Source organism: Leiobunum rupestre, chromosome 3, assembly GCF_980474605.1.
Source record: "Leiobunum rupestre chromosome 3, qqLeiRupe1.1.hap1, whole genome shotgun sequence".
Taxonomy (NCBI): domain Eukaryota; kingdom Metazoa; phylum Arthropoda; class Arachnida; order Opiliones; family Sclerosomatidae; genus Leiobunum; species Leiobunum rupestre.
In genome coordinates this window covers 64,314,894-64,426,367 of record NC_143386.1, presented here as the reverse complement: position 1 = coordinate 64,426,367, position 111,474 = coordinate 64,314,894, and the positions used below count along the sequence as shown (strand labels likewise).

Below are 111,474 nucleotides of genomic sequence, written 5' to 3'. Positions count from 1 at the left end.
CGGAGTAATAGTTGAGGTAGATCGACTCGGCCCTCGGGAGTACCCATGCCGCAACCCGGGGTGAAGTCTTGCCTGAACAGGCTGCCACTTCCTTGAGAAAGAGGACTAAAATACTAAAAAGGGATTATACTTACATAGTTCTTGTCGGGTTATTCATCTTTACTTGAAACTTCTTCGAATTCGAATGGTTATCCGTTCTAGTCGCTCGACTTTATATTGCGTCATTGTATTTACATCACCACAGCGAGAAAACGCAGGGTTTTTGCACCACCGCTGTAACATTCACCACTTTAAAGGGCAACGCAAGTGGCCATGTCGTAAGTTGGTTTTCCGAGGAGGATTTTACACCGCGCGAAAATATTATTCTCCTTGGTGTAACCACGTGGTGCAATTTCGCTTTCATTCGCGAATTTTTTTATTTTCTTATCTCACCGCCAACTTACCCCGGATTTTAGGCTTAGCTTAATTTATTTCTTATAGATAAAATAACTGAGCTAGTTTCCGAGAGTTTGACGTTGATATTTTCTATTTAACAATGTTTTATATTGAAATATTTTCAATTATGAAGGTTGAAACATTAGCCCTTTGACGCGGTATTTATCTGCCTCTAGCCTCACACTGTGAATAATAACCCTAGTTTTTTTGTATAAAGCTCGGAAACTTCACTATCCTCGGCCACTTTCGCGACTTAAGCCCCATTTTCATGCTCGCTGGTAGCGGGTAAAAATCGACAAAATCCGCTTCAGCTATACACTTTTTCACTTTCCGCGTCGATCTGTTTCAAACAGATATTTTAGCTTTATTTTCACGCTTGCGAGTGGCGGAAGCGAATTTTGACGATTATTATCCGTTACCAGCGAGCATGAAAATGGGGCTTTAAGAGTAAAGAATGCACAGATTTTGCTATCGCATAAGAACCGCGAGAAGCGCATTTATACAAAATAAACGCGGAAAATATTGTTCTGCTTTTTTTACAGAGGGAAAGGCTATGCGCAATATTGCATATTAAAATGTGGTTTGAATCTTAATTCGTAATTTACCCGGTCTTCGTACGGTATAACGTGTACAAAAGCGCGCGGGACTGTCAATCAGGATTAAATCCCTTATTTTCTGCAGGTGGGTACCGTCTAAAATTAATACAGAGAAAGGCTGCCTTCACCACGTACCGGTTCTGAAACATACAGTCAAAGGCCACCGCATTGTGGTGTACAATCAAAGTCCACCACCGGGTGGTGAACTGTCATTTGTTTTTCAAGGCTGCACCAAACGGTGGTGAAGGAGTGGCCGTTCCCAAAACATGCTTGGCTGTACACCATTTAAAGGGAATATAATCTCTGGTATTTCTGTCGCCCTCCGAGGGATCCAATATAATAATAATAATAATAATAATAATAATAATAATAAAAAGCTTTATTTCAGGATATTCCTATCAGTTAGATAATGGTTTACATAGGAGTCCGTGTTATTAATTTAAATTAAATCTAAAATCCAAAACCAAAGAAAGGATAAATAAAATACTACAATATTTTCCACTGCCTCCCAAGGCTTTTCACACCTGTGGCGCTGATAATCGCTGATTGTGAAGGGAATAAAGGAAATTGATGGGGTCTTCCATAAAGAACGCGTTGGAGGTTCTATTCCCCTAAGGGAGCTTTTGGCTATATGTTTCAGAACCGGCACTTTGACCCTACTGTCGCTTTTAACAACCATATGAACCAGTTATCCGGTTGTGGGAATTCGTGGGAAGTTTACTCACGGACATTCTATATATAGAATGTCCGTGGTTTACTCAGTGTTTCCACTTTGCAGCGGAAAAGGGCGTTTTCAGCGAAAACTGTCTTGGTGTGCACCAGAAATTTTAAAAGCGGCGAAAACCTTTGAAAGCGGCGAAATTTTCGGCGAAAATATTTTTCTATATTTTCAGTCAGAAAAACCAAGGAAACTAAAAAATCATCGTATCTGTAGTCCCCCTGCTGTGCCTCCAATGGTAATTACCCATTAAATTTTTTGGCAGAGATAAACTTTATCTAAAATGGTTTTTTTATTTAAAAATCAAATACATGTAGTTACCTTTTGTAAAATATAAATATATTGCCTAAATCTAAAATTTGAAATAAAGAGAAAAAATATATGCAGTAACACCATAAGTCTATAAAATAATTCCATAAGTTTGCCACGTTGGGAAATATTTTACTGAGAGCTAGTAACGAAGTGACGTCATCACCAAAAGAAAATCTCCCCCTAGCGAGGCGTTGTCAAAGGCTACGTGTGACGCGTTAGCAAGCGGACGCAAAACGGCGATGAAGACCGTAATGCAGTCTGTCTTGTGAATAGCTCTCAGTAAAACTTTTGCATGTGAAGAATAGGAAGTGTCACACTTATGTTCAAATATTATACCCTTATGGTAACACTAAAGGAAATTAAGGTAAATCTATGGGGGAAAATTGTGGCGAAAACGTCGGCGAAAATCGACTATAGGACCGGCGAAAACTGGTAAAATTTCCTCTAAAATAGGCGAAAATCTCGACCGCAGAGTGGATTCCACCGACAGAGGGAGAAATGAGATAATTTGAGATTGTCCAAGACTCCAAGTGGAAGCACTGGAGTGGAGTTTACTATTCAGTCGTGGATAATGGGAATTTGATATCAAACATTAGGGGTTTTTTTTCACCTGTTCTGGGTTTTTTGAGCAGGTTAAAAAGTGTAGCCATATGACGTCATTTTACTTCAATTTTGTCTTGACGAAAAAAACGAGTTGGAGTAAGAAGGGAGTAGTTAAAGGTTAAAGGTTAATTACAAAAAGCTTTCCTCATGTGAAGAGGCCCAAACGAGTCATGTTTTCGTTTAAGCAGACGACAAAGCTGGATTACTCCCTCTACACCTCCTTTCGAGAAGGTGTAAAAAGTGTAACCTTAGAGCTCTGGAACAAGCGAACAAAATGCGGGACAGGGTAAATCCATAGATGGGCAAAACTCCGGAGTTCCGGAGGGAACGCCAAAAAACTCCGCAACTCCGGAGAGAACTTCCATAAGTTCGGAGAGCCTGATAAATACCTCCAATTTTGCAGAGTGACAAGGGATTTATTAGAGGAGTGAACGATTACTCCGGAGGGATGGAGGGAAAAACAATACCACTGAGATTGGAGGGTGGAGGGACGGAGGGAAAAGTGTTGGAGCGATAGTGTTCAGACGGAGGGACGGAGGGAAAAACAATACCACTAAGATTGGAGGGTGGAGGGACGGAGGGAAAAGTGTTGGAGCGATAGTCTTCAGACGGAGGGACGGAGGGAAAAATGCTAGAGCGATAGTCTTCAGGCAGAGGGACGGAGGGAAAAACAATACCACTAAGATTGGAGGGTGGAGGGACGGAGGGAAAAGTGTTGGAGCGATAGTGTTCAGACGGAGGGACGGAGGGAAAAACAATACCACTAAGATTGGAGGGTGGAGGGACGGAGGGAAAAGTGTTGGAGCGATAGTGTTCAGACGGAGGGAAAAACAATACCACTAAGATTGGAGGGTGGAGGGACGGAGGGAAAAGTGTTGGAGCGATAGTGTTCAGACGGAGGGACGGAGGGAAAAACAATACCACTAAGATTGGAGGGTGGAGGGACGGAGGTAAAAGTGTTGGAGCGATAGTGTTCAGACGGAGGGACGGAGGGAAAAACAATACCACTAAGATTGGAGGGTGGAGCGACGGAGGTAAAAGTGTTGGAGCGATAGTCTTCAGACGGAGGGACGGAGGGAAAAACAATACCACTACGATTGGAGGCTGGAGGGACGGAGGGGAAAATGCTGGAGCGATAGTCTTCAGACGGAGGGACGGAGGGAAAAACAATACCACTAAGATTGGAGGGTGGAGGGACGGAGGGAAAAGTGTTGGAGCGATAGTCTTCAGACGGAGGGACGGAGGGAAAAGTGTTGGAGCGATAGTCTTCAGACGGAGGGACGGAGGGAAAAATGCTAGAGCGATAGTCTTCAGGCAGAGGGACGGAGGGAAAAACAATACCACTAAGATTGGAGGGTGGAGGGACGGAGGGAAAAGTGTTGGAGCGATAGTGTTCAGACGGAGGGACGGAGGGAAAAACAATACCACTAAGATTGGAGGGTGGAGGGACGGAGGGAAAAGTGTTGGAGCGATAGTGTTCAGACGGAGGGAAAAACAATACCACTAAGATTGGAGGGTGGAGGGACGGAGGGAAAAGTGTTGGAGCGATAGTGTTCAGACGGAGGGACGGAGGGAAAAACAATACCACTAAGATTGGAGGGTGGAGGGACGGAGGTAAAAGTGTTGGAGCGATAGTGTTCAGACGGAGGGACGGAGGGAAAAACAATACCACTAAGATTGGAGGGTGGAGCGACGGAGGTAAAAGTGTTGGAGCGATAGTCTTCAGACGGAGGGACGGAGGGAAAAACAATACCACTACGATTGGAGGCTGGAGGGACGGAGGGGAAAATGCTGGAGCGATAGTCTTCAGACGGAGGGACGGAGGGAAAAACAATACCACTAAGATTGGAGGGTGGAGGGACGGAGGGAAAAGTGTTGGAGCGATAGTCTTCAGACGGAGGGACGGAGGGAAAAGTGTTGGAGCGATAGTCTTCAGACGGAGGGACGGAGGGAAAAATGCTAGAGCGATAGTCTTCAGGCAGAGGGACGGAGGGAAAAACAATACCACTAAGATTGGAGGGTGGAGGGACGGAGGGAAAAGTGTTGGAGCGATAGTGTTCAGACGGAGGGACGGAGGGAAAAACAATACCACTAAGATTGGAGGGTGGAGGGACGGAGGGAAAAGTGTTGGAGCGATAGTGTTCAGACGGAGGGAAAAACAATACCACTAAGATTGGAGGGTGGAGGGACGGAGGGAAAAGTGTTGGAGCGATAGTGTTCAGACGGAGGGACGGAGGGAAAAACAATACCACTAAGATTGGAGGGTGGAGGGACGGAGGTAAAAGTGTTGGAGCGATAGTGTTCAGACGGAGGGACGGAGGGAAAAACAATACCACTAAGATTGGAGGGTGGAGCGACGGAGGTAAAAGTGTTGGAGCGATAGTCTTCAGACGGAGGGACGGAGGGAAAAACAATACCACTACGATTGGAGGCTGGAGGGACGGAGGGGAAAATGCTGGAGCGATAGTCTTCAGACGGAGGGACGGAGGGAAAAACAATACCACTAAGATTGGAGGGTGGAGGGACGGAGGGAAAAGTGTTGGAGCGATAGTCTTCAGACGGAGGGACGGAGGGAAAAATGCTAGAGCGATAGTCTTCAGGCAGAGGGACGGAGGGAAAAACAATACCACTAAGATTGGAGGGTGGAGGGACGGAGGGAAAAGTGTTGGAGCGATAGTGTTCAGACGGAGGGACGGAGGGAAAAACAATACCACTAAGATTGGAGGGTGGAGGGACGGAGGGAAAAGTGTTGGAGCGATAGTGTTCAGACGGAGGGAAAAACAATACCACTAAGATTGGAGGGTGGAGGGACGGAGGGAAAAGTGTTGGAGCGATAGTGTTCAGACGGAGGGACGGAGGGAAAAACAATACCACTAAGATTGGAGGGTGGAGGGACGGAGGTAAAAGTGTTGGAGCGATAGTGTTCAGACGGAGGGACGGAGGGAAAAACAATACCACTAAGATTGGAGGGTGGAGCGACGGAGGTAAAAGTGTTGGAGCGATAGTCTTCAGACGGAGGGACGGAGGGAAAAACAATACCACTACGATTGGAGGCTGGAGGGACGGAGGGGAAAATGCTGGAGCGATAGTCTTCAGACGGAGGGACGGAGGGAAAAACAATACCACTAAGATTGGAGGGTGGAGGGACGGAGGGAAAAGTGTTGGAGCGATAGTCTTCAGACGGAGGGACGGAGGGAAAAATGCTAGAGCGATAGTCTTCAGGCAGAGGGACGGAGGGAAAAACAATACCACTAAGATTGGAGGGTGGAGGGACGGAGGGAAAAGTGTTGGAGCGATAGTGTTCAGACGGAGGGACGGAGGGAAAAACAATACCACTAAGATTGGAGGGTGGAGGGACGGAGGGAAAAGTGTTGGAGCGATAGTGTTCAGACGGAGGGAAAAACAATACCACTAAGATTGGAGGGTGGAGGGACGGAGGGAAAAGTGTTGGAGCGATAGTGTTCAGACGGAGGGACGGAGGGAAAAACAATACCACTAAGATTGGAGGGTGGAGGGACGGAGGTAAAAGTGTTGGAGCGATAGTGTTCAGACGGAGGGACGGAGGGAAAAACAATACCACTAAGATTGGAGGGTGGAGCGACGGAGGTAAAAGTGTTGGAGCGATAGTCTTCAGACGGAGGGACGGAGGGAAAAACAATACCACTACGATTGGAGGCTGGAGGGACGGAGGGGAAAATGCTGGAGCGATAGTCTTCAGACGGAGGGACGGAGGGAAAAACAATACCACTAAGATTGGAGGGTGGAGGGACGGAGGGAAAAGTGTTGGAGCGATAGTCTTCAGACGGAGGGACGGAGGGAAAAATGCTAGAGCGATAGTCTTCAGGCAGAGGGACGGAGGGAAAAACAATACCACTAAGATTGGAGGGTGGAGGGACGGAGGGAAAAGTGTTGGAGCGATAGTGTTCAGACGGAGGGACGGAGGGAAAAACAATACCACTAAGATTGGAGGCTGGAGGGACGGAGGTAAAAGTGTTGGAGCGATAGTCTTCAGACGGAGGGACGGAGGGAAAAACAATACCACTAAGATTGGAGGGTGGAGGGAAAAGTGTTGGAGCGATAGTCTTCAGACGGAGGGACGGAGGGAAAAACAATACCACTACGATTGGAGGCTGGAGGGATGGAGGGGAAAATGCTGGAGTGATAGTCTTCAGGCGGAGGGACGGAGGGAAAAACAATACCACTAAGATTGGAGGGTGGAGGGACGGAGGGAAAAAGAGTGCCACCATGACTAGAGGGTAGAGGGGTGGAGGGAGAAGTGCTGGAGGTTTTTGCGATTCCCTCCAGAACTCCGGAGTTTTATTCAGGACTCTCTACGTCTAACAAATAATGTGTTTTATGAAATAATGCCTTCCTATAATACATTACATTTTATTTTATGTAATTATGGAATTGTTATCATTTTTTAGCCAAACAAACGAATTCGTAAACTTGCACAAGTAACACAAAGATCGGGGTTATATAGAAATATTGTACAATTATTATTTCCAATTTTAATAAAATATTATAATGATTTGTGGTTTAGTTCAGTAATTTGATATTTGTGTGCTGTATTTGAGTTCTTTCATAACGGGCGTTTAGCTCACCCTATTACATATAGCAGTAGTTGGTAATTTGAAAGTTTAGACTGTAGCTATCTTTTATAGAAGAGAAAAAGGCCACAAACGGTCCGTAAATTGACAAAAAACGACAAAAGGGTAAAGAAGACCGTATAAATTTAATTAAAAAATCGCTGTACTTCGGCAAATATGCCTTCTTGGCGGTACGAGATTTATAGGTCTAACTCCCAATTGGAAAAACGCGTGCATGTTCTAGACTCAATTATCTCATGTTAAGATTGGGATATAAATGAGGTAGTGTTAAGTACTAAATGTATGGGAAATGGTGTGAAACACGCTATCACGTTCCAGAGTATTCAATGAATTTTGTTTTTTTGGTGTAAATATGTCTACACGTAGGTGGGTAGGTACGGGTGTGGAGGGATGGTGATAGGTGTGTAGAGCAGCGGTTCGCAAGAGGTGTTCCGCGGAAAGGTCGCAGGGGTTCCGAGAATTCGCAGCGCGGCCATCTTTGTTTGTGTCAAGAGTCTTTTAAGATATGTAAAAAAATGAGTTGGGGTTCCGCCAGAATTTGGTGGATAATTTAGGGTTCCATAGCAAAACAAAATTGGGAACCGCTGGTGTAGAGAGTAAGTTGAGTAACGAAAAGGTACGGTTGTTTAATTTGCATTTTTTGCAGGTATTTGTGTAAATGTATGTGTTTATGTAGGTAGGTAGGTAGGTGGGTATGTATGTATGTATGTAGGTAGGTAGGTATGTATGTATGCAGCGCCGGCCCTAGGGCGGTGCGAACGGTGCGACCGCACCGGGCGCCGTCATAGGTGGGGGCGCCGAAACGGGATCGGGACGACGGGACCAAAACCTTTTGACCGCAAGACCGAAACGTCTGTAAATATAATTTTGCACCCTAAAAAAATATCAAAGTAAGTAAACAAAATCAATAAAATATATTCTATTAACATATTATATTTAGTCATGCCCAACTATACAAACTCTATTATTTCCATTCGTGTATTTTGCTTTACTATATTATTTCACTTCCAAGTTAAACGTGCACGAAGTAATCTCGATTCGATTTCGTTGGGAAATTAATCGGTAAATGATATGATATTCTCGATAGAGCAGAACCAACGACGTACTAAAGAAGAACAAACCGTAATTCGTTGTATTTGAAGCAAATTATTTGTTGTGAAATAAGTTAAAATTGTCAATTTAGAACGGTAGTCTAGAACTCTAGACGAAAGGCCCTTATGAAAGTTTTTAGTTGTGTAACGAACTTACACAGAAGCAGTCAAGTTTTCAGCTGAAGACAATTTCAGGTACTATGTGTCAGTATCTAACTTATTAGTAATTAGTAATGAAATGAATACTAAACTTTTAACGTTAGTTTGGCCAAAATATAAGTTATATTATATAACGAAAGTTAGGAACAATATTAGTAATAGTCCCGTAATCCTGTTTATAAAAAAGTTACTTTTTATAAACAGGACTATTACTATAATAATAATTTTATTAGTCAGGAAAAGAGAGTGAAATACACTTATTGAGCCCTGAAACACGAAATATACAAACATAATTTATAGCCCGGCGTACCTAGTAACAAAGACCATTCCACCGGATGTCTATCATCATAGTGCCCTATGCTAGCGTCCACCTAGCCCGGACCGGTGACAAATCCAGCATCTGTAGCTGAACCCTACTACTGATGGTCGCACCTTTGACGCAAGCCACTCAACCCAGCAGAAGGTACAGCAATGGGCGGCCCAATTCCCACTTCGCACACAGCAGTGGGATTAAGGAAGTAAGGAGTCAAACACTTTGAAGAGAACTAAAGGGGAACAACGAGCACACAGCAGTCCAAGTAACCCGGCACAGCTGGCACCGGAGATCCCGGTGTGACCCCAAAAGGCCGGGAAACAGGACCGCCGTGCCCTCATACGGAGGCCCGCCGCCCCACAGCAGGCTACCCAATCAACCGAGGCGGCCGGTTTGCACGGACCCTCTCCGTTAGCCTGAGCCGAAGCTCAGAATCCAGCCCAAACCTGACCGAAGTCAGAGGTGGAGATAGGACCATTTGATCGGAGCTAACATCTCCCAGTGCGCCACCGCCCTTATGGGTTACACGATTCGGACCCAGACTCCCCGGTTAAGCCACCAGTTATTGCACACTCCGACCCGTTAAGGGCCAATATGGGTATACAGCAGATAGAAAGTTATATATATATATATATATATATATATATATATATATATACATTTTTTTTATTTATTTTTGTACCAGCCACAAAACTTATCAAGGCGGGTCTTGAACGCTGGGGCTGAGGTTTGAACTTTCACAATTGTCGGGAGCTGAATCCAATAATTTACAACCCGTTGAGTGAAAAACACACGGCGTTGCGCGCTATAGCAGCGCTTTTTGATAATTGTGGGCCTTTGCGCTCAGACCATTTGACCTAAAAAAAACTCATTATATTGGACATTGTAGAGACCCTGAATAATTTTGAACGTCTGAATGAGATCATTTCTTGCACGCCTGTCCTTAAGCGACATTAAATTTAAGCGTTTAAGGCGCTCTTCGTAAGAAAGAGTACGCATACCATTAACCAATTTCGAGTCTTCTTTTGTACTCTCTCGATATGCTCAATATCTTTGACTAGATGGGGCGACCAAATACTCGAGCAGTATTCGAGATGAGGGCGAATATATACAAAAGTTGTAAATTATTGTAAACGACTTAACACTGAAATGCGAAAATTACGGTGCAGTAAACAGAGAGCGCGCATAACACGAGCAGTGGCAGCGCGACTATGAGTATATAGCTCCAAACATACGGCCACAGAGCATAACCCCAAGATCACGGACTTCAGTTCGAGCCTCAATCAGCCTACCACCCAAACGGTACCCAAAAGAGGGGTTTTTATCCCCACAATGCAGTACCATTGACTTAGAGGCGTTGAAACCCATGCTTTTGGAAGACACCCATTGCTCAAGAGCTTGGATGTCATTCTGTAGGGACGTCGAGTCACCCAGTGACGAAATTTTGCGGCCTATTTTGTTGTCGTCTGCAAAGAGTTTCAGAAAAGACTCCTTGACAACCTGGGGCATGTCATTGATGAAGATGACAAAGAGTGTTTGACCCAAAACCGAACCCTGGGGGACACCGCTGGTCACCTCACACCAAGAAGAACGCGCAACCCCCAAAACAACCCGCTGAGAGCGACCAGTCAAGAATTCAGAAATCCAATGTACAATCGTAGAGGGGACCTCTAAAAGCTCCAGTTTACGAATAAGTAGAGAATGTGGCACCCTGTCGAAAGCTTTCCGCAGGTCCAAATAAATTAAATAAAATGAGTCACCACCATCAAGACATCGAGTGACCGCCTCAAGAGTTGACAACATATTAGTGAAACAAGATCGCCGTAACAGGAAACCATGTTGATCTTTAGAGAAGAACGATCGGCCCTCGAGGAAAGACACCTAAGTATCTCGAACATTTGTCTCCAAATGTTTACAAGGGATACAGGTGAGACTAATGCATCTAAAATTATCATATTCACAGGAGCCAGGGGTTTTATGGATAGCACGGATGATCGCATGTTTCCACAACCCAGGAAGTCTACCCAGTGAGATAGAGCGCGTATAAAGAGAGAGTAAAGGCGAGGCTTAAATCGAAGCGCCCTCGCGTAGCAGCCGAGGGTGAACATTATCTGGACCCGGAGATTTAGCAACCGATAGTCGTTGTAGGTAGCGTCCAACAGTGGAGTACATCAAACCGAAGTCAAGAGGAGTTAAATCGCTAGTAAATTTAGAAAATAAATCTTCTAAATGCACAGCCTACAAATGAGACTCCACAGTGAAAATATATTAAAAATTCACGAATATACGACCGCATATGGGGGGGGGGGGCGCCACAATGAGATCTCGCACCACCATAAAGACTTGCTGGGGCCGCTACTGTATGTATGTGGGTAAGTAAGTAGGTATGTATGTATGTATGTATGTATGTATGTTAATAGATATAGGTATCTGCATGGTTGTAGCTAGGCCTAAGTAGAAAATTGTTTGTGTTAGAACCCATTGCTATAGTAACAATTGTCAAATATCGCCTTTGGGGGAAAGGTGATCAACATCACCCTTCGAAAATCCTGGGCTCTGATTTCCGTATATCAAAAATATGGTTTATACTCGAGATATAGTTATTTTACTTACGAAATCGAATATTAAAGTGATAATTTTTCTAAGTCTATTACATTTTTTTTGGTATTGTTTCGGTGCAATATAAACTTTAAAATAGTCAAAAAAAATTCCCATAATGTGAAACCGTTTCAGATTTGACTAATGCCAGGTGTAGGCTGTACGCAACAAATCTAAAGCCACTGTCACACCAGGCCGTAAAAGTCCGTTTAAGTCGGTTTGGTTGCCAGTTTTGACCAATGAAATTGAGAAAATGTCGCCATGAAACCAGGATTCGAGCGATCGTGTGACCGTGGCTTACACTTATCTTTCGGCTACAATTATTTGAACATTAGCAGGGCCGTGCTTAGAGGTCTCGTGGCCCCGGGCGAAATGCATGGGCGAAACTGACATTGTGAGTGTAGCGGCCCTCCGGTATATACATCCCCATGGGAAAATTTTAGCGGTCCTGGGCGACCGCCCCGCTTGCCACCCCCTAAGCACGGCCCTGAACACTAGATTCACTTGTCAAAGCGCGCAAAAACATTTTGACATAACTACACCTTTCACCGTCTTTCAAAGTAGGTTTTGATCAGTTTCCAATTAAACCGAGGCTTACCAATACTTTACGGTGTAATAAAATTAAACTAAAACTGGGAAGCGAATAATTTACAAAGGTGGAAAAAGTGTTAACGTTTTGTCCCGATGTAAGTTAAAAATTTCCGCCTAGTAAAGGCTGTCTAGTATTTTAGACCAGGAATTCATACCTCGAACTTGGAATGGTTATCCGACCGTATTCCCTATGGTAAGATCTCGGGGACCGTTTTCAGTGACGTGTATGAGAAAAAAAAATCGCTCCCTCGCACGCGTCTCCCCTCTTTAGGAGTTTTTACCCCGCGCAACCTCCCGTTTTTACAACTGTAGTTTTTTGTTGTTCGACTCCCCGACCATTTCGAAATTTAGGGTTTGAAATCCCACCATTGATAGCGACGGGTCAGCTCGCTCTCCCGACCTCTCCATGTGGAAGGATTAAGTCCGGCATTGTTAGCGCTGTCAAAATTGTCAGCAGTGACAATGCCCTTGAGAACCACGAAGTCCGAATTACGAGGTGACCGTCGCTATCAATACGGGGATAGCGAAGGGAAAAGCAAAAACAGAGTTACCAGAATAATATTTTAGATCTCGCACAAACCAACTTTAAAACCAGCCCAAATTCCCACACAAGCCAAAATCGGATTAACCCCAAAATAGCCCAAATTCCCGCTCAAGAAAAATTACCGATTTCTGCTATAGAACGGGAATTGGCGCGTTATTTGAAAATAATTTTGGACGCGTTATTCAGTATAAAGATACTAATTTATTGAAAACATCACAGTTTGCAAAGCTGGTTCGAGCTATATTTTTCTAGGAACTTTGATTCCCGTTATGAAGGATGGGGCTGAAAGGGGGAAAGCCGGTACCCCGTTACTTCGCCTCGAATTTTTGGCACCAGCCCAAAAAACCGCCTTCCGCCCAAAGGTTTTTCCCCGCAACAGCCTCCGCAAAGCAGCCCAATTTGGGCGGAAAACCGCCCATCTGGCAACTCTGAGCAAAAAGATGTTTGAACCCTTTTTCGACACTGGGGGATGAAATTATCTTAAACTAGGATTTAATACCATTGAAAATCGTATGAGAAAACACGTATGCTCTGACGTCAAAATGATGAAAAAAAAACGGTCCCCCTAGATAGAGACGGAAATCGGGCGAGATAACCATTCCAAGTTCGATGTATGAATTCCTGTTTAGACCTAATCTACGAACTAACCCCTGAACCTAGTATGAGACTTGCTCAAGCGTTACCGTTAACAGGGCTCAAAAATAAAAAAGGACGGCCGAGCCAGCAGTGTGGAAAAAGTGTCTAGTGTTAGGAGCAGTATCAATGCATTTAATAATACATTTAGTGAAAATCCGACTCGGGGATGGAGACTCGGGTTTCCCAAAGGTATCGCGGCAATTTCGTGGTCCCCCCCTCCAATCCGTAGTTTCTGTGCATGTTTTTCAATTTCGAAAGAACCACAGCGAAGGGAGGGAACTTTTGCCACGGATAACGTGGAGGCCCGAGGTTTGTAGCTACGCCACTGCTTGATACATGTACTTTAGAACACTCTTAATAAAATATTACTTATATTATAAATATAATATAATATAATAATAAGGTACTATATATAAGGTAATATTAATACTATACCGGGTGTCTCAATTTGATAGATCAGGCCATTTTCCCTAAAGGTGTTTATCCTAGGGTTCTGAAATTTTAAGGGTATATTTTCTTAATTTCAGATTTTTCGCGGTTTTGGAAAAATTAGTTTTTCACCGGTAGGTGTCACGCAAAATGTTCCAATGGAAAAGTTGTAGAGTATAAACGAAAATTTAACAATAAATTTCGTTCGGTCGAAAAAGACCTATTTTTCACTGAGTTTAGAGGCCGTGAAAAAACAAGTTGTACTAGGAGGCAATAGCGTTTAAGAAATTGTAGGAAAAATGTGCATTTCAGTTATAGGTTTTCGAAAATAAACAAAGAACAATTCGATCGAACCCTAAGTCGAAGCTGGCAGTCCTGACGCTCTCTCGAGAAGAGGCGACGTCATAGAAATCTCATAGGTAACTAGAATGCTGCCGCCTACGGCCGAGCTTGACGCCAGTTCGCCTTGAACCTTCAGCCAATGAGAGGCCGTAGAGTGGTTCCGCCAAGGAGGATAATAGTCCTCCTTGGATCCGCTACTATAGCGGGAGATAGGTGACCTCATTCTCTCTGGTGACATTAAATTCTTGGCAGAACCACTCTTTGAGCTCTGATTGGCTGAGATCTGGCAATCGTCTGCCACGGCGTTTGGCCCATTTGCCAGTTACACGGCAGCATTCTAGTTACCTATGAGATTTCTATGGGCGACGTAGTGGGCAAGGATGGTGTTTTCAATGGCGATGTCCTGGAGACCACGACCATGAAACCTCGGATTGATATTACCCCAGTTGTAGAAGTCGCGGACCACACTAAGAACCATCGTAAAACTTGGTCTGCAATTGGGAAATTGACGTCTAAATAACCTACTTGCTAGAGTAGCGTTACGACAGCTTTCTCTAGCATATGAGCGCGCTGATCTCGAGTGTAAAGAGGCATAACCATAGATATAGGAAACGTATATAAAGGTCTAGATAAAATATTTCAAAGGGAGTGAATACGGAGGTGACAGCTAGCAGAAACGCGTAATTTCTGCAGGCTATCCTTATAAGGCGCTATCTATCGCTAAGAAAGCTCGTGCTATCGTCGCGAGAGCCATTGTCTCCTGCTTAAAAATTATACTAAAAGTCACCAACAGATGGTGTCTAAAGACTACAGCCTGCGGAAAGGTAAAATGCTAAGAGAGCTCGCGCTCTTGGTCACGTGCCTTCCTCGGTGTCTGCTAGGTGTCAATTCCGTATTTCATGTTAGGCTTAGACGCCCCGAAATTTATCTAGACCTTTATATACATTTCTTATATCTATGGGCATAACTGACAACAATCGGCCAAGCTAAGATATTGTATTAACTTTGAAATGTGAACGCTTTAAATACTAAATGGAGAATTAAGGCGGAAGTAAAAGATTTTGTAGTTCAAACGTTTGAATGTAGATGGCTCTGAATTTCACTCAGTCGGTGAAGGGGGGACCATATTTTTCCCCTTAGTGACTCCTCCCAAATTTGGTTATTGACCAATGCTCTGTAAGCTTACTTGCTATAGGCTTTCGCACAAATCAAAGAAGAAGAAACTACCTCCAACAATAACCTTCAATGACAAAAGAATGTCTTTTTACTGCTGAAAGCTAATAAAAGAAAAAATATACACGTGGAAACGAAGTAACCTTGCACCTTACAACGTTCGAAAGGTTTGAAAAACACATGAATGTTTCTCAAACATTTTCTGTAAACGTTGGATGAATCAAACACAACCACAAAATATTTTATTATTCAAATTCAAATGGAAAGATTTACCACAATAGTTTTAGAATTTAGAAAATATTCCGGTAAGGTAGAAGTACAAATTCAAAGTTGATGATTATAACACGATAGAGTTGGATTATAAAAATTTGATTCAAGTCAAGGAGGTAGTTTGAATAAAAATGGTATTTGGTTATTATAATAACTGACACCTGTTGGCATCCGTTCGAAGACAATGTTATTACTAATAAACCGTTCGGGATTACGTAACGAGAGCGGAATTATAAAAAATGCTGGTTTCAAGGCGGCGTCCGTTCGAAGACAATGTTATTACTAATAAACAGTTCGGGATAACGTAACGAGAGAGCGGGATTACGTAACGAGAGCGGAATTATAAAAAATGCTGATTTCAAGGCGGCGTCCGTTCGAAGACAATGTTATTACTAATAAACAGTTCGGGATTACGTAACGAGAGAGCGGGGTTACGTAACGATAGCTGGAATACGTAACGAGAGAGCGGGATTACGTAACGAGAGCGGAATTATAAAAAATGCTGATTTCAAGGCGGCGTCCGTTCGAAGACAATGTTATTACTAATAAACAGTTCGGGATTACGTAACGAGAGCGGAATTATAAAAAATGCTGATTTCAAGGCGGCGTCCGTTCGAAGACAATGTTATTACTAATAAACAGTTCGGGATTACGTAACGAGAGAGCGGGATTACGTAACGAGAGAGCGGGATTACGTAACGAGAGCGGAATTATAAAAAATGCTGATTTCAAGGCGGCGTCCGTTCGAAGACAATGTTATTACTAATAAACAGTTCGGGATTACGTAACGAGAGAGCGGGATTACGTAACGAGAGAGCGGGATTACGTAACGAGAGCGGAATTATAAAAAATGCTGATTTCAAGGCGGCGTTAGTTCGAAGACAATGTTATTACTAATAAACAGTTCGGGATTACGTAACGAGAGAGCGGGATTACGTAACGAGAGCGGAATTATAAAAAATGCTGATTTCAAGTTCGGGAGTAGATATTGAAAGAGCCTACTTGTAATAGAATAGTTGTTGACCGCTGAAATATTGTAAATAGAGAGCAGATTTGTAACAAAATAGTTGAAATTCATGAACGGTTGTAAATCTTATTATAATTTTATAATTATTGGCCAGATTTGGAATTGGGGAGTTTTCTTTTTTTACTAGTTGGTGGAAGCTCTTTGGTGAAATTTGTGGTTTTTCTTTTCTTGGGGGGGTTTTGGGGGATGGTGATTTCCGTATTTTTTGGTTCTCTTATGGGCATTGATCTTGAGTGTCTTGGATCGGCAAGTTCGGGCAGCATGCAAAGTTCAAAGAAATATTTTAATTTTGGAAAAACCTTTTGCCAAAAAGCAGAATCTTTGAAAATTCTTTGGCATTCAAACCCCAAAGGTGTCCATACGATAAAATCGCAATAATTTCTTTGCGTTATATGCAGCTGCCCTTGAATTTGGTAGTAGTAGTCGTGGGTTTTTTTTAGAACCAGAGAGCCATTTACGAGTTTAGAGCAAAAGTTTTTTAATTTCGCTGGGGCTTCTACAGGGTGAATATACCTGGCGGAGAAGGGACATTTGATTTCCAGGATTCCGTCCGAAGCGACTAACCCATCAGGAGAGGCACCTAGGAATCCGTACTCAGTGTCAATAAATAGCCCCGCTTTTTTCACCACGACTCCTTCGACTTCCTTTTCGGCTTTATATTCTTCGAAAGCTTCTGTCTCTTTTTTTTTGCCGTAGGCGCAAGCTATATTTGAAAATCTTTTGGGGTAAAGGAAGTTTTGGACCAGTTTTGCAAACCCGGTTTGGGGTTTGCGTTTCGCTATTACCCCAAAATTTGAAGCGGTTATTCTTTTGGCTCTCTGTAAATGCCACTCTTCGCATTCGGACTGCTCCACGGTTCTTTTCTGGATAGCTTCTTGCTCTGAGAGATCCACCTTCAGCTCCTTCAATACCTCTTCTTTCCTTCTGTTCATTTCTTCAGGATCCATATCTGGCTTGTTGCAATTTTCCCCATAATTAGCCACGTCCCTCTTGTTTTTTTCACTTTTATTTAATTCGTCGAAACGATTGTTGAGACAGGTTTTTTTATATCTTTTTTGGACGGCTGAGTTCAACGCGTGCTTTTTTATGGCTTGGCTCGGTGTTTCTGCCGAGTAGGCTCTGATTAATTTTACGTGCCACGAACGACCAAGTACTTGCTGAAGCCCAGCTGCCGTGCATCTTGTAGAGTAAGAATTTCTCCGGCTAAAAGAGACTTGCTTGCCGCCTACGGCTTTAGCCACCAGTGACATATAGTTCTCCGCCAGGTTATTAGTCTCATTACACAAGAGAGAGGGAGCTAAGTTTTGCACGCGTTGGGACGCTTCGGCCAACTTCATTTCTAGCGGCTTAGTCAGAAGGCAAATTTGGCTTGGACCCGATTTATCACAAAAATAATCACGGCAAGAAGTGTGTCGACCAAACACGTGATAGGGGACGTTTTTTATATCTTTCCGTAGCCTTTCGGCGTACTTTTTATGAATGCTAATTAGATTGTTGTTTGAAGTTTCCGTCACTTCGGATAGTTCTTTGTCCATTTGATCCGCCACGTGCGAAATTGCCGCTCTCACCCCCTTGCCCATTCTGGTCACTTTGGCAGCGGTTAGAGAACCCTTGTAGGATTTCATTAGACCGTATAGCTTGGAACGATAATTTCTAACAACGTGGTTGGCACATTCGTTTTTTTCAATTTTTGTTCCATAGCTGACCATTTTTTGTAAGTTGGTATGAACAGACGAATCGCCATCCCCGATAATCTTTTTGTAATGAACGCCATGCATTGTCAGACTTTCGCTAAACCCTTCTATTAGAATATCCGACTCCATGGCGGGAGATGAGCCGGTCCAGTTGAGGAAGCACTTGTGCTCTCTCGTTTTTTCACCAGGCCTGGTCATAGCGCAAATACAGCAGTATTTGTTTCGTATGCCAATAAACAAAAGTTTTTTGGTTTTTGCACCGATAATGCATGCCACGCCACTTTTTGCCGAATATCGGTGGCCGTGGCTTCTATGCGACCATCCACCATCAACAATGACGCTTATGAATGGGATGCCACCCTCCACGTCCCCTCTTTCTTCGGCCAGTTCCTTCTCTATTCGCCCTGCCACAGCCATTTCTTCCGCTAAGGACTTCATCCACAACTAAAAATATAAATATAAATTTATAATTTACCCTTTCTTTGGAATGGAAAATTTCAATAAATTAGATGACTTTTAGTTACCACGTACTCTAAATAACTTTATACCAGTTACGTAATTAGCCCGGGTTCCCCTGACCCATGAGGTCACCCCTAATAATTAAAATTTCGATAATATTCGGTTTTGAAACCTGTGAGTTTTCGAGGCCCATTTATATAAAGCGAACATTGTTACCCCGAAGCTATAATGAAACTCGACATACAAGCTCATCATATAAAATTCGATGATTTGTGTCCTAATGAACCATTCGCGAAATAAAATCGATATTTTCTCGATACGAAGTCGATTTTATTATAGGCTTATTTTGATTATCTATTTTCCAAATGCCAGGTCGACCGATTCTAGACGTATAAAGAATCCTAACTTTCACAATACGGGGGTCTAAAATTTTTTCATTGAAAGGAAAGAAAAGTTTGGGAATGTCCATTCCAGGAAATAAGTCGCCACGCTTAGTCGTCCAAACCCGAACAATAGGCCTTTACTGTACTTTTAGGTAAAGGTGTTTGTGACGGTTATTTTCGCGCTCATGGATGGAAATACTAATAACCCTTCCGAAACATTTCCAAGGGCAAGGTCGCGCCACGATTCCCCAGCTAGGTGCTTTCAATGAAAGAGATAGAAATTTGTAAGCCGTGACCTTGGGGGGGAGAAGACAGCGCGGGTAGAACCCCTTTGAATTTTACTTCAGCAAACAGCCCCTAAGGGCCCTAAATGCATAAAATACTTCATATTGTCAATTTCACTCCCCATCATTAATTATTATTAATAATAATAATACTAATAATAATTAATTTTGACTCGGGACAATTTTGCGTAAAATTTTTATTTTCATTTACCGCGGCACTAAAAAGCGGTTGAATATTGTAAAAGCTACTTACTTCTCCAATTTCTTGTTCCTTTTTCAAATATGTGAGCTTGCACATATTCGGAATGCCAAGGACTGATAAGGCTTCGTCCATATTGGCGAAGCCGCTCCCGATGGAAACAAAGCCCCATACAGCCAGGTGGTTCAATGCTAAGGGCTTTTCTCCCTCCCTTTCACTTTTCCCGTGAATTCTTGGGCGCCCAGCACACGCGCTTCGTATTGGAGCCGACGACACGGTTTTGTTTTTGTGGCACTGTTTACATTTGAAAACCAGTTCGAATTCCAAGCCATTACGGTTTTCTTTTTGGTATTCAAATCTTCCATTAGCGGCACATTTATGGTCATCTAGCTGGCGCATTTGCTTGACAAACCACTTTATGTCCACTACGCGATTTCCACTTAGGCTCCCGAAATTATCCGTAAAGGGCCGCTCAATAATCAAAGGTGGAAAATTTATTTCGCGCTCTCCATAATTTTTGGCTAGCTGGTCTTCCAACCAACTGTTTGATGATAACAATTGAGTTGTATCGCTGACCAAACTCGAAGTTTCCGAGGTTTTCACTGAAGATGAACGAGTTGACTTCGGCGTTTGATCAAGCATTACGGCTTCCATCGAAGAACCTCTGGAAAATACGTCAAAGGGTTTTTTCCTTGGTGTTGAGACCAGCGGCGTTTCAGACAAATTCTCGACTGGAAATCGACCACCGTTTTCCCTCGTAAGTTCTACTTCGGCTGAAAAAAAACTTCCAGATTCTTCATTTATGGCAGAATTACTATAATATATTTTATAATTAGATTTATATTATTAATATTAAATATACAGCCACTAGCTTACCGTTTTGTTTGTCTTCTCATTCTATATTTTTTTTTCTAGACGGTCCTTTTTTGGACGCGTAACGTTTGGTAGAGCCCATTTCGGATGTTTATATCACGAAAAGAGCTGAAATCGCTTATTTACAAAATCGCAGATCTATATAGATCGAAAAGAAACTCGGTTTGACAACTTAGCATTAGCGTCGTTGTAAACGGAATTAATCTTTTTGAAGATTGGAATGTAAAAAGGAAAAATTTCGCAACTCTCTCCCAAAAGCTCTTTACAGTGTTGTTGGTAACTAATAGGCCTACCCTTTCATCGCGTGTATTCATTTTGAATTCATACTGCGTGGTATGACACAGCCGAAGGCTTCCACCTTTGATAACTCTCTTATTTCTCCTTGAAACTGTCATCGCTTGTTCTCTCCAGTGGCGATAATTTGGCCCGGGGGTCGGGGGTTCATCACAGTGGGTCACCGAAATAGAAAGCGGGCCGGTAGCGAAGTAAAGACCACACCTCTAAAAGGAGTTTTCGTAGAAAAATGGAAAACTGAGCCAAGGGCGTGAATGGAGACATCTACCGTTTACTCTTCGAATCACTGACCAAAAATGTTTTTATTTATTTTTAAAACAACGGTTAAAGAAGGATTTACGAATTTAAATCCAGCTGTAGCTATGTATTCAACGCGTCGTTTGCAGTTTAAATTGTGAAAATCGATCCACTAGAATTGAAAAATCGATGGAATTACGTTTTAAAAACTACCCTTCAATAAAGTATTTTTAATTAATTAATGGAAGTATGCTTGACCCTCAAATTAAATCAGGCTGTAGCCAAAATTTTCAAGATATTATGCACCAGAGATAAGGGAGTCTGTATACCGATAAGGGGGCACCTGCGGGCGGGGGAAACGGGGGTGAAACGGGCCCCTATAGGGGCCCCCTTTTTGCGTACATTTTCGACAGGTCAAAAGGTCAATAGCTGGGGGCACCCCATTTTAGGGTCAATAGATGATTTACGATGTTACCCTCATAAAACCTGGGTCAATAGGTCATCTGCCCCTATGGTGGTGACACGATGTTATGCAAACAGCTATAAACCGTTAAATAGGGTGAAACGGGCCCCTGTAGGGGTCCCATTTTGAGGCAATATTCGGCAGGTCAATAGGTTAGGTCAATAGGTTAGATGATTTACGATGTTACCCCTGGGTCAATGGGTTAACTGCCCCTATGGCGGTGACACGATGTTATGCAAACAGCCGATCCGTCATAGTTAATATCTGGAGGCACCCCATTTTAGGTCAAAAGGTTATCTGCCCCTATTCGGCAGGCGGTGTGGACTGACACGATGTTATGCAAACAGCCTACCCGTCATAGTGAATGTCGGGCCTAGGGCACCTGTCTTTTCGAGTTGGTAATAAATAGTTCAATGGGTTTTCGCCGACAAACACTTTCAAACACTTTCGGGCCCCTAAGGGTTGTAAAAGGGTACCGTAAAATAGCGGGTGGTCATCGGTAAAAGTGTTTTGGAAAAAAAGAGCAGAGTGTATACAAATTATAAGGTTTTATTATTGCTCCCAATCGCTAGAAATTGGCTTTTTTTCCCATTCACTATAAATCGCAGCAGTTTGCCCCCGAATTAGTTTTATCTCTCCGAAATAATTTATGTACCCAAAATTGGACCGCCAGTTTATTATTCTTTTTAGGGGGATCTCTATGGGCGTTTAACATTACAATAAAGCTAAAGGGTCCAGTTTGGGGTACATTTGGTCCGAAATGGGGTACATAGGGGCGAAAATGGTGACTTTGGTTGTTTTTAGGGCACATTGGGTCCATTTTTGGGTACATCCGAATTTCAATTGGAAAAACGAAGAGCCGTAATTTGTTCCACCCATCCCTAAACTCCTTAAATTTATTGCTATAATTTATTTATCGCTGGCGAACCCTAGAATATAATTAATAAGGACAAGCTATTTAAATTTAATTTAGAACTTTTGTTTACATGATTACGACTAATCCGATATATAATCCGTTTAAATCGTAATTTATCTATATAATTGTAATTAATTCGACATTTTAAAGGGTTGAAACGAACTACCTTCTGCAACTTGTATAAATAATTTAATTAAAAGTTCTAACTCACGTATTTGTAGTGTCTAGCCGCAGTATCGTCTGACATACGAGGGACAGCGATAGTGGACCCAGGAACGTTATCTACACAGCTTCGGTTAGACATGATGCTCGAGAAACGGTTTGTAGTGTACTGCCGATGGATGACGGGGGTGAATGTCTTATATATATATATAGCGATAATAATTTGATGACTAACGGGAGAGGCGGGGGTAGAACCTTCCATACCGGAAGTTATCTTTAAACTAAATTTATCAATAAACCAAAAAACGGATTTAAACTTTATATATTTTATAAAAAAGCAAATGGCATACAAATTATTAAAATAAGCAAATAACTAAAATAAACAAATGACTAAAATATACAAAAAGAAATATTGACAAATAACTAATATATAGAAAGGAATTATTTACAAATGAAAAATACAAACGAGAAATGAAAAAAATATATACAATAATTAGAGGCTGTCGATGAGTAGTTGTTGGAGCATGTCGTGGAACAGCCCCTCTGTGTCGTATACAGCTTGGGACTGCTCCTCGCTGTCGGTGTACGTGAGACACGCTCCTACCTTCCATCGACACAACTCGCTTATTTCGAGCGAAAGTCTAAAAAAAGGTGTGGAGGTTTGTATGACGTAAATTAAATCGTCTGAAATAACTTAAAATTACCTTTGAGCGAAGGCCACGACTTCGAGACTGGGTTGGTGGTCTGCTCCCATGAGGTTCCTTTTTAGAAAAAAAGACTAAGCAACACGGCGTTTTTTGTAAAAAAAATATATGCGTACGTTATAAGCGAGTCGCTAGGTGGGAATAACCGGAGCCTAGGGTCAATTTGGTCTAAGTCGACCGGCTCTACGGGGATTACATCCGGATATGGGGTGTCTAATAATAGAATTAAATAAAAAAAGAGACAAGGTATAAGATAAAGAATTTATTTATTTTTTATAAGAAAACACGGTTATGGAAAATGAGATCTAATAAAACCCGCAGGGTTTGCAGGTCGCTGTCGAGCTGAACCGCCGACATCGCCAATGACGGGGAGGTCGTCACCGTCAGGAACGCCCGGGCCTCAAAGAGGGCCGAAACGTCTCTGATGAGACTAAAATATATATTTTAAAATACGGAATATATTATTATCAATATTTAGGTATAAATTCAAGCTTACCCATCCCCGTCAATGACGAAACCAGGTCCGGCGGTAGGGATTACGTCGGCGGGTCGCTGGAATTGCGGGTCCGGATAACATCCTTCACCCTCCGAAGAAGAGCGACTCCAGCTACCCGCTTCAGCAGCGGCCTCCAAACCCTGCGGGTTGAACAGGTGTTCACCCTCTTGCACTAAGGCGAAGCTGAAAGTATATATATTATTATTAAAAACCCCAGCCAAAATCGAAAAAGGGTTTATTTGGGGGGAAATATCAAAATAACATTTAGAGATCACCGAACTAAAAAACTCACATGTCGACGTCCTCATCCGAGAACAGAGGCGATGGACTTCTGGATGCCATGATAGCAGAGTTGTGATGTCTTAAGGATCCAGTTCCAGGGTTTTTATACCAAAAGGACCCCCATACCCACTTTGAGGGGGACCCACCATACGTAGGGGCCATTTGGGATGTAAAAACAAAAATCTATGAGAATCCCTCGTAGTTTAAACTGAAATAGTTAAAAGGATTTATTCCACATAGTTTATGGGGCTCCATAAAAGTCTACGCGCAACAACATTCATTTATAACCATTTTTCGACAAAACGTTTGTCACCAAAAAATATCTAACACTTTGAGACGTCTTTTTTAAAAAGTTTTTGAGTATATAACTCTTTTACCATGACCATCCTTCGACGCTTAAAAACAGCTGTGAAAACAATCGCTTTTTATAAACATTTCGGTGCGTAAAAAAAGCACACTATTTTAACAATACCCGATTTGACGCGTCATGTTAAATTCAGGAGTCGCGCGTGGATCAAACTTAATTTGCATCGTAAAAAAGGTTAGGGTTGACACAAAAAAAGAGCCCCTAAACCATTTTCCCTTCAAAGAAAAAGACCGTAGGGGCCCACATCGTTCAATTAAGACTCGAGCGGCGTGGGCCCAAAGGATTCCACACTAAGGGTTTGGTGTCTAATAAAACAGCGGCTCGTAAAAAAATTTGGGGGCCGCTCGGAGAACAAGAAGGGCACCGTCAAAAAGTTTTTTTCGTATATTCACCCCAGTTTTGTCAAAATAGTCAAAAGAGTTTTCTGCGTTTCTTTTGAAAAACAACATGTGTCAGCGATAAAAGGATGAACCGCCAGAGGCCTCCCTTTTTAATTTTTTTATGGTTAGCCACTGCCTCTCGCTATCAAACAACTCTCTATTTTTTGATATGAGAGTTTCGTCTGATTTGAGAAGCGTACTATATTTAGCCAAATTAATTGAGAACTTGGGCCAAGTAACCTGAGAATTTGGTCAAGTTAAGTCCTATATCAGTTATATAAAACCTGAAATTATTTTTTTTTTTGCATTCTAATTTAAACATCACTTTAAAAACCTTATGCAAGTCAGAATAGTTGTGTAGAGTACTAATAACGTAGATAAATATTTAGTGGTTCAGTTATGTGTAGGGAAGCTTGTTTGAAGATAAGTTTAAAATTAATTTGGAAAAAAAACTTGAGCTTTTTAAATATATGATACAGGGTGGATACCAAAATTTCAAAATAAAATTTAATAAAAAGCTTGCTAAATGAAATTTTTTCACTTCCTAACAAAATCAATAGGTGAACACAGACTTAAAAAGATCATTTTCAACTATAGTTAACGGTAACTTCCCTTAAATTTCAAACTGAAAACACTAAAGTTTCATGCAATCCAATAACTTGGACTTTTGAAAAATTTTCACTAAGAATCATCACATTAAATGGGAGCTACTCTGCATCGTAAAATTAAAAACTCAAGCAATTTTTTTGCCCAAATTCATTTTTAACTTATCTTAAAACACGCTTCCCTAAGTCTGACTAGCTCTGTAGGTTAATAATAAAATAGCTAAATATTTTTTGGGGGTCAATAATTTTGATTCTGAGTGAAATATTTGCATATATTACAGTATTAGTTGAAAAAATTTCATTTATGTCCATTTTAAATTTTTTGTTGTATCGCATTATAATATTTTTTGCCGCGTAAAAGAAAAATAATTTTTGTAATATATCATCTTATAAAATGTTTTGTAAAAAAATAAATATTTTTATTATCTTATAAATCAGACTCGTTATTTCTCCTTGCTCGCGTCATTTTTGTTTTTAGATTACGTAATTAATAGTTCATTGGTGCATAATAACGTAGAAAATGTTTTGGGTTCATTTGACCTGATGAAAACTTTTCATATGGTAAAGTTACTGGACTGAACTTTGACTTTTGAAAATTTTTCACTCAGAATCATCACATTAAATGGGAGCTACTCTGTATCGTAAAATTAAAAACTCAAGCAATTTTTTTTCCCCAAATTCATTTTTAACTTATCTTAAAACACGCTTCCCTAAGTCTGACTAGCTCTGTAGGTTAATAATAAAATAGCTAAATATTTTTTGGGAGTCAATAATTTTGATTCTGAGTGAAATATTTGCATATATTACAGTATTAGTTTGCCTAATTAATTTTTTTTCATCTGCTACCTTACTCAATGGGTGAAGATAGAATAACAAAGGTAATTTTCCACTATATTTAAAGCCAACTTCCCTTACATTTCACTATGAAAACACTGAAGCTTCTTTCAATGCGATAACTTTATTACATGCATTTTTTTGCCCAGGATTACAATTATTGAATCGAAAAAAAATATGTGACCACCTTAGAATTACCCAACACAGGTATTCAGAAGAGATGGTGTTCAATTTAAAAAAAAATACTTTTTTTGGATCCACCCTATATCAGTTATATAAAACCTGAAATTATGTATTTTTTTTAATTCTAATTTAACCATCACGTTAAAAACGGTAACTTCCCTTAAATTTCAAACTGAAAACACTAAAGTTTCATGCAATCCAATAACTTTGACTTTTGAAAATTTTTCACTCAGAATCATCACATTAAATGGGAGCTACTCTGCATCGTAAAATTAAAAACTCAAGCAATTTTTTCCCCCCAAATTCATTTTTAACTTAGCTTAAAACAAGCTTCCCTAAGTCTGACTAGCTCTGTAGGTTAATAATAAAATAGCTAAATATTATTTGGATTCAATAATTTTGATTCTGAGTGAAATATTTGCATATATTACAGTATTAGTTTGGCTAATTATTTTTTTTTCATCTGCTACCATACTCAATGGGTGAACATAGAATAACAAAGGTAATTTTCCACTATATTTAAAGCCAACTTCCCTTACATTTCACTATGAAAACACTGAAGCTTCGTTCAATGCGATAGCTTAATTACAGGCAATTTTTTTGCCCAGAATTACAATAATTGAATCGAAAAATTATCCAACTCAGCTTATCAGACTTCGGCAAAAGTGGTTTTTAAGTGAGGGTGTTAAATAATAAAATATACTTCAGCTTTTGAATTAAATTTACTGTTAATATAACGGTTAATCGACGAACAGGACTTTTAACTGTTGCGTACAGCAACTATCTAGTAATTCTAACGGTAAAAGTTGGTACTGGAATTTACCTGTTAAAATTTAACAGGAATTTAACAGGAAGCTACAGTAATTTTTCACAGTGTAGCATATGAAAGTATTAATTTTCAAAAAGTGCATTTAAATCGAAGTGAGTCCTATTTTTGGATTCTCCTTGTTCCTCCTTCTTTCATCCCAGCATGTATCCCCTTTTATCATGGTTTCTCTCCAAAAATCTTAAATCAGTAGGTCTCGATCCTATTTATCTTCCACCATCCCAAATTGTCAGCTTTATTATGTAATAACAAAGAACCAACAAGGCCATCATTTATAAAATCTCCTGTGATTGTGGTGATTATTACATGGGGGGGGGGGGGGGCAATGCCGTAGCCCATTTCATCAAAGGCGTAAAGAGCCCCAAAATTTTAAACAACCCGTACAATAATTCTCCCCCTTAGCGAACACCTTCGTGTTTTTGGTGCCATAATGCTAGATGGGACTCAATAGACATACTAGCTCAACCCAAAATTACATAAAACTCATTTCAATGTACGCGAATCCATCGAAATTTAAAAAAATAAATCTGCGCAATGTTTAAACCGTGACGATGGTTCCCTTTAACGTAGCCCCGTTTTCTCCACTTTTTAAAACGTGTTTATGGTCCTCACCCTCTCACAAACACACACAACAAACCAATTCATCCTCTCGCAGAATCCACCATTCCGACAATAAAAGCATCGAGCGCGAACGAAGATATCGAGCCCGGTGCTCATATAACACGTCGACGGGGTCGACTCGCCTTTGAGAAAAAACGCTCGCGGCTAAAGAACAGTAGCCCCCCCCCAACTATATGTATGCATAAATATTTTTTCGTCCCAAAGTTTTACCATCGTACTGTCAGACTTGTAAAAATCCCTGAAGAAGGAGGAACAGTTCCTCCGAAACGTTCGATTTTTTAAATAAATATATTGTTAATTTTAAAAACGGTTAAAGTCTCTTTTCACTAAGTATTTTTAAATATTTGAATATCGGAATTGTATTTTGCCCGCGTTAAAAGTAGAGTTTAGATGTATAGTCGTTTTAAGAAATACTCGTGATATAGGTTCAAGTGCCAAGCATATTTAAGTACTACAATGATATTAAAATAAAGTTTAAAAATATTTCCATTCTACGTTACTTTAACAACGAATATTCTATGACGTCAAAACACTCAAATCCATGTTTCAAAGTCAAATTAACCGCGCAAAACACTTAAATCTATGTTTTCATTTGATTTTTAAATTAACCGCGACGCGCCCCCAGACCGCGCCCCCCGAGAAATCCGCGCCCCAGACCGCGTCCCCCCAGGGGAAATCAGCGCACGCGCGCAAGACGGCGAGGTGGGGAGGGTAGCATGTCTTATGGGAAACCAAAGTCATTTTTAAATATATATAATTAAACAAAATAAAATAAAGAAAGAAAAAATATAATAAACATAGTTTGAAAATATGGTCGTTTATTTTAATATCATTGTAGTACTTAAATATGCTTGGCACTTGAACCTATATCACGAGTATTTCTTAAAACGACTATACATCTAAACTCTACTTTTAACGCGGGCAAAATACAATTCCGATATTCAAATATTTAAAAATACTTAGTGAAAAGAGACTTTAACCGTTTTTAAAATTAACAATATATTTATTTAAAAAATCGAACGTTTCGGAGGAACTGTTCCTCCTTCTTCAGGGATTTTTACAAGTCTGACAGTACGATGGTAAAACTTTGGGACGAAAAAATATTTATGCATACATATAGTTGGGGGGGGCTACTGTTCTTTAGCCGCGAGCGTTTTTTCTCAAAGGCGAGTCGACCCCGTCGACGTGTTATATGAGCACCGGGCTCGATATCTTCGTTCGCGCTCGATGCTTTTATTGTCGGAATGGTGGATTCTGCGAGAGGATGAATTGGTTTGTTGTGTGTGTTTGTGAGAGGGTGAGGACCATAAACACGTTTTAAAAAGTGGAGAAAACGGGGCTACGTTAAAGGGAACCATCGTCACGGTTTAAACATTGCGCAGATTTATTTTTTTAAATTTCGATGGATTCGCGTACATTGAAATGAGTTTTATGTAATTTTGGGTTGAGCTAGTATGTCTATTGAGTCCCATCTAGCATTATGGCACCAAAAACACGAAGGTGTTCGCTAAGGGGGAGAATTATTGTACGGGTTGTTTAAAATTTTGGGGCTCTTTACGCCTTTGATGAAATGGGCTACGGCATTGCCCCCCCCCCCCCATGTAATAATCACCACAATCACAGGAGATTTTATAAATGATGGCCTTGTTGGTTCTTTGTTATTACATAATAAAGCTGACAATTTGGGATGGTGGAAGATAAATAGGATCGAGACCTACTGATTTAAGATTTTTGGAGAGAAACCATGATAAAAGGGGATACATGCTGGGATGAAAGAAGGAGGAACAAGGAGAATCCAAAAATAGGACTCACTTCGATTTAAATGCACTTTTTGAAAATTAATACTTTCATATGCTACACTGTGAAAAATTACTGTAGCTTCCTGTTAAATTCCTGTTAAATTTTAACAGGTAAATTCCAGTACCAACTTTTACCGTTAGAATTACTAGATAGTTGCTGTACGCAACAGTTAAAAGTCCTGTTCGTCGATTAACCGTTATATTAACAGTAAATTTAATTCAAAAGCTGAAGTATATTTTATTATTTAACACCCTCACTTAAAAACCACTTTTGCCGAAGTCTGATAAGCTGAGTTGGATAATTTTTCGATTCAATTATTGTAATTCTGGGCAAAAAAATTGCCTGTAATTAAGCTATCGCATTGAACGAAGCTTCAGTGTTTTCATAGTGAAATGTAAGGGAAGTTGGCTTTAAATATAGTGGAAAATTACCTTTGTTATTCTATGTTCACCCATTGAGTATGGTAGCAGATGAAAAAAAAATAATTAGCCAAACTAATACTGTAATATATGCAAATATTTCACTCAGAATCAAAATTATTGAATCCAAATAATATTTAGCTATTTTATTATTAACCTACAGAGCTAGTCAGACTTAGGGAAGCTTGTTTTAAGCTAAGTTAAAAATGAATTTGGGGGGAAAAAATTGCTTGAGTTTTTAATTTTACGATGCAGAGTAGCTCCCATTTAATGTGATGATTCTGAGTGAAAAATTTTCAAAAGTCAAAGTTCAGTCCAGTAACTTTACCATATGAAAAGTTTTCATCAGGTCAAATGAACCCAAAACATTTTCTACGTTATTATGCACCAATGAACTATTAATTACGTAATCTATAAACAAAAATGACGCGAGCAAGGAGAAATAACGAGTCTGATTTATAAGATAATAAAAATATTTATTTTTTTACAAAACATTTTATAAGATGATATATTACAAAAATTATTTTTCTTTTACGCGGCAAAAAATATTATAATGCGATACAACAAAAAATTTAAAATGGACATAAATGAAATTTTTTCAACTAATACTGTAATATATGCAAATATTTCACTCAGAATCAAAATTATTGACCCCCAAAAAATATTTAGCTATTTTATTATTAACCTACAGAGCTAGTCAGACTTAGGGAAGCGTGTTTTAAGATAAGTTAAAAATGAATTTGGGCAAAAAAATTGCTTGAGTTTTTAATTTTACGATGCAGAGTAGCTCCCATTTAATGTGATGATTCTTAGTGAAAATTTTTCAAAAGTCCAAGTTATTGGATTGCATGAAACTTTAGTGTTTTCAGTTTGAAATTTAAGGGAAGTTACCGTTAACTATAGTTGAAAATGATCTTTTTAAGTCTGTGTTCACCTATTGATTTTGTTAGGAAGTGAAAAAATTTCATTTAGCAAGCTTTTTATTAAATTTTATTTTGAAATTTTGGTATCCACCCTGTATCATATATTTAAAAAGCTCAAGTTTTTTTTCCAAATTAATTTTAAACTTATCTTCAAACAAGCTTCCCTACACATAACTGAACCACTAAATATTTATCTACGTTATTAGTACTCTACACAACTATTCTGACTTGCATAAGGTTTTTAAAGTGATGTTTAAATTAGAATGCAAAAAAAAAAATAATTTCAGGTTTTATATAACTGATATAGGACTTAACTTGACCAAATTCTCAGGTTACTTGGCCCAAGTTCTCAATTAATTTGGCTAAATATAGTACGCTTCTCAAATCAGACGAAACTCTCATATCAAAAAATAGAGAGTTGTTTGATAGCGAGAGGCAGTGGCTAACCATAAAAAAATTAAAAAGGGAGGCCTCTGGCGGTTCATCCTTTTATCGCTGACACATGTTGTTTTTCAAAAGAAACGCAGAAAACTCTTTTGACTATTTTGACAAAACTGGGGTGAATATACGAAAAAAACTTTTTGACGGTGCCCTTCTTGTTCTCCGAGCGGCCCCCAAATTTTTTTACGAGCCGCTGTTTTATTAGACACCAAACCCTTAGTGTGGAATCCTTTGGGCCCACGCCGCTCGAGTCTTAATTGAACGATGTGGGCCCCTACGGTCTTTTTCTTTGAAGGGAAAATGGTTTAGGGGCTCTTTTTTTGTGTCAACCCTAACCTTTTTTACGATGCAAATTAAGTTTGATCCACGCGCGACTCCTGAATTTAACATGACGCGTCAAATCGGGTATTGTTAAAATAGTGTGCTTTTTTTACGCACCGAAATGTTTATAAAAAGCGATTGTTTTCACAGCTGTTTTTAAGCGTCGAAGGATGGTCATGGTAAAAGAGTTATATACTCAAAAACTTTTTAAAAAAGACGTCTCAAAGTGTTAGATATTTTTTGGTGACAAACGTTTTGTCGAAAAATGGTTATAAATGAATGTTGTTGCGCGTAGACTTTTATGGAGCCCCATAAACTATGTGGAATAAATCCTTTTAACTATTTCAGTTTAAACTACGAGGGATTCTCATAGATTTTTGTTTTTACATCCCAAATGGCCCCTACGTATGGTGGGTCCCCCTCAAAGTGGGTATGGGGGTCCTTTTGGTATAAAAACCCTGGAACTGGATCCTTAAGACATCACAACTCTGCTATCATGGCATCCAGAAGTCCATCGCCTCTGTTCTCGGATGAGGACGTCGACATGTGAGTTTTTTAGTTCGGTGATCTCTAAATGTTATTTTGATATTTCCCCCCAAATAAACCCTTTTTCGATTTTGGCTGGGGTTTTTAATAATAATATATATACTTTCAGCTTCGCCTTAGTGCAAGAGGGTGAACACCTGTTCAACCCGCAGGGTTTGGAGGCCGCTGCTGAAGCGGGTAGCTGGAGTCGCTCTTCTTCGGAGGGTGAAGGATGTTATCCGGACCCGCAATTCCAGCGACCCGCCGACGTAATCCCTACCGCCGGACCTGGTTTCGTCATTGACGGGGATGGGTAAGCTTGAATTTATACCTAAATATTGATAATAATATATTCCGTATTTTAAAATATATATTTTAGTCTCATCAGAGACGTTTCGGCCCTCTTTGAGGCCCGGGCGTTCCTGACGGTGACGACCTCCCCGTCATTGGCGATGTCGGCGGTTCAGCTCGACAGCGACCTGCAAACCCTGCGGGTTTTATTAGATCTCATTTTCCATAACCGTGTTTTCTTATAAAAAATAAATAAATTCTTTATCTTATACCTTGTCTCTTTTTTTATTTAATTCTATTATTAGACACCCCATATCCGGATGTAATCCCCGTAGAGCCGGTCGACTTAGACCAAATTGACCCTAGGCTCCGGTTATTCCCACCTAGCGACTCGCTTATAACGTACGCATATATTTTTTTTACAAAAAACGCCGTGTTGCTTAGTCTTTTTTTCTAAAAAGGAACCTCATGGGAGCAGACCACCAACCCAGTCTCGAAGTCGTGGCCTTCGCTCAAAGGTAATTTTAAGTTATTTCAGACGATTTAATTTACGTCATACAAACCTCCACACCTTTTTTTAGACTTTCGCTCGAAATAAGCGAGTTGTGTCGATGGAAGGTAGGAGCGTGTCTCACGTACACCGACAGCGAGGAGCAGTCCCAAGCTGTATACGACACAGAGGGGCTGTTCCACGACATGCTCCAACAACTACTCATCGACAGCCTCTAATTATTGTATATATTTTTTTCATTTCTCGTTTGTATTTTTCATTTGTAAATAATTCCTTTCTATATATTAGTTATTTGTCAATATTTCTTTTTGTATATTTTAGTCATTTGTTTATTTTAGTTATTTGCTTATTTTAATAATTTGTATGCCATTTGCTTTTTTATAAAATATATAAAGTTTAAATCCGTTTTTTGGTTTATTGATAAATTTAGTTTAAAGATAACTTCCGGTATGGAAGGTTCTACCCCCGCCTCTCCCGTTAGTCATCAAATTATTATCGCTATATATATATATAAGACATTCACCCCCGTCATCCATCGGCAGTACACTACAAACCGTTTCTCGAGCATCATGTCTAACCGAAGCTGTGTAGATAACGTTCCTGGGTCCACTATCGCTGTCCCTCGTATGTCAGACGATACTGCGGCTAGACACTACAAATACGTGAGTTAGAACTTTTAATTAAATTATTTATACAAGTTGCAGAAGGTAGTTCGTTTCAACCCTTTAAAATGTCGAATTAATTACAATTATATAGATAAATTACGATTTAAACGGATTATATATCGGATTAGTCGTAATCATGTAAACAAAAGTTCTAAATTAAATTTAAATAGCTTGTCCTTATTAATTATATTCTAGGGTTCGCCAGCGATAAATAAATTATAGCAATAAATTTAAGGAGTTTAGGGATGGGTGGAACAAATTACGGCTCTTCGTTTTTCCAATTGAAATTCGGATGTACCCAAAAATGGACCCAATGTGCCCTAAAAACAACCAAAGTCACCATTTTCGCCCCTATGTACCCCATTTCGGACCAAATGTACCCCAAACTGGACCCTTTAGCTTTATTGTAATGTTAAACGCCCATAGAGATCCCCCTAAAAAGAATAATAAACTGGCGGTCCAATTTTGGGTACATAAATTATTTCGGAGAGATAAAACTAATTCGGGGGCAAACTGCTGCGATTTATAGTGAATGGGAAAAAAAGCCAATTTCTAGCGATTGGGAGCAATAATAAAACCTTATAATTTGTATACACTCTGCTCTTTTTTTCCAAAACACTTTTACCGATGACCACCCGCTATTTTACGGTACCCTTTTACAACCCTTAGGGGCCCGAAAGTGTTTGAAAGTGTTTGTCGGCGAAAACCCATTGAACTATTTATTACCAACTCGAAAAGACAGGTGCCCTAGGCCCGACATTCACTATGACGGGTAGGCTGTTTGCATAACATCGTGTCAGTCCACACCGCCTGCCGAATAGGGGCAGATAACCTATTGACCTAAAATGGGTTAACACCTGTGTTTTATGGGTTATAACATCGTAAATCAGCTAACCTTTTGACCTAAAATGGGGTGCCTCCAGATATTAACTATGACGGATCGGCTGTTTGCATAACATCGTGTCACCGCCATAGGGGCAGTTAACCCATTGACCCAGGGGTAACATCGTAAATCATCTAACCTATTGACCTAACCTATTGACCTGCCGAATATTGCCTCAAAATGGGACCCCTACAGGGGCCCGTTTCACCCTATTTAACGGTTTATAGCTGTTTGCATAACATCGTGTCACCACCATAGGGGCAGATGACCTATTGACCCAGGTTTTATGAGGGTAACATCGTAAATCATCTATTGACCCTAAAATGGGGTGCCCCCAGCTATTGACCTTTTGACCTGTCGAAAATGTACGCAAAAAGGGGGCCCCTATAGGGGCCCGTTTCACCCCCGTTTCCCCCGCCCGCAGGTGCCCCCTTATAGGTATACAGACTCCCTTATCTCTTGCACCAAATTTTGACTTTCTATCTTTAATAGATTTGAAAAATCTATGGAAGTCCCAAGCGTAATATTTTGATAAAATCACTTACTTCCCCCTTAATAATTCACGTTAAAAAATAAGCGTTAATTTGGGCAACAAATCTTCGTTTTAAGATCTTACTCGTAACCACGTTGAAATGGAAGACGCATTTTTTTTGTCTACTTTGTCTAATTAGGTGTTGGACGTAATCATTTTCTTTAACAATTACTTTTGGGAGATCTGAATATTCAGTACATAGCTGAAAGCGTAAGTTCACTACAATAAATGTACATGTATGTTGTGATTAGTAACGATTGTTTACGTTAAAGGCTATTGCCTCCTAGTACTACTTGTTTCGGAGATGGGAGTGCATAGAGCGGAGGGGTACATTTATGCCTTGGAGGGCCGACGGAGTAAATGGTTTCACTGTAGAGAGTAGAGGGTGGAGGGAAAACATTTTCACAAACACCCTATCCCATTCTCTCCGGAGTTTTTTGCCTATCTCTGGAGGGAAGTAAGCCGGAGGATATTTTCACTCCGGAGTGTGGAGGGATAAAGCGTTGAGGAGGCATTTATGTTTCGGAGATTGGAGGGAAAATAGCGGAGTGGGACATTCATGCCGTGGAGGGCTAACGGAGTTAATTTTTTCCTTCCGGGTGCCGGAGGGCTGAGGAAGGAGGGTAGAGGGAAAAATGTGTACCTCCACGTTCCCTCCGGCTCACTCCGATATTGAAGTTTTTCTCCGGAGTTTTGCATACCTCTGGAGGGACGTAAGCCAGAAGATATTTTCACTCCGGAGTGTGGAGGGATAAAGCGTGGAGGAGGCAGTTCTGTTTCGGAGATTGGAGGGAAAATGGCGGTGTGGGACATTTATGCCGTGGAGGGCTAACGGAGTTAGTGTTTTCACTCCGGAGAGGTGAGAATGGAGTGTAGAGGGAAAAATAGGTGTTTTTTTTTTCGCCTGTTCTGGGTTTTTTGAGCAGGTTCAAAAGTGTAGCCCTATGACGTAATTTTACTCCAATTCTATCTTGACGAAAAAATCACGAGTTCTAGTAAGAAGGGAGTAGTTAGAGGCTAAAGGTTATATATTTGTTTTGTTTTTAAGATGGCGACCGGTGGTGAGATCATCAATATACGACTCATTTTTCTTATTTATTTAATAATAATAATAATCAGCTAGGCTAATACCCAAGACACCACCTTAGGTCTAAGTCATCAAGCAACTTTTAAAGTCATTAAATAGCATTTAACAATTGGATATTCGTTATTAAAAGCTTGCCACATGTGAAGATGTTCAAAACCCGTTATGTTTTCGTGAAACTAAATATAAGCAGACGAATTTTCTATATAAGCTAGATTACTCCCTTTACACCTCCTTTCGAGGAGGAGTAAAAAGTGTAACGTTTGAGCTCTGGAACCAGCGAACAAAATTCGGGACCGGGTGAATCTTACCCCGGGGCCCGAGAACAGGCGAATAAAATGTTTTAGGGTAAAAAGTTTACACTTTTTGGCCTGGGACAGGCGAAAAAAAAACCACCTATTGTGTTCCTCCACGTTCCCTCCGAAATTGGAGTTTCCCGCTGGAGTTTTGCCCAGGGCTGCCAGTTGGGCGGTTTTCCAGCCCAATTGGGCTACTTTCGACAGTCATTCACGAGAAATTTATCGTTGGGCTATTGGGCGATTTTTTGGGCTAGTCGATAGACTCTTCACTTTGACCTTCGGGATATAATTTATTTTTAGCAATTGATGGAACTTATTCTTCTTTATTATTTCTTTCTGAAAAACTATCGTCTGCAATTATGTTTTTACTCCTATTAGCTAGACGGCTCTCCATGGGGTCTATACATATAATACATTTTTTATAGTGGCATTTTTCTGTGCAGGTGCGTGTTTAGTTTTACCCTTAACTGCCTTCCTTATTGCTTATTTCTACATACAAAGACCCTAATATAGTTATATAGCCTAGGGTGCTGGTAAATAGGGGAGGGGATAAAGAAAGACCCGAATACGGTTTTAGGTCATTTTCATATTTGCGATTGGAACTTAAGAGTCATCATCTCTTCGGTATTCGACTTACCTCGTTTTTATTTTTAGTTTAGGAATTGCATGGGATTAGACTTGTTAGAAAGCATTTTATACGTCGGGTTTGGATTATCAAGACTTGTTATAAAAAATTCGCAATTTATCCATTCGCAATTTATCCTTCCACCAAGTCTATTAAAATTTAATAGTTCCATTTACGAATGATGAATCTGGTATTTTCGTCCATCAATAACAGGGTTGCCCCGAAATTTTTAGATTCGTATTCCCTGACCATTTTAAGAGGTTTTTCCTGACTTTTTAAGGCCAAATTTTTCAGTGAAAAGGTTATTACAATGTTTAAAAATTAGCCAAACTTTCAAGAAAATAAATGATAATCATAAAATTTGTCATAGATCTAGAGTAAAATTACTTTAAAAAATGCCAAGATAAAATTGAATTCCCTGATTTTTCCTCGATTTTTTATAAATTCTTAAAATTCCCTGACTTTTCTCTGATTTCTCTAACGTGTGGCAAACCTGAATAAACAAAACTCCCTAAAATAGTTACTTCGTAATTGAACGAAGCTCTCACTGTGGATGGAGAGTTACGTTTGGCCGACCACAAAATACACGTTACGCCGACTGTCCATTTGGCCTACTGCACATTTGTCCGACTGAGAAGTAGGACAAATGGACAGTGCATTAGACCGACTGCTCAATTTTCCGACTACTCATTTGGCCGACTACTCATTTTGCCGACTTCTCATTTGGCCGACCTCTCATTTGGCTGACTGTTCATTTGGCATTTGGACGATACTAGGTGCGTTTGGCTAGGTACTGTGCTCTAGGTCGCGTTTTAGAAGGCCCAGATTGGTTATGAAGAACGGGGCTGGGGGGCGCCGGTCCGCCCCCCCAGCTCTCGAGCGAAGTGAGTGCGTGGCGCCGTCAGACGCCAATACTTAGAATACATTGCTCTTTCTATAAGTCAACCTAACACTAAAGACATATATAATGACAGAGTATAAGAGTCGTTGAAATGAGCAGTCGGCCAAACGAGCAGTCGGTCAAATGAGTAGTTGGTCAAATGGGCTGCTCATTTGGCCGACCAGAATTTCAGCTAAAAGAATAGTCGGCCAAATGAGTAGTCGGCCTAATGAGTAGTCGGCCATATGGTCTGCTCATTTGGCCGACCGAAAACTCAACCAAATGAGTTGTTGGCCATATGGGCATTCGGCCAAATGAGTAGTCGGCCAAATGAGTAGTCGGCCAAACGAGTAGTCGGCCAAACGAGTAGTCGGCCAAACGAGCAGTCGGCCAAACGAGCAGTCGGCCAAACGAGCAGTCGGCCAAACGAGCAGTCGGCTAAATGAGTAGTCGGCTAAATGAGTAGTCGGAAAAATGAGCAGTCGGTCTAATGCACTGTCCATTTGGCCGACTGCCCATTTGGCCGAATTCTCAGTCGGACAAATGGACAGTCGGACAAATGTTCAGTCGGTCAAATGAGCAGTCCATTTGGCCGACTGTCCATATGACCGACTTCTCAGTCGGACAAATGTGCAGTCGGCCAAATGGACAGTCGGCGTAACGTGTATTTTGTGGTCGGCCAAATGAGAAGTCGGCCAAACGAAACTCTCCCAAATCATTAGATGGTATAATATTTGACCCGGGTTTAAATATTGCGCGCCTTTTAAAAATTAACAATAAGAGTGGATTATCTGCTAAAAAACAGAACTTGAAAGGCTTAAGATCCATTGCGGTATTACCACATAGGGCAAGTTTCAAAAAAGATAAGCATTAGCTGTATATTTTATCTTTACCAAATAAACAGTAATCTTTGGTAAACTAAATTATTTATCTCGCTTTTCTTTCTCTACTTGGGTTTAATTAATCTAAGCCTAATTAACCACTGGATTTGTAGCTCGCTCCGCTCAAGTCTTTGTTGAAAATGAATGTTTTATAATATTTTCTATTAAATCTAAATATTCCTTAAATTTTAAACGAAAATTTTAAACTTTTGGCTTTTTCTTAAAATATTTACGTTTTTGGGCGATAAATTGGGCTACTTCCCAAAATTATTTGGGCTGAATTTTGGGCTAGTTTGAAACTCGTTGTTTTATAGTTGGGCTAGAAATTGGGCGATTTTTTGAACAATTTGGGCGTCAAACCAAAAAGATTTTCTGGCAGCCCTGGTTTTGCCCATGTATGGGTAAATCTTACCCCGAGAACAGGCAAATAAAACGTTTTAGGGTAAAAAGTTTACACTTTTTGTCCTCGGACAAGTGAAAAAAAAAAAAAACCTATTGGGGAATCTCGAGCAGTCAAATGGAATACGTTATAAAATATATGCATGATATTACTATCAAGATTCAGAATTTATAATAAATTGTTGATTACATTCGTCCACGTCAGTACGATTGAGGACGCTGCACTTTAATCAAAGATCTTTTTAGACCCAGGATCACCAAAAAATGGGCTCCATTAAATATTTTGCATTTGGAAGCAATATGTGGAGTGCTAGAATGTTTGTAAATAACCCAAATTCGAAAATTGTGGGCATTGGGAAGTTAAAGGTATAAAATAACTAAAATAAGTTTGTTACATCAGCCCCAAACCTGATCTAAAGAATTGGGGCAGATGTAAAGAACAGCAGCTGACAATAATTAATTTATAAATATAATTTTACGTTATTGTACTTCAGGGCCATAGGTTTACTTTTTCCTCAGGTTCCGGCTTATGGCAAGGGGCTACAGCAACGTTAGTCGAAGATGATAATAAATTTGTGTGGGGTGTAATTTGGGATTTGCCAGTTCAATATATCGAAATTTTGGATAAGTGAGAGCCACCATAAGGAATACGATTAAAGAAAGAAATTAAGAATATTCCTCCTTGCTCTTTCTACAGGCAAGAAGTTGGTTATACTCATAAATTAGTTGATGTAGAGGTAAATGGAACGTTCATACAATGCAAAACCTACATATTGACAACAAACTTTACGGGGGATGGATTGCCTTCAAAGGCCTATAAAACTGTTATAATCAAAGGAGCAGAAGAGAATAAAATTCCTACAGACTACTTGGAATTTCTAAGAAAATTTCGTGACAATGGTAACGAAGGTCCAATGGATTTTGTATCCAAAATGGTGCAAGGTCATTCGCAAACCTAATCACAAAGTCAATTATTTACTTTTATATATTTTCTAATGTTAAAAGTAATAAAAGTTAAATATTCAAAACGACATTTCAATCTTAACTGGCTATAAAGTAGTATCCCTCTGTAGCTTTGGGCTATGGCCACCATTTTGAGGGCAGTTTTTTATCTAAAGGAAAGAACATGGGTGACGTCGACATACGTCACGCTGATATTGCTCTATACAACCTGGCTGCCTCCATGGTTGTCATGCTTATTCACAAATGGACTTGCATGATCCCATTAATGATTTCACATAAACTCTGTGGCATTCCCATTGCAATGATTCACTGCCCTTGTTGCTACCAGTAAAATGGCAGCTGTCCACTTTTTTCCCTGTAAAGGCCATATTGCATTTTATTTTATACAATGTATTATGTCTAATGCCTGTTTTGTAATGAATCTAGGAATAATAAATGAATTATAAATGAGTATTGGATACAACAGTAGTGTAGCAGGGGAGGTGGTAGGGGCTGTCCGGTCCAGCCGGCATTTTTCATGAGCTACCCATGGAAATAACTCTTCCGGCCCAGGCCACATTTTCATTAGCTATCCATGGAAATAACCCTTCCGCCCGAGGCCGGCCGCATTTTTCATATGGAAATAGAAGAGCGATAGACTGAAATCTGATGAATATTGAGAGGGGCGGAAAAATCTGGAACCACCCCATGTGACAAAAGGTCTAGCTACATCACTGAGATACAATCACTTCATTTCTGAATCACCATAAATACTTTAAGAAATACTCAATATTTGTTCTTTTTAAGATTTTATTTGGTTTCCTATAGGTAACAAAGGAAAGCCAAAATTAAAAAAAAATAATTATAAAAATTTCACATGGAATAAATGCCAAAAAACTACACCATTTCAATTACACATAAAATGATAATAGATATCATTGTATGAATATAACTTAAATTACTAAAGACTTGGAACAGTCAAAAATCCATTAGTCAATGGATGAAATGTCATTGAAATTAATTACTACTGAGAATTTCGACATTCTCTAAATCTGAATGTTCCATTTTATCACCCGCTTCCGTTCGTTGCCCATTCTGCCAAACACCAGATTCGGTAGTGGTGTTGTTACGAGCCTCTTTCTGCAATTTAAACAAATCAGACAGAAATACGTTAAAGAATTGCCAAAACGAGTTGTGTAACCAAAAAAAGAGATACCCTTTTATCCGCTTCAGCAAACTTAGCAAACATATTTTGGTATGTTTTCTTTTCTTTCTCCAGCTGCTGTTTCAAATTATTTGCGCATAAGCTAAGTTGATTTTTAGCTGCCTTATTTTCCGGGTCCAATTTGAGCACCATTTTGAAATCCTTCATGGCTATTTCATAGTTTTTCAGCTCCCCGTTAGCTTGACCTTTTCGAAATAAGCCCTTAATATTCTCTGGTTCAATTTCTAAGGCCTTCTCAGCCGCCTGAAAATGTTAAGTTTGGATTAACAGTATCAAAATATAAAGTTTTACAAACCTTAATGGCTTCTATAGAGTCCTTGAGTTTCAAATAGCAAGCTGCTAAATTGAGATGAGCCGCCAAAACTATTTTTTGACGTTTATCTTTAGCGTCTTCCTCAGCATCATAATCATTCTCGATGAGACTCAAAATTCTCTTGTACTGTTTTTCCGCTAACTTGAAACGACTTTGCTGCGAATTTCAACAATATTCTGTTAAAAACCTTATAATTTTAACTTTTCCTGCTGGATTAGTTTCTTACTTTAAAATAATCCGTTCCTTTGGTTTTAGCAATTTCAGATTGTTCTAGTTTTTCGATTGAATTAAGTTCCCACGCTTCTTTTAACTGAAAATAATGTTGAATTTAAGTACAGCAATGTTTTTTTACAAAAAATAGTTGATATACCTTTTCAAAACTTTTAAGCGTAACTGTATACGATAAATTAGCATTTGGTGGAATGTTTATTTCATTGTTTCCTTGAGCTCCATATCCAAATTCACTTGAGAGTTTTATAAGAGATATTTCTCCTTTTTTCATTTGCTGTACAGCAATTTCTAGACCACTGATAATGCTCTTCTCTATTCCTTCTCCAATTATAAACGTAACATCTTTTTGTTCAAATATCTTTTCATCACACTGCCCAATATAGTGAACTGTAATGACAATATATCGTTGTAAAATTTAAAGACTTGTAATATAAAATATCTATTCATTACTTTCAACTGTGGAACCATCTTTAGGAGTGGAGTAACCCTCTCCTTTTGTTAAAATGCGTCTTTGGATCCCGCCATCCTTCTCTGGTGACAGATCTTCCATTTTCCAACTAAAAAGTTCAACTTCGAAGACTAGCGTGGAGTTAGGAGGAATTTTTGGAGGGCTACCAGCAGCTCCATAAGCGTATTCGGGTTTGCAAGTCAAATTCGCTAGTTCTCCTTTCTTCATTGTCGCAACTCCAATGTCCCATCCTTTGATCACATTTCCTGAAATATTACGTGAAAACAAATATGAAATATTTGAATATATTTACGTTTAAGAGAAAATGGGTTTACCAGTTCCCAGCGTGAACTCAAACTGTTCACCCCTATCTCTACTGGAATCAAAAACAGTTCCATCTAAAAGTTTCCCCACATAATGAACCGAAACAGTGTCTCCTGTGGAAGGAGAATCCTTTGATGATCCTTCTTTTATTATTTGTTTCTGGACACCTTCGTCTTTGTTGGGTGTGATATCCATTGATTCACTAGATGAAACGTTTTTTGTTTCTCCCATGACTGGAAATAAATTAAAATATGCAAATGAAATATTATGACCATATTAAAAAAAGCATTGTCTTACCAAGTTAACAAAGATCGGTTTGTAAAATACCCAGAAAAGTTTAATTCAGCCGGTAACTGATAAATAACGAGGAACGAGTATGTAAGATTTCAGATTTTACGTTCGCCGAATGTTCTAGAGCTTTAATCATTGAATTGGGAATAATACTGCTAGAATTACAATTACGATTTCGGTTGCCATGGTTACGCGGGACCTGTTCTGAGAAGACTGTACGAAATTCATCTTTATAATTAGGCGGTAGCGCCATCTATATTTTGTAAAGATATATGGCTAAAAATAAATAATTATTAGCTAACTCACCGTAACTTGTGTTAAAAAGGATCGTGTTGACAGATTAAAATTATTTTAAAACATTTTCCAAGGTTTGTTTGTTACGAGAAATCATATATTTCAATTTCGCGTCAGATTCGCTCAAAAATTCAATTGCCATATAGTGGCCACCACCAGAGACAGATGCCGCCACGGTAGAACGATAAAGTTGATAAAGTTTCCTTATTTAAAGAAATTGGTCCCGCGCCAGCCAGATTTAGTTGTACCTCTATTTATTCCCAACTCAATGGCTTGAACCATAGATATAGGAAACGTATATAAAGTAGAGACGAGTCGGGCCCACTTTTTTTTGGCCCGACCCGACCCGACCCGAAAAACGTAAAAATAAATTTTGCCCGATCCGACCCGAAATAATTAAAATAAAATTTTTCCCGACCCGACCCGATAAATTAAAAAATCGATTTTGCCCGGCCCGTCCCGGAAACCCGACAAGACCCGAAAACTAGATAATTCCCGAAAACCCGACCCGACCAGGAAACCCGATAAGACCCGAAGAACCGCCGCAACCCATAGCATGAAGCTTTTTTTATTTTATTATATAGTGTAGATGTAGATATGCAATACAAAATATAACAAGAGGCCTTTATTTATTTAAACAATTTTTGTAAAGAACAGTTAGTTGCGAAAGAGTTGAACCTTTTAAATTCGTTCTTCGAGGACCAAGTGTCAGTCCCGTGCTGGAAAATACACGTTCGTCACTCGTTTGTGACGCGGGAATATCTAGAATTATTTTAGCTATATTTTTTACGCCGAGACACAATTTGACGCCGTGAAATCGAAAGTAAAACCAAAACGAAACGTAAGAGAAGTTTAGGCGAGTCGGACGACTGAGACGACCTTGAAATAGACGCTAGTCGCGCTGCTCGCAGAACTCATTACGTCTATCTCTCTCCCACCCCCTCTATCTCTCTTCGTACAACACCCGAAGGGCTGAAACATTTCACACGACCTACTCAGTACGCAGTCGCGGGTAAGGGTCGGGTCGGGTCGGGCCTTTTATAAAAACCCGGCCCTTTTGAAAATTGACCCGGCCCGACCCGGCCCATTTAATTTTAAAATATAAAAAACCCGGCCCCGACCCGGACCCGATTGAAAATTAGCCTGACCCGGCCCGACCCGAAATTTTCAAAAATTAAATTTGCCGACCCGACCCGTAAAAATTAAAATTTATTTCTGCCCGACCCGGCTCGAAGCGGGCTCGGGCCGGGTCGGGCATAAAAAGCCCGACTCAATCGGGGGCCCGACTCGTCTCTAATATAAAGGTCTAGATAAAATATTTCAAAGGGAGTGACTACGGAGGTGACAGCTAGCAGAAACGCGTAATTTCTGCAGGCTATCCTTATAAGGCGCTATCTATCGCTAAGAAAGCTCGTGCTATCGTCGCGAGAGCCATTGTCTCCTGCTTAAAAATTATACTAAAAGTCACCAACAGATGGTGTCTAAAGACTACGGCCTGCGGAAAGGTCAAGCACTTAGTACCAAAATTCTAGAGAGCTCGCGCTCTTGGTCACGTGCCTTCCTCGGTGTCTTAGACGCCCCGAAATTTATCTAGACCTTTATATACATTTCTTATATCTATGGCTTTAACGCTGTCTAAAAGCAAAAACTATGTAACCCATAGAAATCTCATAGGTAACTAGAATGCTGCCGCCTACGGCCGAGCTTGTCGCCAGTTCGTTTTGAACCTTCAGCCAATGAGAAGGCGTAGAGTGGTTCCGCTACTATCGTGGGAGCTAGGTGACGTCATTCATTCTGGTGACATTAAATTCTTGGCAGAACCACTCTTTGAGCTCTGATTGGCTGAGATCTGGCTATCGTCTGCCACGGCGTTTGGTCCATTTGCCAGTTACACGGCAGCATTCTAATTACCTATGAGATTTCTATGATGTAACCTTTTTGGCGGGTATTTTAAAATAAATTTATTTAGATATACTTAATCCTCCCTTTTAATGTTAGGAAGGAATGAGCGGTCGAGCTTGAAAAAAATTTGATATTTTTGCAAAGATTTGGGATTGAAAGCTGTGGTTTTCGTCACTGTTATCAAAATTCATCATAGAATTTAAATAACCATAGAAATCTCACAGGTAACTAGAATGCTGCCGCCTACGGCCGAGCTTGACGCCAGTTCGCCTTGAACCTTCAGCCAATGAGAGGCCGTAGAGTGGTTCCGCCAAGGAGGATAATAATCCTCCTTGGATCCGCTACTATAGCGGGTGATAGGTGACGTCATTCTCTCTGGTGACATTAAATTCTTGGCAGAACCACTCTTTGAGCTCTGATTGGCTGAGATCTGGCTATCGTCTGCCACGGCGTTTGGCCCATTTGCCAGTTACACGGCAGCATTCTAGTTACCTATGTGATTTCTATGTAAATAACTCGTTAAAGGACAAAACCATGTAATTCATGATACGTGGTTTTTCTTTCATGTAACGATACGGGCTGCGTTCGGTAACCTCATAGAAATTAAAGAGAGGAACGGAAAGTCAGTCGCATTTACGACTTCAAGTAGATTCATATGTCTATGAGTAGATTAATCCTACTCTCTTCCGGTTAAAGTTTGTGACGTAACACGGTCATTTCTTCTGCAATAGTAAAATATTAAAGCCCAACAATTAAATTTTTTTGGAAATTATCGATTAAACTTTTAATTCGTTCCAATCGACGATAAATAATTTATCGTTGATTTTAAGAAATTAAATGACACTTTCGATGTCATTATGACGAAAAAGCTCATCGGTGCAAAATATAAATCCATCGGAGTTTTTTCCCGTTGACTGTTACTGAACGTACCCAATGACGTCGTAAGTTGCTGAACGCTTTTATTCCTTCATCGGTGTTTTTTGAAATGGCGTTGAATTTATAGTAGTATAGAGCATCGTGACGTCAAAGCCGGAAACGCGAAAAAGCGTATAGTAGGAAACCGATGTCAACGATTACTAATCAGTGAGTCCGATGGGCGCTGCTGAACGTTCCCAAAATAACCAAAGTTTGTACGAAGATTGCTAATATACCTACAGCATGGGTGACGTAAGGTCCATTGCCCCCACTACTCTTTATCATGTTCATAGATCCACTTGCGAAAGAACTAGATGTCTCCCAAATTGGAGCTACCTTCCCAGGTCTCAATAGTGAAAACTACACCGTCCGCATTACGTATTAACATAAGTGTGGCACTTCCTATTCTTCACATGCAAAAGTTTTACTGAGCGCTATTCACAAGACTAACTACATTACGGGCGTCTTCACCGTTTTGCGTCCGCTTACTAACGCGAAACACGTAGCCTTTGACAGCGCCTCACTAGGGGGATATTTTATTCTTGTGATGAAGTCACTACGTTACTAGCTCTCAGTAAAATATTTCCCAAAGTAACAAACTTATGGAACAATATTATTGACTTATGGTATTAATTATTCGCCGACGATATGGCACTCTTTGCGAACTATCATTTTAACATGCAAGCTATGTTAGATAATAGCAGGGGTTTATTATAAACTTCTGATAATAGTAAGCTCCCTTGCAACTATAGGATGGGTCTCCGTAATTTCTGTCCACAAACGTCTAACTCGATGTCTTTCTCTGACGCTGGGGACCAGGTCCTCATTATCCAGGGGTGGGAAATAGCCGAATTAAAGGATTATACCTACCTGGGAGCATAGAGGAAGAAGGTGATGAGGGGAAATGATTTTCGAAACTCGACCCGGCTTTTGATGCCATACTCCCACAACTGTGTGGATTCGGGGACGAAAAGAATAGGGGATGCATCCTGGTAAAAAGTTGTGGCGTAAAGAAAATAGCTACCTCGCGCCACGAGAAGGTTCATTAACCAATTGGTTCGCGTGAAATAATTCAAATAAATCTGTCGAGGCTTATTCCTCCATGCTGGGGGCCTATTCTGTAAATATTTGAAATCCAATTTTCGATCGAAAACTAGATTTCGAACTTCGAGATCTCGACGAATGGTATTCGGTAAAGATTTCGAATAAGCATAAATCAATGCAAATTGTCGAAGTCGATTTCGACATGGTATATGGTATCGAGATCGAATTCCCAGTCGATTTTTTACAGAATCGCCCCCCTGGGAGTGAAGTTTGAAAACTCTGATACGATGCAGCATACTCGTGAAGATTCCCTTAAAGCTAAAGCCAATAAAATTAAATGGGCTGTTATAAATTTGGTGCAAAATGCATATAACCCTTACTCAATAGGTTGGACGTTGTGGAAGGCCGTAGTGGTGCCTACTTTATCCCATATGCGAATGAAGTCATAGTTACGTCCAAGGCCACTAGAGAGGCTTTTGACCGAGCACAACGATCGAGATGTGGAAAAATTTGCCCTTAATGCTGGGCCTATGGCGGCTGATGCAGCGATTCATGGTGAAATGGGGTGGAGCTCCTTTCATGAGAAGCCAAAAGTAAAATCAAGTATCTGGGGTGCCTCAAGATTCCACCCGACGAGCACCTGGCAAAGCGCATGTTCCTCTATCTCCGAAAGAATGTGCTTGAGTTATCGTGGTCTTGGGAAGTGGCTAATTTGGATAGAATGCACGAACTGGGTACTACCCGTGGAAGGGCGAAAACGAATAAGGAATGCGAGAGTATTGTCGACCGTGAGGTTCTTGACACCGCTGAGACAGAATTGCGAAAAGCCTTCACAAAATCAAACCCTTCTTCCGAGTCTTTCAACAACGGGCTTACACGAGGGGCCTTATCTTCCAAGCCCGAACTGGGTCACTGCTCACTGGAGTCCGCCAAACTCTACTTTACCCTTTTTCACCAGTGTGTCGCTTATGTAACTGGTCTAAGGAGGAAATATTCTGAGGAATTGGAGGCATCTAAAGTCTACCTTGCCGTAAGCTGTAGATGGATGAGTAAATAGACGCTTCAATAAAACATCTTCAAGGAAATAGTAATATTTTCAAGAGCCAGGACCTGCAAGCTACTGTTTATATAGTACTTGTTGAAGTAATGGAAACTTGCCATCTGTAAACCGAACGTCTTGTTCTTGCTAAGCTTTAATATGTCAAAAAAAGCTACTTTGTTAGTTGCATATCGTACTTTGAAACAACGGGGGCATAGGAAGGGAGACGTTTTAGCAGAATAACTTTATCAATTATTATAGGGAGATGGATACTTATCTAAAAAGGTTGTACTATATACTTCAGATAATATGCATTGAGAAAAAAATTATAAAACAAAACTATCTAACGCCACCTGTCAGTAAAACCTGCATAGGCCGCATTAATAATTTTTTTGATGTGAGACACGGATAAGTTGTCGAAAACGTAATCATGGAGTCTTCAAAGTTTATAGTTACATTTGGATTAATATCTTTAATTCACGCAGCATACTCCGCAGCGCAACGTAAGAAATTCTATAATAACAAATCTTATATAATTTTCGTTAAATTTTGAGAACAAAACTTGTATATTCGATATTTAACCAAGGCTTACTGAATATTCATCTTTCAGATCGGTCTTATCTTAGGTTAACGGAGCAAGAATTTAATCACTTACCGATTGATGTAAATATTTAAGAGAAAATGACAACTTCCTAGACATTGAAAGTTATTTTTCATTCTTATAGATTGTCTTGCAAGGAATTTTAAGTTTACTCATTACTATGTATGGTGTTATAATAGTTGCTGGAGATTTTAAGGAAATAAGAGCTACTGTAGAGTTAGAGAGCAAGTAAGTTTTCTATGCTTTTATAATTATCCAAAAAGGTTTGAGGTTTAACTTTTTTTCTAGGGGATTTGAAACTGTTGGTAATCGCCCATCATTTTATACATTTAACCATCGAGGCAGAGCATTTGCTCCAGAATTTAGGACCTGATTTTGCATTGTCATTTTACTACCATTGTTATTTAATACCATTTATTTACATTTGTATAAAACAACATATGTATAAAACATTAATACAAAATCAGTTCTGTTTAATAAGTTTTAAGTACATAAGTTGGAATGAGCTTGCTTTTCAAATTGGGTTGTACAGTATAAATTGGCATAATATATGTGATAAAATATCAAAAAATTAGCCTATAATTGAGTTTGAACGTTTTAAAAAAACCAACACAGGCCATCTTTCTAATAATTACATGGTATAAAGATTAGAGATATAATATTGTTCTTAAAATATTATATAGTAAAGTATCGCGGAACCTGCTAAAACTCAAAACTTTTAAGTAGGTCAAATAAATACTACCCACAATTTGGGGCTAAAAAAATAGTAAATTCGCCTCTTAAAAAAAAACTGAAGCTTAAGATCTAGACTGCACTTTGTCAGATCTACCAAATAAAATAGTAAAATATATAATTGACTAGCGACAAAAGTTCACCTTACTTTGGTCTAAGAAAAGTCAAAGTATAACAAAATTAAAATTTACTAATTTATATTATAATTAATAGAACCTTTTCATCTGTTCATACGTAATGAAAAACTGAAAACATCGTTTAGGAAATTATCCAAAATAAAGTGTCAAATTACATGTTTATAGTGGCGCCATTTCTTATTACATCAACCTCAATTAATATTAAAATTTATTCCCCCTCCCCCCCGGATGGTTCTTAAGAATGAAGTAGGAATGTGCGAGCATCAAGCTGAGCTTCGTGTAAGAAAAATTTCACTTTTCAAGTTTTGAGCCGAGCATTAAAATTTTATCATTCTTTCGGGTTAAAAAGGAGGTTTCGAGTACTGGAATACTTAGCCACTGGCCCAAAGGTATTTAAAAGCTCACGAGTAGTGCCTAGGTAATAATAATAGTTTCGAGTACTCGAAAGTTAAGCCTAGGCTCAATTTGAGGCTTGAACCATTTTTGAGCTTTTCTAGCTTCGAGCCGAGTACTCGGCTTCAAGCTCGATTGAGTACTTGCACATGCCCTAAATGAAGTAAGAAATTACCATTTCACTTTACATAAAGCCACGAAATAGCCAACGTGAGAAACTCAAACTGCTGGATTCAATTCCATTGGCGTGTTATGTAGCTTTATGCAAAACGGAAAGGGCTAATTGGCCGCTGATTAAAAACTGAACTAACTTTCAATTTGTATAAATGTTATCTCTTGGATTATTGTTCTGACCCAAACACCAAATCTTTATGTTGCATCAAAATATAAGGCCCACAACTGTTAAGTTTCAGCACTATTTTAGTTATCTACACTAGGGTTGGCCGATATCGTAATTTAACCGATACCGATATTTTCCAATAAATTAGCAAAGCCAAAGGTCAAGGTTAGTAGGGCCTTATTTTTGAGAATATTGGTTTTAAAATACCAGGAAAAATCAGAAAATATTGGTATAGGGTAAAATCGGTAATTTAGACACAAACCGATTAATGGACAAAATTGCAATATCAGTAACTGATACCGATCAGTTTTGGTCCATCACTAATCTACACCAAGAATGTTTTTATTTATACTTAGGGAGAATGACAATGTTGATATGATAAGCAAAGATCATGGTCAAATTCATTCTCGCCAAGAATAAGTTAATATATTCTTGCTACACAAAATTATTTAAATAATTAAGCTCTAGCCTCCTCAATAACTTCAAAGAACCATTGCCAAAGATTGAAATGAAAAAGGATACAATCATATTCCATGGACCCAGTCTTACCCACGTGGGAACAAAACCTTTGTACAATGCTAAAATTCCTTCATTTTGCACAGTCTGTCAAAACCAAATTTCATTTAATTCAAGAAAAATAAGACTGAATAATATTTCAATACCTGAATTGCACAATTTATTGCACCAGTGTAAAAACATCCAGCAGGCTTAACACTGGCAGCTGCTGTTCCATTTTCTATGAAAGCTGCCCTTTTTAGTCGTTTTTGGTTCATGAGCCTTGTCTAAAATTGTGAAATAATAGTAATTTTGAGATAAATTACGTGTCAAAAGAAAAACTTACTCGGACTACGTCGATAGGCGTTGAAGCAACAGCTCCACAAACTCCTGCCATAAAACTAGACCTACATAGAAGTAAAACTTATATTTAGAAAATTTTGTTCAATGAAGAAATGGAAATAATACATTTCAATCTTTACACAAAATATACTCACATTAAGTGATTAAAAACATTATCACCGACTATATTTGATTGTAGTAGATGTTTTTTAGTCATATCATAAACTGGAACTTCAACACCTACACACACTGCTGCTCTTTGAGCAGTTGGACCAACACCCTTTTACAAAATAAGGCAATTAGAACCAATGCAAAATAAATAAAAAAAGTATATAATTAAATTACCCTCCACAATCCTTTCAGGCCCTCATTTTTATATATATGAAAGAAACATTCTAACATTCCTTTTTCTCCATACGCTTTGTTCGTTGCTTGCATTCGGACCTGGATTTTTATCAAATTAGATCCAATTAAATTTTTTATATTATATTTGAGTTAATACTTTTAAAACATCTGTCGGATTAGCAATAGCTGAAGAAACAACACCCGCAGTTACTCCACAAAACACACTTAAAAGTAAGGTATCGTCTAAAAAAATTGAGAAATTAAGAATCCTTTAACCGGCTCAAGTGTAAAAACAACAAATTTACCACGGGGGTCTTTGACAAGCGAGCCTTTCAACGAATAGTAAATGCCAAATTTGATAGTTCCATATATTGACTGTCGTAATAATGCCGGTTTGACACTAAAAGATAAAACAAATTTCAAAAGTTAGTAAAAGAAATTTAGTAAAGACAAAGTGCAAAATCTTAAAGTAGTGTGGAACATTTCATTAAAGTCTCAAATCAATGTGAATGAAGAAGAAATCCACAAGATCCAAAGCGCACGCTAAACAATATGAATAATTATTGAGTAGAGTTGTGGAAAACACCTGGGCTGCAAAAGTGACAACTAAGCAAAATGTTAAACCAAAAAATTGCATAAAAAAATGCTAAAAATTACAATAATTTTTCCCAAAGCAATTGGCAGAACACTACTCACCCTGAATATAGAGCTTTCACCCCTTCCTCTTTGGAGATGCGAATTAGGGCATGGGTCATGCCACGATACTTAATTTCTTTGAATTTCGAGTCATGGATTTGCCCCTGAATCTGAAGCCTGATCTTAGTAGTATCAATGGGAAAAGTTCCTAGATTCACACGCGGTTATGGAGAAACACATAAAGATGATTTATATTTTTTTAGTCGTTCATTCGGACGTCATTTCCTTTGAACACTAAATTTTTTGGCCCCCTATATTTTCTAATAATTATTAAAATGATAGATGCGCTAAAAACCTATAGAATGTTACTATATTATATATTAAAATTAAAATAAAGAGTAAGGTACAAGCAGTGTCTAACGTTCTCATTCAATATAGAATCACTGTTAAATTAAATCATAAACTACATTATTAAAGCTTTGAGTGCTGTTATTTTAATGTACGTTACTCTTTTACAATAGTAAAATTTTATAAAATTAAACTAAAGCCTTGACCGTAATTTAAAACAAAATTTTACCAAATTCAGCTGCCACAGATGCCAAACCACCATAAATGAAAGGTCGCCAATCCTTTACCATTATAAAAACAAGATTCGTAGTGAAAAGTTTGTCGTATCTGGAAGATTAAAAATTATGTTGAAATACGTGATAATCAGATACATTGCGTTTTAGGTTTAGATTTTAGCCAAGGCCCTTATAGTAAATACACAAAATTAATATATCTATTTTAGGTACTAATAAGAGGGATAATTTTAATATTAACCCAATCGTTAAATACTTTTAAGTCCCCCAAACGTTAATATTATTGCAGTAAGTTTAAACTTGAAATTATTACCCGTAAAAAATTAAAGCCACGTTCTGACTTGACAAAACCGGCGCGGAATTTCGCGGAAAAAAATAACCTTGAGAAATAGGAGAAAACTCGGTTCCAATTGGTTAAAAACAACTGTCCCCGGGACACAAGTAATGATTGGTGAAGATAAAATGACCGATTCCAGTACACTGTCATTGGCCAAATATATTTAGAAGAAGGGAGCCGAAATTTCGGGGACTTTAAATTTTCACCCCTCCCGTCTCCAATGGGAAATCTCGTAAATGACTGATGATATTCGAAAGTCCGGATTTAGGAAAGGAGCGGTTCATTGATTATAACGTGATCGCTAAGTTTATGTTCTTGTTATTTATGAATGTGTTTTCTTCAATGAATAGTAATAGCTAATATGCTTTAAGTAAAGAAGAATTAGGTCAGATAGCCTTTACATAAAATATGCCCATCTCTGACCAAAGCTGACCATAATATGTACATATTCACATGAATTGTAAGTAATATAAACAAACTACTTTATGTAATTATACTTCCTAATGGTATTTAAGCAAACGGTCAAATTTGAGTTGGTTCATTAAATTTAGTAAAATGAGTTAAATAGATACAATATTTCAGGGGTCATTGACATTGTTGACCCACAAATTTTACATGTACAAATGTATTTTATATGTTTGGACATAAATATCAACTTTCTACTAAAATAACATATCTTCGAATAATATTATTCATAAAGTATTATTGGCCAGTCTCACTGTGTCCTTTTTTGCAGTTTTTAAATTAACATTATTTTCCTTGAAACACCCATTTTAGCTAAAATAAATGTTTAAATACCATGAAGCTGGCACAGAAAATAAGGAAATATCTTATGGATATTTTTCCTCCTTATTTACAGCTTGTCCAAAACTACATGTAGAATTTTGTGAAAATCCAAGGCCACTTGTTTGTAAATATATGTAATATGAATGGAATTATACCTGAAAATGAAAAATTTGTTGTCTCTATGGATGTTGGGACCACAAATATTAAGTGTCATGTTTTTGACCAATTGGCCAGAGTCCGTGGTGAAGCCAGCCAAGTGGTAAATATAATTTAAGATTTACTTTATAACATTATTTAGGTTATAATTAATTTCTTTAAAATGTTGGCAGGTTTATAAAACCTATGCCTTTAGACTCGCTCCTACATAATTAATTGGAAATATATATATATAACCAAGAATGTATTTATTTATTCTCAGTATACTGAGTATAAATAAATACATTCTTGATATAACGATGGATACTTCATGGCTAGTTAAAATAAATTTAAAAGAATTATTTTATAAAAACATTTTTCTTTTTATTTACGTTGCAAGCTTTCGGGTGCAAGACCCCTTGTCAAGCATCTTGACTCAGTCATTTATACAGTTAGAGTATACTACTGTTTTTATAAAATAATTCTTTTAAATTTATTTTAACTAGCCATGAAGTATCCGTCGTTATATATATATTTCCAATTAATTAGTATTCTAGCCTTGGCCAAATTAAACATCTACGATCGCTCCTACATAAAATAAACAATAATGGGAATAAATTTGAAGGCCATTTTAATACAAAATATAAAAGCTGTTAAACGGGATTTTTTTTTAATATAATGAACCTGTTTTAGTAAAGGTTTATTATTTGCAATAAAAAGTAATTCTATAATGAAAATAATTGACTTGGTAGCGGTAAACATTGCTAAAGGCCAACAAAAATTATATATCAAGTGTTTATCTATATTTTTGATTTTATAGTTAAAATTAATCTATCCTCAACATGGTTGGGTTGAGATCAGTCCATCTGTATTATGGGATACATTTGTAGAAGTTTTCAAAGATGGCCTAAAAGGTTAGAGCTCTACATATATTTTTTTGTAAAATGGGAATTTTACATTTTATTTAAACATAACAGCCGCAAATCTACACCCTAGTCAAGTATCATGTATTGGTATATCAACCCAAAGAGGCACTTTCACAACTTGGAATCGGTAGGCCATAATTAGTTCAATGAAATTGTCACAATTTAAATTAATAAATAAAAATATTTTTTTTCTAGTGAAACTGGTCAACCATTCCATAATTTTATAGTATGGAACGATACAAGATCAGATTCCTTATGTAAAGAATGGAATAAATCTCTACAAATGAAGGTACTGTGATATGGTGTAACTAAAACTGAACATCCTGTTTCAGGATTTGTAGATTTAACTGACGCTAATAGCCTTGACAATCTGTCAAATTACTGCCTATTAATTTTTTTTGTGCTGCTGCCTTGTCTTAAGAGGAGCAGCTCATTTTGGCTTGATGCCTTTTCTCTCGCGCTCTATATAATAACTTATATTAATCTTACTTCATTACAGCTGCTCTATTAAATTACATTTTTCAAAGGCAATAAAAGGGAAATTTTTAAAATATTACTCTTAAGTACTGATTAATATAACTTTATATCAATGGTTTGCAGACATTTTTAATCTGTTTGAAATAAGATTTTAGTTATAAGGAAAGTCTCATAGTAAAATTTAGAACTGCTTCTGTGAATTGTCAATTAAGTTCCTTGTATTTTACAGATTTTAAGGATAGGGGCCAAAATGCTATATGTCATTACCAGAAATAAAAGATTTTTAAGCGCTAGCATTATAAGATTTACGACAGCAATGGTGCGTTACAATATTTAAGTTTAGAAATGCACTTAAGAATATGAGAGAACATATTTTAGCCCATCCTTGCATACATGGTAACAAAAAGACGTGTAAAAACTTCATGAAATAAATATAATTAAGTTTATTTTCTCTTTAAAATTGCACATAGAATTTGCAACAGCTTTCTTTTTTTAGAATTATACTTCCTATTAGAAGTTTTTCCGCATTCGCTTTTTTTCTCTGTATATTTGAGACGGGTTAATTGGTTCAGAATTTATTAGTTTTATTGCGAGATGGAAATGTTGATAAACTTTATGCTGGCATTGTGAAAAAAGAGTTATTAAAAGTATGCAATGATTGAATAATGCTATTCTCCCGTATTCATAGTTAAAGGGCTACACCGGTGTTTGAAAAAATTAGGCACAAGAGCATGAAACTAGTTAAATTCAAATGCTGTTGTGTCCCTTTTAATACATTTCCTTTATGTATAATATTTACTTCTATACTTCTTTAAGGCTGTCATGAAATTAGTCTGGGTCCTAAAAAACATTCCTCAAGTACGTTAATTTGACATAATTTAGAGTGACTGAATTTTCAATAATATAATTTTTATTTTATTGGAAGGTTAAGCATTACGCAATGCAAGGTTCAGCCGTTATGGGTACTGTAGACACCTTTTTACTTTGGAGGATGACTAAAGGGGCTGTACACGCCACAGAACCTTCAAACGCCTGTGTAACCGGCCTATACGACCCCTTTGAGGTTAATGACTATTATATTCTCTACAATTTAATAAAATTAAAATACCTTGAAAACTTGAATTTCTTTTTCTTAGATGTGCTGGGGCAATTGGGCAATTAATATGTTTAGTATACCTCCTTCTTTACTTCCTCAAGTTAAAAGCACTAGGTATTATTAAAATAATATTTGGCTTTGAATAATTTCTAAATGTCACTCATTTAATTTTAGTGGCGAATTTGGTAAAACTGATCCTGAAATTTTTGGGGCTTCTATTCCAATTACAGCAATGGTAAATTAAACCTTGATCGTGAAAAACACCAGTTGCTTGTCTCAAGGTTGATGAAATATGTTTATATACGTATAGGTTGGAGATCAACAGGCTTCCACATTTGGTGAATGTTGTTTTGAAATTGGAGATGTGAAATGCACATTAGGTACAGGCTCTTTCGTGCAAGTTAATACCGGTAGCCACGTACATGCTTCGTGTAAAGGTATAATGAGTTATAACCAGTAGTATTTAAAATAACTCTTGGAGAGAAGTATCCCTATATGGCTTATGTTATTTGCTTGAAACATTTAACTTTCAGGTTACCACTACATTTTTGAACTAAGTCTATATAGAAAAAAGTAAATATCTAAAACTATTACATTGAGAAAATGTGGTTTATAAATATTCTTAGGCAGAGTGCATTGTAAGGAAGAGTAATAAGATCTTCCATAAAATACCAAGACTTGACTATCTTTCCCCGAATATCCTCAGTTGACCCATAAACAGCCGAGAAATTGAAGTCTAATTATTTCAGTGTTTGATAATAAATAATCTGATTAGTTTTAATGTGACTAAATCAAATAAATACTGAATAGTTTACATCGGCTACGATACATGCTTGAGCTCGTTTAATGACTGAGTTCAATTATTCTAAAACTTGTTGTCATGACAACCAATCTTACAGAAATCAGATTCAATTCATTATCTCTTAATTTCTCGGCTTCTGATAAGTTATTTGAACTAATAATATGGCGAGCAACAACTTTCTAATTGGAACCAAATCAGTACACCCAATGGTTCTCAAGATAGTTTTTGAATGACCTTGAAGACATGATTTAAGGTCATTCAATTTTACACTAATAAATTTCCTTCTGTGTGAGTAGTGTTCCATAGAAATTTAAATTTAAAAAAAAAACTTTTTTCAGTTGTTTTTTGTATGACACTTGTATATGTAAGCCTAGATTTCTAGTGAAGCATATAGGTCATTCTTCCATGGGACAGGCATCCTGTACAGACCGAAAATGGGCTTTGGATTAGAATTTATTCAAATGCCTATTGCCTGGTAAATTTTCAGGCTGTGATTTGTGGAAAAATTTGTATGCTCAGTTGAACCCGAGAAGGTAATTGTTTTCTAGCCTACATGGATACTTCTCTCATCAGAAATTCTTTACTTCTGATTGTATAGAGAGAAATGATAAACAAAATATAATAATTCTAAATAGGTTTATATCCGGTTGTGGGATGGCAAATAGGTAAAGAGGTGACTTATTTAGTTGAAGGCAAAAACCACGATAATGGTACTATAATAAACTGGGCTCAAACTATAGGTAAAAATTCCAAATAATAACTAATAATGATATGTGAAATAAACAAAATTACATTGTCAGGATTAATTGATGATCCTTCCGCAACAAGTGATATTGCTATGTCAGTTCCAGGTACTCATAAAAATAAGTTTTGGTGTTGGTGTTTAACTGATTATTTAATATAAAGGTTTTTTTTTAAGATTCCAATGGTGTATTCTTTGTACCTGCATTTACTGGTATTCAAGTATGTATTTCTAAACAATACAGTGTAGCTTAATTAAAATACTAATGTAACCATCTTATTAGGCTCCAATAAATGATAACCAGGCTGCAGCTGCATTTGTAGGCCTAACTTTAGACACAACAAAACCGCACATGATAAGAGCTATTTTGGAAGCCCTTTCATTTAGGGTCCTACAAATGTTTGAAACCATGCAGCAAGAGTCAGAGTTTGTTTTCAAATCTTTGAGGTACCACATAGTTGTTTGTTACAGATAAGTTTTCTTAAGCTAATCAAATAATTTATTTTTTAAATTGAAGGTTAGACGGTGGTATGGCGGGTAATGATTTCATGGCTCAGCTTATATCAGATTTAACCGAACGACCAGTCGATAGACCATTACAAAAGGAAATGTCTTCGTTAGGTGCTGCATTCCTAGCTGGTTTAGCAATTGGTAACTAATTAACATCAAAAATGTTTGGTAGATGAACTAATATCTGTTTGAATTATGATTATAAAGATATTTGGAAAGATCAAGCACAGCTTACGGCATTAAGGAAGCCAGAAAAGGTGTTTTATCCAACCAGCAAGTGGAGGGAACATTATGAAAATATTCTACGAACATGGGAGAAAGCGGTATCAAGATGTCTTCAGTGGTATCCCAAAGAATAAGTTTTTAAGTACAAATTTCAATGGGGGGTTATATTAGCTGGGCCATTCTTAGGTAAATAACTTAAGTGTTCTGTCTGTAGAAATTATAGAATGTTTTCTTCAGTTGACAGCTAACTGAACTAGATACCAAATACTATAGTAGTTTTTAGTTTGCACTTTTAAAAAGTTAAAACTTCAATTTCAGTATTTAATTGCACTTTTAACTCTACAATAAGCATATAATAATAGCAAGAACGTATTTAATTTACTGAGAATGTACAAATTTAAGCAATTGGTAGATGCTATAGTCCACAACAGATGGTGTTACTGTTCCAATTTGAATTTACTTGTTGAATATACAATTTAGCTCGTACATTCTCAGTGACCTAAATACGTTCATGGTAATCAAAGAAAAGTCTGCGTGTTGTTTTACTCCATACTAAAGAATGGCCAAGCCTTAAAGTTTATATTTTTATAAAACTCGAACCAATTTTCTAATTCTAATATTTAATAAATATGAATTAATACAAAGCCTCCAGAAAAAAAATTCAACTTTGCCATTTCCCTAAAGTGCCATGCTTTAGAAGTAGGCTGATGTTTTTTACCAAAGGAAGAAAATGATTTTGCTAATTGATATCTATTTTTCATTACCTGGGTACATTTCAATTTTATAAAAATACAATAAGGAAGCTGTATTTAAGGTCTTTCAGTACAACTTTATAATTATGGTTACTAACGATTGTTTCGAATTAATAGTTGCCAGTGATATTTAAGCTCTTATAGTACTTAGAAAGCTAGGGATTTTTTTTTAAATGATAGCTCACTTTACCAATATAGTTTTTACATTAATAAAGCTAACATGAACGTAATGTAAAAAATTGTAATTCTGGTAAATATTCACAGGCATTTGTCAAACATTTATCATCATTACTTCTCATATAATACTCCAAATTAAAAATTGTATAAATATAATAACTTTAAAGAAATAATGTGAAAAACAGCCTATTTCACTTTTGGCTGTTAATCAAATTATGTATATATTAGAATTTTAAATATTTAAAACTCAAAACTGTTTACATTTAACTTTTGTTTAGCAATTTGTATATATATTGTTAAATAAAAAATGTTTGAACAAATATTATTTGTATTTATTTATTTGTAAAATTATGTGTTTAACATGGTTTTTAGTTAGTAGATTTGGAATACTTTTCCAACCAAGTCGTTAATAAATAGTTTGCTATAGTTGGTTTTGGTGGAACCCAGAACATTCGTTTCTTAGCTTCTTTAATTTTGAGACGTATTGCAGGGTTATCACTAATAAAATTTAAAGCTAACGATAGATCATCAATAGAAAACCATTTTGCATCTTCAATTTCTTTTTTATCCAATTCAACCTAACAGAATGTTAAACAATTTAATAAAGCTTTTTAATAAACACAAAATGAATTGGCCTGTTTTTCGGGCCAAATTAGCCAGTGACTATTTTACCCCGTTTTTCAAATCTGGTGAAAATAGTGTGCGCCTGAGTTACCACTATTTTAGCCAGTTTTTCGGGCTTCGCTTTTTTTCAGACGCACACTTTCACCAGATTTTAAAAACAGGCCAAAATAGTATCGGCAGCGTGGTAAAGACTATTTTAGCCCGTGTTTCGGGGCAACGAGTTTGAAGGCTAATTTTATTCTTATAGACAAACCAGACTTGGAATTAGCGGGAGTCTTGGGGCCAATGGCTCTTAATAAAAATCAGTGGGCTCTTAAAATAAATCATTCGAATGGTGGTTGCGGGCCACCATGGCTCTCAATTAAATTAAAAAATATTTATTAAACATTTTACAGAAATTTCTGGAACATGATTTGTACGCCGTTTTTGAAACTCTGTTTTCCTACCCTATACGAGAGCGGGATCTAGCCGAGGGGCTAACCACTCTTAGAAAGTCTGTACACCGATTACGCCGGATTACGCTTAGATTAGCACTGCCAAAGGCAGGGACTTCAAAGATTACGCGTAATCCCATTAGTACAGTCAAAGGTACGGCTCTGTACACCGATTACGCGGAGTGATCAGCCGCTCGGATCTAGCGTTACAAATGATTATGTGTGATATTATGATATACTTGCTTGTTTTAAAGTTAATAAATGTTATGTAAGTAACGTAACCAATTTTTATTTTCCTATTTTCCCTAATTAATTTTAAATTTTTCCCCCAATTCCCCCCCCCTGGGCCAGTGGCTCTCAATAAAAATAAATTTAAGGGGGTCGGGGGGGGGGGGGGGCCATAAACAATATCACTATTTCCAAGTCTGAGACAAACCACTAATTTGGCCCTGGAAAAAAGCAAAAATAAAAACAGGCAAGAATAGTGTTTACTGCGCGGCCGTGAATATTCTCCCCCTATGTTTTCTTTTTTAAATCTTAAGTGCACTTTTGTTTGGGGTTCTTTTATTTGCAACATCTACAGCCTCTGCTGTGAAGACTATTTCTGATGCGAATGTGGATTCTTCCGTTCATCCTAAAGTGTGTGGTGGGACAACTTCGGCTAGTCGTGTCGACTCGCGTGGTACTACGCGTGCGCCGCATCGTGATGACTCGCGTGGTACTACGCGTGCGCCGCATCGTGATGACTCGCGTTCGCTTTTGGCTACTAAGCATAGCCATCTATTATCTTCCCAGTGCTAATTTTTTTTGGAGGGCAATCTCCCCTCATTTGCATCCTCCTTTACTTGGAAACTATTCTGGGTGTGCCCAGCCCACTATAGTGCTTTTATTTTACGAACCTTGTGCCCAAAGACTATATATACGCTTCGCTAAATAGACTGGCGTGTTCAATGGCTCCCCTTGCATACGATAGCAGACGCTGGTCAAAATTTTCCCCGCGCTTCAGCAGTGCTACTAGTGGCGCCTCTAACGGCTGGTCAAAAGGCTTCTCCTGTGCTTCGAAAGTGTTAACAGGTTTTTTGTATGGAGACGCCTGTCTAGTAAGCGAAGCGTATGTATAGTCTTTGCTTGTGCCCAGCCTCCTAGTCCTAATCATTTTTCACCTTTCCCAGCTGTTTATCATCCATTCAATTGTGGCCCTTGCATAAGGTCCGCCGCCCATTCAGAACTGGCCTAAGCACTCTTAATGGGCATGCCCCTTCATACCGGCCCAGTTCTTCTACTTATTTGCACTGCCTTCCGTCTCTACTCCCTGCAGTTGTGCTGCCCCCGTGTCCCCAGTCCATGTGCCCTCCCCTCACCTCTTCCACGGCTCTTCTCACTAATCGCTACCTTACAGCAAGAGTCAAGCAAGTCTGAAAACCCCTATTTGAGAAAAACCAGTTTCAAGTTCGAAATCTAGCATAATAACAATGATAATCTAATAATGAAAATTTATAAATATAGAGTGAAAATATATATTGAAAATTTTGTACTGAGTCACCTAAATTTAAAAAAACTCAAGGATTCTTATTTTGAATTCCTTTCAATAGTCACGTATCTCGACTTACTTGACTTTTGCTCTCAGGTAGCGTAATGCCCAAGCAAAAGTGACATAATTACCAAAAGTGTGTCAATCGGACCTATTTCCGAATGAATGTTACGAGCGAAATACAAGTTGGGAGGGGAGAAGGGAAAGTATACCTTGGGGCAAGGTTCTTACAAGCGGCAATATGGCCTTGGGGAGGGAAGGAAGTTTAAACCAACAAATAACGCTTCGTCGTGAGGAATGGTGGAACTAAGTAGCACTGGTCAAAGTTAGTGAATTTTTGGATTTTTCGTCGTTCTGTGGAGATGCTATCGCCATGTACCTACGATATAATACCATAGACTAAAAACAGATCCAGAAAGGCGACAATAAATAGTCTTTTATGTGGTCTTTAGCATACGAAAGTACAGGGAGTGTCACACTTTTGGGCCAAGTTGTTACTTCTGTTTATAAACATTTTGAACTTTCCCACCTGCTAAAGCTGAATAATCCAGTTTTTGTGGCAATAGAGTGTTGTCGTCTAATACGATTTTGAAAACTTGTAACGTCACAGCTGTAGTGTTAATAGTGGCCGCCATGACAGTTACCGTTTTTTATTAATAGGCAAATTACAATGGTGACGTCGCAGGGTTTCAGACGACAACACTCTATTACTGAAACTCACTGGGGCCCCTGATCAGTCTGATGCTGAACATAGCATTTCGGGATAATCCCTCTTTCGCCAAGATCGGGGTTCCAGCAACTATGGCCGTGTTGCTCTCTATGTAACCAATTCTCTGTGCGCGAGGACTATTTCTATTTCTGAGACTGGTTTCCTGGGCTTCACTTCTGGTGACCAGGGACTGGATATCTTGGTTGTATTAATAACTCCAATTAGTTCTCGTAAGGCCCCTTCCACCATTTTAGCCGTTTATAGGTCAAACAATTAACCCTCGTTACAATTGTATTACTAATAATTATCTCTCACAAATTATTTATTTATAAACGTTGACAACCGTTAAGAGTTCCACTTTTTCAGATTGTAAAATCTTATTACTCCTGTTAAATCTTTTAAAACTGGGGTCCAGAATACAAGCATAAAGGCTATTTCCAATGAAGATAATTTTTCTCTTAGGGTTTTAGCTTCATGTCGAACTGCGGCCTTTTGCGAGTCGTCCTCGCGTATTTCATCTAGAGCGTTTTTAATTTGATTGTAACTGTAAAGCAAGCATCGTCTCTAGCAGACCATCTAGTTTCCGAAAGATATTTTACAATTTTAGATTGGGGTTTAGTTATCAAATGATTTTTAAGTATTTCCCATCGATTTGTTGATGCCGAAAAGAAAACGTAGATGGCTTGAAGAAATATGAAAAAATCTGTGGAGAGTGTGGTGCAGTCGGCGGCACAATTTTCAATGAGGTTAAGAGAATGTGCCGAACACGGCACGTAATCGGCATACTCAGCTTCACCCCGAATACGCCCTTGCAGTCCTTTATACAATCCTGACATATTGGCTGCATTGTCATAAGATTGCCCCATGCAGTTTTGTATATCTATGCCGTGTTCTTTAAATTCTAAGAGAAGGGTTTGAAACATGTCAAGGACTCAAGGCCTTTATGCCCAACTGATGGCAGAAACTAAAAAAAACGCTCAACAGGAATACCGTCTTGCAGAACATATCGAAAAATTACTGTTAACTGATCAAGCTTAGCAATGTCGGGAGTAGAATCCACACTAATCGCAAAGTATTTTGTATTTTTCATTTCTAGTAATATAACTTGACGGATACGAATACCCATGATTTCTATGAACTCGTTACATATAGTAGAAGACACGTACGAAATGTGTCCTTTTCCCATATTTTCGTTTTCTGACAAATGCTTAGCCAAAAAAGGGTCAAACTCTGCGATTAACTCCAGAGATCCCAGGTACTTCCCATAATGTTTAGACCCAATAGTCTCGTTTTCTCCCCTAAAGGCTAGACCTCTTGAAGCCAAAAACTTAACCGTTGCAACTATTCTTTTCAAGACATTTCTCCAATATTGTTCCTTAGTTTCGAATTGTAACTTTAAATAATGATCTACTGATGAAATTTTGCGATTACATTGACTAGAGCGTAAGACGAGCTTACTGTGAGAAACCGAGTGCGTGTTACTTTTTTCGTGCGACAAAACCTTTACGTATAGTTTTTTCCAATTTGTAAATCCATCTGAAGCGAAAGTGGAGGACGTCATAACTTTATGGCAAAACAATAAACAAGGAACGCGATATAACGAGTTTTTGGATTTATAATATAAAAGCCAATCTCTGCATTTCCTTTCACCGTTCACCAAGGTACGCGAGAAAACGTCCTTAGATAAATATCGAGAGATGTTCGCTATTTTGCGTTCCGACTTTAAGAAGTTTATTTCCTCCACATTTTGAATAACTGGGTGTGTCGCAACTAGGTCTCTCGTCTTGTCATTAATACTCCATAGCGCTGGATCGCTTTCCAAATTTGTAGAAAAAGAAACATTTTTCAGTAATTTCAATTTTTTTTCATTTGCATCCTCACGTTCATAACTCGCATCAGATTCATTTGTAGCATTCTTAGACGAACTTACGGTTGTTTCGGTTAAATCAGATATTTCCTTAAATTCATTTTTCTTTGTCGAAATTGTCGTTAAAAAAGAACTATTTTTGGAACCTTTTCTAAAGTTTCCTGTTCTCTCTTGAAACTTTCAGCTACACGTTTTCGATTTTGAGATCCACTAGGCTTCTTTTTTGACATTGATTCACTCATTCTCAAAATCTCACTGTCCAAATTAAATAATTATTCTATTAACCATTTAACCAGCCGGGAGTAGTGGCTCACTCCTGTAATCCCAGGCGTCCGGGAGGCAGAGTTTGTGGATGGCCGTGTGAGGACGACCACCAATCCCCCAACGGGTGGTCGGAATACTTCCGCCACGGGTGTCCCCACCCCTGTCCCCGCGTATCCCCCCGTTGGCGTGGCCGTTACGCATATCTCGCCCTGATTAATCAGATGGTGTCTTCGAAGGGCTCGCGGTCTTCTCAGACTCAATCAGCCCTTTCTTCTTCGAATAATTATTAAAAAAAAACATTTAACCCAATTTATTTGCTTAGTATTCGTTATCTAAAAGGATTAGGTAGGGTACCTTGAGTTAATAAAAATTCGGCATAATTGGAAACCTAGGGTGCATTTTGCAGTTCGGGTTTCAAAATACCAAACACTTATATCTTAATCCAAACCCTACAAAGTTGATTTCAAAATGTCAGGAAGCGATTTTTTCGATGCGCTTTACGTTAACATAAGTATTATTTCTATCACGGAAAATATTGCAATAAGCTTAGAGAAAATCCAATTCTAGTAGTCGAAGAATTCGGTAAAAAGGCAAAGGTAGAAAACCGTAGAATGTCTCTCATTATTTCCTAAAAATATTTCTTTGCATAATAAAGATAATATATTTTTTACAATAAAAATACATTGATATATATTTTTGTCGAAGAAAAAGAGCAATGAAGATATTTTTTATCAACGAAATCTTATCTTTCCGTTATCTCCTTTAGAGATAAGATTTCGACCGTACATAAAACCGCCTGTCGTTTGACTAAGGTGTGTCATATAGCTTCTGCAGTTTTTACAGTACTAATCTAGTAATATTCGTTTAATGCCTTTATTAATAAATTACTAGTTAGTTATATAAAACGTCGTTCAGTTTTGTTCACTCCTAAACCCTCAAGCAGCTATGCCCTGCGTGCATGTTGTAAACTTCAACAGGTTATGGGCCCAGCACGCTCCCACTGCGCAAGGCTGCTGAGAAGCCAATGAACAGCTGAGTCCTGGTTCCAGTATTCTAGTTCCTGATTTTCTCAACAAACTGATCCTGACCCACTGTATCCTGAAGAATGGATGGACTCCTTCGCCATGACATAGACAAACTGTCTGGTCCCGAGAATTGGCGGAACTGGAAGAGGCAGATCAACGATGTCCTGATCATTCGAGACATTCACGATATTATCACGGGAGACTGGACAGAACCGAGGAGAACCACGACGTCAGAAGCGACATTTCCGGCTGCTTTCAAGAAGTATCAAGTAGCGTTCAGTACCGCCCGCACCATCATTTGGTCAGCGTTATCCCGCAAAGTCCAGAACATGATTGCCGATTGCGAGACGCCCAAAGAGATGTGGGATAAGCTCCTCGAGATTTTCGAACAGAAGTCATCGAACCGGCTCCGGAAGCTGCTCGCTCAGTTAATGCGAGCCACGAAGTCCTCTGACGTTGATATGGCAATACACCTCGCCCAATTACGTTCCTTATGGGCTGACGTACTGAATACCGCTAAAAGAGAGAAAGATATCTCTTTTGATGACTGCATCCTGGTTGCTTGCATCTTCGAATCCTTGCCGAATGATGAATATCGATAATTCAGTATGATGTGGGACACGCTACCCCAAGAAAAGCAAACTGTCGAGGAATTGCAACGACTATTGATCAGCCGTGCGACCCGAGACGGAGATGCTTTCATGGAATCAACCGGGCTGTTTGCTAGACGAGAAGGCAACAGTAGCATTCAATCCTCGTCAAGGCAGAGTTCCCGAAAGCAACGCCCTAGGTGTTCCTACTGCAAACGATATGGGCATCTGACCCAAGACTGCAGAAACGCTAAAAGAACGTCTAGAAGCAAAGGCACCGACGATGAAATCCCGACAGATCTCCTCGCTGGAACGGCTTCATGACTGGTTCATCTGCAACGGGGCTCTGGTGTTTTGACTCTGGCGCAACTCAGCACGTGACGAACGACGCCTCGAATTTCACGAGTTTTCGCACTTTCGACATTCCGGCCACCTTACAAGGGGAAATTAAATTCCGCGTCAAAATCGGCAAGGCAGTTGAACACATAGTCATCCACAATGTCTGGTACATCGGAGACTTCGCCTGCAATGTTCTCTCCCTCAGGAGCGCCATGAAGCGGAACCCAAAGTTGGAGTTTCTAGCTACGGCAACGGCCTGCGGACTGTATGAGAAGTATAACGGCAAGCGTCGACTACGTCTTCCAGGAAAAGTCGAGTCTTTATACCGTGTGGATATGCAAGTGGTCCAACCTTCAAACCCTGTCCATCTTGCCACCGTTTCAAAGTACAAGCGAGACAAAGTTCTTCGGTCCCGAGATGTAAAATCCGATACTGAGCGATGTTCCTTTGAAACTCCTATCCCTGCTCATGATGATGTCACCAGACAGGGCGAGCAGATGTCAGAATCCAGCAGCCGAGATGGGATAGTTAGATCCGACGAGGTATCCCGAGACGAGCCATTCAGAGCCGTTGACATCCCGAGAGACGAGACATCCAGATCCGTCGATGCATCCCGAGACGTGCCCACCAAAACCATTGGTGTATCCCAAAACGTGGCCACCACACCCGTCGAAACGCCCACCGAAGTCACAGGTCCTGTCCTTCGAGATCGATCGACACTGAGGTCAAGGACCCCAGTCGACAAGGTCTTCCTTATATGTGATGTACTTCCGAAGACGGCAGAAGAGGCACGCTCTACTCACGTAAAGGTCAACTTACCTCACGGGAAGAAAGGTCATTGGGAACCGTTGAAGCTTCAACGAAAATCACCCGATACTAAAACACCGCCAGAACCTGAGTCTTCATCACTCCAGCGATATCTTCATTGAGGGCGAGTGTTGAAGAAAAAGAGCAATGAAGGTATTTTTATCAACGAAATCTTATCTTTCCGTTATCTCCTTTAGAGATAAGATTTCGACCGTATATAAAACCGCTTGTCATTTGACTAAGGTGTGTCATATAGCTTCTGCAGTTCTTGCAGTAATGTCGCTACAGTACTAATCTAGTAATATTCGTTAATTGTATATAATTTGTAAATATTCTTTTAATGCCTTTATTAATAAATTACTAGTTAGTTATATAAAACGTCGTTCAGTAGGTCAAGTTGATAAGATTTCTTGCAAGAAATGTAATAGTTATTGTGATCTCGCGAACTTGACGGTTTTTAAAACCGGAAGTAAGAGCAATTGACGTCAGAGATCTTGCAAGATTAGTAAGATCGCTTTAGAGGTAGTTTTAGACCGTTTCTTATAATAAGGAAAATATCTTCTCCATTTGACGAACCCCAAGCTGAAAAATTCTGACGGTACTTTTACCACTTCCGTTCTCAACGATTTTTTTGCCTCCACTGTTAGGTCTATTGGTGTACCGGCTTATCAATCTCATTGGATTGACGAAGGGTTTAGTGTGGATGTCATCTTCCTAGATTTCGCCAAGGCCTTTGATTCCTTTCCCCATGTGTACCTTCTTGAGGCCCTTCACTCTGCTGGTATTCGGGGCCTTATCTTGGCTTTCCGACTACCTTTCTGGTCGTAAGCAGACAGTTATTCTGCAGGGTCGAGCCTCTTCTTGGAGTGCTTTTGACAAGGGGGTCCCCCAGGGTTCTGTCCTTGGTCCCTTGCTTTTTACCATATTTATTAACTCTTTGCCCGCTGTTGGGTTGATCGCTTTGGTATTGCTTTTCGATGATGACACTAAGCTTTCCCATAAAATCAAGTATTCTTCGGATTGTCTCGCGCTCCAGTAAGACTTAGAAGCTGTGGATGGCTGTGCCAATTCTCATGGTCTCTCCTTTAATGTTTCTGAAGTGTGCTGTCCCAACTTCACGTATTACATTAAGGATGTCAAACTCTTTTTTTCCCTCTCTGAGAGGGATTTAGGTATTATTGTCGATCCGTGCCTAGCTGATTATTTTTTTTATTCTCTACGCACACTAATAAGGTTATCAAACGTCTATTTATTTATTTTTGGATGAATTTACCGTTTATCAAAGGCTAAATTCTCCGTAGTGTTGGTTGATGTCATCGATTCATGGTATGCTAAACTTAAGTTCCAACGATAGCGGTAGAAAACGGTTTGAATCGCTTCCAAACGAGTTTGATTGTTCACACGACTCGCGCGAAGCGTTTTGAATCATTTCGATTCAATTAAATTCCAAGGCTCCGCGTGAACATGTCTTTAGTTTTAATGTAATAATACAACAAGCAAAAAAGTTTATTTTTTGATAAATTAATACCGATGGAACGATACCCCAGCTACATTTCTATCTGGTGCCGTTGCGGAAAAATCAGTTTCGCGGGAACCCACTCAGAGCTTAATACATCGCTTTTTCATTTGAGGGACGAAATCTCCCCATTTCATTATTAACAACGCCATAGAGGGAGCTAATACGAATCGAACGACGTATCAATAAAATTTATATCAAGAGGTATTGAGGAACAATCTACTTAACATCAAGAGTGAAAATAGCGAGGGGATGAGGCTAACAATCCTTCTATAACTTGAGGAGATGAGGCTAACAATCCCTCTATAACTTGAGGAGATGAGGCTAACAATCCCTCTATAACTTGAGGGGATGAGGCTAACAATCCCTCTATAACTTGAGGGGATGAGGCTAACAATCCCTCTATAACTTGAGGAAGTTGAGGGGATGAGGCTAACAATCCCTCTATAACTTGAGGAAGTTGAGGGGATGAGGCTAACAATCCCTCTATAAAATGAAGAAGTTGAGGGGATGAGGCTAACAATCCCTCTATAACTTGAGGAAGTTGAGGGGATGAGGCTAACAATCCCTCTATAACTTGAGGAGATGAGGCTAACAATCCCTCTATAACTTGAGGGGATGAGGCTAACAATCCCTCTATAACTTGAGGGGATGAGGCTAACAATCCCTCTATAACTTGAGGAAGTTGAGGGGATGAGGCTAACAATCTCTCTATAACTAAAGGGAATGAGGCTAAAAAAGAATGGCGTTCAAAGAAGGCACGGGTATAATGTTACGAGAGGTTTTGGAAATTGTGGACAAAAATAACCACTAACGACGTTCGAACCATAACAAGTCTAACTTGATATACATATCGACGTGGAACTAAAAACTGTAGCAACCCTAGCGGTGAGTTTTTTGTCATTTAGGACCACCCACGTAGTAGGTTTGACAAAATGTATGAGATTATTTGTAAAGGGTCCTCCAACAAAAGTGCACTTATGAATTAAAGGGGCTCAAAAGTTCGTGGCAAAAAAAAAGGAAATTGAGCATGCTTTTCATTCCCCCCAACCCCTCACTCAGCCTTGGCAGAGGCGGGCAGAGTCAACCGTAAATTTCGCACTTTACTGACTTTACACACATTTTGCCACCGAACTTTGGAGCCCCTTTAAAAAAGAAAACATACGGGGAGAATAGTCACGGCCGCGCGGTGAACACTATTCTGGCCTGTTTTTATTTTCGCTTTTTTCCAGGGCCAAATTAGTGATTTGTCTCTATAAGAACTAAATTAGCCTTCAAACACGTTGGCCCGAAAAAACAGGCTAAAATAGTGGTTACTCAGTCACACACTATTTTCACCCGATTTGAAAAACAACAGGCCAAAACAGTGTCAGCCGCGAGGTAGACTATTTTGGACCATTTTTCAGGCTAAAATAGCTAAGCGCTTCACAGCGCGCTAGTTTAGCCCGAAAAACGGGGTAAAATAGTCACTGGTTAATTTAGCCCGAAAAACAGGCCAAATGTATTATCTTACTTGACCGGGATGAATTATGGCTAAGCATCCAATCATCAAGGTGCTTCCTTTTAAAGGCCAATGTTGGGAGGTTACATAGTCTATTTTGGCCACTTGAAGACCAACTTCCTCAGCTACTTCTCGACGAACAGTCTCCTCAATATTTTCACCTATTGAAAAACAAGAAATATAGTTCTTTATATACTAGACATATCCAAAACAATTAAATAATAGTTTAAAATAACTACACTATTTACCCATTTCTAGAAATCCAGCTATCGCTGTATACATTCCTTTAGGAAACTGTTTTTGTCTGACCAATAAGCATTTATTATTTATTTCATCAGTAACAACAGTAATGATTGCCGGATCTGGCTAAAAGTTTAAAACAAAAACTGCTTTTATTCATCTGTTATATTTTTGTATTTTACTATTTACTTTTGGATAATGGACTTTGCCACAATTGGAACAAGATTTTTGTAAACCAACTGTATTAGGTAGCAATTTACCACCACAAATATAACAAAACTGAAACTGCTTGTGCCATTTTAGCATAGATTGCGCTTGTTCTACAGAGGCACTTTTCCTTGTGCTTCCAAGAAACATGGCTACTTCAATGGACACAAATGTTCCATTGAAATGCTCTTCTATTTCTCGTTCAAGTTGCTCCTCAAATTTATCAAATTGTAAAACAAATAATGGAGTACCATCCTCGTCAATGTTAAGCAAAACGCAACAGTCACCAAACCCGGACTCCTCTCTTATAGTTGTGTTTAAATTAAATTTTTTAATATCTAAAAAAAAAATTCATTAAATTGTTACCTCAAAAATAATATCTTGATAAAAAATCATGCCTTCAAAAGTGAGCCAAATAATTTCATATGACTGAAATTTTTGACCAGCGCCTTCATTCAAATCTCCCAGGCAATTTTTATCAATAAAGACCTGTTTGTTTTTGAACAATAAGTATTTTCCTTTTTGAAATGCCTCTGCTGCCATATCAGACAAGGGTTCTTGTTTAAGGTTATCGAGTAGTTTCATTCTAGAAACGTACGATACGCTACGAGTATTAGGTATGGTAAAATGCAACAGTGGATAACGTCTCATAATTTTATAATTCAAAAGATTACTGTGCATTAACCTCGGTTTCACATGCTTTTGACCAAGGCTTAGAGATAATTTAGATATAGTTAATCCAGTAGGGCCACTACAACCAACATCTACTTTTAAGAGATGACTAAGAAATTTTCGTAACATTATACCAGCTTTGCGCATCAAACATTAAGTAATTCTTAATGTACCTTTTAAAATATTTAAAAGTAATTCAACTGTGATGCGATCATGCGAAGACGCAAAAAAATTTCTGATTCAGAAGATAAAGCAGACAAAACGTCGAATTTTAACCCATTTTTGGCGGTTTTTTTGAAAGTTTTTGATTTGAAAAGTAGAATAGGCGATATAATAAAGTCAGATATGCTTGCTCAACGTGTTAAAATGGGATAACGAAATAGTACAGTTAAAGCCTACGGATGAATTCATAGGCTCTTTGGTGGGAAAGATAATGGAAGCATAGTGGAAGGTGGCCTTTCCCATCAAAACAATAAGGCCACGTTACTTTATTATATCGCCTATAGGCGCTTAAATAAAACATCTTCCCAGAAATTGCCAAGAAGTAATATTTCCGACAGCCAGGACTCATAAGTTATTATGGGGTATTTTTGTAGAGGTATTTGTGACTAGCTGGGGTATATTTATCAGAGTTGATAGTGGTTGGAGTTCCTTAGTAGGTGGTAATCCAGAAGGTAATAGAGTTGCGCGCAGGGGTTTTGTTATGGGACTTGTGGTTGGCTGGAGGTTTTTGGTATGACTTGTGGTTGGAAGAGGTTCCTTTGAAGGTGACGTTGGTAAATGGTGATCCTTCAATTGAAATGTTGGTGGTCTTTTTGAATTGTCTTGTGGTAATCTCTTCAAAGGCGATGTTGGCGGTCTTTTTGAAGTTGATCGACTGTTAGGACTCTCACTTGATGTAGAAGTAAAATACTTCCCACAGAGCTCTGCCTTTACACATGCGTGACCCCAGAAACTTGGTGTTGTATATGGAGCCACCAGGTGGGGCTAAATGATGTAACAAACAATATATATAAAAAATCTGGCACTGGCAGACAGACCAGAATAAAATGTAAGAATACCATGTATTAAGGTATTCATGTGATGCTATTAAAGTAACAGTATTAAATATAATCTTGTATAGTTAATTAAGACAAGTATAGTTTAAGAATATAACTATAACAACTATTATAACATGGTGGCAGCTGCGAAGAACCATTTTTCGAACGCCAATTGGAAGTATTAAGACCTTATCACCTTAAGCCTTGTTTCCCGCGTAAAATTCCCATTGTTATTATGTCGCAATCACATTCAACAACTACCTCCATTAGGGGTCTTGATCATTTCAAACCGGGTGCAGACCCTGCTACAGCTTGGGAAGATTATAAATGCAGTTTCAACATATATTATACTGCTATGAAACTTAATAAAGATCCCATTGATGTTCAAGTTGCTCATTTTCTCCACGTACTGGGTCCAGCTGGTCAGAAAATATATACAACACTTACCATTCCTGAAACCGGAAATGATCGCACTGTACAAGTTATACTTACAGCCTTTGATACTTTGTACGCTCCACAGAAAAATTTACTGTACCTTCGCTATATTTTCCTTACTGCAAGACAAACTGCTTCTCAGTCTTTCACTGATTTCATACTTGATCTGAAAACTAAAGCTCAAGACTGTGATTTTGGAACTTTGAATGACTCCCTTGTATGCCTTATGATTGTTTGTGGCATTAAAAATGACAAGCTTCGCAAAGATCTCTTGGCCAAACCTAACTTATCACTTGACGCTGCAACCCTACTCTGCCTTTCGGAAGAAATGGCAACAAATCAGGCATCCGCTATGGTCACTTCTCCTCCAACTACCTCTACTTCTGATGAGTCTCAGGTTAATGCACTTCGTTATAACTACAACACTCGTCCTTCCACACCATATAACAACTCTTCCTCCTTTCGTCCTCAAAGCAATCGACGATCCTCATCACAAATATCGCACCAACGTCCTTCTTATGGAACACCCTTTACTCGCAATATCTCCCCACGACAATACTCGGGAACTGTAAATCCTCCACCAGCTCATTCCCGTCTTCCACTTTACCAACACCAACCTCAATCTCGTCAAACTAAATCATGTCATAATTGCGGAAAATCACACCTACCAAACGAATGTCGTGCAAAGAAGTCTCGTTGTCTACGCTGTGGTTCATTTGGACATTGGGCGAGTAAGTGCGAAGCATTTTCTCTTGATACTGACACTTCCAATCCACAAGATCTTTCAACCTCTTATGGACACCCTAACGAATCTTATTATTTTGATTGTGATCAATCTGACCAAGACCTTCTAGAAGAAGATTTTGATGACTTTCACCTACACAGTCTTACTCTTGAACTAAATGAAGTCAATACTCCAATCAGACTCAACTCCTTTCCTCACGATATCTCTATTTCCCACCTCATGCTGGACAGACTTTATATTTATAACCAACTAATAACCCTCAAACTGGATACGGGCTCCCAGATTAACCTTCTACCTGAATACATCTACCGTTCTTTTCCAACTCAACCACCACTTAAACAACCGACTCATCGTGTCCTCGCTTATTCTGGACATACCGTTCCAATATTGGGCATTGTCACTATTCCATGTGCTTCCAAAACATACCAAGCCGACTGTGATTTTTACATAACCACTTGCTCCTCCCAGCCTATTCTTGGAGCATTGGCTTCCATCACATATGGCTATATCAAACGTTTAAACAATTCTTTGATGGATTCGCAAACCAAATATTCCTACTCTCTGGAACCTGCTTCTACACTATCTCGTTCTTCCCGACAATTGCCAAGTGTTGACCTCACTCATATCTCTCCTACCGAAATAATTGAACAATACCACCCAATATTCGACACAATCGGAGCCCTTCCTGGTCTCCATGACATAAAACTCCGATCCGATGCAATACCAAGTATTTCTTCTGCAAGAAAACTTCCTCACGCACTCTCTGCTAAGGTCCGAGCAGAACTTCACAAGATGGTCGAAGCTGATATTATCACCCCTGTCTCTGGACCATCGGAATGGGTGCATCCCATGGTGATTGTTACCAAACCTGATGGCTCTCTCAGGATATGTCTTGATCCGCGCAAATTAAATGGGGCCATTAAACGGGAATATTACCCTATGCCCACCAACCAGGAAATTTATGCCCAGTTACATGGGTCCACAGTATTCACCGTTTTAGACGCAAAAAGTGCTTTCTGGCAAATACGATTGACTGATAAAAGCTCGAATCTATGCACTTTTGCCACCCCTTTCGGCCTGTACAAATTTCTACGACTACCCTATGGAATCACTACCGCTTCGGAAATTTTTCAACGCACTATGAAAGAACTTTTTCCTCCTTCTCTTTTTCCCAATCTCCATATTTCTACTGACGATTTCCTCATCCCCTCCTCTACACTTGATGACCATAAACAAGACCTTCTTGATGTCCCCAATACTGCAAAAGATAAAAACCTTACTTTCTCTACTCGTAAGATGCAACTGGCGGTTACAAAGATCACATATTTAGGTAATGAAATTACACCTTCTGGTGTCACCATTGACAATAAAAAGATAATTGCAATTACCTCTATGCCTCCTCCAGTTGACAGGAAAGCCCTTCAGAGATTCCTGGGAATGATTAATTATCTTGTGCGTTACATTCCCGATGCGGCGCACCATACCTCTACATTACGTCAGCTTCTAAAGAAGGACTCTACCTTTACGTGGAATGATACCTATCAAGCGCATTTTGACACACTCAAACACCGGTTAACTACCTCTCCAGTCCTTGCCTTTTTTCAACCCACTGTACCAATCATTATATCTGTTGATGCTAGCCCAACCGGTGCCGGAGCCGTCTTGCTTCAAGATAGTCATCCAGTGGAATATACTTCCATATCATGGACCACCACTCAATCCAGATATGCACATATAGAAAAGGAACTTCTGGCCATCGTGTACTCATGTGAGCATTTTAGTTACTATATCACCGCCACCAAAGTCACTGTCCATACCGACCACAAGCCACTACTAGCCATAATCCATAAACCTTTGCACTTACTATCTCCTCGACTTCAACGCCTAGTGTTGAGACTCTCCCGATATGACATTAACCTTGTGTACGTTCCAGGTTCTACTCTTCACATTGCTGATACACTATCAAGGGCTCATCAGTCTATCTCCCCTTTTAAATCGGATGATTTAGATGGCCCTACCACTGCTCTCCATGCACTTACCACTCTTTCTGATGACAAATATCAAGCATTTAAGTCTGAATTCCTTCAAGATCAAAGCATGGTTACCTTACGTCGACTCATTGCAGATGGTTGGCCCTCTTCTCGACAATCCCTTCCTAAAGCATTGTACCCATATTGGCAATACCAAAATGAACTACACATCTCAGAAGACTTACTTTATCGAGGCTCAACTTTACTAGTACCACCCACACTACGTAATGATGTTCTATCGCAACTTCATGTTACCCACCAAGGTATTTCTGCATGTATTGCTAAAGCAAAGCTGAATGTGTTTTGGCCCAATATGGTCATGGATATCACCCAGATGATCCGCTCTTGTTCTCTGTGTCAATCCCGCTCTGTTTCTAACTCTTCTCAACCACTACAACCGCACCCCGTACCAAGTCTACCGTGGGAAATTATTGGCACTGATCTTTTTCACGTCGACTCCAAACCCCTGATTTTGCTGGTAGATTACTTTTCTAAATTTATTGAGGCACAGGACCTCCACCACACCACAGCCAAAGATGTGATTGCATTTATGACACCTCATTTTGCCCGCCATGGCGCCCCAACTACGTTAATCTCCGACAATGGTCCTCCGTTTACCTCTGCCCAATTTCAAGATTTCCTCAAACAATGGGGAGTACGTCACATTACCACAAGTCCCTATTATCCTAAATCAAATGGATTGACTGAACGCTCCGTCCAGACGATCAAGAACGCTCTTATTAAAGCTAAAGCTTCTGGCAAATCCTTGAGCTACGTACTACTTGAATATCGGAGCACTCCATTAATTAATTCGTCTAGCCCTGCTGAACTTCTCATGGGCCGTCGACTTCGGACACCATTGACGACCACCAAAGAAATTCTTCATCCACATTATCCCACTCTTGCCACTCGTCAACAACTACAGCACAAACAAGAACTTATGACATCCTATCATGACCGTCACTCTCGTGTGAAACCTTTGGCTCCTTTATCCAATGGTCAAAGAGTATTGCTACAATTAGGTAACCGTTCTTGGGTTCCGGCGATTGTAACACAGATTGGACCGGAGCCGCAATCTTATATTGTCACCGATTCTCAAGGCCGCTCTTATCGGTGCAACCGAATTTTCCTCCGTCCGGATCTGAGTCGCTCCACTCTCACACGTGTTTTCTACCGCAAGACACCTGACACCCATACTACACCGCCCATATCCTCACCACCAAAACCCTCTTCACCGACTCTATACCATACCGTCACGAGCTCTGACTCCACGCAATCTACCTCCTCTTCTATACCCATCACTACCAATACCTCAGTAACTTTCTCTCAACCGTCATCGCACAGCTCACCAACTCCCATACCATCAACTACTCAATCAACAATGACACACCAACCTCTCACCACTTCTACTTCAACTCCTCCTAGTCCATTTACTCTTCATCATCGCCCTCAACCACGATCTCATGATGTCCTGCCACGGAATACACCCATTTTCCCCACACGTCCTTTGGATTCTGTTGTTCCCGGTAATTCTCCTCACCCTACGACACATACTTACCGGAGGGTCCCATCACCTGCGTATTCTGATGTTCAACGTTCTCCAATAATCGAATCTGCCCATAACCCTACTACCTCCACTCGCTCTGGGCGTGTTATTCGTCCTCCACAACGTTTCTCTGATTAACTATTACTAACTTGTTAAAAAAAAAAAAAAAAAGGTTGTTGTATATGGAGCCACCAGGTGGGGCTAAATGATGTAACAAACAATATATATAAAAAATCTGGCACTGGCAGACAGACCAGAATAAAATGTAAGAATACCATGTATTAAGGTATTCATGTGATGCTATTAAAGTAACAGTATTAAATATAATCTTGTATAGTTAATTAAGACAAGTATAGTTTAAGAATATAACTATAACAACTATTATAACACTTGGGTCAGGATATATTATTTCTATGAAATGATCAACTGGAGTCCAAATACAAAAGTCGCAATACTGCCGCTCTGTCAAAAAAATTTGAGCTTGGATTTGATAAAAATATGGGTGGTCTCTTTTTAGTCGTAATCCATCTAAAGGGTTTTATAGACAAGAGTTGTCATTTAATGTTGTAGATGGTTTGTTTTTTAATGTATAGGGACATTTCATTTCTAGTACCCCTTTCCCACAGCAGTCACACTCTATAAGTCCATCTGGTGATGCTCCAAGATAAGGAAATGATGGATTTAAAAATAACCCAGCTCTTTCATACTTAAAATTTTTATGTTTTTTAAAAGCATCATTACAATATATTTTGGTCATTGTAATTTCATTGTGGATTCCCCATTTTGTGGCCTGGGTCTGAAATACATGGCTGGCCAGATAACAAATTTGCGATATTAAAGACCGAGATGGTTGAACTGGGTTTGAGTGACAAACTCTGCGCAAATTTGAAGCGGTAATTCGACCAGCCCTGTATTTTTTCCATATTTTACTTTGTGACTGGGTCTTTGTGTCTAATTCTAATTTTCTACTTTCTTCAATGGAAAATGGCACTTTGATTTTGTCACAGTAGTCTACAAGTTCATTGAATGTTAAGTTTTGGGTTTTATAAAGTTCAGTCAATACAGGAGGGTATTTAATTTCTTTAGTTTTGAACTGGTTTTGAAAATTTGGCAAAACCTTGAAAAGGCCAGCGTTGGGGCTCAAATCAAAGAGTTTATTTGCGAAACTTAACCACTCTCCAACCGTTGGCTGTGGAACTTCGTTCTGTTTCTTTACATTTGTTTGAGGTGGAGGTTGCGATTCCCCAGTCTCGAGAAGATAATCAAACTCAGCTTTTCTGAGTTTAGCCTATTTCAGATTAAGTTGGTATACTGGAGCATAGGTCACTTTTTTGGTGACTGGGATCGCCCAATAAGCCTTCACACCAGTAACAGTCACACTTTCACGATATCGAACACCGCATTCAATATAAAAGAGCAAAGCTCCAATATGGGTACAGCATTCGTCCAAACCAGCCATGCAATCGCAATGGCCTGAATGCACAGTGCCCTTCTGCGATACAACAACCCAGATATGGAGTGGCTTTCTCATTCATACGTTGCGAGTACATTACCTGTTTAAAAATAGATTGACCTTTTCGAAATCAACTTACCAGGCATTTGATTATGACGTTAGAAGATTTATCCAATTTCATCACTTTCACCTCTCTCACAAAGCCGCAGATGAATTGGTCATACGACTCTAAACTTTTGTAGTTCTTAAGTTGCTCATTCGTGTAATCGGAATTTTTACAAATTAGGTACATGTAAAGGTCGGGAAATAATAATGGTGGCACCATTTCCGCACCCTCTCCTATGTCTTGTTTATCATCATTATGCACTACTAAATACTCTTTTTCTGGTATTTGGTAAGGGTCCCGATTGTCGCAAAAAAAATTATCTTGTCTAAATATCGTTTTTTAACTTGAGGTTTTAAATTTTCGAAATATTCTGCCCCCGACCAAACCTTTCTAGTGTTTTTTACATTTTGCCTTTGGGAACCGCTTTGTGGATCCGTTTTAAGCTGGTACCTAAGATGGCGCTGAGATTTGTTTGTTTTAAAAAAAAAATAGCTAGAGCGAGATGGCGCTGTGAACGGTGCCAACGTTTATAAAAAAAGTGTGACGTCACATAAATTCAAAAAATAACTTGGTGACAAAGCTCTATAGTGCTTGTTGAAATATTAGAAAGCTGGAAACTTTCTCGAACGTAACATCGGTTTTTTGCTAAGCCTTAACATGCCAAAAAAGTTACATGGTTAAAAGGAAACACTTGTTGCATACCGTACTGCAAAAGTAATGTTTAGTTCTAAAGGAATCAGTTTTCATCTTTTTCCAAAATATAATTTTATACGAAAAGAATTAACTCTGCCTCCACGAGAAGCTTTAAAATTGCCCGGTATTATAAAAATATTACATATAATTTTAATTATTTATACCATAAGAGGATGATAATAATAATAATATTATCTTCTTATACTTAGTTTTAGTAACATTATATAATTTACCTTAAAATATATTATCAAAAATTAACATTAGTACGTTCCTTATACACGTGAGCCGACGCGTTTCTTATCTGACGCAAAATTATCATGAGGGCAAAAACGCGTCTCCATTTGGCTCTTATATGACTTTTTGGCTAACCGTTTAACCGACCGACCGGAAATAGCTCCTTCCCAGATGAATTTGGAAAGGAGAGTAGATGAGAGATAGACGGCGCCACGGGTAGAATGATAAAGTTTTCTCGTCATTTGGGATCAGACAGCAGTATTCTTATTTTTTAAAAACTTGTTTCGCGAAATACTGAAATCCGACGTTTTGATTGGACCTCTAGATTAATATTCCCAACTCAATGGCAGACACCGAGGAAGACCAAGAGCGCGAGCTCTCTTAGCATTTTAGTACAAAGTGCTTGATCTTTCCGCAGGCCGTAGTCTTTAGACACCATCTGTTGGTGACTTTTAGTATAATTTTTAAGCAGCAGACAATGGCTCACGTGACGACAGGACGAGCTTTCTTACCGATAGATAGCGCCTTATAAGGATAGCCTGCAGAAATTTACGCGTTTCTGCTAGCTAGCACCTCCGTATTCACTTCCTTTGAAATATTTTATCTAGACCTTTATATACGTTTCCTATATCTATGATTTTACCAGATAAATTCTAGATAAGCAGACGATTTTATCAGTTTACTCAAATTATTCCTAATTTTGAGGAGGAGTAAAAAGTAGAGTCCCAATACGTTGACCTTGACGAATAGTTCACGGTGTAGAGTAATTATCTCCACCCGAACAAGCAAATAGTTACGTTAAAAGGAACCACCTATGGACTGCATTGCAAAGGATGATAAAATTAGCGAATATGTAGATTAGTCCATTATGAAAAGGGGTAAAAAAGCTAAACCATAAACAAATTGGAAGAAATTTAAAAACTTACTAATAGCTCGTACCGTTAGGTCTTCGAGCAAACAAAAAGACGCGAAACTCGGACCAAATAGATCTTCGAGTGAAAAACTAAATTAAATTAAATAAATTAGCAAGAAATTCCAACGGTAGACCAGTTTCGTCCTATTTGGGACTCATCAGTACCGTGCGCGAAATCTGGCTTGCGACTATTAAACCGAAAAGAGAAACTAAGCCTAAACATTAAAAATTTCAAAACAAGTTGCATTAAACAAACGAAAAGTATCCAATTCGCGACCGAAACGATCGAGTCTAGGACAGTAACGGCGCTAGCTTATCCACGGCCAACTTCGATCACGCGTACCGCTCTTTAGCCGCCCCGTAAATCACCTCACATCTAATGTTAATTTGCGTGTATGAATAATCCCGATAGGGGTGCTACATACGACCAAAAACCTACTATCACCAAAGGCGGGGAATACAAGCGAAATCGCGGAAAAATGTTTTTTTTTCGGTTTTCCACTTTCCTATTTAGAAAAAACAAGGTATAGCAAGTTAAACTATCTTTTCGCAATATATTTATGTATAATTCATAATTTAAAAAAAAATATTACCATATAAATATTAAATGAAGAAAAAGAGACGCGTTTTTTACGCGTTGGCGCCATATTAGAATACATAGTTTTGAAGGCTGTAGAGGTGTTTAGAGCGTTTTGACGCGTAAATAATGTATCTCTTAAAATTTATAAATCTTTAATAATAACCAATCTTTATTAATAGTATATATATAGCAAATTCACGAGTTTATAACCGTTCTTAGGTAGTATTTTCTGTAAATCTAATTAGTTTTAAGAGTAAGAATCTTAAAACTAATATAATTGAAGATAAAAGATGCTTAGGTACATCTTTGGAGCTAAATAGGTAAAAGATAGATGGTCTTCAGCCTGCATTTCAAGGAGGATGATTTCAGTTCAGGTTTGTACCTTTATTATGGAAAAGTTTCAGTCAGATAAATTTACAAACCGGCCCTTTCTAAATATACAATATTATTCTAGGTTTAAAAAGATGAAAGCTTAAAACTTGTTGAAACCTAAAATTTTAATTTATTGCGCTTATAATATATTTTAACTTAATATTATTGAATAAAAAATGTTAAAATAATATATTTACCCTGAAGTTACAGTGAATCTTCTTTTCACTTTTTGTTCTATTTATTTATTTACATGTGTTTCAAGTATTAAACAATAATACTATGTTCCTGGCAGCATCTAGAGGATGTTCTTGGTTTCTGTTTAACTCTTTTATAATTTATAAACACCGTTAAAAAATTTGAATCATGAAAAAAATATTATACTATTAGTTAAATATTAACCTACATTCGGTTTAATTCAATGTTTTTCAAAATTTATTTAAAAATAATTGTTTTTTGTGGATTTTTCCTATCTGACTAACGTTAAATTTTGGTCGTATCGAAAGCCTGGAGGGAAAATATATACACGGTAAATTCAGGCGATTGACGGCGCTGCTAAAGCGCGGTACGCGCGATCGAAGTTGGCCGTGGCTTATCCAAGGTAGCGCCTATGATCTAGCAGCGTCATAATAACGTTTTTTCTTAAATAAACTTATCAAAATATAAGCAAACGATGCAAAATTTATATTAAAAGCAAATATGATTATTTATAAATCAAATTTATGAATAACGTTTTTTTTCTCAAAAACAAACGCTTATTTGTAGCCTTTATATCAAGTTTATAAACATACGCAACCCACGGCCAACTTCCATCTTGTCGTAAACACACACGATAAAATCTAATTTGGTCGTGCGAGAACATAGCAGACGACTTCGACTAATTGTCTCGTAGTCTTTTTAGCCTTTGTCCTGTAACTCCTGTTATCTCATTTTATTCACATAATTTTCATCATTTTAAGGAAATACTAAATATTTTTCGTTTATTTGGAAAGTGCCATTAAAAAAACCTAAGGTAAAAATTATTCCTGGTTGAAAAGTTTCCAAGGCCCGAATTTCAATTTTCTCATAGATTCTCGTAATGGGTTCATCAAAGAAACATGGTAAAGAAAAAGAAAAAGAACGAGATCGCAAAAAGCACCGTTCGAGTCATGGAGGAAGAGAGAAAGATCACAGTAGCCATCACAGGAAACACCGTAGTCGCAGTCCTGAAAAACCAGGTAAACATTTGGTAAAAAGGCGCAGAGACAGAACAGATTCAGATTCCGAAGATGGTAGACTGGGAAGAAATACCAAAGTCCCTCGCAGAGAGCCTATTGAGGTGCATACTATCTCGGATGATGAAGAATATGAAGTTAAGGGCTCTGGAGAATCTTTGAGTATTGATGAAACTAACAAACTAAGAGCCAAATTGGGTTTGAAACCTTTACAAGTGAAGAATAGCAGCAGCATTCCTGGTTTGGGAAAAGATGATAAAGGCGATAACAGTGATGATGATGAAAAGGAAGATGATGAAAGGAAAGAAGTATTTGTTAGAACAGAAAACATGAGAGAGAAAAAGAATGAACAGCTTCTGAGAGAAAAACTTCAAGTTTCTAGAGTAAAGAGGAGGTTGGCTGAGAAGCTGAGTGCTGTTAAGGGCATTGCAGATAGCGATTCAGAAACTGACAATGCAGAAAAATGGATAGAAAAGAGTCGAAAGATCCAAGACGAAAAGGACCAGGCTTCCAAAAGAGCTAAACTTTTGGAGGAAATGGATGAAGAATTTGGTGTTGGAGCTTTGGTCGAAGAAGAACTTCAAAAAGCAAAACAAAAGTCGTATGGGGTGAAAGACCTTAAGGGTCTCGCTGTTGGCCACGATGTTAATTCATTTAAGGAAGGCCACATGACCGTTTTAGTTTTGAAAGATCAAGGTGTATTGGATAAAGATGATGACATTTTGGTTAATGTCAATATGATTGATGATGAAAAAGCTGCCCAGAATGTTGAAAATAAGAAAAACAAACCAGGTTACGTGGCTTATGACGAACCTGAATTTGATGAATTGGGCATTTTGAAGAAAAAAAACATGCTCTCAAAGTACGATGAAGAAATAGAGGGGCCTAAAAAAGATAGTTTCAAAATTGGAACTAATTTTGTGGATAAAGAGAGAGAACTAGAAATAGTCAGAATGAAGCTGAGGCAAAAACAACAAGGAGTCGAAACTTTAGAATTACCCGCTCTGAAAATAGCCACAGAGTATTATACTCCGGAAGAAATGGTTTCCTTTAAAAAACCCAATAAGAAAAAGAAAGTTCTGCGTAAAAGAACATTACTTAAACCTGAGGAATTGGCTTCCATAACTGGAGGGAGTGAGTCTGCTAAAGACCACGGTTCTAGATCACGGAAAAAAAGACCTATTGGTGATACCTTAGAACCTCAAGACAGAATTAGTGTACTTCAAAAAAACGGTGACACTGAGGACATGGACATTGATAATTCAGAACTTATCAATTCTGATATTTTAGCTCCAGAAGAAGATTTAACTGGAGTTATTATCGATGATGACAAAGCTGATTTGGAACTCGAAATGGCATTGGATAAAACACGTAAACTGAAACAACATCAAGGTTCAGCTAATAGTCTAGAACAACTAGCCAAAAGAATAAAGAAAGATCCAGAAGGAAATGAAGATGATGTCATGTCAGATGACGGAACTGGCAATAAAAAGGATAAAATCAATATTGTGTTGAATTCAGTGGCTGAATTTTGTCGCACACTCGGTGATATTCCAACGTATGGCTTGTCTGGGAACCGAGAAGTGGATGCCGATGAAACTTTGGAATTTGAACAAGAAATGGCCGGAGAAGATTGGAGGCCTCAAGACATAGATATGCCTAGAGGAGCTTGGAATGAAGTTGAAATTAAGGAACAACCGGTGGAAATAAGTAAAGAACGTGAAAATGAACCAATTTTGGAGGAAGAACCGGACGTGAGTACTGGTTTGGCGGGAGCTTTGAAACTGGCTATGAAAAAAGGATACCTAGATGACGAAATTAACAAAGCAGCTTCAGCTCCTCGACATAGCGCTTTACAAGCTCAGTCGTACACTATAGAGGAAAAGTTCTATGATGATGATAAGTTTGGTCGTAGAGATCGTTACACAGGACCAATCCAAGAATTTAGAGAAAGAGATCATTATAAACCTGATGTAAAATTGGAGTACATCGATGATAACGGCAGACTTCTCAATGCAAAAGAAGCATTCCGGTACTTATCACACAAATTCCATGGTAAAGGCCCTGGAAAAAATAAAGTGGATAAACGAACGAAGAAATTGGAACAAGAAAGTAAACTGAAACTTATGAGCTCAACAGACACGCCACTGAACACCCTCAAGCTCTTACAAGAAAAACAAAAAGATTTACAAACCCCTTACATATTACTTAGTGGAGGGAGTAAGGCTTTAACCCATACTAGTATAACAAAGTCAAAGTAATTTTAAAGGTGTATGTAAAAAGATCTTTTCAAAAAAAATTCCATTATGTAGGTAAAAATTTTGGAATTAATAATATTTAAACTTGTGGATGTTTTTTTTTCTATATTAAAAATAGAAATTTGAAATGTAGTTTTGTTAATATTTTCCCATATCATTATTATTTAAATTATTATTGATGTATTGATTAAGGGGTTTAATCGTTATAAATAATTGACAAACATTGAAAAATTACCGAATTCGTAAAACCAATATTTAAACTTATTCTAAGAGAAAGTAATTATTTATAGTAGGGAGAATTAATGTGTGAACACGATTTTAGCATTCCTTGCAAACCAACTCGCTGTCTGCCAGTACGATCCTTCCCTTAAATACAACCTTCGCGATCTTTATGGAAGACCCCCACAATTATTGGCATTACCTCGCCAGTAAACAACTAAGTAGCGCCGAAACCTCTAAAGCCATAGGAGGGAGCGGCCAACGGCGAAACCGTTGGAGGGCGACAAAAATACCAGAGGTTATATTCCCTTTAAGAATCAAGTACATCTCATTGAAACATGCGGGTGACGTTTTCCCTTCCCTCTTTACGTACGAGGGGGTAAAACCTGACCATGGTGCCCTCAGATCGGCCGTTGCAGCTTTACGTCAAGAGCTACTGAACGCTTTTCTGTACTCACGCAACCGGTTCGACGCCATTACTTTCCTTAACGTTGTGAGGTCTGTTTAGGAACGTTCTTAGTGTTACTAAATTTGTTCATCATGTTAAAGTTTTAATTACAGTTGTTTACCTTATAGTTTTCTGTAATTACCGTTGGTATGAGGTTTTTTTTTTATGTTAGACTTAGGTTGTACCATAAGTGGATAATATTGTTACATAAGTGTGACACTTCCTATTCTCCACATGCAAAAGTTTTACTGAGACCTATTCACAAGACAGACCGCCTAACGGGCTTCGTCACCGTTTTGTGTCCGCTTGCTAACGCGTCACACGTAGCCTTTGACAGAGCCTCGCTAGGGCTAGATTTTCTTCTTGTGATGACGTCACTCCATTACTAGCTCTCAGTAAAATATTCCCTAAAGTAACAAACTTATGGTTGTACTGATAAGAGTGCGAAATATATTTTTTGTAGTTTAAACCGAGGTTTGTTTAGGAACTGAAAGTTAAAGGAAAAGTCCAGGTTGGGTAAAACTTGGGTCTATTTGAAAGATCATGTCTAAATATCAGTCGTAAAATTGTATCTTTTTTTAATGACGAGAAATTAATTTTTAAACGAGCGAAATTTACCCGCTAAGCGAGCTGCCATTTTCTTTCGCCTTCCCTCCGCAGACAGCACGCGGAGCAAGCGCGCGCAGGGAACAGAGCGTGATTAAAGCTCGGATTAAAGTCCTAAAAGATACAATAGTTCTTTTTATAAAGTAACGTGGCCTTCTTGTTGAAATGTTACTCTTACGTCACAGTCTCTTACTTTTACGAGTCTACGAGCGCGCGCTACAGTCGCGAGGAATATAGCTTTTTCTAGAGCGCGTGCAAATCGCTCGTGCGAGGAATACACTAATTATAAAGCTGGGTCTTGTGACGTAAGAGCAACATTTTAACAAGTTGGGCAAGACCACTTTTTATTTTATAAAATCAACTATTTACGACTGATATTTTCGAGTATATTTAAACACGATCTTTCAAATAGATGCAAGTTTTACTCAACCTGGACTTATCCTTTAAATCTTATTCAATCGCGTCTTCTCGCTCGAAAATGTTACGTCGTAAGAAACTCTAACTTCTAATATGCTTTCAATTTAAGTTTTAATAAAGTTGTTTTAGCTAACGTCGTACGTCTTGTCTATATCTCCGAACTCTAGTATAATATTCTTCACAAACTTAACGAAATATATCAACGTCCAGCAGGTTGAAATGCTTTCAATCGATCGAGCAGTGCAACGCCATACCGGAAATTCGTAAAATCGTTCAGTAAAAAACCGCTTGATAGATTTTAAAATCTATCATTCTCCCTAAGTATGAATAAATAAATTCTTGTTAATACCTTGTTAAGTTTCGGGGCGAAAACAGATTCCCAAAAAAATGTGTAGGGTACCGATCTTTCCCAAAATATCTTATCTAATCAAAGTTTTAACCGTTCCGCTAAGAGGCAAATTTTATAATTAAAGAGTTGGAAAGTCATTAATTTACGCCAGAGCAAACTTCCCCCACTCCTTTCAGATCCCCAACGCCCCCTCGTGTCTGAAAAGCCATTCCAAAGCGTCTCTCCGACAATACCGCTTCTGGGTTCACGCTTAAGCCTTCGCCTAACTTAGCGCGGAAGCCAAGGTGGGCCCCGAAAAATTTCATTATTTAGCCGCTTTGGAGCTGAGGAAAATAATCAGCTGCCAAGACTATCTTCGGAACGAAACCTCCGGGCTGCCTATTTAATTAATTGGAAGTTTTGCTCCAGTTAACTTATCTGTAGCCAAATAAACAGGCTCGCGTGATATAATCCTTTATATTAAAGCCTGGAGAAATGGAGTTCATTTCTGAATACTAACGCTTCGTTCCTTACGAATGCATTTTATTGTGATGTCTACAATTTTTAAGTTCTCAAGTGATAAACGTGCCGTTCCAAAAATATAAGTATTACGGAGAAACTTTTGGAAAGACGTCATTAAAAATTGATGTTTCCGTTACCATGCTAATAGGAAACCCACGGAAAATTACGGTTTGATCTCAATGGAATAATTTAGTGGAGAAAACATAAAACACACTTTCGAGCTTACTAGCGGGTGAGGTCGGTTTAAAACATATAAAATCGAAACATCTCAGTAAACGTAACCGGCTAGTTTACGGGAAAGATTTCGCCACTTCCTCTCTGCTTGCGAACTTAAGTAGTTACAAATTCTTATTTAAAATACGGTGATTTCTTAATTAATGAACTCGTTTCGGGTATCTATCCTCTTTTAATTGATTTTTACGAAAGATAAAAATACTTATTTGGACTCCAATACAAGCTATCTTAAGTGCATAGAGTAAGCAACTCACATAGAGTGGAAGGCCCTATGGAAGCGATTGAAACATTAATCCTAACGGGTCAACTTGTTTTCAAGGCGTGAATAAATGTAGTCCGAAGGGCTAACTTGTTTTCGAGGAGTGAATAAATATTGGCTTAAATAAATATGTTACTAGCCAATAGTGTGACTCCCAAAATTACTAGGATGAATAAAATCTGACGTAGTCCACCTTTTTACTAGTTCGCGGTGAAACAAACCGTTAGTGAAGATTTTTGAATGGAATAAAGGTACAGTGGCATACTTATGAGTAATTATGTTACATATGATAGTACGAATGACCGACTGGTTTTCGAGGCGTGAATAAATATAGTCCGAAGGGCCAGCTTGTTTTCGAGGCGTGAATAAATATAGTCCGAATGACCGGCTTGTTTTTCGAGGTGTGAATAAATATAATACGAAAGGCCAGCTTGTTTTCGAGGTGTGAATAAATATAGTACGAAGGACCAGCTTTTTTTCGAGGCGTGAATAAATATAGTACGAAAGGCCAGCTTGTTTTCGAGGTGTGAATAAATATAGTACGAAGGACCAGCTTTTTTTCGAGGCGTGAATAAATATAATACGAAAGGCCAGCTTGTTTTCGAGGTGTGAATAAATATAGTACGAAGGACCAGCTTTTTTTCGAGGCGTGAATAAATATAGTACGAAGGGCCAACTTGTTTTCGAGCCGTGAATAAATATAGTACGAAGGGCCAGCTTGTTTTCGAGGCGTGAATAAATATAGCACGAAGGGCCAACTTGTTTTCGAGGCGTGAATAAATATAGTACGAAGGGCCAACTTGTTTTCGAGGCGTGAATAAATATAGTACGAAGGGCCAGCTTGTTTTCGAGGCGTGAATAAATATAGTACGAAGGGCCAGCTTGTTTTCGAGGCGTGAATAAATATAGTACGAAAGGCCAGCTTGTTTTCGAGGCTGAATAAATATAGTACGAAGGGCCAGCTTGTTTTCGAGGCGTGAATAAATATAGTACGAAGGGCCAGCTAGTTTTCGAGGCTGAATAAATATAGTCCGAATGACCAGCTTGTTTTTCGAGGCGTGAATAAATATAGTACGAAAGGCCAGCTTGTTTTCGAGGTGTGAATAAATATAGTACGAAGGACCAGCTTGTTTTCGAGGCGTGAATAAATATAGTACGAAGGGCCAACTTGTTTTCGAGGCGTGAATAAATATAGCACGAAGGGCCAACTTGTTTTCGAGGCGTGAATAAATATAGTACGAAGGGCTAGCTTGTTTTCGAGGCTGAATAAATATAGTACGAAGGGCCAGCTGGTTTTCGAGGCTTGAATAAATATAGTACGAAGGGCGATTTTTATTTTTTATTTTTTTTTTCAGTAAAATTTTACTTTTTTATCCATATATTGTACACAAAGATTAAAGGGAATATAACCTGCAAAGCAATCTTTACGGAAGATCCCTTCATTTTTTTCAAATTTCCCTGTACAGTGGCGCCAAACATTTTTAAAGCCAAAGGCAAGAGCGGTCAGAGCTGCAAACGTTGGTGTTCCACACCAAATACCTGAGGTTATATTCCCTTTAAAAGAAATATAACTGCTTGAGCAGTTTTGATTTTACGAGTTGGGGGCGTATTCTAACTTACAGGGAGCTAGTATATTATGAACTTATGTTTAAATGGATTTAATATAATAACTGATAGCTAGGGAACATTTATTAATTTAGTGAGGTTATCTACCAAGCCGCAAAGGCCGACTTACGCGTAGACATACAGAATCGCGGGATTGACAATGAACAGAATATTAAATTATTTGAAAAAAAGTAAAAATAATAATAATATAGAGATTTAGACAAATAATTAAAAGAACTAAACAAAAACAAATATTAAGAAAACAATGAACACAAAAAATACAAAAATTTTGTTAAAATTTAACCAAAATTTATCAATTTTACCCAAAATCCTTGATCAATTTTACCCAAAATAGATCAAATTCATCTTTTTGGGTACGTTTTTTCAAATTTTTTAAGTAATTAAGTACCCTGTGAAACCGAGAAAATCCCATGTTTTTTTAAATGGAGATTTTTGGTTTTGAGAGATCAAGAACATTTTTGGTTGCCATGGGAAAACTAAACTACATTGCAACTCTTTCCTTTGGCAATTTTCATACTACCTAACCCCTGAATTTCAACAAAATCGGTGATAAGAGAAAAATTATTTAGTCGAGTAACAGAGGCGGCGCGTGGTTTACACAATTTTAAACAATGACCACGATTACGGGAATGGACTTAGATGAAAAACTCATTAAATTTTGCAATTTAGTAACAAGTATAGTTGTGCGATTCTGTGACTTTTGTAGAGCAGATAGGTCCGTAGTTAAATGCGGGGTCCAAATAATAATCAAGAAAAGGGAGCGCAATAATAATAATAATCAGCAGGCACCACCTAGCTCGGCCCAAGTCATCTAGCGAATTTTAATGCCATTAATTCAGGTGGCCGGGTTACAATGCGTAGGAAGGTGTTGGCAAACCCTTCATTTGTAGAAAAGCTTAATCAAACGAGGGGATCTCCTTCTGCATTACGTTTGCAAGGCATTGTCTATGTATTTTTGCTGGAGAAGGGAGACGGGGGAGGGGGAGGAATAGGCATACTCTATGTATTTTTGCTGGAGAATGGAGACTGGGGGGGGGGGAATAGGCATACTCTATGTATTTTTGCTGGAGAATGGAGACGGGGGGGGGATAGGCATACTCTATGTATTTTTGCTGGAGAATGGAGACTGGGGGGGGGGAATAGGCATACTCTATGTATTTTTGCTGGAGAATGGAGACGGGGGGGGGGATAGGCATACTCTATGTATTTTTGCTGGAGAATGGAGACTGGGGGGGGGATAGGCATACTCTATGTATTTTTGCTGGAGAATGGAGACTGGGGGGGGGGGATAGGCATACTCTATGTATTTTTGCTGGAGAATGGAGATGGGGGGGGGATAGGCATACTCTATGTATTTTTGCTGGAGAATGGAGACTGGGGGGCAGGAATAGGCATACTCTATGTGTTTTTGCCCCTTGAAAGGTGCTGCGAATCCTGCAACATACATACACCTTTACAACCAATATTTTTCTGCCACAGTCAATTTCGCGGCTGGGTCATCGTCACTTGGAGAATGGAGACGGGGGGGGGGGAATAGGCATAATCTATGTATTTTTGCTCCTGGAAAGGTGCTGCGAATCCTGCAACATACATACACCTTTACAACCAATATTTTTCTGCCTCAGTCAATTTCGCGGCTGCGTCATCGTCACTTGGAGAATGGAGACGGGGGGGGGAATAGGCATAATCTTTGTATTTTTGCCCCTGGAAAGGTGCTGCGAATCCTGCAACATACATACACCTTTACAACCAATATTTTTCTGCCTCAGTCAATTTCGCGGCTGCATCATCGTCACTTGGAGAATGGAGACGGGGGGGATATACATAATCTATGTATTTTTGCCCCTGGAAAGGTGCTGCGAATCCTGCAACATACAATCACCTTTACACCAATATTTTTCTGCCACAGTCAATTTCGCGGCTGCGTCATCGTCACTTGGAGAATGGAGACGGGGGGGGGGGAATAGGCATAATCTATGTATTTTTGCCCCTGGAAAGGTGCCGTGAATCCTGCAACATACATACACCTTTACAACCAATATTTTTATGCCTCAGTCAATTTCGCGGCTGCGTCATCGTCACTTGGAGAATGGAGACGGGGGAGAATAGGCATAATCTATGTATTTTTGCCCCTGGAAAGGTGCCGTGAATCCTGCAACATACATACACCTTTACAACCAATATTTTTATGCCTCAGTCAATTTCGCGGCTGCGTCATTGTCACTTGGAGAATGGAGACTGGGGGGTGGGGGAGAATAGGCATAATCTATGTATTTTTGCCCCTGGAAAGGTGCCGTGAATCCTGCAACATACATACACCTTTACAACCAATATTTTTCTGCCTCAGTCAATTTCGCGGCTGCGTCATCGTCACTTGGGAAATGGAGCGGGGGGGGGGGGAAATAGGCATAATCTATGTATGTTTGCCCCTGGAAAGGTGCCGTGAATCCTGCAACATACATACACCTTTACAACCAATATTTTTATGCCTCAGTCAATTTCGCGGCTGCGTCATCGTCACTTGGAGAATGGAGACGGGGGGCGGGGGAGAATAGGCATAATCTATGTATTTTTGCCCCTTGAAAGGTGCTGCGAATCCTGCAACATACATACACCTTTACAACCAATATTTTTCTGCCACAGTCAATTTCGCGGCTGCGTCATCGTCACTTGGAGAATGGAGACGGGGGAGAATAGGCATAATCTATGTATTTTTGCCCCTGGAAAGGTGCCGTGAATCCTGCAACATACATACACCTTTACAACCAATATTTTTCTGCCACAGTCAATTTCGCGGCTGCGTCATCGTCAATTGGAGAATGGAGACGGGGGAGAATAGGCATAATCTATGTATTTTTGCCCCTGGAAAGGTGCCGTGAATCCTGCAACATACATACACCTTTACAACCAATATTTTTATGCCTCAGTCAATTTCGCGGCTGCGTCATCGTCACTTGGAGAATGGAGACTGGGGGGTGGGGGAGAATAGGCATAATCTATGTATTTTTGCCCCTGGAAAGGTGCCGTGAATCCTGCAACATACATACATCTTTACAACCAATATTTTTCTGCCACAGTCAATTTCGCGGCTGCGTCATCGTCACTTGGAGAATGGAGACGGGGGAGAATAGGCATAATCTATGTATTTTTACCCCTGGAAAGGTGCCGTGAATCCTGCAACATACATACACCTTTACAACCAATATTTTTATACCTCAGTCAATTTCGCGGCTGCGTCATCGTCACTTGGAGAATGGAGACGGGGGGGGGGGAGAATAGGCATAATCTATGTATTTTTGCCCCTGGAAAGGTGCCGTGAATCCTGCAACATACATACACCTTTACAACCAATATTTTTATGCCTCAGTCAATTTCGCGGCTGCGTCATCGTCACTTGGAGAATGGAGACGGGGGGGATAGACATAATCTATGTATTTTTGCCCCTGGAAAGGTGCTGCGAATCCTGCAACATACATTCACCTTTACAACCAATATTTTTCTGCCATAGTCAATTTCGCGGCTGCGTCATCGTCTCTTGGAGAATGGAGATGGGGGGGGGGGAATAGGCATAATCTATGTATTTTTGCCCCTGGAAAGGTGCCGTGAATCCTGCAACATACATACACCTATACAACCAATATTTTTATGCCTCAGTCAATTTCGCGGCTGCGTCATCGTCACTTGGAGAATGGAGACTGGGGGCGGGGGAGAATAGGCATAATCTATGTATTTTTGCCCCTGGAAAGGTGCCGTGAATCCTGCAACATACATACACCTTTACAAACAATATTTTTATGCCTCAGTCAATATAACCATTTAACGCGACTTAGAACGATAATTTTATAATATAACCATTGTTGATCAACATGGACTAATTAAAAGAGGTATTAAGTTATGATAGTTATCAACTTCCATATTTCTGGTTTAACAGAATGTAAGAAGTGATTGGCGCTAGCATTACGTGATATAATAACGATAAGTATGAGCACAAGTCTATGATATTGTTCCATAAGTTTGTTAGTTTGGGGAATATTTTACTGAGAGCTAGTATCGGAGTGACGTCATCAGAAGAAGAAAATCTCCCCTAGCGAGGCGCTGTCAAAGGCTACGTGTGACGCGTTAGCGAGCGGACGCAAAACGGCGACGAAGCCGTTATGCGGTCTGTCTTGTGAAGAATTGGAAGTGTCGCACTTAAGTACCAATATTATACACTTATGGTATGACACTTCATATAGTTTAAACCCTCATTTTCTGACTTAACCTTTTTTCGAGAATATACTTCTAACATATGTAATATAATTACTCATAAGAATGCCACTAGCTCTATTTCTTAACGGTTTGTTTCACAGATATTGCGTCATCCGTACCCTACGTAATAGTTGACGTCATATTTGATGTAATATTTGACGTCATCGAATCTCAAACGCCGATAATGCCGTCGCGCAATTAGCTCTACGTCTGATAAACCGACCGCCATTATTTTAGTAAACAAACCGGTTTGAACAACCAAGGCTTATTAGCTTAAATGAACTGTAATATACTGTCAAGTGCTGTTAATGCAATTATTATGCAAATTAATGAAGTTTTCGGAGACTCAGATTCTATAATAAATTTGCATTGTCAAATAAAAGAAGCAGGTTTATTGGAAAAAATAGTTGAAATTCAGTTTGGGCTTTTCTACAAGGTGGGAGTTTTTGCAGATACTTCCATTTTCGGAAAGTGATCTCTGAACCGAACCGTATTGGTCATTTTTCCCAACCTTTTCTTTTTCTAAACTACTCATTATTTAACTTCATCCGCACAAACCAAGCTACATTTGGCTGACTAAAATTCCGACACCCAAAGTTACTAGGATGAATAAAAAGGTTAAAATGTAACATAGTCCACCATTTTACTGGTTCGTGGTGAAACAAACCGTTAGTGAAGATTTTTGAATGGAATAAAGGTACAGTGGCATACTTATGAGTAATTATGTTACATATGTTTCTAATAAAGCTGTGATGGGCAAAATCAACTATTCCTCACGTGTTTCTAACTTAAATAATCTGTAGTTGATAGCTCGTGCCTCGTTATTTCGTTTCCATGGTAACCTTTTCAATAGCGCAAGGATTATAAGAATTTTTAGCATTTTTGAGTTCGTTTATTGTATGTTCCGTGAGAAACAGGGACTCATTGAATTTTTTTCCATGGGAATGTTACACAGAGGCATACTTATGCGTGATTATGTCACAAATGGTAGTATTATATTTCGCCTTGGTCATATTTAGACACAAGGGGATCTGTGCTGCGTTTCCTATAACTTTCAATTTTTATATTTTTGGGGTATTTTTCGTACTTTACCTGTTGCAATTTCGTGTTTTGATATAGATGGCAATCAGAAACTTCAAAGTTGGGAAATAATTTAAAAAAAAAAACAACTACGTCAGCTATTGCTGCACGCAAATTCAAGACTAAATATTTTATATCCAATTAGTTATCAGCCAATTACTGAAACAAATTACCTTTGACATATCTGATTAGTATTTGAAACCTATATTTTCCGGTAATTTCAATAGAAAATATCCTATATTTTACAAAAAAAACCTCCAATACTCAGTTGCAGGTTAAGAAAGGCTAAATATTTAGCACATTTGGCGGAAAGATACTAGAACGACTTTGCGGTAAAACGTCGGCGGGAATTTCAAACTTCGTCTATTTTCAGTGGAATTCCTAACATTAATATTAATCCATTTCAGAAATGTCTATTGTGTAAATTTTAAAGTGATAAATAAATATTTAATGTAGATTAATATTTTTAAGCTTCATTTTAGCGTATTTTTAGTATTACGCTCCTAAACAATCATTAAATCTCACGTTTATGCACGTCAACGTAGTAATCTCGGCATTACCCGTTCTATACTTACCCTGGACTCATTAAACGGAATTTTTTAGGTATGCCTCACTTGTAGTACTAAAATAAATTATTACAACTGTTTTTAAATCTTATCTATGTTACTTAATTAATTATCGCTTTAGAAATATAACGCAATAGTCGATATTTTCGAAAATTATATAACGCGCGCATTTATACTTAGAAATTCAACCGTAAACAGGCCAAATTCGAAATTACTTCCGCCAAATTTACTATACAGGGTGTTTCAAATAGGGTGGTGTGAGCGAAGACCTACGGGTTCTACCCGTAATTTTGAGTCGAAAATGTTCTATGACATCCTTCGATTTTAGCCGCCATTTAGAAGTTACGAAACCCTTGATGTATGGATGACCCCTAATAATCACGTAAATAAATAGTTTCATTCATTGCTCTCCGCACGCGCCCAAAATAATATTTCGCTGTGAGTAGCGCGCAAACTTAAAGTTTTGAATATGAATGAAAAATTCACGGGCTTCGAAAACTGTTTTGAACAACGCGAGCCCACGTGTGAATTTTTCATTCATCTTCAAAACTTTACGTTTGTGCGCTACTCACAGCGAAGCCTTTTAAGACACCCTGTATATTTTGCCTTTCGTAACCTGAAACTAACAAGGAGACATCCCGAAGTGTAACCCACTTATTTTGTTCAAACTTGGGGGATTGGTTCATGTATCATGAAAAATCCTAAAGGGAATTTATTCAATGGGCAACCGTTTTGCCATTTCAACGAAAAATGTGTTTGACAACACAAAATATTAAATTTTCCCATTGAAAATAACATGGGATTTTGACCTCAAATTGATCAAAAGTTGATCAATTTTGATGTTTTTTTTTGTCAATTTTTATCTATTTTTTCTATTTTTGGCCAATGTTACTTTATAGAAAATCCTATTAATAAACCCTTTTCGTCTACATAATATTTTAGAAACTCGCTACATGTTGAATTTCGGCCTGTACTATGTATGCTTATAGGAAGATCAGCCTAATCAGGGGCAGTCTGTGAAGACACTTGCAGCAAGGGATTATCATTAGCAGGATAAGAAGATGAAAACTTCTGTAAGACATATATATTATACACTTCTGGTCTTACGGGAATTCATTCTTGATTCTACATTTCCCTAAAATATTTTCACCTTTTTCTGCGATATTCGGTTTTCATCAGTACTATTTTTCCGAAAATCAAAATGATTTCGAACTAGCTATGGTTATTCATATATATTCATATATATATATGAATAACCATAGCCAGTTCGAAATCATTTTGATTTTCGGAAAAATAGTACTGATGAAAACCGAATATATATATATATATATATATATATATATATATATATATATATATATATATATATATATATATATATAATAAAGGTTTTAGCAACTTGCACAGATATACTTATTTTTAAAAAGAGAACAACGAATTTTTAAAGTGCACAAGAAATTTTATTTTAAAACATTCTTCCTTTCGGACCGTCATCAGGGGTATGACCCGTTTACAATTTTTCCTCGTATTTATCCCAATCGAATTAAATTTATTAGAATCCTATTATATTAAAAAATCTAAAGATAAATGTAAATGTTTAAACCGTGATTTGGGACCGGGGGTAAACTACATCAACTTTTGTACATTTTTTTTTAAAAATATATGTAACTAATGTTATAAATACGATTAAAAATTGTAAATGGGTCATACATACCCCTGAAGATGGTCCGAAACTAGTCGGGTGAAAAATGTTTTAAAATAAAATTTCTTGTGCACTTTAAAAATTCGTTGCTCTCTTTTTAAAAATAAGCATATATATATTTTATTATTATTATTCGATAATTTTGTTTTCGTATTGTAGGTTTATTTAGTGTTTTTATGATTTGTTTGTTAGAGCTTCTGCAAAAGAAGATGGCTATCAATTCAAAAGAACCGTATTTTTCTTTCGGCCAATTTTTAAATCAGAAAAATGAATCTGTAGCTTTTCGATTTGTCGCTAAACAAATTCGATGATAAATTTAGCTCCTAGTGTATACCTGATATATTTTCCTGGTCCAAGGTTGGGGATCGCATTTTTAGACTAGAGTTGGCAAACACATAATTTCGTTGGCTCTATAGGTAACTAGAATGCTGCCGTGTAACTGGCAAATGGACCAAACGCCGTGGCAGACTATAGGCAGATCTCAGCCAATAAGAGCTCAAAGAGTGGTTCTGCCAAGAGTTTAACGTCGGCTGCGTTCAACAACTCTAAAATAGCTCAGCGCTGAGCTCAACGGTCAGTGGTTTTTTTCTGAACGGGTTTTTTGACTTCTGGTTTTGACGTTACGTTGATCATGGGCCAATAAAAGCAGGACATGACTCTCGTATTAGCTCGCGTACGACGCTTATGTGATAGGGGGTTGAAAAGGGGGCTGAAACGGAACCCGTAACATTTTTTTAAGCTACGGCTGCGCCATCTGAGAGTAGCTGAAAAAGGGTTCAAACATCTTTTTGCTTTTCCCTTCGCTATCCCTTATTGATAGCGATGGTCACCTCGTAATTCGGACTTCGCGGTTCTCAAGGGCATTGTAACTGCTGACAATTTTGAGAGCGCTAACAATGCCGGACCTTATCCTTCCGGGAGAGCGAGCTGACCCGTCGCTATCAATGGTGGGGTTTCGAGGGGGAAGTAAAAAGGATGTTCGAACCCTTTTTTGGCAAAGAGGGGTGAACCTACATGTAGGCCTTTAACCCTCCCCGGGCTTCCCCTCCCCAAAAAAGGTGTCACGTGGGTTGTTACTTGTTCGCGTTTGTAATTTTTGCCGATAGGGTCCTCTAGTAGCTCGGCTGTTTCTCTTAGTGGCCGCATAGCGATAAGAGAGTCATGTCTTGCTTTTATTGGCCCATGCGTTGATTATCGGAGACTCAGCGGAAACATCGGCTGAGCGAGATGGTTTTTCCGTTGCTCATCGGTGTTGTGACGTCATTCGACAAACTTAAAGGAGGGGTAGCAGACGATATTTTGTTCGCTAAGTCAGCAAACTATAAATCGTACAACAACTTTTAGATTTTTGTGACGTAGCGTTGATTAAAAGAACTCAACGATAACTCAACGGTTTTTCTCCGTGAATAGTTGTTGAACGCAGCCATCACCAGAGAGAATGACGTCACCTAGCTCATTATTTTTCATTCCGTTACCAAAACCGAATTTGATCATAATTCTTCAAATACGGCGCTCTCGGCGAATAACAAGTTTTCTGCAAACATAACTTTTTTAATTATTTTTAATTATTTTTAATATTTTATTTACAAAAATGCCTTCGCGGTGTTTTATTCCGTCGTGTAAAAAGCGTCGATATTCCGGTCATGAAAATATGTAATTTTCAGGTAATAAACATTAGGCCTCGGCTAATAAACGGCGGGAAATTAAGATGTTTAGGCTTAATGTTTATGAAGCGCACCTGCAAATGAAACGGCAGGGGCGTAGGAACCGGGAGGGTCAGGGGGCAATGCCCCTCCCTAGAATTTTGCTTGGAGGGGCAACTAATGTTATTGCCCCCTCCAACATTTTGGTCAGTTGAAATCTTCAAAAGACTCAAATTCTCATTTTAAAAGCATATACAGTTTATAGAACCTCAATTGTATTTAAATTTCAGTCTTTTCCCGCCAATTTACATAGTGTTAAACAGTACACATGCATTCGGAGAAGCTACACTCCATTAAAAATTCAAAACCATTCTCCAGACTCCGTTCGTTTCACTTTGCCCCCTCCAACTTCTAGAACGTTCCTACGCTCCTGTGAAACGGAGCTATCTTCTTCCAAAAAGGTTTAAAGATTCCTTATTACAAATATATTTAAGAAAACAAATATTAAATTTAATACTTTTACGATTATATTTAAGTTATTACTCAAAATCGAAAAAAAACCCAGCGAAATCCTACGGGAATTTCCCGAGCTTGGCTGTCGATTGCATCGTCTGCAATTGACTCCCGTGAGCAGCGTTGCCAACATTTTAAGAAGTGTTTATCGTACCTGAGGATCGAAATTATCGTATTTTCGCTAAAATTATCGTACGCTTTAAAAGGCTCGGCCGAGGCGAACTTTTTCCCGAGCGACGACTGGGAATTTTAATAGATCATAAAAATGTAGTTAAAAAACCTCGCCCGCGTTTTGGTTTGACCTTGACTGCATATTTTAGGCCAAAAATATGTTTCGGATATGAAACACAGTAGTGAAAACAGAGGAAAAGTAAGGGAAAATCTAGCGTATAATTTATATTCTTTATTAGAAAGCTGATTTTTACGGTATAAATCAGCTTTCTAATTGGTTTTGGCGGAATCTAGATTTTAATAGTATCAGGTTTTTTAACGAATAAATTATTTTATTGGAAAATTTCAAACTATCGTACGTTTTGCGTACGATAATTTGAAAATTTCAAATTATCGTAGGTTTTGCGTACGATAGTCGACCACTATCGTACATCGTATTTGAGCCCTAAATATCGTACAAATACGATAGTTATCGTACAGGTGGCAACGCTGCCCGTGAGAGTAGCGGAACCACTCTACGGCCTCTCATTGGCTGAAGGTTCAAAATGAACTGGCGACAAGCTCGGCCGTAGTTACCTATGAGACATGGATTAAACACTAAAGGATGTTCCACGGGCGAAAGAACACAGAAATGCCCTGTCACGTCGCCACCTAGCGGCGCGAGTCCGAAAAAATGGAAATTTATTTTTCTCTCCGCTCTATCCAGGGGCAAACAATCCCACGTGATTTTAAATAAATAATGGTATCGAAAAAATAGCAGACGAATTCTAAAAATCACGGTATAAAAGTTCCAAAAAATAACAGATGGCGCTACTAACTCATATCCGGTGCCCCTGAATAGAAGAAAAACAAAAAATAACACCCTTGCCGGGTCCATTAAGTCGGCCCGCGACTTCATCAAATCTAGTAGTTAAATAGCCTATCATGTTGCACCCATATTGAACCATTTTGCACCGTTAATGCCGAATTTTGCACCGCAACAGTTTACTAGCAATTAAAATAATTAAGTTTCGCGGGCCAAGTTAATGCAACCCACGAGTTTTTGGTTATTACACATTAAACGAGCCTATCTTATTGCACCCAAAATGCACTAAAATGCACCACCAACGTTTTAATTTTGTACCATGTGGTTCTCGGGATATTTAAATTTCAATTATCGCGGGCCAAGTTAATGCAGCCCGCGACTTCTGGATTTTTAATGTTTCACTAACCTATCATGTTGCACCCATAATGCACCATAAGGCACCACAAAAATTTTAATTTTTCACCATACGGTTCTCGAGATATTCAAATTTTAAATTTTGGGAAATTTTAAATTTTTATTCCTCGCGGGCCAAGTTAATGCAGCCCGCGACTTCTGGTTTTTTAATGTTTCACTAACCTATCATGTTGCACCCATAATGCACCATAAGGCACCACCAATATTTTAATTTTGCACCATACGGTTCTCGAGTTATTCAAATTTTATTAAATAAAATTTTATAACATTAAGGACTTAATTTACCCGACTTGCCTTAGGAAGCTAGCCCGTGGTCCCGTGGAACATCCTTTAGTGTTTAATCCATGACACTAAAGGATGTGTTTAATCCATGTATGAGATATGATAGAGGGACTCGACGGAGTATGAACTAAATCGAAAATTCGTCTGTTAACGTAACTAGTTCTGTTAAACCTGGTGTACACGTAATTCTTAAAAAAAACTTCTACTACCATATATGTCTATTTAATAGAAAGATGACAATAAAAGAGATGCCCACCAAAATTATTACATTTAAATTTATGTACCTAAGCCTTGGTCATAAAACTAGTTGTTCTTCAAAATTTTCTCAATTAACCTATTTAAAAATTAAGTTTTTGAGCATGTCGTTACCTTTACATTGTGAGTTATAGCAGCCATATTTACCCGCTTTTATACCCTAATATGGCGGCGTATTTTCACTAGCAAAATGAATTTTAAGATGCACCAATAAAAAGTGTTAAAATTTCTTTCCTATTCACACAATGGTCAAACAAAGTTTGAAGGCTCGTTATGAATAAGGCTTAAGCCACAACGATCATCGGTGGAACACATCTAGGACAAAAAAGAAAGAGTCGATATTAGGCCTAACAATCGCGAATCACCAACGCGGAAATTCGGATCGATCGTCGGTGGCGAGAGAGAAGCTCTGGAATTATTAATTTTTGTCAGTTTTGAAGGCGTACTCTATCTTCTTCCTTACATTTGTTCCAAGCGAGTATTTCCGTTTTCCCCTTCCTCCGGAATGCTGGGGATGGCCTAAGGCGACGAGGGGGTTTTAGCGGGGCGGGTAATTATTGCCTTTTATTGCAGCGCCGGCGACCGCGGAAGTTATCTGCAAGAGCGAACCCGCGAAATTTTGGGCCCGTGAAGAAAAGAACTGAGACAGTTTCTCCTGTTACAACTGTCACTTCCTTAAGCCTAATTACGCGTAAATGACAAATAGCCAATCGCCATCCATTTACTCGTCGTAGAGGGCGCTAAGTCTCCGGCTCCGACCCCCCGTTCCTTCCTTTCTCCCCCCTTTATATCTTTTTTTATTTCGGGCGCGAAGTCCAAATGTTTCGTGGTCGTATAAATAATCGACGTCTTTAGTTTAAAACTAACGACAGTTTACAATTCAAACATGTTCGCCTTTCTCTCTCTCGGTCCTTCGAAACGAAATGTGTCAGCCGTTTTGAATTAATTTCCTTAGGTCTTATCTAGCCAGGGACCGTCGGTTTAATTATTCGCGAATTCGAAATTTGTTTATCTCAAACGCCTTGGCTTTTGTAAATAAATTTTCTTTCTTTTTTTAATTTTAATTAATTTAAAACTAGTGACTGTTCATAAAATGGAACCGAATATAATTTACGTCGTGGAAAGAAATAAAAAAAAAACAAAACAAAAAACTCTGGAATGGCTTGATTAATAATGGTAAATAGTGGAAGTTAGCATACTAAGGGAATTGAATAAACTTTTCATTCCGATTCATTAACGAAGATATTTTATCTGTTTTTTTTTATCTTCCAAACTTTTAATGAACCCTACAAAGTCGACACCACAAAAACTTTAAAAGTGTTTTTAGCTTTGGACTTTGTCGTCTGCTAAGAACAGTAGTGGCGGCGATCCCGTGGGGACTCTAATGCTCGAGCCCCCACAGGGAAAAACAAACTGCCTTTATTTTAGTTCAAATTTGGTCTTTTTACAGAAGTTATTTTGATATTGAAGATGCAAGCTAGGAGCAACAAACACAATGCCCCACACAAGGATAATGCAACCTGTCAAAAGTCGTGCATTTTCTTGCGTACAGTTTTCATTGGTTAGACCAAAAGTGACATAATTACCAAAAGTGTGTCAATCGGACCTATTTCTGAATGAATGTTACGAGCGAAATTCAAGTTGTTAGGGGAGAGGGGAAAGTATGCCTTGGGGAGGGAAGGAAGTTAAAACCAACAAATAACGCCTCGTAGTGAGGAACGGAGGAACTAAGTAGCACTGGTCAAAGTTAGTGTATTTGTCTGATTTTTAGTCGTTCTGTGGAGATGCTATCGCCATCTACCTACTATATAATACCATAGACTAAAAAAAGATCAAGAAAGGCGACAATAAATAGTCTTTTATGTGGTCGATCTCGAGTCGAGCATTCATTAAACCTTTAGCATACGAAAGTACAGGGATTGTCACACTTTTGGTAATTATGTCACTTTTGGTTAGACGCTTTAGCGCCTACTTGGTCTATCTTACGGAAAAATCCTGGCTAATGATATTGTTTTTAATATTAATATTAAAGGGGAACTGTCACCAAAACCAAAGTTTACGAGGTTTTTTTACAGAATGATAGAATATATATTCATGATTATGTCCCTGAAATTTTATAGTTATTGGAAAAGTATTTAAAAAGTTACGCTACTTTTTCCGCAACCTACATCAAACCAGGGAGTACAGAACGGGAGATGAAAAGAGGGGGGTTTTTTGGTTCTGCTGCAATGAGCTACACTTCAGCCGGCGCCTCTGCAAAATACGGGACACCTCGACTAAATAACGCCATCTATTATCAGCGGCCATGTGGTTTTTGTTAAGAAATTCAAATTTTACACACGTGGTGAAAATAAGCATGGACCAATGTTACATAAATCGACTTTCAAAAGTCAAAAGAAAAAAATTGTATTTATTTTAACAGATCTTATAATTATTTTATATAATTTTATACAATTTATTTTTCTATTTTAGGGAATGTGTTTAAAAAGGACATGTTAAAGGCAAAAATGGGAAATATATTAGCCAATCATTGCAAAGGCTTAAGGTTTGAAATATGATACAAAATTATATTTACATTGATTTAGTATTATGATTTCAGTTGTATTATATCCTAAAAATGATACGCTTTACTCAAGAAACTTGGAATATTGCCGGTCGTAACTTAAATATTTACAATTAGGATCTACGTTATCTAATGAAAAACGGCAGCATCCACTTCCTCCATAAACAACAAAGTCACAAAAATTAGGTAGATGGCGCAAAAAGCCGTATCTTGTCCCGTATTTTGCCAACCTTTCCACCCACTTTCAACGGCTCCCAAAATTTCAGCGCCAAAAGAATGAAGCGGCAAAAATTTGAGAAAGGGTGGCGTGTTAGGCATTTTAAAAACACGATAAACTTCAATCTACGAATATAACTCGGTTAAAAAGCCAAGGAGAATGTCGTAGCAGACGACAGTTCCCCTTGAAAAACGATAAAAACGGGGAAAATAATATTTCGTCCACGAGATGGCGCTGCAATTATTTTCAACCAAGCGGTACTGAGATTCTCAAGTCGGGGGGGGGGATAAACACGAAATTTGGTTGCTAAATCAAATACTGGAAATATTAACATGAAATATTTTGTACAACCATTTTCGGACGTCCTCTATCCATTTAAATGGTTTTTAACCAATTTTAGGGTGGTGACAATTCCCCTTTAAGTGGTTTGACCCCAAAAATCAATTAAAATCTTAAATAATTTTTGAAAGATTTGATAATTGAAATGGATTGTGACGGGCACTATTAACAGATTAAGGTAAAATATTGGATTTTGGAATAAGGTAAATTACTTAAAGGGGTACTAAATAGAAAACTCGTATACTAACACGCACTACGATTTTTTTCAATGTAACTTCTAATAAATTTGGTGGTAAGAATATGAAAATAGGTGACCACGAAAGTTTTGTCGTAGTCGGCTTTTCCCTGAACACCGAAGCGCTGCGGGTTGAACACTTCTACAGGCGGAAATAACTACGTAACATTTTTATAAATAGTCACTTTATATTAAATCCTCCTTATATGTCTCGATACTTTTATGGGTAAATCATATCGGGTACGGTCATCGTTCATTCCTCCCTTCCACGAAAGATGGCGACAGGGAGCTTAGGTCACAACAGCGGGGAATCGATTATTGCATTAGCCCAAACCACCGCATTCTCCGGCCCGTTGTATACCAGTAAAGCGAAAAAAGGATAAAGGCATACAATAACTGAATCAAGCCGATGATCTCGAAAAAAAATGAAATAAAATTTCTACGACCCGAGCATTGTTTTGCCATGATCAATTTCTCGGTATTTTCATCATAGAGAAAGAAGTATAAAAATATATGTTTTTAGAGGGTGGGAAGGGACAAATCTAAAGGGCTGCATCTGTTTTCTATTATCAAGAAGTGACGGACTGGGATGAGAAAAAATGCCCGAAAGATGGCGCGGTAGTTCTCCGGCGTTTTCCGAGGCCCATCCGCGAGTCTGGTCCCAATCCATCATAACGGAAAAAGGAATGTACATTACGCGTTGACGCGCAACCTCCGAAAAACGTCGCGCGTGCTTCCAAAAAGCTCCCTCTAGCGTCTACTGCAGTAAATGAGAACCTTTTACAGACAACAAGTAGTCGCTTCCTGGAGCTCTACAATCCGGGGTAGGTACATTTGTTCGAATTTCATTCGTCCGAACCGCCGAAATAACAAATGTTTCAATTGTTCGAATTGGACAACTTGTTTGTTTCATTCGTCCGAATCGGTAGCATCACTTGTCCGAATTCTGTTGCTAAATTAGTATTTCGTATTGCTGTTTTTTTTGGTCCAGATTGTTTTTAGTGCAAGAATAAAAAATAAAAAACTACATTTGAAAATATCGTTGTTTGTTCAAGTTGTTTTTTCTTAATTGTTGCTATATCTATGTATTGTATATTTTACTTCATATTAGGTTAGGTTAGGTTAGGTTCACGTTAAAGGCCTAGTTTCAGATAATTTCATCCCCCAGTGTCGAAAAAGGGTTCAATCATCTTTTTGCTTTTCCCTTCGCTATCCCCGTATTGATAGCGACAGTCACCTCGTAATTCGGACTTCGCGGTTCTCAAGGGCATTGTTACTGCTGACAATTTTGACAGCGCTAACAATGCCGGACTTAATCCTTCCACATGGAGAGGTCGGGAGAGCGAGCTGACCCGTCGCTATCAATGGTGGGGTTTCGCGGGGGAAGTAAAAAGGATGTTTGAACCCTTTTTTGGCAAAGAGAGGTGAACCTAGGCCTTTAATGTTACTATTTTCTTATATTAACAATATTAAAAAAACAACCAATTCCTAATGTTCGAAAAAACGGACAAACGATTATTCGAAAAAATGAAATTCGCCAGTAAAGTTAACATAAATTGAACGACTAAATCACCAACAAAAGTTGTGATAAATTTTTCGGCCAAATGAAATGCGCGTTTTCGGACATACGATACTGTTTTCCGGCATTCGGACAAATGATCATTCGGACATTTGTACCACCGTTCGGACGAATGAAATTCGAACAAATGTACCCAAATCTACAATCCACCTTCATACTTCGAGAATGAAACACGAAGCATTTTTCAATAGGACCTAATTTCGCGTCAATTCGTGGATGGGTACGGTTACAAATTTTCAGCTGGTATTACTCCGCCTAGAAAAGTAAATTTGAAAATTACCTTATTAATCTAGTTATATAAAAACCGTATTTTTCGCCATGTAATAGTTTAAGACAATCGCAATATGATTTTGGAAAAGCAGCGGGAGCTTGCGAAGGTACATTTTTCAACCAAAAACATTAGATGGATACTTCTTTCGAAAGATATAAATTATATGCTTTTGATATTACTAATTTTACCAATATTTTTCTATTTTACCAATATTTTTCTAGTATACCAATATTTTTCTATTTTACCAATATTTTTCTAGTATACCAATATTTTTCTATTTTACCAATATTTTTCTATTTTACCAATATTTTTCTATTTTACCAATATTTTTCTATTTTACCAATATTTTTCTATTTTACCAATATTTTTCTATTTTACCAATATTTTTCTATTTTACCAATATTTTTCTAGTATACCAATATTTTTCTAGTATACCAATATTTTTCTATTTTAGCAATATTTTTCTATTTTACCAATATTTTTCTATTTTACCAATATTTTTCTATTTTACCAATATTTTTCTATTTTACCAATATTTTTCTATTTTACCAATATTTTTCTAGTATACCAATATTTTTCTATTTTACCAATATTTTTCTAGTATACCAATATTTTTCTATTTTACCAATATTTTTCTATTTTACCAATATTTTTCTATTTTACCAATATTTTTCTATTTTACCAATATTTTTCTATTTTACCAATATTTTTCTATTTTACCAATATTTTTCTATTTTACCAATATTTTTCTATTTTACCAATATTTTTCTAGTATACCAATATTTTTCTATTTTAGCAATATTTTTCTATTTTACCAATATTTTTCTATTTTACCAATATTTTTCTATTTTACCAATATTTTTCTATTTTACCAATATTTTTCTATTTTACCAATATTTTTCTATTTTACCATTATTTTTCTATTTTACCAATATTTTTCTATTTTACCAATATTTTTCTATTTTACCAATATTTTTCTATTTTTTTTTCTCAAAATGTTATCCACTTGACTTAACTAAATCTGGATATCCGTTTTTGTTAATCGAATGTTATTTCAAATGAACTGTTGGCGTAACTACCGACAAGTTTATAGTGCTTGTCTAGAGGTTTCATTATTTACCTTGCAGCCGAGAGCGGGCCCGGGCCCCGGGAAAACTATAATTAGGGCTCCAAGAGAGCAGTTAGTTCTAGAAATAATTGAAGGTTTTCAGGATAAATGCGGGCCAAGGGTCCAAACCCGGGCTCTCCTAGATTGCAAGGGCCCCGATTATTGATTATTCATATTTGAAAATGGCCAAACGACTTTTCTTATAAATTTGATCCTAAATTAATCAGTTATGTCATCGGGCCTTCCCATATTGCACGGGCCCCGGTTATTTATGATTCATATTTGAAAATGGCCAAACGACTTTTCTTATTTTGGTCAAAGTTATGTTATTGTTACCGATCGACAGACCTGTAGGTAAATTTTCATAAGCCGCAATTTTTTTGTTACATACTTAAATCCAGGAATATTTGTACGAATTCGGGAATATCTTGGAAGAGGCGTTTTTAAGAGAAGAACTACGAAAATGAAAAAATAACAATGGAAAAACAAAACATATCTGATGGATGTATTATGATTGCTACTAGGACATCGACATACATCTTCTCCCCCCCCCCTAAACCATTTCTCCTTCGATTTCTCACGAAAAAAAATTGTAACCCATTACGCTACAACAATAAAGTGTACCAACTTTAGCTTAGATCTTCGCAACGTTTTTCAGATCATTATTTACTTGAAGACGAATCTTGTAAATGGTAAGGTATAACTAGAGATCGGCAGTCGATTAATTTTTATCCATGAATAAAATAAGCTCGGCTATATTTAAATAATAATCACAATTATGTTACATATGAAATAACCAATAGTTGAATAAAAATTGTAAAATGTTTAAATAATCGAAAGTGAATAAGCCTATTATTTAAATAAAACAAAAAAATATTTAAATAAATACCACTTTTATTCAAATAAATGCTTGGTTGCGTAAAAAAACATAATTAAATAAGTTAAAATGATATTCTTTTTACTAACGTTTTTTAAATAAATCGGAAAATTTGTGGATAATGAATAAACCATTCCGAACACTAGGTATAACTCTCGACAAATATCCAAGAGAATTGATTCAAATCCAGCGGAGGGTAAACGGAATCAAACATCAAAGAGGTAATCAAGAACCGTCTTAGGTTACTTGGAACGTACGAGACGTCTTCTCTCAAAAAGGATAATCTCTACATCTCCAATTGTACAGCGCCATCTTGTATCGATCGCAAGAACGTTTTCTTTTGTCTCTTGAGTTAGTTAAAAGTTCGATATAACTCTGTCTATAGTGCGGGAAATTTTAATCTAAGTTGCACATAACGATTTAAAGACTGTGTCAAGGAAAAATAATAAAAAATACCGATAGATGGTGTTACTGTTCTTGCCAAGCTGTCGGTCATGGCAATGACAACGTGACGACCATTATGGCTATGGTTTTAAATTTGGAAGTCTTAAAATATGTTTACTCTACCGACTTAGAAATATGAATATTAATACGAGTTTATAAGCGAAGGTGCAGATATTGATGCTAAGCAAACTGTCTATGAATTTCTTTACACGGGGGAATTCTCTCTTGCTAAATGTGAATTTCGTAAATCAAACTAGAGCCCATACACGAAAGTAAGGTGGCGAATTGGTTAGCACTCTCACCTCGCAGCAGCCGGTAATTGGTCGCTAGTTTACTTAAGCACGTGTGGTTTCTTGGGTATTAGCTTAGCTGATTATAACTATTATTATTACATCACGCTATCAGTGAAATGGATTTGTTTTTAAATTATAATTAAAGGGGCTCCAAAGTTCGGTGGCAAAAAAAAAAAAGAAAATTGAGCATGCTTTTCATTCCCCCCAGCCCCTCACTCGGCCTTGACAGAGGCTGGCAGAGTCAACCGTAAATTTCGCACTTTACTTACTTTACACACATTTTGCCACCGAACTTTGGAGCCCCTTTAAGCGACCAATACAATCATTAGGGTTGCCAGAAATATGCCTTTCTATAAAATAACTTTGGTCTTCTTGTTTTGATGTTGCTGGCGTCACGGGTGACGTATCGATGACGTTTTATTACTAAAAGCCCTGGACATAAGAGTAATTTCGACGAGATACCCTGTTTTTAAGCATAAACTGAACTGAGCTGAACTTCTACGTTTTTCGTGACGAATGAGCTAAATAAAAACAAGCTGAGCAAGCGTAGCTTATTTTATGGAAAGGCCCATTCGAGAGAAAAGCTAGTGCAGTCAGAAGTGCATAGTAAATTTCTTACGAGATAAGTTACCACGTATTATTTATTAATTTTATTCGGGCTATAGACATATTACATATTTTTGGCTTGATCAACCAGTTTTGCATGTTTGTCAGATAAAAAATAATAATGAGCCGCCCTGGATCATGAAAAATTGGGTCAAACCTTCAGCCTCTCTATATACAAAAGTAAATAATCACATAAGTAGTATTTTATAGAATGGTCTATTACTTAAGTTACTATTGCTAATAATACATACAGTTTTTAGACAGTGGCCTAGAATTTTTTTTATTTTAAATTGGGGTCATGCCTATAGGACGCGACAAAAAGGACTTACAAGGAGGCTACCCGAGGTGTTACACACCGATTTTGTTAAAACTCGGGGGATTGGTAGACTTGAAAAATCCTAAAGGGATTGTATTCAATGGGCAACGGTTTTGCCATGGCAACGAAAACTGTTTTTGACAACATCAAATGGAAATTTTCCCATTGAAAATAACATGGGATTTTGACCGATTCCAAGGGCCCTGTGAAACATTTTAAAAAATTGGAAAAAAAAATGAAAATACCAAAATTATAAAAAAATTGATAAAAATTGACGAAAAAAATCAAAATTGGTCACATTTTGATCAATTTTTTAAATTTTTTTCACAGGGAAAGCGGTCAAAATTCCATGTTATTTTAGGTTGTCAAAAACATTTTTCGTTGCCATGGCAAACCCGTTGCCCATTGAATAAAATCCCTTTAGGATTTTTCAAGGTACATGAAGGTCTACCAATCCCCCGAGTACAAAATCGGTGTGTAACACCTCGGGTAGTCTCCTTGTTAGTGACGCCACTGGTAAATTTAAAAGACTAATTGAAAAGTTAATGAGGACTTTTAAATGTACCTAAAATACCGGCTCGTACACACTTTGAAGGCTAAACATTTCGTAATATTTCCAATTT

The 111,474-nt window shown here is 38.4% G+C and overlaps 7 protein-coding genes across 9 annotated transcripts; 4 read left to right on the top strand and 3 right to left on the bottom strand.

The window, feature by feature from the left end:
• Window positions 1–39,248: 39,248 nt before the first annotated feature.
• On the top strand, window positions 39,249–40,221 carry LOC149954204 (gamma-glutamylcyclotransferase-like). Its single transcript, XM_090170298.1, has 3 exons — window positions 39,249–39,554; window positions 39,683–39,816; window positions 39,886–40,221. Exons 1-3 carry the CDS (start codon window positions 39,453–39,455, stop codon window positions 40,145–40,147), a joined length of 498 nt encoding a protein of 165 aa, XP_090026424.1. The 5' UTR covers window positions 39,249–39,452; the 3' UTR covers window positions 40,148–40,221.
• Window positions 40,222–40,944: 723 nt separating this feature from the next.
• Fkbp59 (FK506-binding protein 59kD) lies at window positions 40,945–43,076 on the bottom strand. Its single transcript, XM_090168979.1, has 8 exons — window positions 42,969–43,076; window positions 42,683–42,904; window positions 42,350–42,613; window positions 42,039–42,286; window positions 41,895–41,978; window positions 41,651–41,824; window positions 41,347–41,598; window positions 40,945–41,270 (listed from the first exon to the last, which is right to left on the bottom strand). Exons 2-8 carry the CDS (start codon window positions 42,900–42,902, stop codon window positions 41,148–41,150), a joined length of 1,365 nt encoding a protein of 454 aa, XP_090025105.1. The 5' UTR covers window positions 42,903–42,904; window positions 42,969–43,076; the 3' UTR covers window positions 40,945–41,147.
• A 5,438-nt stretch (window positions 43,077–48,514) lies between these two features.
• On the top strand, window positions 48,515–49,252 carry EMC5 (ER membrane protein complex subunit 5). Its single transcript, XM_090168978.1, has 4 exons — window positions 48,515–48,659; window positions 48,767–48,819; window positions 48,882–48,985; window positions 49,046–49,252. The coding sequence occupies exons 1-4, from the start codon at window positions 48,587–48,589 to the stop codon at window positions 49,128–49,130; spliced, it is 315 nt and encodes a 104-aa protein (XP_090025104.1). The 5' UTR covers window positions 48,515–48,586; the 3' UTR covers window positions 49,131–49,252.
• Window positions 49,253–49,661: 409 nt separating this feature from the next.
• Bmcp (uncoupling protein Bmcp mitochondrial) lies at window positions 49,662–53,274 on the bottom strand. Of its 3 annotated transcripts, none has more exons than XM_090168976.1 (11): window positions 53,015–53,274; window positions 52,755–52,852; window positions 52,238–52,385; window positions 51,847–51,941; window positions 51,699–51,784; window positions 51,542–51,640; window positions 51,352–51,476; window positions 51,201–51,261; window positions 51,022–51,141; window positions 50,882–50,962; window positions 49,662–49,734 (listed from the first exon to the last, which is right to left on the bottom strand). In XM_090168976.1, exons 2-11 carry the CDS (start codon window positions 52,813–52,815, stop codon window positions 49,696–49,698), a joined length of 915 nt encoding a protein of 304 aa, XP_090025102.1. In that variant the 5' UTR covers window positions 52,816–52,852; window positions 53,015–53,274; the 3' UTR covers window positions 49,662–49,695. The 3 variants fall into 3 exon arrangements, with proteins under 3 accessions (XP_090025102.1, XP_090025101.1, XP_090025103.1); XM_090168975.1 differs by having other exon boundaries at window positions 53,072–53,273; XM_090168977.1 differs by having other exon boundaries at window positions 53,000–53,047.
• Window positions 53,275–53,285: 11 nt separating this feature from the next.
• LOC149954200 (glycerol kinase 5) lies at window positions 53,286–59,379 on the top strand. Its single transcript, XM_090168973.1, has 17 exons — window positions 53,286–53,555; window positions 53,955–54,140; window positions 54,837–54,930; window positions 54,994–55,069; window positions 55,138–55,231; window positions 55,649–55,738; window positions 56,236–56,277; window positions 56,345–56,482; window positions 56,556–56,629; window positions 56,690–56,750; window positions 56,826–56,952; window positions 57,953–58,057; window positions 58,118–58,168; window positions 58,237–58,280; window positions 58,343–58,506; window positions 58,577–58,710; window positions 58,777–59,379. Exons 2-17 carry the CDS (start codon window positions 54,021–54,023, stop codon window positions 58,926–58,928), a joined length of 1,566 nt encoding a protein of 521 aa, XP_090025099.1. The 5' UTR covers window positions 53,286–53,555; window positions 53,955–54,020; the 3' UTR covers window positions 58,929–59,379.
• Window positions 59,380–59,580: 201 nt separating this feature from the next.
• LOC149954199 (NAD(P)H pyrophosphatase NUDT13, mitochondrial-like) lies at window positions 59,581–72,241 on the bottom strand. The gene is made up of 5 exons (XM_090168974.1): window positions 71,776–72,241; window positions 71,360–71,715; window positions 71,179–71,296; window positions 70,943–71,091; window positions 59,581–60,301 (listed from the first exon to the last, which is right to left on the bottom strand). The coding sequence occupies exons 1-5, from the start codon at window positions 72,194–72,196 to the stop codon at window positions 60,092–60,094; spliced, it is 1,254 nt and encodes a 417-aa protein (XP_090025100.1). The 5' UTR covers window positions 72,197–72,241; the 3' UTR covers window positions 59,581–60,091.
• A 10,867-nt stretch (window positions 72,242–83,108) lies between these two features.
• On the top strand, window positions 83,109–85,797 carry LOC149954198 (U4/U6.U5 tri-snRNP-associated protein 1). The gene is made up of 2 exons (XM_090168972.1): window positions 83,109–83,205; window positions 83,263–85,797. Exon 2 carries the CDS (start codon window positions 83,272–83,274, stop codon window positions 85,666–85,668), a length of 2,397 nt encoding a protein of 798 aa, XP_090025098.1. The 5' UTR covers window positions 83,109–83,205; window positions 83,263–83,271; the 3' UTR covers window positions 85,669–85,797.
• The last annotated feature ends 25,677 nt before the right edge of the window (window positions 85,798–111,474 follow it).

What these genes read in the sequence shown, in the direction of transcription:
- LOC149954204 (XM_090170298.1), top strand. Translation starts at nt 39,453, where the DNA reads ATGGGCTCCATTAAATATTTTGCATTTGGAAGCAATATGTGGAGTGCT. An exon ending in TGGGCATTGGGAAGTTAAAG is followed by an intron (nt 39,555 to 39,682) that starts GTATAAAATAAC and finishes ATTGTACTTCAG; the next exon opens with GGCCATAGGTTTACTTTTTC. An exon ending in TATATCGAAATTTTGGATAA is followed by an intron (nt 39,817 to 39,885) that starts GTGAGAGCCACC and finishes CTCTTTCTACAG; the next exon opens with GCAAGAAGTTGGTTATACTC.
- Fkbp59 (XM_090168979.1), bottom strand. Translation starts at nt 42,902, where the DNA reads ATGGGAGAAACAAAAAACGTTTCATCTAGTGAATCAATGGATATCACA. An exon ending in AGATGGTTCCACAGTTGAAA is followed by an intron (nt 42,287 to 42,349) that starts GTAATGAATAGA and finishes TTGTCATTACAG; the next exon opens with TTCACTATATTGGGCAGTGT. An exon ending in CGCTTAAAAGTTTTGAAAAG is followed by an intron (nt 41,979 to 42,038) that starts GTATATCAACTA and finishes CATTATTTTCAG; the next exon opens with TTAAAAGAAGCGTGGGAACT.
- EMC5 (XM_090168978.1), top strand. Translation starts at nt 48,587, where the DNA reads ATGGAGTCTTCAAAGTTTATAGTTACATTTGGATTAATATCTTTAATT. An exon ending in AGCATACTCCGCAGCGCAAC is followed by an intron (nt 48,660 to 48,766) that starts GTAAGAAATTCT and finishes TTCATCTTTCAG; the next exon opens with ATCGGTCTTATCTTAGGTTA. An exon ending in ACTGTAGAGTTAGAGAGCAA is followed by an intron (nt 48,986 to 49,045) that starts GTAAGTTTTCTA and finishes CTTTTTTTCTAG; the next exon opens with GGGATTTGAAACTGTTGGTA.
- Bmcp (XM_090168976.1), bottom strand. Translation starts at nt 52,815, where the DNA reads ATGGTAAAGGATTGGCGACCTTTCATTTATGGTGGTTTGGCATCTGTG. An exon ending in ATCCGACAGATGTTTTAAAA is followed by an intron (nt 51,641 to 51,698) that starts GTATTAACTCAA and finishes ATAAAAATCCAG; the next exon opens with GTCCGAATGCAAGCAACGAA. An exon ending in CAATAAATTGTGCAATTCAG is followed by an intron (nt 50,963 to 51,021) that starts GTATTGAAATAT and finishes TGGTTTTGACAG; the next exon opens with ACTGTGCAAAATGAAGGAAT.
- LOC149954200 (XM_090168973.1), top strand. Translation starts at nt 54,021, where the DNA reads ATGAATGGAATTATACCTGAAAATGAAAAATTTGTTGTCTCTATGGAT. An exon ending in TAAGATTTACGACAGCAATG is followed by an intron (nt 55,739 to 56,235) that starts GTGCGTTACAAT and finishes TACTTCTTTAAG; the next exon opens with GCTGTCATGAAATTAGTCTG. An exon ending in CTATTCCAATTACAGCAATG is followed by an intron (nt 56,751 to 56,825) that starts GTAAATTAAACC and finishes ATATACGTATAG; the next exon opens with GTTGGAGATCAACAGGCTTC.
- LOC149954199 (XM_090168974.1), bottom strand. Translation starts at nt 72,196, where the DNA reads ATGCGCAAAGCTGGTATAATGTTACGAAAATTTCTTAGTCATCTCTTA. An exon ending in GCAAAGTCCATTATCCAAAA is followed by an intron (nt 71,297 to 71,359) that starts GTAAATAGTAAA and finishes TTAAACTTTTAG; the next exon opens with CCAGATCCGGCAATCATTAC. An exon ending in AGCTGGATTTCTAGAAATGG is followed by an intron (nt 71,092 to 71,178) that starts GTAAATAGTGTA and finishes GTTTTTCAATAG; the next exon opens with GTGAAAATATTGAGGAGACT.
- LOC149954198 (XM_090168972.1), top strand. Translation starts at nt 83,272, where the DNA reads ATGGGTTCATCAAAGAAACATGGTAAAGAAAAAGAAAAAGAACGAGAT.